This window comes from Falco cherrug, chromosome 1, assembly GCF_023634085.1.
Source record: "Falco cherrug isolate bFalChe1 chromosome 1, bFalChe1.pri, whole genome shotgun sequence".
Taxonomy (NCBI): domain Eukaryota; kingdom Metazoa; phylum Chordata; class Aves; order Falconiformes; family Falconidae; genus Falco; species Falco cherrug.
In genome coordinates, this window is record NC_073697.1 from 56,347,902 (window position 1) to 56,492,080 (window position 144,179).

Genomic DNA, 144,179 nt, shown 5'->3' on the forward strand with positions numbered 1-144,179 from the left:
GTTTTAATAAGCTTTTTTTTTTTTTTTTAAATTTAGGAGCTTTCTTTTTTTTTAAGAACATTGTGTAAGACTTCTGCATGTGACCTCAGGTTCAGCTGTACCAGCTTCACAGTCCATTAAGCTAAATGTCCCCACTATTTTTGCTGATTTTATAGATGTGGTGTAAGGGTTAGGGAACTCTGCTGAATATCTAGGCCACATGTTAAAATCTGAAGAGCACAGATACTCTATATAGAGCACGTTCATCAGTCCATGTCTTCAGACACCTGTGACAGCTGACAGACTGCTTGCTGGGCACTCACAGCACAAAGGAGCTGGGAGTTAAGTGAGGCAGGAAAACACAGCAGCAGAAGAAAAACTGCCCATTTGGCATCTCCCGCTTTAAAAGCTTGTATTGGGAACTCCTTCATTCAAAATACTATTTGAAGTCTCCCTGCTAAAGCCTTTGGGTTTTCCCAGAAATTAATGGAAACAGTTTTAAAATTATAATCTTCATGGGCCTGGAATTTTTATATACGTTATTTGTATTTTCCTATAGAGATGCATGCTCTTCTCTCAGAATACACATTTATTATCAATCCCTCCTCAGTTTGTTATTTACTGTCTGCTTACAGGTCAGGTCAACCAATTCATCTTTTTAATATCCAATCATGATTTTAGGTCATTTAATTTAGGGCAATTAAATGAGTTGCTAGAAATTTCAGCACATTCCAGGTCAATCCATTACATTTCATAATACTTCTGAAGTTTAAATTTAATACTTTCCTACTGAATTACAACTCTTAATTAATTATCTTCTATACTATGCATCAAAAGGACTCTTCTTCTATCTTAACCTGCTAATAAATGGCAGTGCTTATGCAGAGGAATGCGCCATATTCTCATTTGCATTAAGGCTCTTCCCAAGAAATGACAGTAGAAGAGGCCCAACAGGGGTGTAAGATGCTTTGTCTTCAGTTTTAAAGACCCCTTCTAGTGATATAATGGAGAGTTATTTTGACAGTGTCTAAATAAGCAAAGATTTAAGATTTTGTGAGTAGCGAGGCAGATAGCAAATGAATGACAAATGCTAGTTCTAGACTTAGAACCCATTAAATGTATATACACCATTTTCTGTATGATACACTGTATGTATATTACAATGAAGACATGTCTCAGTATCCCTAGGGACATACCCAACTCTCTCCCTGTTGATAAAACTTTAAGGTTCATGTTTTTGCTTCTCCCAGCTCCTTGTTTATAAAAGCCGGTCTTAGCAGTTACATAAATTGAAGTGGGGGACAGATAATGGGGTTATCTTTTTTGTTTCTCTGACAAACAGGTATTTCCAGAAGCATGCTGACATTTCATCATCCTCTGGAGTCTTCTGTTTTGGAAGAAGGGCTATATTTTGTGGGTGATTGCTTCCAATACACAGACTTACAGCTTCATTCCTGTCCTGTATTAGGTTAAGCACATAACCTTTTTGTCCTGAACAAAATTATTATGAGCTGTTTCAAATGCAAGGAGGGGGAAATGAACAGTGAGTAGAACTGTCCAAGGCAAGTATTTGCACAGCTTCTATTCCTTGACCTGAAAAATACAGAAAAATTATAGGAAAGTGATTACTTTTAATGAACCACAATAGTAATATGACAGAGGCACTGCTGCTGTTCCTGAATTGTTGTGATGATTCTTCCCCCAAAAATCCCACCCCCCCTTTAGTAGTCCAGTGTTATTTTTCTTCCTAAGAATATATCTAGTTGAACAGCTCCTGTATGCACATACATTGTCAGGGACCATGGGAGGCTCCCTGGGGAGCATCAGGACAGGACCTGGCAGCCAGGGCCAGACCCACTGCCCCAGCCAGCGAGCAGGGCAGCCAGAGCACCACCAGCAGCCTCAGCCCTGGGCAGTGGGCACCTCCCTGTGGACGGGGATGGACAGTGGGCAGGACATTAGCCCATGGGTGGGGGTTCATAAAGAGGCAGACTGCAAGCTTTGCTTGCAATCCAGGCATCCCAGACATTTGTTAGACTAACTCATCTGCTGCCTAAACCTCTAGTTACCTGCCCATCCATCATTATCTAACTACCCAAATGCCTACAATCTGAGTACACACCAAATGATTACACCCCAGGGCTTGTACACAGGAACAGTCTCCAGCTCATCCAGCAGAACATCTGGATAGTCACATCTCCGCCTCCTGGAATCCCTTTGCTGCTCCGAATTTCCCTGAAAGCCTAATTTTTGTTAATGATGTGAGGGACACACCTGTTGTGCTGTTGGGGATGGCTCAGTTAGTGATGATGGAACTGAGCAGTCATTCCCCATCACAGATCCATGTCCGATACGCAGCACTGCTGCAATGCAATCAGTCGAAAGGCAGCTGGTGAGGAAAGCATTGAGAGCAGATGGGTAAGGAGGGGCAAGGGAAGATCTGCACTGGGAGGCAATCATTAGTTCAGTGAAAGGGTGGGTTAATAAGAGAGAAAGTTTTCTGGGTCGGATGAGGTCGGCAGAACTCAGAAATTCCTCTTCATCTCCCTACTATTCAAGGTAGTTTCCTTCTGGAGGCGTGTTTCTACCCTCTGCAGCTTGCAAGGGGAGAAATTGCAGTTTGTTTCCCATTCCACCCTCTTCATCCACCTACCGAGCAGTTGCTCCTTATTTTCATGCCCTTGACTCCAGCCTCAAGCCCCCTCTCACAGCCTCCCCTAAACAAGAGGTGCTGCTGGCATCCCCACAGCGCATCTGCTGAAGATTCCCACCTTAGCCTGGGAAAAACCATGCTCCCTGAGCACACCGCACCTGCTTCTGCTCCCTCCAGGACCCTCTGCTTGCCTGCCCAGGTGTCATGGTGGCCCAAGGAGAGCCCAGGCCCAGCCAGTGCCAGGGGCTGTAGGTCTTCTGCTCCTGCAGCTCTGTGCCCTGCAAGTTCAGGAGAAGCTGAGATCACCTTACTGCCATCACCAGCTGGGCTCTGCTTGGCGAGGAGCCACACATCCACAGGTGCCTATCTGTCCATACGGATATTGTTTAAGACTCCTTCTCTGGGGCAGCACCTCAGCAGCTCGCTGCACCTCGGGCAAGCGTCATGTGATTGATACAAGTCGCTGTGTGATCTTCCGCTGCCCTCTCTGCACTTCTCACTAGATCCGTCTTATTTTTATTCAAGGAGAGACGAAGTTGGCTGCCAGCCCAGATTTGCAGCTGGTGTCTCTAGAAGAAAGCTTACCGAGGGGAAAAAACCCCACAAACTAATAAAAAAACCCAACCCTAATTCCGTGCTGAATTCACAGACTATGTAATTGGCATCATTCAGCCACATAAGACATCGGAGACTGAGAAGGAGGTTAAGGCTATAACTATCTTCTCCTGTGGTGGGGAGAGTAGCAGCAGTCACTCTCTCTCCTTTAGTGGTGCCCAATAAACTGAGAATCCCATGCGGGAGCAATGTTGTTAGTTATATGGCTCTGCTGTGCAGTGCAGGAATTAGAGCCTGAAAAAAGAGGAAGAAAATAGGAATTTGCTGCTGATGGCTTATAGAAGATACGCTACGACACTGCTAGAAAGTACTGCCACTCCCAGAAATAAATAGCTCTTGCTTTCCAAAAAATCAGCTTGTTTTCCCACCTGGATTGTACACAAAACAGCAGAGCACAGGGTTACCTTTGAAGAACTTTAGGTGGAATGTCCTATGTAGTCAGGGAGCAGAAAAGTGCCCTCCACCCACCTTCTGCCCGGTGGGTGGGTTACCTGGAGAATTCAGTTGTGTGGTATTAAGCTGGAGAGACCCTGCCTTGAGTCTCTGGGAAGGTCTGGGTCTCCATTCTTACAGGTAGGTGCACTTGCAAAACTGTTAAATGTTCATTTTTTCAGCTGTTTAACCAGTCTTTCTAAGGAATAGGATGCTTTTCCATCTATTACTCTTCCATTAAGTAAAATCTCATGGCCACCAGCTGCATCAGAATATTGCTCTGCACTGCTAGAACTTGAAGAGATGGGAAGCTTAAGGACTCGATTTTAAGGCGTTAATCCTGCAGTTTGGTACCCGTGGGCAAGGAGCACATTCATACCAGCAGACCAACCAACAGGGCCTTGCTTAAACATTAGGCTGTAGAACTGCCTATGAGAAACCATCCTTATCCATTCAGGAGCTTTCTTGCTTAGTGACACATGACAAAACTCAGCTATCACATACCAAGCAGAATGTTCAGTACGGGGAGAGGTTGTATGTAAGTGCTTTTTTTTCCTCTATTTTTGTATTCACATTATATGATTTCTATGTTAGTTGATCACACAGTTGTTGAGCAAAGAATAGAGCAAAGTAATTTGATAAGTTTTAAAAATATGAAAGTGTCAAAAACCAAGAGAGGTAATTAGGAAGATTTGGTGTAGAAAAGCATGGTCTAGACACAATTTCACCTATAAGGAGTTTCGTTGATTTAAAAACAAGAGTATAAAGAGATTGTGATATTAGCCCACACTGTAATAGAGTTTAAACAGAATGATTCTAAGGAATACTAATAGAAATTACAGAGGACAACCGATCTCTTTACATTTATGTTACATTCATTTCAATGCTCCCAGTGCTTGTTTTGCAATTTCCAATTGTCTTGGGCCACGAGACAAGTCTTTATGTTTAACTGTAAAGCACTAACCATGCATCTCATGTAAAATAAATAAATAAGAATGGATCATTACAGGCATTCTGGGATATTAAGTAAGTCAGCACATGCCTACTGCATCAATAATCATTCTTACTGAATCTCCTTGTGTAACTTAGGCACCAGCAGGGAAGAAGAAAAAGAAGTAAACATCTCCAGAACTGGGAGGAAGCATCAACCAGATAATCACATAAACACGTGTACAGCTTAAAACCCTGGTATCTTATCAGCTGAAAATAATCCTTTAAGAGTTACAGTAAACAAGATATGATAATTGTGGATGTGGGTCCTGCATAATATGGCAGTTTTGCTGGATCTTCTGCAGTTAAGATCATGATGGGATGTGGCACACATCCAAAAACTTAATTCTTTGGAGTAGTATATTGCACTCACGTTGTTAAGGTGTGATCTATGAAATTACAGCTGTTTTCTAAACTGGGGTGTTGATGGCATTTAGGTGAGGCTCTTGATAGCTGCTATGAAGTAAAGCAGAATCTCAGCTCCTGAGCACCAGCTAGGAACTATTCAACCATCAGGGAGCCCCAGCCCACAGGATGTCCATCAGCAGACAATCAAGGTAATCACGTGGGAAGGATGACTGTTAACTGCCTAAAGATCTCACTGCTCCCCAGTTACTTGGAAACAGGAAAAACCCACTCAAATCACTTTCAAAGCCATAGAGAAGCTTTTTGTCTTGTTCTTGATTTGATTTCCCTCTGTTCCCTCCATGACAGCTTCACTGTGTGTAGACTTATGGAAGAAGCCTTTGGAAAACTTCTGTAGATTTTCAGAAACACTGATGTACAGCTAATTTATTGGAAGCTTATATGCGTAAGAGCTCTTCTCATTTCTGTACCCCACAGAGCAGCACCATTGCTTACCTCCTGCTGAGATGCCTATCACAGACTGGCTCAGGCAATTGCTGTCTACCACAGTGTGAGAATGAGACAGACTCACAAGGAGTATTAAAACATAGCTCTTGTCAGACAAACTTGATTATTCCTTTCAGTAAGCTCTACAGAATTAGCTGATGAAGGGAACAGGACAGCATAATAATTCCTGATTTCAGTTTCAAGAAAACTTTCTTGTAAAATTAATTCAAATTGCCTTGGAGGGGAAGTGGAAAGCTGCAGTTAAAGATGACTGACAGTTCCTGTTGAAATGAGGGGAAGGGCGTAGGGATCACTTCAGAGATAACATGAGTTTTTCAAAGAGAGAAAAAAAAAAAGTTACATGCCCAAATCTCAGTAAATGCCATAGGGAATTAGGAATCTCTCACCTGTGTGCCTTTGAAAATCTCATATGTTTTATTTGCCACCTTCTCTAATTATCTAAGATAAAGTAAGTGGGATGTTCATGAAATTCAGTTAAAAAAAAAAAAAAGGAAGGCTCACGAGTAATTAGAAACATAGAGAAAGGTAAAATGACTGAACTTTTGAAGAAAGTGGTCTGGTTGGAAATAATTGGAAATCCGTGCTGTGCATTTCCAGAGGGCTGAAGTAACCAGCAGAAAGGGATATTTAAGAAAAAATATAAAAAAGTCAAGAATAGTGACATAAGTTTGCAATATAAGGATGCAGTAAAAAAGAGCATGCAATAATGTATTCTATATATGGAAGCATCCCATCACATGCAGGAAGGGAATAATCTTTTTTTTTCTACCTCTGTCCTTCCATTACTGGCCAAAACTAAAATACGTGCATTTGCGGGTATCTCCCAAAAGAGTATTGAACAGTTGGAAGACGTTCAAGGAGAGTAACAAGACATATTTGAAAAGACAGACCTACACTTGCCAGGGAAATTGCAGGTAATTATTCATGTAAATTTAGTGACTGTAGTCACAAAAATGGGAGCCAAGCCTACTTTGTCTTCAGGGACCAAGAGGGTGCTACTTAATTTTTCCACGAGGACGTTCAGGACTAGCATCATAAAACCTGTGAAAAAGCAACTGTTTTTTCCCAAAGACAAGGCTTAGTTCTGCAAGATGGTGAAACCAAGACTCCCCTTGGGGAAGGATATGCAAGGGCTTCCCCTTCCTCCCTGTCCAGAGACTGAAACATCACATGCCATGTCCTGGAGGGGCTGGGGCTTTCTAATCCTTCGGGATGCCCCCAAATCCACAGTGGCACCCAGGGCTATGTTTAACCCTATATTCTTTAAGCTCATTTCTTGATTGTATGGCAGGTGTTCAATTACCCAGCAGGCATCTCAACTGCTGATGTCAGAAGCTTACTAATGTAATTTAAATCAAGGATAGGTATAAATCAGAACAATTCAGGGCCACAGTGTCAGTGAGTGGTTTGTGCTGTGTTGAATCTAATGCTACCTTCTACAGAAAAATGATACACGTGAAACACATAATTCACCTAAATAGGAAGAGAAACAGAAAAGAGCCTTTTTAGGGTCTTTGACTGATGGTTTCCACACTTCATTCTAGGCCAAACCAGCAATCTAGCAGGGATGAGAAATATTCCATCAGGTGTTACCTGCTGCCAAAATTTACATTTAATATGTACAGTATACACTGATGAAGCAAGCAATCTTTCAGAAATGTATTATAAGAAATCTAAGCTTTGGGCACATGACGAATTGATCAATATTAAATTAATGACTTGCATGGATGTTAAGCAGATAGTAGATAAAGTGATAGTATTTCAGCATTAAATGTTGCTTTGAAATCTGTAAAGATTATTTATTGCCTGTTTGTGTTCTCCCTTCCTTTTATGTTAATTTAATTTACTTCGTGTTACTGGCACTTATCTGTTCTGGGGTGACTTCTTGCTAAAAATTACACTGCATTGTAATTGAAATACTTAACATGCTCAATACTAGAACTTCATCAAATACATGTACGAAAGATTGTATGATCTAGGATCTGAGACCTAATCCCATCACGCTATTTCTACATTCCTTTTTTCCATGTGTAAAGGAACATTAAGTAGCATTGTGAAGAAACACAGGAATTTTAAAAGGCAATGCAACACAAAGACACAGAAATTCCCACTATCTCCATTTGGCCTATTGTTTTCCACAATTCCTTCTCGTTTTTTATTATCTGAGGAGAAGAGATGGCTCAGCAAGAATAGAAGAAGTCCTTAGGGGAGGAGAAAATTCTCAAATATGTATTCTTTTATATTCATCATTTACTGCACTGACTCCATTTGTACTTTTCCCCAAAGTGTTTTACACAATCTAATCCCTGCAGCTGAAGATTGCCAGGGTGCCACACTCCAAACAGATGGGAGCGCTGTTGGTGCTGAGCTTCTTTTCCAGGCACCATTCATACTTTGTTTTCACAGCACCCCATTTCACATTGTCACAAACCCGATTTCAAAGAAGGATCAGTGTGCTAAAGCAGCAGAGATTGCCATCTTCTGTGAAGAATACCAGGATTTGGTCCCACGGGACAGCTGTTTTCTGTGCAAATAGTGATGCTCCAGCAGAATAAAACAACAATCCTAGTTCAGATACAGTGATGCAGGGTGTATCTATGTGAAGGCACGTATCCACTACAGCAGCCTGCCATAAGTAGTATATCACCATGAATGCATGAGTAGCAGCTCTTACAGCTCTTGCTGGTACCAGCCTCGTGCAGCCCAGCACCACCGTATCTGGACTAGGATGACTGATTTAGCTGCAGTGCCAACACACAGCAGGTGCGGATGGCAAACTGGATGCTGACAGCATCGGCAGTTCATTTATGAGTGAGTAATGTCTTTGTGGCCCCCTTCATTGGGTGACTGGGCAGCACTAAAGGGATTTGATGCCTGACAGTCTGACAGAGAACATGAGCTGTAGGGTGGGTGACTTCACCTTCCATTTTGTGCTTTATGGCGTCTTCTTGCTAGCAGGGCTGAAGGTTATTCAAACCAGCAACATTTCCTGGATGCCCAGCTTCCCACGACATTGCCCAGTGTGAGGACTACTGTAGTCCCTTCTAAATTTGGACACATGTCTTCAAGTAAGGAACAGATAAGCTCTTAAATAAAAGTGATTGTACAAATGCCCATAGTAACAACAGAAAAGAGAGGTAGTGTGGAGAGTATGAAACAAGTTGAAAATTACTTCTAGATAACAGATCCTGGAAAAGAAGAAATTATTTGACGGCCCGTAATATATAAGCTGAAGCAAAGTGTGAATGCTATTTTTATGGTGAGCCATACCAGTGGTGTGATCCCACAAAAAGCTAAAGATTTCTTGAGAATTTCTGAGCATCCTAAAGAGCTTGGTTTGGGACATGAGTCACTCATAGAGGGAACCCAACATTGCCCTCTTGCTACCAAGTATACTAAATTTGGTTTTCCACCTCCAGTAGGAAGTATAATTTTGCATGTCATTACTTGAACAAAGTCAGCATTAGCAAGTCAAATGATTTTGCATAAGCACTTTTTTTTTTTTAGAAGGCCACAAAGTGATGGTTTTTATACAATTTAACATTTTTTGTAAGTTGTTAGAAGTGAATCAAAATTAATTATAAAATCTTATTTCAGAATTAATTTCAATTGTTCTGAGACTTGTAAATTTTTGTTAGTGGAAGAAGAGCTCAGAAATATTCCTTAGCAATAGACTAATGACTAATCAGTACACCATGTGATTCTGATCTTTGTTCACACATCTTAGAGGTGTAAACATCATTGTATGGCAAAACTATATTGCTAGTCCCCATCTGTTTGGTTAGAACAATAAAGTATATGAAAATTGACACAAATAACATCCATTATGAGGCCTTAAAATTAACTTTTATAGTGGATGGGCAATAATAACAACGGTATTTTTGCAGCAGATTCTGATATGTTACTCTTGTGAAATATTAGTTTAACTGGGAGACTACTTGTGAAGGAAGATTTATTAGATCCAAATCCTTAAACATAATCTAGAATATAGCAATCTATACCGCTGAACATGATAAAAATTATGAATTAAACCTGGCTGAAAAACATAAAGGGATATGTATTCTATGTTGAATTCTGAATGGGACCATAATTTAAAGGATTGTGTTGATTTAGAAAAAAACTCTGAAAAAGAAAAAATTCAATTTTTTAACAAGAACTACTTTCAATACTGTAAGGTGCTTCATTTGCATGTTATATTCCCTCATTGTAGTTTATTTTCTATTTTTTTAAATCTATATTATCAAAGCATTTATCAATTATGATCTATGATAGCAACTGCTGAATAAAAACTCCTTGGTCTTTAATGACACTAAATTAAATTTGCACCCATTGCACCCAATTTTAAAAAGGGTAGAAAGGAGGGCCCTGGAAACCACTGACCTGTCAGCCTCACCTCTCCACCTGGGAAGATCATGGAAGAGACCCTCCTAGAAGCTATGCTAAAGCACAGGGAGGACAGGGAGGTGATTTGAGACAACCAGCATGGCTTCACCAAAGGCAAGTCTTGCCTGACGAACCTTGTGGCCTTCTGTGATGGAATGACTACACCAGTGGACAAGGGAAGAGCTATGGATGTTGTATACATGGACTTCTGTAAGGCCTTTGACACGGTCCCCTATAACGTCCTTTTCTCTAAACTGGAGGCATATGGATTGGATAGACGGACTATTTGGTGGATGAGGGATTGGTTGGATGGTTGCATCCAGAGGGTAGTGGTCAGTGGCTCAATGTTGAGATGGAGATCATCGGGAAGTGGTGACCCTCAGGGGTCTGTATTGGGACCAGTAATGTTTACTTATCAATGACGTAGACAGAGAGATTGAATGCACCCTCAGCAAGTTTGCAGACACCACCAAACTGAGTAGTGTGGTTGATATGCCTGAGGGATGGGATGCCATTCAGAGGGACCTGGACAAGTTCAAGAAGTGGGCCTGTGTGAACCTCATGAGGTTCAACAAGGCCAAGTGCAAGGTCCTGCACGTGGGTCAGGGCAAGCCCTGATATCAATACAGGTTAAGGTAAGTAAAAGACAAAATTATTTATTATTTACATTCCTTTTTTAATTTAAGATTGACAAAAGTCAGTATTTTGAACTTTCTTTACAGAAAAACATTGGGGGGGGGGGGGGCGGGTGTTAAGCATAAAATTTATATGAAGTGGAATTCTAAAGTACTGACCACCTCACTGAAGTCCAACAAAAGGCATAGATACACATGGTAGCTTATTCCTGTTTGTAACAAAGTGAATAGCTGGAAAGAAGAGAAAAAAAACACTGAAAAGGAAGAAAAAGTAGCTATCGTAGTAAAGTAAGAAAAATGGAAGACAAAGGGGAGAAATGAAACTCTCCACGTACTTCTAATACACAGTTCTCTTGTAACACCTGGGAATTTCCTACCAGCCCTAGCCATGTAACTGCTTACAAACTCCTCTGTTCCACCAAATTTCTCAGCTTACTTTCTCCCCAGTTACTGGCTGGAATCTGAAAACTGTAGATTAATAACCCTATAGATAGAGCTAGGGCTCTGAGTGAGTGACCTGGATGAAAAGTGTGATGGGAATTAGAGAATATGACCAAAAGTTTCACAGGAGCTGTTGTTTTCTCCTACTCTCTCTCTGACTATAACACATACCAATTTTTCACTCTGCCAGGAGGAGGACATTGTACACTGTGCAATTTCAAAACCAAAACACTTAATCTTAAGATGCCGGTGTGGTTGCTAAGTAACAACAATGTAGTTTATCTGCCACATTACTGACATGTCTTGTGGAAAGCATTAAGGTTATCAGAAATCTTACATTGCCCAAGTATTAAGGTATGTGTTGATAATATTTTGTTCTCCTCAAGAATGAATCAAAAATGCTCTGAGAAATTTTAGGTAGTATGTTACAAGAAAAAAAAAAAACACACCACACTTAAAAAGCTCATAAAACCTTCTATATATAGACAAATTATAATGGAAGGACAGGTCAAACAATCACGTAAGCATACCTCAGGCAGATACTACCTGGAGTAGTGAGAATAACTAAGAAAGCAAAACAAATCTCCAAACTTAGTGGCAAGGTTTAATGGGAAGGTTCAAGATGCTGTCTTGATCCCGGTATCATCCCAGATGGAAACTTAGCCTCAACAAACATAACAGAAAAAAGCATAAGGTGTAAGAAGTGCAATGAAGACAGATTCAAAAGGCCAGAAGAAAACTCAGGGTGAGATTTTCAAAAGCTTTTAAGAATAGCCTAACTTTAGATTAAATAAAACCAGAATTGTATCTACTGGAGGTTAGTAAGTCATGGTTAAATAGGTGGAAATTTCAACAGGTAAAGACCAGGAAAATTAAAAAAGACAGAGAAAGCAACATGTCTAAGAAGTAAGAAATTTTCAAAAGAAGGAATCGGTCTTTTGGACCCCAGAGAAAGAAGCAAGCAAGGAACATAAAGGCAGAGCTGAGAAGCCAAATGGTTTCACACTGGACTGCATCAGTTCAGACTAGACTTATGCCAGATATACTCTTTCAAGTTATAAAAATGTTGTCAAAAGATGGAATGTTGGAGCAAACTGATTAACTGAATAGGAGAGTAATTAGCTCTAGATAGGTGTTTTTTAAAAAAAGTGAATAAAGTTGCTGAGCTACTATCAACAGTATGCACCCTTTTCTTAAAATGGCCTGTCAGAGGACTGAAAAGTAATGCAGGCGTTAGGCATAACCCTGGAAATTAAAACAAAGTTATCTTTACTTTAGCTAAACCAGTTAAAATTAGCATCGTATGTAAAACATCTGACACAATTTTACAGTTCCTTCTATAGAATACATATGGGGATGAATCCTTCTAAATGTGTGTGTATATGTTCATGTATGCACACACTAATAATTTCAAGTCTATAAGAACTCAGCAGCTCTCTTGCAGACTCCAACAGTCCTTACCCATTCCAGCTATGGCTATCTGAACCACAGTTGTCATCTTGGTGGTGTTGTAATGGATTTTTCTTGTACCTGGGCTGAGAAAATAGGTTTGCCATATAGAGCTGACAATTCATAGAAAGCTTTTCATTTGTAAATGTAGCACACTCTGTTGTGATATTTTAAATCTTCTATTTCTAAGCTGATTTTTGTGAACTTGTCAAATTGGAAGCGCTTTCTGCTCTATTACTAAAACCACTCAGTTTTTTAGTTCATTCGCTGCTGCTTCTTAGCATAACTCTCTTCCTCTTGGAAAGTCTGTTTGGTAGTTCCCATTAAACAGCACTACCCTATTTTTCACCCACTCTTGAAACATGTTTTCTCTTTTGTTTTATTTTCAGCAAGGTACTTATGAAAACATTTTAAAAGTAACAATTTGCTGGATTCCATTTTTAGAAAGGAGATAACGATAGTCAAGAAAATCTACCAGATGGTTCTTTTAATAAATACATTAAAGTCTCTTTTATTTTTCTCCAATTTTAGCAACTAACATAACAGAAACTTTCAGACCACCAAACCAGTTTTCACAATCTGCCATAAATTTGCATTTCACAGAAATAATCCCGACAAGCACTAATAGATGAACATTGTTGGTGCAATAATAAAACAGTGTAAGGCATATTTACACCATCTTTACATACAGAACACTGTACACACAAAAAAATCACAGATCCAGAACAAAGTAAATTCAATCCCTTAGACATTTTACTTTTATAGGCTTGGTATTAAACAAATAATTCTCCAAGCAACAGACAACCTCTTGTTCTTGTGTGATTTATTTGTAACATTGTGCTCATGCAAAATAGGTATTTGCTTTATTGCATTAACATTGAAACAACGTTGGGAATTAGTTCTGAAACCAGTTCAATCAAGTTTTAAACCCTGTTTCTCTTCATCCATAGCAAGTCTGAGTAATTTTTATTGGTGACATAAAATGAGGCGTTAACTGATGATTGAGATTTTTATTTGGTAAGTTCCAAAACGATAATGAAGCTCAACTGACTACAGTTCGAAAACCATCTTTCTTGACCATGCACTTTTTTCTTTGCTATCATGAGGTGGTGTAGATGAGACGCCTTTTATATTTTTTAAGTTTCTATCTTTTCATATATATTTTTTTTTAAAGAAACCATGTACTATCCAACATCCACTGTTCACAGAAAGAAATAAGCAGCAGGAATAGCTCTGGTGGCAGAGTTGGCCAGAAAGAGGACATCAGTAAGTTAGTGGCAACTTAATAAACATCAAATGCCCCAGAGATACGTCACAAAAGAGTTGATTACTATAACCCATACTTCTGTAAGAGTTCAGACTGCCAGGGACGTTTGCGCTCTGGAAAGTAATCTGGAATGTGGATTTTTTTAAAATCTTGGATACATTTTCTCATTTCTTCCTCAACACTGAGCTTCTCACATACCTTCTTTTTGGAAAGATTTGTTTCTCTGGACTTGCTAATGAGAGTTTGAAAGAGTTCACTGTTCCTGCGTTTGTCTGGTGGTGGCATCCACTGTACCGGGGCCTTCTTAGACGGACGATCCAAAGTCAGAGTATTTGGCTGGTGGGCTGTGGATGGCTGAGTGTTGGTGGCGTTTTCTTGAGGGGTGCTTGCTTCTGAGTGGCTGTCACAGCTTGAGGTGGACAACTCATTACAGGAAGTCCCACTTTCACTGCCCTTGTCCAAGACTTTGTCATGCTTCCTTTCTTCGTGGTCTTGTTTGGGGGAAACGGTTCTCTGGGGAGGCCCTAATACAAGGCAGGGGAGAAAAAGTGTTAAGAAAGCACTGGTTTCCACAGAAAACCAATCAGACATCATTTAGAAAAATGTGATTCAAAGTCTCAGCTGGCACAAATTGGTGGCAATTCCTTGCAGTCGAAACAACTATACAAGACTGGTACACAGGTTGAAGCTCTGGCCCTCAAAATTCTCAATCCTAAAAATGCTTACAGCAAGAGTAACTTTACATTCTGCCTGCCTAAGAATCCAGGTAATGAAATTTGCATAATGCTCGCAGATTATCTGCACCAGAAATCCCTTCAGGCAAGTTTAAATGAGCTAGTAAACTATTACACCCGAAGAAGTTTATTATGAGAAATTAGATTTTGCAGTATTAGAAAAATACCACCATACAATTTGCAAACTCTTTGCTTAAAAATATTCCAAGGGCTTCAGATTTTTTTGGTAGCTCTTGACTCACCTTCCCAGAACAGTCTACTGATGATATGCTCTGCAGATGTCAACTCTGCAGAAGCCTTGTACAGAAAAGGTGGTATTAATCCTAGAATAACAGAGAGATCACTCACTAATGACAGAGTCTTTAAGATAATTTTTTTTTTTTTTGTTATCCTATAGTGATTTCACCGTACTTCTTACTGTCAGTGATTATCCCAGACTTGGCTCAGTGCAAGCTCAGAATTCAGTGTACACCTCTTAATGCACAAGCTGGCAGGGAAAAGGAGGTTATGAAGTTATCGGTAAAGAGGCACCCTGCAATGGCAGGGAGAGCGGTCTGATGGCCTATCATAAGGCATGGCTCAGCACTTCACATGCCTGAAAATCGGATCTACGTTGTTATTCTCTCCAGATATCACTTTTGCTTTGAAGTCTTAAGCAGAACTTGAATGTGAAAATTAAGTGGTAGCAGCTAAATCTGTACAAGCATTTTCATTCCTGAAGCCTTATTTCAAAACTCCAGCTGTGAAGTGAGATGATGCTATGCTGACATCATAAACATCATGATCTTAAATTAGGACACTATCTAAAGCTCACAGAAATATCTATAGAGTTTAAGAGGTGTTGAATCAGACCAAGGGGAAAAATTTCAAAGATGTTTAAAAATCTAAATAAAAATATAGGCCAGGGCTTCAGTGGCAGTTGTGTGTCTGCTACAAATCCCGAAAGTGTCCAAACAGTTTAGGTATCTAAATATCTTACAAAAACTAGATTATCCTTACAGTTTACCTAAACACCACCAGCATCAATTAACTGCCTTTGCCAGAATCAAAAATTCAGGGTATGACATCTCAACCTGGAGTTACTGGGACAGAGTTGCAAGGAGATTTTTGAGTCACTTACTAGTCTGTCTTTTCAGAATTAAAAATGAAAAATATAATTACAATTATAAAGAATGCAGGAGCAATATGAACACTCTAGTGTCCATTTGACAGTGCAGTTCTATGACTTATAGGAATCTAAGTAGATTGCAATATTTTATATGAGACACAGGGGAAAACAAAACTCAGCAAAACACAAAAGTAAATAAACGATAATCTAACAGCAGCAGCATTCAACAAACTGCTTTGCTTTTGTTTTAGCCAGCATCCCAGGAAGCTATGTCACATTTCTGTAGTCAGTCTAGAGAAACCCATAAATAACCAAGATCCAAAGAGGAGAGAAAACAATCCATCAGGGTTTGTACTTACATTATTCATAGTGAAAAACACAAGCGATTTTCTACTTCATTATAATCAACCCAAATATTTAGCACATGTCTGCAAGAATGTCCCTTATTTTTTTTTTTTTTTGTTCAGAATTATGTTCACCTTCTTAAACAGATTTACATGCCTTCCGTCAATTGTTGTATCTGGCATTTCATTCCATACCTCAAACCATTATATGAATATGCTAAATTGTGAGTCAGCTGGCATTAAGGAATTACTCTGGCTTTGCAGTGTGAGATTAAAAAACTGAGTAGTTAATCAGACTGTGATTTCAGTATCGTTAGTCTGATTTTCAATAACATGATTAACATCAATACCTAATCTAGTTTACAATCTTAGCTTTTTCAAATGTAACAACATAATCTATGACTAAGAAACTGAAGTTTTCTGTTAGCAATGCCCTGTAGTCTTCAACTCTGCCTTTCCTGCTCATTTTGTCCTGTAACTTCATAGATCAAAATACTATACTTAGTTGGTCTATTTATATTTACTTCTTTATTGGTACTCTCTGCTTCTGAAGGGCTCAAACCTGGAATGTACTAAGGATCTATTTCAAAAAAAAGCATGGAAATACACCTTCAAGAATATAAAAAAAATATCCATTTTCTGCTACAAGATTATTCAGAACCCTGACAATAGGCAGTATTTAAATGCTTTTTTGGATCACAGCCCTGAGGTTCAGTACCTTACAGCACTGAGCTCTGTATGCTTCACTGAATTGCCTAAATTCACAATGACTTTAATCCAAACATGGGTTTCTCCCACACATCTCCTTTTAAAAATTAACAAATCCTCCCTCACAAAGAATTCTTTATATCCTCCTGCAGTTCTTTCTCAGTAGCGTGTTATTAACAGAAGCAACAGTTCTGCTAGAGGGGAGGTTTTTCTCACAATATTTTCCATCTGCTGAAACCCAAAAGAATTTATAAATATGTAAGAAAAAATCCTGAAAAGATATTTGTTTAATGTTCAACATCAGGGATTATCAGATAAATTTAGCTACACCTCTAAGTCGGAAAACATCTCCTTATTGTCTTCTATGCTAGCCCACTCATCTGTGGCTAGGATTGTGTGATGGGATGCTGTCTCCACTGTACCTTCTCAACCGTTCCAGAATAACACCAAAGACCTTCAAATATCTCAGTCTACCTGAAACTACTAACTTTCCAGGAGTCCAGAATAGTTCTTAAAAACTCAGAGGAAGTATATTTGCTCCCCTGTGCACACAGGTTCATAGAATTGTTTAGGTTGGAAAAGACCTTTAGGATCATGGATGCTGTTAATGTAATACCGCTAAGTCCACACATAACATTAACAAGCTTTACTGACTTACAACTGATGACTCCTGTTCCTGCCCCTTCTAGGATCTCCCACCTGCTGCTGGTTCCCCAACTTAGAGAAGCTGGAAATGAGTCACTGTACCTTGGTCCTCTCCAATTCATCCTCCTCTACTCAAGCATGTCCAATTGCCCTCTCCACTGCCCAGTTCTCCGAACAGCTTCCCTGTAATGCTTCCTGTCCAGGCAGTTTCAGTAGACACTGAACTTCCTACTTCTTTTTCCTTTATTTGTCTTAATGGTTGTGCCTCTCTTAAGAAGTTAGAAAGTGAGCTCGCCCTTTACCTGGGCTTACTTGCAACCTCTACTATGGTGGCTACTTGACACCTAAGTCTAGTGGACTTGAGCAAATACCACACACACATTTCTCTGATCGAGAAGGCATATTACATTTACTTTGACTGTATTTATTCCTCATCTATGTTGCTCCCTGCACACGTTTTAGCTAACATTTCCTGGCAGAACTGACTGATAAAAGGATCACTTTCAAGCAATTACTACAAAATATTCATGGGAAATGAACTAGAAACTTATAAACTTAATTCTCTGCAGTGAAAATCTGCTTCTACCAGTTATGACAATCAAAACAGAAGTCCTCTCTGAATTCCCTGTCAAGCAATAACCGAGCAACAGAGCTCCAGTCAGGAACAGAACATGACAAATACCACAGAAAATTATCAACTGGGCAATAACTATTGGTTGAAAATTGTAACCATGTAATCCTGGAAGTCAATAAAATTTAGGTCTAAACTTCTTGTGGATGTTCATGAAGTGCAGTCTGAATAACTTTTTGAAGATTTTTTAGCTCTGTCTCTTGCAACTGAGAAAAATACCACACTGGAAACGTTAAACACATAAAAATATTCTGCTTATCAATATTTCAGGTTTTGCGTACAATTATTTTCTTAAATATTAATACAACAGGCTTAAAATAAAGGAAATCATATTAAAATCCAATTAAACTGACTGCTTCATAACCTGGCTTCAACAAGGGTAAGTCCTGCCTGACCAGCCTCATGGTCTTCTGTGACAGAGTGACTACATCAGTGGACAAGGGAAGAGCTATGCATGTCATCTACACAGACCTCTGTAAGGCCTTTGACATGGTCCCCTATAACGTCTTTTTCTCTAAACTGGAGGCATACGGATTGGATAGATGGACTGTTTGGTGGATGAGGGACTGGTTGGATGGTTGTATCCAGAGGGCAGTGGTCAACAGCTCAATGCCCAGATAGAGATCAGGGAGCAGTGGTGTCCCTCAGGAGTCCAGTAATGTTTACTATCTTCATCAATGACGTAGACAGAGGGACTGAATGCACCCTCAGCAAGTCTGCAGACACCACCAAGCTGAGTGGTGTGGTTGGTATTCCTGAGGGATGGGATGCCATTCAGACGGACCTGGACAAGTTCAAGAAGTGGGCCTGTGTGAACCTCATGAGGTTCAATGAGGCCAAGTGCAAGGTCCTGCATGTGGGTCAGGGCAAGCCCTGATATCAGTACAGGCTGAAGGACGAAGGGATTGGTGGCAGCCCTGTGGAGAGGGACTTGGGGTACTGGTGGATGAAAAACTGGACATGAGCTGGCAGTGTGCATTCACACCCCAGAAAGCCAACTGCATCCTGGGCTGCATCAAAAGAAGCATGGCCAGCAGGTCGAGAGAGGTGATTCTGCCCCTCTGCTCTGCTCTGGTGAGACCCCACCCAGAGCACTGCATCCAGCTCTGGGGCACCGAGCACAGGAAAGACATGGACCTCTTGGAGCGGGTCCAGAGGAGGGACACAAAAATGATCAGAGGGCTGAAGCACCTGTCCTATGAGGAAAGGCTGGGAGAGTTGGGGTTGTTCAGCCTGGAGAAGAGAAGGCTCCAGGGAGACCTTACTGTGGCCTTCCTGTGCTTAAAGGGGGCTTACAAGAAAGATGAGGACAAGGTTTTTAGCAGGGCCTGTTACAAGGGGTAGTGATTTTAAATTAAAAGATGGTAGATTTAGACTAGATATAAGGAAGACATTTTTTCCAATGAGGGTAATTGCAAATGACAGTTGCCCAGAGAGGTGGTAGATGCCCCATCCCTGGAAACATTCAAGGTCAGGTTGGACAGAGCTCTGAGCAGCCTGATCTAGTTGAAGATGTCCCTGCTCATTCATTGCAGGGGGTTTGGTCTAAATGACCTTTAATGGTCCCTTCCAACATAAACCATTCTGTGAGTCTATGATTCTATGATACTCCTCTCTCTTTCTGTCGGTCAAATGCTGGTGTTATTGTACGTGTAGTACAGATGCACAAATTAACCTCTTCCTGAGTCAGCTATTTTATTCCTACAGTGTCTTAATATCATTTGCTTGTTTATAAGTCAGTTTATTTTTACTGCTGAATGCAAAAGAAGTTGTGAACATTTGCACAGATTGCTGTGGTTAGCTATTTTAATAACTGACTGCATTGACATGAAGAACGGAAAATCTTACCTGTGGACTATGACAGTTATAGCTTGATATAAGACATGTAGATAAGAGTTGAAGCTGATATAAATATAGTCATTTGGGAACAAAACATAACCAACACGTGAAATGTGTTCAATATGTGGTACCTCGATCAAGAAAAATGGAATCTGTTAAAGAGATGCTATCTCGTGGTTTAACCCCGGCTGGCAACCAAGTACCACACGGCCACTTACTCACTCCCCCCCCCCGCCCCCGCCCAGAGGGATGAGGAGGAGAATCAGAAAGGAATGTAAAACTCGAGGGTTGAGATAAGGACAATTTGATAGGTAAAGCAAAACTCTGCACGCAAGCAAAGCAAAACAAGGAATTTGTTCACCACTTCCCATCGGCAGGCAGGTGTTTGGCCATCCCCAGGGAAGCAGGGCTCCAGCACGCTTAACAGTTACTTGGGAACACAAACACTATAATGCCAGATGTCCCCCCCTTCCTTCTTCTCCCCCCAGCTTATATACTCAGCATGACGTCATATGGTATGGAATATCCCTTTGGCTAGCTTGGGTCACCTGTCCTGGCTGTGTCCCCTCCCAATTTCCCGTGCCCCTCCAGCCCTCTCACGGGCAGGGCCAAGAAACTGCAAAGTCCTTGACTTGGTATGAACATCACCCAGCAACAACTAAAACCATGAGTGTGTTTTTAGCACTGTTCTCATGCCAAATCCAAACCACAGCACTGCACCAGCCCCTGAAAAGAAAATTAACTCTATCCCAGCTGAAACCAGGACATTATCTTTCACTGCTGTCCCAGAAGATGTAAATGAAAAAAGTTAAACGGTTCGAGTTTTACTAGTCCTCTTGCCAGCACTATCAAATTAATCCTATTTGTTGGTTTATATGAAAGACTAAACCAATTAAAAAAAACCAACAAACCAACACCACCAAAGTTTTTCTATTATGTAATTTTAGTGAAAACCAAGTTATTGGGGATATTTTATCTTCATCATTTTCTTTTTCTTCAAATGCACTTTTTAAAAACCAGAAGTTCTAGATATAGTCTACTGAATGAATCAATCAAATAATCCAATTAAGGGTTCCTTTGAACCATTACAGGTATGAATGGAACCAACTCTTGCATAAGCAAAAAAATTTTAGCAGATATTTTTTACATTTATTGAGAACACCACCTTAAAAACATTGCAGCAAATTTGTCAATGAAATTATGGTGTAAAAAAATACTGATGCAGTAAAAACATTCCATGTTTTTAAATGATTTCATAAAAAATGAAAACAGGAGAACAACAGGGTTTAAAACTGATGGATTATGTTGGATGTCTCAGAAACATAATAGCAAAGACAACACAAGGTTTTTTTGTTTGTATCTGTAGAAGAAACAATACTATTTCCCGTCAGATTCATAATTTTTGCATGCTTGAGAACATCAGTGGTATGTGATTTGCACATGATTTTGCATGAAATGCAATCTTTTTGCATTCTTTACACAGGGAAAAATCCTTCTTTTTATAGGCTACGCAGGACCTTCAGTCTGGTACATAGCTATGTTAAACCCCTGAATAGATTTTTCCTCTACCTACTCTCAAAATTACATTATATTCAGAGTGACTATAAGGTGAATACTATTGTGTTTTATGGTTTAATCTTAAGAATTTAAATAAAATTAACTATAATTAATATAAAATTATAGAAAAAATACTCATCAAATCTCACAGTGTGATGGACTTATCTATCTTACATATCTAGGGTTTTTTTTTATTAGCTTTCACCAACATTCAAAGTATTACACTAAACTGAATTCTTAGAGAGAAGTAATCTGTGAAATCTGATGACAGGTTATGGCCACTGTGGGAACAGTTTCATTACCAGGCTTTTGACTACTTAATATCACACTTCAATGGTAAATGATTATCTTTTATGTCTAATTTCGCTTTGATTTTATTTTTTAAAAAGATTATTTTTAAGAGCTATAAAAGGATAGCTCTAAACCCTTGACATTTGCTGTGGCATATTAATGATATTTCCAGTTTTAAAAGAAAATCCTGTTCTTAGAGCCCAGCTCAACACATGAATTCACACCCTGAGACCAGCAAGGTATTCAGATTGCTTCTTACCACTAGAGCTGTAGGTTAAAACTAGCTTTATGGCAGGCAAATTTACAAGGGACTGCCTGACCACTGCACTCTGTCCTCTTTAATTTAGCTACAGAATCAAGCTAAATGCACTGCTTGGATTTAGCAGTGAGACTCTACATGTTTGGGTTTTTTTAAAACTCTATATGGTTTGTCAAGGAAACTGTTCTACTTATTTTAGGTATTGCAATTTACATCTAACTTAGTCCTGTTGGGAGGTGGGAGGAGAGGGAAGGCCCTGCCATACTTGACTTGTATTTTAAGGTTAATATGCAGGCCTACAAAGGAACTAAGTGGCACGCAGCCCTTAGCTGTCCCTCTGCCTATGGATCAATTTTAACCATCATGAACATTCCAAGCAAACAATACTAATAACTAAGTATATAATGTAAGAAATATCCAAGTGCTCTTGACAAGCTCTGCTCTTGACAGCTTGCACTTACAGCAAAAATTGAAGAGTTCAGTGTAGACATTTCAGTGGAACAAAACTTTGTGTGGGAGTCTTTCTGCTTTGTGGCTTCAAATCAAGTAAAAAAAATACATTCAGTTTCCAATTTGGGTCTCATCTGGCACAATATTTCAAACCACTTTTTGGATTAAAGGCCTGATCCAGAGAATGCTTAGTATATAACAGTGAAGTATTTTTCAGAAAGGAGGATTGAAACTCAGCATTTCCTATTTTCTTCCTCCTTTCAGATGAGTGACAAATTGTTATGGATAGCCAAATGCTCACACTTTCATGTTTCTTGACCCAGCTGAGACTTGACTTTAGTCAATGCAAAGTAGAATAGCTTCAATAAAATAAGAATATTCTCTTCACCTCCCATTACTTCAGGGTAACATGTTCATTTGGAAGAAGTGAGTTAACTTCCCTCAGGCACAAGAAAGAATTAGTGTCAGCGATACTTTGATATATTAATGTGCTAAGTCTTGAACTCTTGGGTAAAAGGCCAACACTGTTGACATATCAACTTCAGTACTTCGAGCAGAACCTGAATTTTATGTGATTTAAGGAAGCCAAGCAAGTCGGCTTGCAGATGAGACTGCCACAGAGAGGTCTTGTGAATCTCAGCAGGGCTTCCCTGACATGAAGAATAGCACTAAGGTTACTCACATTTTATCAAAGCAGTTTTGTAAATATGCCTTATGCTCTGGCAAAGCTTCAAATTTGTATCTACAGGGCATGTAAATTGGTTTGGCTTCACTAGGCTGATTCTGAGCTGTGGGTCTGGATCCAAAACTGCATTCATTTAAAAAAAACATTTTAGACTTAAATGTTGACCCCATTCAAGTCAAAACCAACACACTCTGTGACCTCAAGTTACAAAATTTAATTAAAAAATAAAGCCTGTTCATTCCAGTGTGAATGCAAAAAAAAGATCTTAGAAGGAAAGCAATTTAACAGTGAAAGCAGAAAGGGTGAAAAAGTACTCTCTCTTCTTACAGAAAAAGGGAAGTTAGAATGATTTCTATAACTTTTCAGCACTTTACTCAGAAAGCATATTTTTATTGGTATCCATGGAAAATTCATCTTTAGATGAAACAAAGCCAAATTACTGCAGGTAATAATTTGGCCCCAAAATATTTGAGCAAGAAGATCTGAAAATGCTATGTTCTAAAGAAAACCTCACCATATACTTAATTATCTTCTTTGCTAGAATATAGAACCTATAATAATAGTCACTGCAGACAAACTAAAGAAATTATGGGAAATTGGAAAAAAAAAATGGTGATTATGAGAGATGGAGGGAAAATATGCTCCTTGATTATTCTGAAATGTTTTACTCCATTCAGAATTTAATAGGAAATGCAAATTTTCAAATATATCATGTCCTCTACTACCAAGCTCATGAGGCATCTCACATGTTTTGATTCCAACACAAAAATTCTAAGTGGGAACTGTACACTGAAATCTTGGTAATGTTTAGGAGGATTAAGATCTTTAGGAGTGTTTATTTGCTGTTCCATGGATATTTCAATAGGAAGAATATGTCTGTGATTGCAGTCTTGATGAAGCCTTTTATTTAAATCTCCTTACCTGCCACGGAAAGATAAAAAGACACTGTGTAGAGATTGCAGCTCTATTGGGCATAGCTCCCACAGGGGAAATTACCCTTTAATAGCATTAAGCTCGATGGTGTGTGAATGGTTATGTGGTACTTGAAGTGAATGAACCAATTCATCTTTCAGGTTAGGACCACATGCCTGTAAGTGATAAGTGCTTTGTCTCAAAAGAAAAAAAAAAAAAACCAAACACAGAACACAACATAAAAATATTTTTCTGTCACATTTACTACCACTTGATGTTAAACTAACTTCTAGAAATGGTACAGTAGAATGAGTTAAATAAATCAATGAGGAAAATGTCTTTGCTTATTTCCAGTTAGGCTGTATTTTAAATGTTAACATTATTCACAACATAAAAAAGGCTAATTGATATATAGAGAGGGAACTATTTCTGTTATTTGGAATGACAGAAGATACACAATTAGCAGCCACATGCCCAACTTGAATTCATTAGATACTTCGTCCTAATCTTGTTTTGAACAAATAACAAAATGACATTGCTTTCATTTGTTAGTTTTCCAGCTGGGTTTTGTGGTAGGCAAAACAGTACTTAAATAGGACAGAGCCAGTGAAGTTCTGACATAGACAATTTGTTGCATTCCAGTAAAACCAATTAAGAGTCCACACCTTTTTTTAAGAAAAATATATATTAACCTGAAAATTTTGAAGTCATTCAGAGAAGTGTCTTTTCTTAGCAGATAACCTAAAGATAACAGGAATGACCAGTTATTTTCATTTCCAGCTACAAACTGAGTCAAATATTGAAGATAATATTTTTTTTTTTATGGAGTTAGAGATGGCTACCACATTAATGCACTGCTGGAGATATAGGAAGAAAATGAAATGCTTGCACTAGATAAGATAAAGCTGAATCAACATCAAAAGACTAAAAGTCAGGAAACTACCAATACTGCCAACATCCACCCACTGTGTATGATGCATGACAGATTTTACCCATTTCAGGACTATATCATTAGGTCAATACTTCATAGCCAAAGATGTCGACCCTCCTGACCACTGTTTAGCAAACAGATTGTAAGATCTTCTGCAGAATCCCAGAAACAAAAGTTAAAATTCGATCCCAGGTAAAGGAATATTGTAAAGTTATCTGAGAAGTTCCTAGCAGGCAACACAAACTTCCAGGGTCAACCAGATGGTTCATGATTTGCATGTAAATTACTTGGAGAAACAGGACTTACTGAAGCAGTACAGAATTTTCTTCCTGAAGCAAGATCCTGGTAAATCATCACTAAATTTCAGTGATGGTCATATGCTATATTAATCTCCACTAACAGTAGAGTAATAGCAATAAAATAAAAATTATACTAGTAGCAGTAAGAACTTGAGCTTGAACTTGAGCTTGAACTTGAGATTGGAGGGGTTTTGTTATTTTACAATGAAAGCAATTTGACACAAATGTATTTTGCACGTAGAATGGTTGACTTGTTCTCTCTCTACCTGCAGAAATATTTTTCCCTCGCCCAACATCTGAAAATGTAGGAACTTAAAATAATTTTGATGTTTGAAGGAAATCTCAGAAATTAATGCATTTGTATACTTAACAAATGAGAACTACTTTTATAAAAAACATGCCTCTTCTGCAACTTCACATGCTACAGTGAGTAGCCCCAATTGCTTGTATTGCAGTAACATCTCAGCAACATCTAGTAGATGCACTAGTCATTAATTTCCAAACTATAAAGTAGGTTCATGCTCAAGACTGTATACTAGTATTAATTTGCCTTTTTTTACTGGGGTTTTTTCAGTGCCTATCAGTTAAGAGCTAAAATTTTTTGTCTGTCCATGAAAAATGCTTATTAGTTGCTTATTAGATGCAATATTTTCCCTTAAAGAAATAGTTACTTTACATTAAACTCCACCAAATTATGTTCAAATGATAAATTTAGCATCTGAAAATTAGTAAGACTTATCTAGAGTGATATTCTCAATTTACCACAACAAGAAGTCTGGAGAATGATCGAAAACAGGACATTTGATCATGTTGCTCTCATAAACTCCCTTAAGACTTCAGAGATTCTTTCCCCTAGATGGTCCTAGCAGAAAGTTTACTTTGTTGATGCTGATTGTGGGAAGAGAGTCTTCCAATTCCTACTCTAGCCACTGTAGTTAAAAGCAAAGGTAACTTCTTATTGTTTCAACACCAGGAGATTGGCCACTACTACAGAATCCCAGGGTCAAGGATGTAAAAGTCCTTAAGTTGCTCTTTTTTAATCATTTTCTTGAAATCACCTCTAACACAGTCTTAAGTTACAAGAAGGAAAAAAAAATTAAACGCCAATGACACACTTGCGAAATCTCTGTAAGGCCAACGTGACAAAAAAGAAAATCACCCCACTGTCGCACTGCAGAAACACATCCGAGATGCCTCTCCCTCTCCGGATTCATAGGACAAACCATAAATGACTGCTTAAACATGTGGGTTTAGAGGCTCAGTTCCATTTCCTATTCCATGTCCTTAACACCACATTCAGGGAAAACAGCTGTTGGGCTGGGGAAAGATACTGACTTCTATCCCTGTCTATCCCCGATATAGCTCCTGATCCTTGGGGGTCCCTCTGAGGTTGCCAGATATTATCATTCTCCTTTCTCACTCCCTTCCCCTTTCTTCTAAGGACATATTTATTTGTAAGATAATCAGGAATTTCAGTCTGTTGTCAACCACATTGCTGGCTGCTGCCTTCTGCTTTGTAAATATTAATATTGGTTGGGCATCTGCTGAAGTGTGAAATAGTCTTTTAGCCAGCAGGTCTGTGCTTGGCAAAGCCCTAATCAGAGTTCTAGGCAACACGAAGCTGAATCTCTTTCCACCTAGATAAGCAATGCTCTTCTTTGAACCACTCACATTTTGGTTTTCATAAAATTAATTTCAACTTCTCAGCTGTCAGATGTGGCTCCCTATGTGGCAACCTAAATGCTTGTGCCAGAACAAAAGGTACCAGAGAGACCAGAAAAATTATTCATGGGAAGGGACTACACCTCTCAGTGATGGCTTTCAGCAATTTGAAACATACGTGAAGCAATTTCTTGCCTTCTTGTGACACATGTGTACATTAAATATATTGACTTAATAATGTCCTCTTCAAATATAGTTTACTTTCAATGAAAATATACATGGAATGTAAAAAATGCCATCTCAAGTAAGGTCTACCAATCAGAAATATATTTCAGTGGGACTTCAGGCAATGAGAGTGATTAACACAGCAACTTCAGGAATCTTCATTCTGAGATTTTCTTTTAAGAAATGTTCACTCATAACTCATTGGTAAGAACTCTCCTCTTTGGGGACTGTCAGTGGCCTCAGTCTTAGTTACTTTGTTCTAACAGTATGAGCAACAGGAAAAAAACCTGAACAAAAAAAAAAAGGACAGAATCAACTGTAACCTTTGTGGCTTGCTTCCCCATTCAACTTCAGATACTAAACCGAATCTTTTCCTTGCTAATTTTAATTTCTGTTTGTCTACTATGATCTCATACTACTTTGCTTTGTCAATTATTTTCTCAATCGCTTCAGATAAAATGTGTAATCTTCATTTTTTCCTTCCAGCTCTTTCAATTTTACAGGTTGCTTTTCTACTGGCATGCAAAATAAATTCATGTTAATGTGAATTTACAGAATGTGTATAAAACATGGTAGTAAAAAGTTGCCAAAATGCCATGCACTGGCTTTGGCATTAGAAGAAGTCTCACATGAAAGAAATATTTCAGACACTAAAAATCTCAGGCTTACGTGACACTTATGATAGCACTTCAGGCAATAAGCAAGTGCAAAACAAGGAAATGCATGCTTGAATCAAGTTTTCATTTTACTTTTGGTTACTGAGAACTAGCAGTGAATTATATGAACTGGGTAAGAGTCCACAGTGAATTATCTTAAGGGTTCAAGCACTAAAAGGGAAGCAATTGAGACCACACTCAGATGATATTTGTATAGTTCTTCCTTGCTGGTCCCTGGGATAATAGAAATGTCTCAATCTGCAAGAATCCTGTGAAAAGACCAGAAATGTTTCCTGAAAGCTTTCCCTAAGTAACAATGATGGTCATCAATGAGATCTTACTCCTGTGTATATAACACAAAGTACATTTCAAAATAACATTTCAACTATTATATCATTAAGGTCTGGTACATGAAAAAATAAAGTAAACCAATTTGAAATTAATGGGGCATTGCATCCTAAAGTATGTAAACACATGCTGATAATAACATGCTATATTTAGATCCAAATTCCTAGATCAGCCTTATGGAACACTCAAAGCATCCACTCCAAATAAATAACTACAGAAAACCTGACAACATATGCAGAAAACCAATTTCATTTATAAGGTATGTATTTTAAATAAAATAAAAATTATTGAATCCCTAAAGGATAATGAATTCACTCTGCACACAACATCTTGTCCTCTCCAAAAATCAAAATATTCTGCAAATAATTTGCATGTAAAAATATATTTCCGTACAAACAAAATATTATGACTATACAACATAAGCCCACAAAGAGATAAAAAAACTGGCAGTTGAATTCATTAAATTAATTCTCCTTGGGAAACAGTGAAACCAGATTACAACTACAGTATAGTAAAGACAATGTGAAGTTCTGAACAGAAATCCTGAGATTTCTGAGCAGAGCAAACTTCATTTTTGACAAGACAGAACCAACAGCATTTAAGGGACAGGACTACATTGTTCACATTTAGAAATTCAAAATACACAGGGATTCCTAACAACAATATTTGAAATACTGCAAAATTTCTCCAGACAGTTCTAAGATAATACTTGAAGATAAAAGTGACGTTATGTATCTTGAACTAACTTGAAAGTTTCCTCATCACTTAATCCTATAAAAGTATTAAAAAGGAAAGTCTAAAAATGATTTACTGCTATTACTGAGGTGGTTATTAATATTCATTTTATTTCCCTTGCAGACTATATGTTCTAGTAATAGGCTACATTGTGCACAATGTAGTTGGGCTGCATCATCATTAATTGACGACCTCTGCCTGGAACAGGTTAAAATCTAAGAACAAAACAAGAAACAACAGATGGGAAGTGACAGACAGATGGGAAAGTACCGAAAAATGCAATATTGGTCAGCACGATAGGATGGTTGTCTCCAACCTCCAGCTGTCTAATCTTTTGTCAAAATTTATATGATCAGCACAAACCCAGAGAGTTTTAAGGAGGATTTTGAAGGATAATAACACAATAGCTTTTCAGATGTTGGTGGTATCTTCTCCCTCAGATAAGAAGCAGCATCAGAGGTGACATGAATGTGAGCAATAGAGAGTCACCATGGTCTGGTTGGGGCTAAGAGTTACCATTGCAGCAGCAGATGGTAGGGGCTGGGTGAGCATAGACAACCAAAGGTCTTAAGTGTGAGGACAAGCAACCCGTGTCTGACATAAAAATGAGAGATTTAATGTAGGGACTGAGAAATAAGGTCAAAGCAATAAACCGCAAAAAAGATTATTTTTATTTAACAACACAAAGCAGATGGTCTGGAAGCAGATAAAATAGTACTTTCCACAGCTAGATACTTAAAGTCTGGATGGAAGAGGTGGAAAATAAAGCCCCTTTCTTAGAAATATAATTTAATTCTTCACATTTATAAGCAAGCTCATTTAAGGCTTAAAATCCAAGCTGCTTTTCATATAAACAAAAGTGCCTGTAAGCAGTTTCCATCCAAACATAAGACACTGCTACTTCAGAGTATCTGAATTTAATTTGGATATAACGGAAAATATTTTCCAGAAGACTTTCCTCTGTCCTTGGTTAAGCAGCTACATAGGTCTATGGAACAGCCATATCCTGGCTGACTTTTCCATGCTTTCCTCAGAACTTTCTAAAACACTTCCATGCCTCACTCTAGCTTTTCCCAATGAACTCCTCCCGTCTTCTTGCAGCAGAACTCAAGGGATAAACAGCACCAGACATGTTTTGAGCAGTCTTAGGCTTGTAAAATTGGTCTTACAGAAACTACATACCCTTTGGATTCAAATTTGCTTATGTGTTCAACATGATGTGTAATTTATTAGCAGAGAGATCTTGTGTGCAATATTTGTTTATTCCTTAAATCACTTATCCCTTACAGAAATATTTTCTGTAAGGTGACTGCTAGTTGAATCCAACAGTTGCATTTACATATGACATTTACACCCCTGACCAAGTAACAAAGACTCTGGTTGCTAGCCCAGGTGAAACCAGCATTAGAAAGAACAGGAATATTTCATCCTCTTATTTCAAGTTTCAGATATTTGTCAGGAAACGCGATCAATATACATAACTGAGGTATTTAATCACTTACTACAGTTTGCAATGAATAAATTATGTCCAGCTCACTGAAATGTGTTTGTTTAAACTTATTCTTTCTTAAAATATTAACTAAATTTGCGAAGTTTTTAAATAATAAAAATGTTAAATAATAAAACATGGACTGATGTTCTACTATCCTGCAAATTGAATATCAAATGGATACAGAAGGCTATCTAAAGAAGCTGGCAGTGTTCTTTAGTGAAAATTTCATTTCTTATATTATTTTTAGATTTTTTAAAATAAAATATATCAAATCTTGAGAGATTCACAAAACATGTCTTAGCAGTACTGAAATAGATACTATTAGTCGATATCTAATGTAGCCCTAATGGAGGAAAAGAAAACAATAAAAAAAAGACCTACAGGAATAAGTGTGAGAATTTCAGAGGAGAAATACACATTTATTTACACATTTCATCACAATCCTACATTCCAGTAAAGTACCTGAAGAATGTTTCCATTAGGAGCTGAGTGGCTTTTGTAGCTTTGCATAGCAAAAAAAAAGGATGAGAACAGAAGGAAAAATACATTAAAAATCATCTTGGGAGAGTGAACAGACAGCACTACTGAAATTTTTTACATCAAATTTCATTTGCCGAACAAACCTGAGCATTTTCATTTTATCATTGTAACCTACCTTATGGTAAAAACATTACACAGAAGAGAATAACTTCATTCTGATTATCACTAACAGTTCTACCTCAGTTTGGCCAAAGGCAGAGTCAATAATTGTTTTACTAGAGTTTCATTAAAACTTATCTACTTTGTCATATTTTCTTTTCCCATCTTTGACTGGCTCAAGATACGATTAAGCAGCAGATGGAAAAATTACTTTGGAATATTGTCTCAATAAAGAAAAAAAAAGTCACTGAGTCAGAAAAGCAGCATTCAATGCATTTTCGTAAGCAATCATTTATAATGAATATAATCTTATTTTGTATCAATTGACATTTTCATTGCATTCATGTAAAAACTATTATATTTTAGTTGTACAAAACACTAAAATGCACAAAATGTGAAAATTAAGAAAAAAACACATGGCAGTTGATAAAAACCGACATCTTTCTTCTAATAGCCATAAGTCTTGGGAATATTTACTCTTTCAGAATACCAGACTCACTTGTTGCCTTACAGTAGTCGACATGAGTCTGCAATAACAGTTGTAGTTCTGTATTTGAAAGTTTCCAACAGCAACCCAAACTGAAACCTGCTTCTGATGACAGCTGAGATGGCACTTCTTTTCTGTCACCATCCAGAGCTGACAAAAAAAGACCAGACTATGTGCATAAGGACTGTCAGGGGCCAAAAATGTACCTGTAGTGACTCAGATTTCTGAGGGCAAACTGTAGTTATTAATTGGTGAAAGGGCTGTGTGTGCCTTTTCTTCTGATTTTTTGTATTCCCCAAAAAGGAACCCAGAATCAAAATACTCCTCTGTTGTTACATTCACTGGTCTCAGGCTTCTCATAGTGAAATATTTTACTTCCTACATACTTTTTTCTCATGATTCGCTTACATAGCTAGCTCAGTTTAGGCAAGCTATATCAGTGATAGTCTATCTTTTCTACTCAGCTGTACACTGAGCTTTCAAATACAACAAGGCAGTTACCCTGAACAAATTGTTTTTGTGTCTGAAAATGTAATTTTCTCCTGCTTTTCAATGTCAATATGAAAGTCAGGGCCCTTCTGTCTCGGTGCCTGACTCTCCATCTGTAAAATGTGAGTTGTCCCTTCTGTAAAACACTTCAAGACCTACTGCTGAAAATATTATATGACAACTGGATACTAATAATATACCAGAATAAACTCCACTGATTTCTTACAAAATAAATTCAAAATTTATTTTGGAGGTTACAAAATAAAGTACAGCCAGGGCAAAAGAAAGTAAAATCAAGATCATAAACTAAGTAACATCTTTATTTCAGGGGACTGTAGAAGTCTCTCTTGTACATTCTTACTGGTATTTCTGGTTTGCTAATGCATGGTGTGCCACAGTATTACTGTGGCTTGGCAAATTTAGGAAAGCAAAGGAAGTCAAAGTCTTTAGTGGAAAAAAATAATCTAAATCTAGTGATCACTGTGTTGTTCTCACTGCTTCTGATTGGCTTTGTCTGATTTTCACTCTGCAGTCAAAAGTTTATGAAGTTATCCCTTTCTGTGTGTTTTTTATTAGCCTTAAAGAGTATACAGTGTGGAAAGGAGGAAGAAAAATGTGCTGATATAGAGTCCTATATTCTTCACACATGATCCTGTAACTTATGACGCTGAAGATCTAGCTTTCGTGTTATCCTTAGTATGCACGAATGGCAGAGCTTTAGAGCTGCCTGTATTCCCGGCAAGGTCACAGACGGGAGATGAACACTGTCAGGAACACTTATTGACAGAACAAAACTTTGAGATTTCCTTTGAAAGAGACTGGCTGCATTTAAAACAAAACAAAACAACAAAAAAAAAGGAAATGCGTAGAGAGAACTCTCTTTCCTTCCATGTCCCCACAAGCGAGGTCAGGGGTTTCACAGGCTGGGAATGGTGACTGCAGTACAGTACCATTTTATTATTCCAGCTGGGTGTGTCCTTCATATTATACTAACATGAAGCAAGAGGTATAATCTTGGGGGTTATATGTTCTATTTCTTTAGAGAAAGTCTTTAAACTGGATTCTTTAAGCCAATCATGAAATGCTTTCTGACAAATGCCACCAACTGTTCCTTGTATAAAAAACAAAATAAAAGAGCATTCTTCACAGTAAATTTAATAGCTTCTTTGACTTTACTTTTCAACCTTTTGTCATTGGCATTGGTTGCTTATAATTTATCCTCCTCAGCAGAAGTTCATAATAAGAAAGTGGAAAACATAAGTATTTGCAATACCTAATCATTGTTGGAGGTATTGCATTTTTTTAAAATATATAAAGGTCTACAACAGAATTGCTTCTTCTCTTGTTCAGGGTGGGTTTTGACTTTTCTCTCCTGTTTTAAGACATAAGCTCTTCCATTTCAGCAAGTAAGATGCTTGTTTTATATTTATACAATAATGTAAAGAAAGAGGGGAAATTCAGATAAGTGGAAAAAAAATCAAAGTTACTAAATTAACTTGACTTTTGGAAATCACCTGTTTTTCCTCTCAAAATTGCTTTATCTAAAAAAAATAAATATTTCAATCCGTATGCTTAAAATGTTTTAGTTTTTGACAAAATGCATATTTTTCAGTGAAAAAATATTTTAGATTTTTCTGAATACAACCAATGCCATAAATGTCCTCCACATCTTCCACCACTCTGTGTCTGTGACACAACTGAACCAAAGGTCCCACAGATCACTTTTATGATATTTGTCTAAAGCTCTTTGATGTCTTTATATGAAAGAATAAAAGGGAGAAAGGAATAAAAAATAAGAATAATTTTAACATGGATGATAATTAGAATAAGAGTATCTGTGGATTATGCAGTATCTATGGATAATACAGATACAGTACTAAAAATACAGATCCATAAATAAATTTCTACTAATGGCAAGACATTATATAATATATCTGTATAACACAAAAAATGCCACTTTTTTCTCAGCGGGTGGAGGCAGGCAATTATTTTAGAATCATCATGTCCTTTGCTTCCTACTGCTATTGCTGCACTCAATAATGAGAATTTCAATTCTGGCACATTCGTATGGATACATTTCTGATAGCCTAGCTCAGATTCTGAATGGAGTTACACTGCTGTGAATCCAGCTTCTCTTTAGCAGCGCTGATGAAGGTGCTCTGGCCTTTCACCACGCTCACAACAGAAGTTAGGTTCAGGGAGCTCATCTCTTTTATTCTTATACATTAACCTGAATATGTGTGAGAGAGACACACTCCAATATTCAGCAATGTTACAGTTGGACCTGCAGGTTCTCAGCCTCTCTTCCTTTTAGCACCTTCTAAACCCTCTTGGTTTCCAAAACCTCAGAAATGTTTTCACGGTCATCATCAAACAGCACTGTTAAGATTATATTCTTGCAGTTCATTTTTTACAGTTTCTGTATTTATATGTTTTATAAAACACAGATGCTAGGAAAGGATTCATCATTTTTAGATGATGAATTATTTTCTGCCTTGAGGAACAACCTCAGTAGATGGTTCAGGCACACACACACGCGGAAAGCTAAATGTCTGGAAAGTGGGAAACTCTGCTAGAGACTGCAAGTGTTTCCAGAGGAAAGCAATAGCCGAGACAGATTTCTTAGGATGACATTTTGGGCTTAGCGGTCTAAGTTCCACTATATACGTCTAAATCTTTTTTTGATGTGGCTTTCGGTTTTCCCCTAAGTGGAACACAGCTTAGAGGCATTTGCTACTCTCCTGTCACGTAACCAATGAAAAATTTCAAGGTTTCCTGCCATCACGTTTTTTTTGATAAAGACTTTGCTAAGCACATTGAGCATTTCAATTTAATGAAAACACAGGGAAAAGCTTATGGCTGGGAAGTGAATGAGTGAAAGAGATTTGGAAACGACAGTATATGTAGGAGCTGATCAGAGGCAAAGCTAACAAAAGTAACATGGGATGAAATCCATCACAAAATCCTGCTTTGACTGGGACACAAGTACCCGCAAGAATTTGCCATGCTTCTTTCCTGCCCTGCCTCCCACTGTAACATCACTTGGTGGTGCCTGTCCACCCCTGCTTTGAAGCATCCATGTAGGAAAATGGGCACCTACTTCCTCAAAGAGGTCCACTGCAGTGCTGACCGTGAGGGCGGTGGGGCCAGGCTGGATGGGCATTTGACACGTGGCTGGATGCCTGAATGCTTGCCCAGCCTGGGTGTTGAGACAGGGCCACCCAAGGTACTCTCCGGGAAGAGCTGGGAGCTACACTTTTTAAGGAGAAGCATCAGTGCTGACCTTTAAGACAAGCTTCAAACCTGCTTCCCACTCAGTTATTGGTTTTACTTGAGGGTGGTTTTTTTTCAGAAATAAATGAAACACTTGCATCAAGGGACACCCCGAGAATGGGCTCAATTTACAGAGAAGCATATATTGCCTGATGTGGACGATTTCAGACATAAGAAACAGTGGTAGTCACTGAATGGCAGTCTGCAGCATTAAACTAACCCCCTCTGTGAGCAGCATGTCTTCTCAGGATTAACAATTTATGAAGTTAATGCACATCTAAGTATGCAGCTGTCCTTTTCTATTTTTAATAACCAAAAAGAGAATGTCACCAAGTAAAGGAGAAAAAAGCTGTTTCTCAGTTGGGACTGTACATAAAACAGTGGCAGAATTATTCTCTGTGCTGTAAAATGGTACTAACCAGTTTTGTCATGGAGCTTAAAAATATAATAGACCTAAAAATTTAAACTCCCTTCATATCCCCTTCATGTATTATTAAAGTGTTCTTCAATTGAACTTATTTTAACTGTGATTGTAAAATGAATATGACCTCACGTGTGTGGCTTGGTATAAACAAGCATTAGGCAAAGCTACTTGAGAAATTCCAGGATTTAATTGAATTATCCTACTGTTTTACACAAGAATTAATATAAATAATAATTTACTTTCTTTGAGAATTTAAGTATAAAGAATCCTTAAATGCTTTGCAGAATTATATACATGAAGGAAAAACTTACAGTGTTTAAATGCAGCAGTCCTCTGAGCGGGCTTTGTGTAAATACGTATTTATTTCCGCTTGCCATGGGTTTCTTGGACTTTAGTAATGGGTGTGCTATAAATACTTTGATAGGAATAGAATCTGCAGCTGCATGAAAAGATGAATTCCAAGCAATAAATATTTTGCTAAGACATCGGTACAACTTCTCACTCATTTAAGGAGTATTGTGAAGCTTGTGCAGCAATGATCTGCAAAAAGCAACAAGAGGAGGACTCATAGAGGAATGCAAAGGTGGTTACAGACTTGAGTAAATGGGAGGTGAAGATGCACTGAAAATTAAATTCTTGAGCTAGAGAAAACTGACAAGTGTTTTTTGTTAGGAATCGTCTTTGAGATGAGTCTCATTTAATATTTGTAGTAATGATCTCTGCACAGAAGCATGCTGCTAAAATGTGGCATTGACATAAAGCTGTAAAATATTATGTTAAGAGGGAAGATCAGGATATCACATCAGAGAAGTGAAGTGATGCTGAAGACTTAAATGATAGAAAAAGGATAAAATTTAATGGTACAAAATACATCTTGGACATTATTAACAAGAATTTCTTCTTTAAGCATCTGAGTGGAAATTAAAGGAGAGGAAAGGATTGGTTGTGTTAATTGATCAGAGTTCCTGTGAACAAGGTAAAAGTCATTAAAGAAAAAGTTGTGTGCAATTCCAGAACATGATGAGTGAGGCATACCCAGAAGGAAATACTGTACTGCTCTACAAGGTAAAGGTAAGACCTGACCCAGAATTCTGTGTTTTATTATGACTTCTCATGCTTGTAAAAGACAATTTCAAACTAAAGAAAGTGCTTCTAGCTTTTTTTCTTTTTGCTTTTTTTTTTGCCTTTTTTTTTTTCATTTGAAAAAGCCCAAAAGAAGAAAAAGCAATGCAAACAGAAATGACAGTGCTGGTCCAAAAATAAGTTGATTTAAACCAATTATGAATTCAGAAGCTTTTTAACAAGCAAAACAACAAGGTTTTGCAGTCTGATAAGTTTATACACAGGATTATGTGTGATTGCTGGTGGTAGTACAAATGCAGTAAACTGGGAATTGTATTCCAGCCACATCTATGATGAGACCCACAAATCAGCTAAAACTCTGAGCTGGACGTGCTTAGATAATTTCGTTATAGGTACATCTCAAAAGCTTTTAATAAATGAGAGGAGAAAAAAGAAGAACAAACCCAAATCCAGGTTTTACTTGAATTGCTTGTGCTGTGCTTGTACCAATTTTTTTCTGGGAATTGCACACCTAGTAGCTTTGCAGACCTTTTCCACCTTCAGTACACCCAGTGAGGGCACTACGCAGAAACAATCCTCCTCCCTTTGCTGAGCCTATGTAAAAGAGCACAACATATCAGCCTAAGGACAAATAAATGCAACATGCATTCTGTCACACCTCACAATGACGTTGGTCAATTATACGCAAAATAATTTTTATGAAACCTGCATTCTAATCAGAAAAAACAAACACACAAAACCCCCTACCCAACAGGTCTTCCTGCGAATTTGCTCTGCTGCTGGCAGTAGCACACGTATTACACGTGTGGTGCTGCAAACATGGTGCTATCAACCAGGCTCTCAGTACTCTGTCTGGGACCAAGACAGTGTGTCATCCCTGACAAGAAGAGGCTACAAAATATTTTGAAGCCAGATGAAAATAATAATCCAAACTCAAAATGGAAAAAAAAAAATATTCCACAGTTCAGACTTCATATGGGTAGATGACAGGATGAGACTGTGTTAGAAGAGCTGCTGGATTCAACTAACTTTTATCTATTTTAAACTATATATGCTGCTCTTGTTCCTTTGGAAACTGTCTTAACAGCTCTGTTTGTGTGTAATGGTAGTTGGTCTACCTTTTAGTGAAACCCTGGCATCATAATTGGTGAGTATGTATCCTACATGCTGTTGATTTCATAAGACTTCATCACTTCCATGGCTGTCAGTCTCAGCACTTGCAATGTTATGTTTCTTCCTCCCACACTCTAATTTCTTTAGCATGGGGCAGGCAGCAGAGCATGACGTTTATGCTGTTATCTCTGCTGCTGTTGCTACTTCAGCTAATGCATCTGTGGTACAAGCTGTTATATCATCATGAGAATAATAATACATTATGAAGCAGGCTACTTTATTATATAAGAACTATTCAGTAACACTTTTTAATGTACAGTTCATTTCCCTTCATGACTACAATATAGCTAAAGCCACCTGTAAGTCTAGAACAAAACCAAATAATTGCATTCCAATGTCAGTAGTGCTACAGGTTATTAAGTAAATTCACAAACACATATGAAAAACTTTTGTGTAATTCAGTAAGGCAACTCTTTTGGGGTTATGTTAATGACTTGTACATTTTCCTAGTTTATCTGCATTACGTATCAGTCACTCCATTCAGAAAAAATAGTATCCTGTGTCCTGTTCTGGGGCAAAATGCAACATACTTTGCTCTTTTGAAGGTCTCAGCAGCAAATGAATACAATACAATATTCACTGGGACTGGATATGAAGGTTTCTTCCATATTAATCCTGAAAACCCTAAATTTATCCACCAGTGCCATGATTATAGGGGGGAAACTTAGACTTACCAAACCCTCTGGGTGCCAAAGCAATTTATCTTTTCTTTGTAGTATATTTGTAGGGCATACAGCAGCATACAGCAACACAAGTGGTCACCAACAGGATCAGAATTCAAGGGACATACAAAAGTAGCAAAACCAGACAATCGCTGGTAGATCTTGCTGAAGGGGGACAGGAGGACAGGAGATCTAAAGCTTAAACTCTCTTTTGTTCTCTCTGCACCTCTGGAAGAGGTTATTGCCCCCTGAAACAATAAAGAAAGTAATATGCTGGCACCTCAGCTGCCTCAGATCACAGCCCAATAACCAAATCAATTAATAAAAAAACAATTTCAGTGTTGCACTAATAAATACAATTCTTGTTTGGTTCCATCATGGTACATCAGAGATGTTACCTGTATCACTGAGATACCTTGTATTTCTAATGTAAACACAGTATAGCCTGTTAATTTATTTTCCCTGTTTTTCACAGGCTGTTTTGCCCAGTAATCCTGTAGTCCATAGATAATAGTCTTTGTGATCAAGTCTCCTGATATGTAGCAAATACTTTACCCATAATAGCATTTATTTAATATAATGGCTTCATATTAATAAATAATTTCATCATTAACACTTACTGAAAATTAAGAGAAAAGTAGATAATTATAGCACCTCATTAATTTGCATCACAGTGTGTGCAAAAGTCCCACACAAATGCAAGATATTGTATATTATGGAAATATATTGTGAAGATTATCTATTATGACTTGTATCGGGATGCTAGATATTGGATAGTGTCTATGTATTATAGCTCAATTTTACTGATATTGGTGCTGTTATAACTGTTGCAGAAATTCCTTTGGCCTTATTTTTCTTTTTCAAATGTTTATGTAGTCCAGCCTCACTTTTACTACTTTGCAGACATTTCAGTGTTGATTTGCTTCACTCTATAACCTAAATTAATGAACTACAATGAAAACTTTAGATTGTAGCATACAGCTGAATTGCGCAAAGAAAACTTCTACAGATAAATACATACTAGTAAATATAAGAAAACTCAGCTACTGGTCAAGGACTGGCCAGAGTGTGTAACTGCTAGCAGCTGTCTTTCAACAGTTATATCCAATGCCAACAAGCTCTTTCCCGAGGTTTGGACATGGCTTAGGAAAGAGCATGGGTTAGGGTCTCCTCCCACTAGGTCGGTTACACATGGCCACAATGTTTTTGTGTGAAGAGACTTTCAGTGTGTAAATGGGGACTTTTGGTCTCAGGCACAGTTTTGGTTGGGTTTTTTTAGGTGCTGTGATAAACACAGTCCAGATATCCAAAAGTGACTTAGCACTCACTTTTGCATAGCTTTCTTACATTCCTTTGCTGGGGAGCCTAAGAAATACTTCATGAGGGATCAGAAACATACAATCCAAAAGGTGTTGTACAAGCACATCTGCCTATATCTGCTTTGCTACTGTTTTTCTCTAATGACCAGCTTCAGAGAAAGATAGTTAACAGGCATTAAGTAAGCCAACAGCAGCTCTGACTCTCACAGCCATTGCTTTGGGTTAAGCTTTCCACAACAGCCCCCATGCCTTTAATGCTGCTGTGTGCCACATAGTCACTCTTTAGTCTTCTTTAGTGAAGTCTAAACTTACCTACCGGTACAAGACACTCAGGATGAGAAGTGAGGGGACAGTCTGTTCTGCAGCGCTATCTCCAAATGAAACAAGTGTGCATTACAGTTTAGCAACATATTGCAGCTGAAATCATTAAAAGTTTCTTGTTGCAAAATGGTTTGGAAAAAAGAAAGCAATTCTAGCTTGAAAGCAGATTTGCATAATCTGCATACAGAAGCTTAATTTATCAAACTGTGGGATGTATTTTCGAAAGAGAGAGCATACAGGTGGAGAAAAAGAGGATATTTCAGATGATTATGCCTTCCAGTAACATATATCTTCACGCCCTGTATACTTATCTTCTGACACGTAAAGCTTCTATTTTCCAAATAAAAAAACCTCAACACCTTAATTGAAAACAAATACGTTGACAAACAGAGGAAGAAGCATATCCTAATCCTATAAGGTAAAGTGATATAAAGTCAGCTAACAGCGTAATAAGATAAGAAATACAGCCTAATTGGTGATAAAATGCCAATATTCCAATAGATGTCTACCAGCAGTCCATTAGATTTAATTAGGCTCTCTCAGCAAGCAATAAATCATGTAAAAGACAAATTGAAAGAAAATCAGCTGACTGCTGTGAAACACTCATGGGCTGGTTTACCAAAGCTAATCTTTGGGTAAATGAAGAACCAGCACAGACATGTTAAACAGGATTTGGAAAAAAAAAAAAAAAAAAGACCAATGTCTAATATTAGTACAGGATTAAGCGATTACACATGAAAATCTAAAGGCACTGTTGATCTGCTCAGGTTTTAATTATGATCTCATTTATTGATATCATAAAAAAGTATTAAGGAAGATTTGAATAAAGGGAAGCACTAGACTGAAAATCTGGGCTGCTTACGCACAGCCCCATTCTGGAAACTGATAATAATTAGTGTGCAGCACGCAGACACTGAAGCTGAAGCTTCACCCCATGTTCAGCAGGGCTCCATGTATCTGCCTCTGTACACACTACCAACTGGATTAAAACCAATAGTTCACAGGGCATGAATGGAGAATGAAATGCAAATTAATTGGCAGCCACATTTGCAGAATAAGGGCAGAACAGTAGCAAGTGCAACACGCATTGGCTGAACGCACAAAACCAAGTAGACAGTGTGGATATGACTATGATAAAATAAAAGCAGTATTTCTTGTATTACTGTAACACTGAAGAGTGAAAAGCCAATAGTATTGGCTTTTATACAAAAAGATTTTATATTTACATGGCTTTTGTCAGCTCTTCATTAAAAAGATGTCTGAAAAGGAGCACATGACATTTTAAAAAGCTTTAAAAGCAAATGAAACACAGAGCACATGGAAACAAAAGAAGGGGCGATTTTGAGTTACTGTTTGGAGGAGGCCAAGGCATGATAGTAACGAGAGGATACAAGAAAACACACTTTCTGATTAAATCTGAAAATAACAACTGATTTTTTTTTTAAAACTCATCACAATAATCATGATTTCTACTGTTATTTCAAATGGGTCTAATGAAACTAGGGTAGGAGAGAACTGACACAGACTGTCATTTCCCAGAAGCTAGACCTGCTCTAGTCATGTGCAAAGCGTAATAAAAAGTCTTCATTTATTCAAAAGTGATGCTATGACAGTTTGCATTAGGCACTAAAACAGGCATTTAGTCTGCACGTTACAAATAGAAAGGGACTGGTGAGAGGGGAAGGTTGAAAAAAAGTTTCTGTGTTTTTTGTCTTTCAGGAAAAATTTTACATTCTTTTAAACTTCTGGCCCTAATCTGCCCTCTGTGAAATTACTGAGAAGAGAGGAAGTGAGAGGCCAAGTTCTACAGGTGTTTGTGGATTTAACTACTACCCTCTGTTTGTCTTTTTTTTTTAACTGTACATTAATATTCTATGAAATTAGCTCAGTGGTAAAAATGCTAACTGGAACAGTGATTAGCAGTGAATAATGGAGAATAGCAGCACCAAATAAGCTTTTAATTTGTAGTCTTGTAAACTCCCAATTTGTCTTTCTGTGTGTGTGAGATTGCCTTCATGTCATATCAAAAATAGTTAAAACTGAATGTTAACCCATCTGTATCAACTTTTTAATAGTCATGCTTGAGGTCTGGATAAAATCAATTAAGGAAGAGAAATTCTGTACTCTGTTTTTAAACTAATTAACTGATCTTCATTTGTTTCCTACAAACACGTCTCTCTCTGTTGGACACCAGTGTGGTTTCCTCTGTGAAACTTTGACCTCTCCAAAGAAGCCATATTTATCAAGGAAAAAAGTTCAAAATAGGGGTGGACTGGCTATCCTGTACATCGAGCAGGGGTCTGGACTGTTAACTCCATGCTTTACAAAGCATGTGCTCTGTCTGCTCAGAAGAACAGATTCCTGTGGATGCTGGTTTTCCAGGTGTGCTTCATTCCTCACAGTGAAGTGCTGTACCTCAAACCCAGAACACCAAAACACATGCATCACTAAGTCTGCAACACTAAGATCAAAAGTAGTGCTTAATGTAACGTGCTCCAGCCAGGAGTGGGGATTTATTTTCTTAGCTTATGTACAAAATTCTTTCACCGTTATAACAACCACTGGATCTGCACTATGCTTCAGTTTGAGACTTTCCGTGTTACTGACAGCTAATACATTACACTGTGAATTACCTATGGCATATTTTCAGTGCTACACCTGAGCAGCAGGACAGTGCTAACATGCATCAAGTGTATCACTTCTGGCATCAGACAAGCTTCATCAGCACTTGCCTGGAGATGTGCTCCATTGCAATGTGTAGACCTGTCCTATAGGAGGGAAAGTGTCCAAGCTCCACTATGCCTTAAGCAGTTCATTCTTCATTTCATTTTTATTAATTTGGAGATGTCCTTTACATTTGCAGTTTATAGAAATGGAAGTGTGTTCACGCAACCTCTGCATCGTTACTATGTTTTATATGCACTACTATTATGTTACTATCAGTAACCAGCGAGTCCACACAGAGGGGGATAATTTGCTCGATTATTACTTTGGTATTTTGCAGTTTTTCGAAGACTGGAGCTTGCCACCTGGCACCTTCTGATAAATAAGGTCTGATAAACATCTATTTTTCAATAAGTTTCCTGGTAAAGTTGGTGTTTTTTCTTGTTGGATAAATATATGGGAAAGGTTTAAATCTACAAGTTTATCTGTTGGATTTTTTTTATTATTACCTTTAAGAATATAATTTAGGTGTTAGAGCATGTTCTTCTGACAGCATTAAAGCACATACCTATTCAAACTATTCAGTGAAACAACTCTGGGAAAATTCTTTAGTTAGGATCTGCAACCTACACATGCAGCCACTTCCTTAGACTCACTTAGAACACATATAAAGATAGGATAATTTTAGTATTAACTTGAGGATTTAATTAGTTTGATTAACTAATTCCATTTCAGTAGAGAATAATTTGCTGAGCTGACCTTGCTATGATAGAGTGCTTTATATTTGCTCTGTTTAAAATTATGTATAGTAGCCTAGGTTTGGTGATGTGCTTTCATAAGTGTTTTACTAAATTCTACTAATACTGTCACATTTTGCAAAATAAATAATTAGGTTTACAACTTTTGAGGGATAAAAGGACATTAAACTCTCACCTAAATCAGTGTGTTTCTTGCAAAAACCTTACACTGAACTTTTCTTGACAAAGTCACAGAACAAGAATTAAGTATAATTTGATGCTTGCAAATCATCCTGTACATTAATTAAATAAATTAATAATTACAAATTATTTGCCTAGTGGGAATTGAGTATTTAAGGGAGAATTTGGCATTTAAATTCTGTTTCAAGCTGTTTTCATATAAGAAAAAAATGAAAACAAACACCACCATTAGATCTGATCAATATATGACAGAGTAACCCAGCTGAGGAAGCACTTTGGTGATGGTTACTGAAAATTGCTCATACCTTTATGTTGATGCATATATTGCATCTTTTAATAACCACATAAATTACCCCAAAAGAAAGTTTATTTGATATTTTCTGTAACTGAGTCTTATTCAGACAATGAACAGCATATACCACCCAAATCACCTCCAGTGGTACCTCTGAGGCATTTGCTGGTAATAGAAGAAAAGCTATTTAGGCTACAAAAAACAAAGACTGAATGTAAAGTGTGCCTGTATGATCCAGAGCTGTTTAGCTAACCCTTAGAAGTTACCTTCGTAATCCTCAGCAAGACTGAAGTGAATTTACAAGATGCTGACGCTGGAAGGAATCTCTGGGGATCATCTAGTCCAAACTTCCACTCAAAGCAAGGTCAACTACAGCAGGTTGCGCAGGGCCATGTCTAGTCAGGTTTTGAATATCTCCCAGGATGGAGACTCTGCAACTTCTCTGGGCAACCTGTAGCACTGTTCAGCCATTCCCACGGTAATAAGTTTTTTGTTTTTTGGGTTTTTTTCCCATATGTTTAAATAGAATTCCTTGAATTCCAAATTGCGCTCATCATACCTATCTTGTCAGTGGGCACCACTTGGAAGGGTATGGCTCCATCTTTACTCTCTCCCACCAGGTATTTATACACATTGGTAAGATCCCCCCAAGCCTTTTCTTTTCCAGGCTAAACAGTTCCAGCTCCTCCTTCTTCTTCCTACGTGACAGATGCTCAAAGACTTTAAAAATCTTTGTAGTTGGACTTTCTCCAGTATGGCCATGTCTTTCTTGTACTGGGGAGCCACCACAGGAGTCAGTACTCCAGACGTGTCTCACCAGAGCTGAGCAGTTGAGCAGTGTTCAGTATGTATCCTAGGCATTTATGCATGAAAGAAGTTTGCTACTCGGGGGTATTCTTGAATCTCTTGATATTAGAGGTGATAATAGGTGGTTCATGGGAGACTCTGAAACTGTGCTTAACATACGAAGATATAATCTTTAATATATTTTATTATTAAATCCTGCTGATTCATTAGTTTTATGCAGCTTCATTTAATTATTTTCAAACTAAATGGCTGAAAAATGTATGATATTGCTTTTACTTGTGTTACCAGAATTCTGTATCACACTGGCAGCAAACTATTCTCTGAACTAAGCAGTAAAGGCGCAAGGTCTTACTCAGAATGGAAATAATTTAAAAATATTTCTTATAATTGATAAATAACTTCCAATTTCATTTTCTCTGTCAAGAATTTTGCACAGCATTGTTACAGAGAGAACCATGTGGAAAACCAGAAGGGACTCAAGGAAGAGCTGTCAAAGCCACCCAGGTACAGCTTGGAATATGCAATCCCAGCTAATGCTTCCCTCCTGGATCAGAATGTGATTTACTGAAATTAAAAAAAAAAAAAAAAAAAAAAAAAAAAAAGGAGCTATGCTGTGAAAGGAGGGGCACAGTCCTCCTGCATCTAGCCTGATCTTTTGAATTAGGCAGTGATGATTACTGCCTCAGTTTTTCTCTGCTGCTTTTATGTAAGCTACACCAACAACAGCACTGGGTTGGATGCCTATTACACTTAGAGACCATCCTCTGGAGTAGCTCTAAACATCCCGTTCTCCACAGCCTGCTCACTTTCTGTTCAGAGGCTGCCCCAGAAGAAGACGAGCAAGCACATGTGCCAACAAGCCAATGCATTCAGGCAAGGTTTACAGGCTTGGAGGCGTTTCTACTGGCTTGTAGTGAAAACCAGTAGCATACATTGGTTTCCAGTCAGCACTGGGGCCACCCTTAGCAGACAGCATGCACGCAGATACTGAGCTTTTGTATCCCAGTGCGGAAGCTGCACCCAAAGCCGCTGTTAATGTAAAAGGTGTGATATGGGAGAGAAGCAAGAGCTTTCTTGACAACTGTCTCATGGAGATTCATGACAGAGGCGGCCACCAAAGCAGCTGCTTCTTACCATTTGTCAGGCTGCTGGCAATTCATCAAAATTTACAAACCATGTATATTAGCTTTAGAGAGAACAGGGAGGAGCCGGTAATTCTAGTCTCCATTTCAAGTACAGGACATAGGAAAAGGGAGGAGATACAGGAGTGTCCTAATAGGTTATTACATTATTTATCTCAAGAAACTTTACTACTTAATGTGTTGTCACAGTTACTGCATTTCCTTCAAAGCCTTCTATTCTCCTGTTACTGTATTCCCTATCACCTATGTTTTCCTTAACCTCTCTTTCAGATAAAGAAGTAAAATGCTTTGATATTTCTGAAACTAATAGCTGTAAGGAATGAAAACATCTGCCAAATTGCTGTTTCTGTCAAAATATTAAAACCATTTTTAACAGCCATACCTGATAAATACAAAGATGAGGAACAGTGTGTGCATGTGGGCAGCCTTCACACCTAGCACTACTTCTTTCAAAATATATGCATTTCTCTAACCCTACCTGTTTTCATCAGAAATGTGAGCTTCAGAATAGAGTTCAAAGTGTCCCTGGTTTAAGTATCCCTTTTGGTATCTATGGTACCCACATGTCACTGTATCACTGCTTATAGGGCTTCACTACTGTACTATAAAGAGAAATGTTTTATTTACTAACAGGAACATGGGTAATGAACATCTGTTTAGAAAATGGAAAATAAGTGAGTCTGAATTCAGTGCATGTTGGAAATATTTTGAATGTTACACATAACAGTTCATTTCTATTATTCATCAGCTGTTCATCCAAATAATATGAATGAGATGCTCTAATAAAACCAAATTTAACACCTATAAATATTCAGAAGGAAAGTGCTTTTCCTTTGGGGCACATATTCATTCATTTGTTCTACCTAACTAGTATCAGCATCCGGACAAACTCCATGATGAGAAACTGGTTTTATCCATGTGTGGTGTAAAGTTTTTAATTTGTGCCTGAATACTGTTTTTTGTAGATATGAGGCATCAATTTCCCAGTAGTGGTCCTTCTGTAAGAAGCTGAAGAATTCTGAAGGTTAGTACTTTATGAAGTTCTGAAGGTTTTAAAGCTTAAAGAAATTTTTAATAAAAAATTGCAGGGCACAGGAAGCCTGGAGGAGTTTTTCTAGGCTGGATGACATGAAGTAGGCTGCAGACCATGACTTTGGAGTTATATGTACAAGGTACAGAGTAATATTTTGAGATCTTTGAGGTTTTCTTTTTATGCCTTCAATTTTTTACATATTTTGAGTCAGACAACCATATATAAATAAAAAAAAAAGGTTGATAGCTATACCATTTGATGATAAATCATTATAGTTTGGGGATATTCTCATTTAATCTGTTCATCAAATACAGACTTCATAATAGCCTCAATTTCTCATGCCTTTTAAATAAATGAGAAAACATAAAGAATTAATACGTATTAAAGAACACACACACAAACTCAATATACAGATATAGGTATATATTTTTCCTAGTATATTTTCCTAGATGTAATAGACTGAATTCTATAGAGGAAGTTACAAGTAAAAAGGGCAAAAATGTTAATGAGAAGATAGTTTTATAGAATCACAGCATCTTTTAGGCTGGAAAAGATCTTTAAGTTCATCAAGTCTAACTGTACCTGTAGCACTACCAAGTCCACCACTAAAGCATGTCCCTAAAGTGCCACATCCACACATCTTTTAAACACCTCAAAGGACAGTGCCTCAACCGCTTCCCTGGGCATCCTGTTCCAGTGCTTGACAACCCTTCTGGTGAAGACAATTTTCCTAATATCCAATTTAAACCTCCTTTGGCACAACTTGAAGCCATTTCCTCCTGCCTTATTGCTTGATATTTGGGAGAAGAGACTGACACCCACCTCACTACAACCCCCTTTCAGATAGTTGTAGGGAGTGATAAGGTCTCTCCTGAGCCTCCTTTTCTCCAGGCTAAATACCCTCAGTTCCTCAGCCACTCCTTGTAGGACTTGCTATCTAGACCCTTCATTGGCTTCATTGCCCTTCCTTGGACATGCAAAATATCTAGATTTCTAATACTGAGAAAGCCCCTTCCTGGAGGAGTATGGTTATTTACTAAACACCTTCCAGTTTACAGAACTTATCCCAGCAAGTACAGGCTGAAGGAGTCACAGCACTAGGGTACCAACATGCTGACTCTTAGGACCTCAATCCAAATTTTTTCAACAACTACTGCAGAATAAACACCACAAAATGAGCACTGTTTTGGTGAAACGGGTGTTTATTTCCTCCTTATTAATTATCCATATACAGCTTAACTGGCTCATTATTAACTCAATTGTGTGGAAAAATGTGAGTTAGAATTTCTCTGACGTGGATAAACTCCTTTGACTGTTCAAACATCTACATGCTAGATCAACAAAATTGTACAGGCTCTGCTCTGCCTAAACATCCTAATCTTTGCAAAGTGAAAATGTAATACACAAAGAATGCTTATGGATATTTACAGAAAATTAATTATATTTGTTTATTAAGCCAGATGTCACCATTCCCAATTGTGATGAGTAGGGCTATACTGCACAGGTAGTCCTTAGATCTCTGCAGCAGTCTGCTTGCTTGAAATACTGATGAACTGAAGAAATAAGCTATCTCCATCCTGACAGTGATGACCAATATAAACTGATACTCCAACAAGATGTTTAATATTTCATTTAAATTTCAAACAATACTTAATAATACTAATAAGTAAATCTCCTCTCAGGGGTTCGTAAATTGATAATAGAAATTCATAGAAAGAATCCTTGTTAATTTAGTAAATTTTACAGTGAATACTAAGTATGAAAATATCTAGTTTCTAGCAATAATAACTTGGTATTCTTCTCATGATTTTTAGTTACTGTGGTTATATTCTAGATGCTGAAAATAGCGAAATAATACAATATAATTGGACTGAAAGGCAAAAATGCTAAGTTCTTTATTATGACACCTAACTCAGTAGCCTGAAAAAGCACCAGCATATCCTAAAGACATATCTTGGAAATAATTATTTCACTTTTATGTAAAACAGAGCAATTAAAAATCCTGCTCAAGTGATCTCGTTTATTCACACTTATCTACATCATGCCTGCCACTACATTGTGCCAATAATCAGCAGCAGCAATCATGTTTTTCTATTTCCATTTAGATGCCTGCATGATGAGACTGTTTGAAATAGACCCATTTTCTTGCCTGACAACCATGTCATCCAAACAGAGGTGAAGCTTTCCCACCCTCTCATGAAAAAAACCAATATATGTCTTTGAAAGCACATGGGCACAAAAGGCTTTACTGATGAAGACTCCAAGAATTCCAGTCACCTGCTAGACCAGAGCAGTGATGGGGAACTGAAGCACAATAATGTTATGCTTTTCACAGTCATCAGAAATGCTCAATCCTAGATACCTCATTTCTTCCCACTATGCCACCAGTCGCCACAGTTCACTTACCTGCATCAGGTAAGGTAAGGTATCACAAGACAAGAACACAAATGTAAAAAAAAACCAGCTGAAATGGATTATTTCAGTACTGAATCTCTTCCTGAACAGTGGTTACAAGTGAGACCAAAAGGTACTTTGCCTTCTTCAAAATCAGGTTATAAATGCAGTCCTTGAGAGAGAGTTTGAATTCTCTGCATGTAGCTTCAAACTCTCAATTCCCTGTTTTGTGAACTCCAGTCATGGAAAGTTCTTTCCAGAACAGGAGAAAACACGCTTCCTTAACTACATTTATAACTATACATCCATCACATCAAATAAATAAATAACTTTTTACCTGATGTAACCTAATAGCAAATGTGTGACCCAGATTGGGTTCTCAGGCTAATCCAAGAAACACTGCATAATATAAAACTGATGGTAAACATTGCAAGGGTATGGAAAAGCTGCCGTTAGAGATCAATATATAAATCAATGGTGACTGCACTGTAGCGTAGAAGCAAATAATTTAGCTTCAGTTAACTTTAAGATACTGAGATCATATTCTGTTAGGCATCTAATTGTATTAGCAGAGCTCAGTGAGCCTCACACCAAAGAATTAATTCTGTTCCTTGAGCGATGATATGAACCTCACAGCTACAAACCCTGTATCTCGGTCAGGGCAAAAGAACAGCAAAGACCGCAAAGAAAAAGCCTTTTCCTGGAAGAGGGCACTAAAGGTGTTAAGTTTACTAGAGCAATGAAGAGGAATATAAATCTTGCAGCATCGTCTCAACATCTTCAGTTCGAAAGGTGGGAAAAAATATGAATTCACCCTGAAATTCCTTGTATTCACCTTTCTGGTGCATAAGAGACAACTATTGACTTAATAGTGCTGATAAATGAATGAGTAGTTTGGTATTGGTCTATGAAATGGATCTTTCTGAAGTAAATTCGAACTTGTGTTGCAGTCAGAAGCAAAACAGCTGTCAGAGAGATTTAGCTCTCAAGAAGCAGTGTTTGATATGAGGGTATGTTAAGTTTTATGTTCTTACCAAACACAGTAATTCAAAAGAGATTTACACTTTAGGAATGAAAACTGATAGACCAAGAACGTTTAAATTATCATAAGTAAATAAAAACTATAAAAGAGGAGTAATTCACTTTCATTAATGCTTCAGGCTGTCCTTCTCTTGAGAACTGATTCAGGAAGAATAGTTATTTGCCCACTCCATCCCAGTACTATTAAATTGGCTCTTGCTATTCAAGCAATAAGGAAGCATCCTCTCAGATCAGGTGGTATCATCAGCCATCTTATGAAAGAAATGTATTTGATTAGTTTTAGCTTAGATTGGCAGGTCTCAAAGAGATGATAGACTGATTTTTTTCTTTTCTATATAATATGCTAAATAAAAGACTTACAAAGTATATTTTATAACCCAAAATGATCATGTGCTTGGTAGAAAACTAAAAAATGGTGTTGCCAGGGTTTCTCTCTCAACTTCTTTTTCCTGTTCCCCACTGTATTTCAGCCCCAAACCCAGGACAGTCATCCAGCAACAGGTTGCTGACATGTTTCTTTCCTAAAACAGAGGCTTCGCAAACACTTACTGCTCACTTCCACTTTAAGAAAACTGTCAATACATATTCAAATAGTAAAAGAAATTCTGAACTCCAAGCCAATGTTAACATAACCAAGCAATTATGTCATTTTACCAGCACAAGAAATGTATCTTAACTTACACCTTTCTATAACCCATTTCATTATTATTTCATTTCTTTAAAAAAACTATAGAAACAGATTAAGTGGCAAACTTCAGGGAAGGGGTTCCATTTTTTTATTTTTACAGTTAAACCCCCACAGTTATAGGTACTATAATACCAAAGCTTAATAGTAACCCTTTGGATCTGTCACCAAATAAAATTTTGGTAGTTCTCTGGCCACTTCATTGTAGGGAGGAAGATTAACATAGTATGATTTTGTTAAAAGTGGTGAGTCTGTGCAGTCTGTCTGAAAATAGTCTGTACTTCAAGTGGAATAAGAAATATTTCACATCTGCTGCTGTAGCATGAGATGCAAAAACATTTTAAAGGAAGAATATATATCCCACAAGGAAAAGAATTTGCTGGAGAGAAGGAGTAAAAACTCAGACAAAAAACCGAGTCCAAACCAACAATATGAAACAGGCATCAAAGTGGAACTTGGACAGGATTATATTTGTAACTCTTAAATGGATGATTCTGGATTTTATTGCCTGTAAAGGAGGCAAAAACCTATCAGTATCTTATTATTGGAGTGTTGGCTAAACTCAAATGACATACAGCAAGCAGGCCTCCAGCAAAGTCAAAGCACTATAAATCCCTAGAAATAGAAATATAGTATTAGATACTGATTTTCAGCACCATATGACTTTGCCAGTTTTCTCATGTGAACTCTCCATGTAAAAGTTCGAGAACCCCTAATGGTAGACGAGCAGATTTCCTACTGATACACACAGGTGCACACACACTGCACTTGTCACGTGTTTTGAACCAAAACAAGATGGAAAACTGTGGCATAGAGGAACACATGTCCAAGATCATGAGCTTTGCTGAGAGAGCTTGTATTTCTGTTAAATCAGAGTCAGCACATGTTGCAACGCCAAATGCTGAGCAATGTTTGGATAGGAGCTTGCCCAGAACTTGAGCAGGTTTCATCTGCGTTAGCCTGAAATCTACCATCTCTGGTCTAAGAGGGAAAATTACCCTGGTACAGAGACCATTTGCAACAAGGATGCAAAGACCAGGGGCTCTTTAATGCACCTCCCAGGGGCCTCCAGCTTACTCATCTCAAAGTACCCCAGAGTCACCACCACCTCCCTTGAAATGACTTCTGAAAATCAGCAACTCTACCGGTGCAATTCTCAGTACCAAAACACATACCGGTAAAGGTTCTTCTGTCAGAGCAGTTATGCAAGAAGATTAAGAAAAAGTCCAGCTGAACATCAGCAAAAGCTACAAAAGGAGCCCAAGAGGCTAACCCTAAAGTCTTCATATGTTCTATTTCACTAAAGTGTTTAATATGTTTCGCTTTATTTTATAAGAAGATTTATGAGCACTCTTGAAGAAACAATATCATTTTCAGATAAATTCTATCTTTATCTACTGGAACCAGAAGACAAATCAATTTTAGAATCCTAATTACAAGAGGAGAGATAGAAGTCTAGACACTCAATCAAAACCAAAAAAGCAATAGGGGCAGATGGCCTGAAATAAGAATTCTTTCATGCAGTGCAAAATCTCTTAATCCTTAAAACAGAAAAAAACCCAGACAGTTTCTAAAAGTATTTGGCCTAAAGAGTTATATTTTTAATGTGATAACTACTTCTGATGTTTTTCTTTTCACAGTGTTCAGTGTAGGCTGTAATGCATTTTCAAGTATTTCCATGTTAAAGTGGGAGAATATTTTATTTAAAGCATTCCACAGGATGAGGATTAACAATACTTCATTGTATTAAGAAAAGCCCACCTCTGATAGACTTTCTTAGAATTGCATTTCCTTTTTGATAAGATTTCCTATATAATTTCTTTTCAACCTCTTCCATTTGGTGATGACATATTAAAATAGTAAAATATTTCATGAAGACACGGCAAGACGCATCTTTAAAAGTTCATCATTTTCCCTGGGAAATCTGTACATTAGTTGATGGGGGCAAAAAATAAAATAGGGCAGCAGTTTTCTGTGTCCAGATGTAAGCATGACAGAGGTAACTGAACCTTAACATAATGGAATACAACTGCATAATAATTTTTAAAAAACACTATTGGCTGCTTGAAAACCACGGCCTAAAGACTTTCAAGCTTTTCAGTCCCTACCATTTGGCTTCAGATTTCCATTAACTTCCAAGAAAGTTTTAGGTGAATTCAAGTTCTTATCGGGGCCTGAAGTTAATGATAGTAAAATGCTCATAGATAAACTCCAATTTTCAAGTCCTGTTATACTACCTGAATAGAGAGAGTAGTAAATAACAACTGCTTCCTCAGCTAGGAAAGCTCTATAAAGTCCGTACAATCTCTTAAAACAAATGGCCATGGTGTGCTAAGTACAACTCAAATAGGTAGATGACGATCTCAAGACGATCAGAACAATTAAGTGCCTAAAAAATGAATTTAACCTATGACCTTAGTTAAAAGCCTTTGCATGACTAAATCTAGCAAGTTTAGAAAAGACTGATTCAACTCCTACCAGCATTGATCGGTAGGATTAGGTAGAAATGAATGCCTGGCGAAGACGTTTAGTTTGTTTGATGTTATTTCCATAAACGTGTATATATGAGATAAAACAGTTCCTTCTAATTGCTACAATTACCTCAGCTCTTTAGCAAATAGGAGGCTTCATTACTGGGCTCAGAAGTTGACTTCTTTGACCTTATTTTGTAGGGAACAATCCAGATGGTCTAACCTTGCTGTTGGCAGCATTAGAGATGAAGCTGATCTTAATTCCAGTTAAAGCCTTGCTTGCTCTTTGATCACACTAAACAAGGCTGAATTTATTTTACCTGAAGGTGTAAAACTCAAAAGAGTAAGCACTACAAAGAAGCAATAGAAGCATTCATAATTCAAATGACATCATGTTTTATACAAAGGACTGTCATGGAATATGACAAAGCTATAAAGTAAATTTAATAGAATTTAAGGAATCTAATACAGTTGGTAGAGGTAAATGAGAAGGATTCGAATCCTAGGTAAAAGAAAGGGCAATGGACAAGAAAGTAGTTAGAGACAGGTGTAAAATCATTTTAGTGATTGTGGCTAGCACATTTCTAGTATTTTACAAATAAAAAATAATTGCCAATTAGAAGAAAATCGTTATTAACAGTGTAATAAAAAAGAGAACGGAAAGACATGAATTCAAAGAACCAAAAGACATAGAAAACAAAATGGGGCAGCCTGCAAACAGTATTTCAGTTATAAGTTGAGGTACTTCTAGTGGTTGAAGTTCTCTCGCTGATGAAAACATGTAGGGGGTCTTACACTGCTCATGTGGTCTTGTATAAGTGTCAGAAAATAGATGCTGTATGAAGATACCATGCAAGTAAAGATGGAGTACCTTAAATCCTGATTTTCTCACTAACTTCTTGTGCAATACTATGGAACATTGTCTTGTGTTTTATTTGATTTGTTAATGGTAAATAAATAAGAGCTGTTTTTCTTCTCTCCAATGCATACACATGCACACAGCAGTCTTATAAAACATTGTTACACCAGAAGAAAGATCAAACGCTGAGAAATTGTTTATATCAATATCAAGCTTTATGCTCTAATTACCAGCAAGCTCACAAGAGATGAAACTAAAGTAGGGAAAATGAGAAGAGCCACTGAAATGAATGAAGCTGTGAGACATCCCAGGGATGGTTTCTGTCTGTACCCATGTCCCCGAGCTGTTCTCATTTGCCTGGCAGTATCTCATTAAGATGAATGGGCTACTTCACCAGTCTTTGGAGAGTTTCTAAAAGGGCACAGAGACATGAAAGAGAGAAATGATAGCATTTACCTTCTTCACCATTTAATGGATACATACTGGCATGGGGATTGGGTGCTTTACATTTTAAAAAATAACAGAAAGAACCACTTAAGTTCTTTGAGATTTTTCAGTTTTCTTGCCCAAACTTTCACAAGCCACTATGAAGAGCTTTTTTGTTTTGTTCTGTTTCTTCTAATTAACTAGTTTAATGTTTCAAATTTCAGGTGCTAACAACAGAATTATACAAAGTTTTTATTAATATTGGTAACTCTCAAATATAGCTTCACAACAGGTAAGTGCTAACCTAAATAACTTCAGTATGTACAGATTTCTCTGAAAGCCCATTAAAGCAGCCTGTTTCCCTTTTAGTACAGATGTACCCAATGTACCTTCTCCAGCTGATCTGAAAGTTGTTAGCTTGTCTTCAGAGTTCACACTGACTGAAATGCAAGCAATCCTTAAAGCAGCAGGATAAACCTGCTATTAGCCTAGCTTAACGGAAATTTCAGCCTGCTTATTGAAAAACAAATGGTGGTAGGTGAAGTTTTGATACAGCTTTAATTAGGCCAATGTAATTTCCAAGGGAGCTGTAAGGTCTTAGAAAATTTCAAGCCAATCTCCTCTTCAAAATAAGCACAGATGGTACGCTCCATCCACTACATAGTGGGATCTAACCATGCTCCTTCCCCTCTGAACCAAACTGTCTTTGGATGAAGGTACAGATTTCCTTGCTGCCTGGGACAACTGAATTTTTCCTGATGGAAAAAAAGGACAGTCCACAAAACCAGTCACTACTGCATCTTCTCCTCATTCTGTACAGATTCCTCTTCTGTCTTCCTACAAGGAATTATAAAAGTAAGACATGATGCTATGTCTTCACTGCTAGTTCGAGGAAAGAAAGGATTTTAGCAATAACTGCCTTCTCCTCCAACACCTGTAAAGGAGAGGAGATTGATTGATCCCACAGCTATTTGATGGCTAGGTATACACAGGATAGAACAAAATTCCTCCTGGTAGAGACAGATAAGGTAGTAAGACGATGTAACCTTGCAGGAACATATTACAGTTTGGGAGGTTCAGGTCGCATGTTAAGAGAAACGTTTGCACCAGGAGGACAGAGTAACACTGGCACACATTGCTCAGGGAAGCTGTGAAACCCCTTGCTTTGCCGCTTTCAAGACTCAGACAAAGCTAGGCTGACCTTACAGGAGCTTGATGACAGTCCTGCTTCAGGCAGCAAGTTGAGCTAGATGACCTCGGGACGGCCCTTCCAACCAACACTTCTAACATTCTACGAGTATTACACACTTAGACAGGCCAGGCTGGATGCCTTAAGGCAACAAGTGGAACCGTATTTGTGGAACCATCAGATGGTACAGAAGCATTTGAATCCGCTCCTTACCTGTGCCACCTTTAGGATTATGGATTTATTTCTAACTAGGTCTTTAAGTATGTCCAGATGTTCATCAAACAGTTAAAATGGACTCAAGTTAGTTAGCAAGATAAAGCTTTAGCTTTAAGGAATCTGTAGCTCCCTTAGTGAGTCTGAGAACATGAGATCTGTAATCCTTTCTCATGTTTTTAAAATCATTGTCAATGCAGAGTGTGTCACAATGCAAAGAGGTAACAGACAAGTTTTCTTCCTGAATGGGAATTTCTCATACCCATATTTTAACAATAACTAGCTATAATATGGCAGACGAAGCCTCAGCTGATGATATAACATTCACATCTTATGGAACATTTAAGATTTATCAGTATTTAACATTTGTATAAAGACAATTATTTATACAGCTATATAAATAATAGGTTCATTGAATAGCCTAGCTGAAATTTATATATACTACTGAACATATACGATTTCCAGTCTCTTGCTCTGGAGGACCAAGCATTTAGCACCACAAGATTTTGTGGCACACATTGTAAACATAAGAATAAGGAAAATACAGAAGACGTAAATTCTATATTTTATAATTATTTTAGCAAGTGTTCAAAGGATTCAGACTTTTCGTGAGACATTTTTGGTTGAGCAGTAATTTTTAAATATCCTGATATATGTCTAAAGTGTTGTGAAGTTACAAGCTTCATAGAATTCCATTCCAAAAAGAACAAAAAGATCATTTCTCTTATGCTAATATTTTTCTTTGTCAATTTATATTTTACCTTGGAAATCTATTGGAAATCTATAATTATATTATTTTTTAAAATAAGTGACGTTTAAAAAAATTTTGAAGTTGATTCTTTCTAGTAAAGAAATGTTAAACTGATTTTTAGTGACTGTTTATGCAAGTAATTTTCCAATTAAATCTACTTGAAATATCACTTGCTTTGCACACATTTGTAGGGTGTTATGAAAAAAATGTTATCCCCAAATGACAACAGTTTTATAAATGAAGATTCACCCCAAGTGGACATAAATTCCAACATTTTTTTTTTAGAAATATTTTAAAATAGTTTTTACCTAGAACCTTTTCAAGAAGTGGGATTTTTTCCTCACTCCTCCCTGATAAAATATTTGTAATACCCAAGTATCAGTTTTCTATTAACAATACATATTACATGAAGATTGCTCAATAGATGTGGTCACTTTTTAATCACTGCTTCTAAGTTGTTGGTTTTTTTCTGTTTAAAAACTGAAATGAGAAAATAAAAATATGCACTTTAAGCCAGTTGGGTTTAAATCGACTTTGAATGATTAAGTGTTAGAATAGAGAAATTAGCATGCTTGTAAGCAACTCAGTAAGCATTCAGTCTTCATGAAACAGCCATATATCTATGGGCATTAATTCTGTAATTCTGTAATTAACATAAAGGACAATAACAATGTAAAGTAGCTGAAGAACACTATTCTAAAGGAGTGATTTTAATAACTCATAGATAAAGGAAGCAAAATTGGGATTATCTCTTCTTCCCATCTTAAAAATTCTAGTGGAAAGAACAGCTCATGTGGAGCCATTTAACTTTTCTTTTCCTATGTTGATGTCAGCTTTGCAGTTATACTTGGCATAACAGCTTTGATTAAACATTTTATATAATTGTAAGCTTCCTGAGGGGACTCAGAATGAAACTATCAGGTGCTTGGGTTACATTCCAGATGGCAAGAGATTTTCTCAGCTTCACACTTCTCTTCCCACTGATAATACTAAACCACAGTGGAATCTATTTGCAAGTAATTGCGGGAACCATCAGGTTGAATTTAAAAGAATTAAAAAAATCAGCAACTCTGCTTTTAAAATAAAGTAGATGATTTGTACTTGTTTTTTAAACAATCCCCAGGCTTTCCCCTGAGAAATTTTTAAACCCATGTCTGCAAGTATTACACATTAAAAGCACTGCTGTTGCATTAAGGTTACAAGGGAACTGAAGTGGCTTTCTACAGTTAATCCTTCCCCACTCCTGATTTAACATGTAGCCAAATAGATACTAGAGTCAACAACATCTAGAAGCAGACATGTATGTCAAGGTAATGTGGAGAAGGCAGCCCATAATAAGATTCATTTGGGCTGCCATCACACCTGGCCACTATCTAGACAAACTTTCTTTACTGCAGAAAGTTATTCTGCAAGAGAAAGGAAGCTAGGAGGGCTCTAATCTCACCTGCAAAAATAGCAATGCCAAGGCACATCCTAAGTATGTTTGGGAACAAACCTGGCGACACTGCTGCTCTATATTCCAGACAGCTTTAGCTGTGGAGGGCTTGGAGGACAATCACAATAATCATTCTCAGAAATCTCTAATAAGCCTGTTCCACTGTTTGCCATTTCCCTGGTTCTAGCGGGTTGTTGATTGGTCATACTTGTTTCTGAGTTGCAAGTACAACATTTTAATGTGCGCTTACACATGCATAACGATAGATCTGAACTGGCTTCTGGAGTTTTCCTATTCTCTGAAAATGGGCATCTACAATGGGACCTCAGCACAGTGGAGGTATTTCCACCCAAAGCTTCATCCCAAAAATTCTCTTTGGCGACTGAAGATTCCTAAACTCACTGTTCTGAGTTCAGATCCACTGCTTCTCATGCACAACACTAAACCAGGCTGAGCTAAGTACCTGTTCAGCATGAATTGGACATTCTTTTCTTTTAGCACCCTAAAAGACTTCATCTGCTGGATATCAGGCTCAACACAAAGCAACAGACTGCTTTTCCCCTCCCTGTGTTCAGTAACACATGGTTACGACAGCTTGAGGGTGCCTGAGGAAAAACAAGTGGCCATGGAGGACTGAGTACTGGTTTTGCATGTCATCGAGAGCTCGATGATAATAATAATGAGACTGTCCTGCATAAGCTATTTGAAAGAGTAATTATAGATACCCAGTCAGAGGAGAGGAGTTTGAAAAGGTATTTTTTTCCTGACCCAGACCCAAAGTTTTGTTCTGCGTGCTGAACAAAATTGTAATGCAGAATCAGAACTGATCTAATGCTAACAGCTATAGGGAGGTTACTGGTTAAAAGCAAACGCTCATCAGAGCTACTGCTATCTGCAGATTCACTCGGAGTTATTGCAACAGGTAATAGTAGAAGTGGTGACTGCAGTGAAATTACTGTCTGATAACCAGGACTGATAACAACAAACACAAAAGGAATTCATTCACCCCAGTTCCCTTTGCTCACTCTGTATTATCCACTTTTTTACTGATAACAAGGGAAGGTGGAAGAGCAAAATACTTATAGAAAATTTAGACTGACTTGATTTTCATGTCAAAGCTACAGGGGGAATGGCAAACCCTTGAATGGACTTCACTGTTATACCAGTAGACTGTAGTTTTTAACCAAACATTCATCAAAATGCTGTCTGACAGAATTCATTATCTTCTGTAAAACAATCAAGAAATTTAATCGTGGGTAGTAATTTGAAAAATTAACATTAGTAATCTAATGTCAGACTGTCTTGCCAATGTAAGATAAGACCAAGCAACCCTTGGATCTCAGGTTAATTCAGGACACAGTTATTTCAAACCCCACTTAACTTTGCATAAGCAGAATGGAGAACCATTGCACTGCAGCATCTTAGTAACAGTATGAACACAAAGAAATGCATTCTGTGGAAAGACCTCTGCTTTCTTATCAATATAGTTTGCAGATAGTACCTTTGACAGGAGAAGAAAAATGTTAAAGTAGTATTTTACAACATGGGATTCTCTGAATAAAAGAATAGATGTTAAACACAGAGTAAAGGTCAGATCTTGGAAGATCAGGGTAATGAACTACAACTCTTTAAAGCTTCTGAAATCTCAAAAAGAAATTTAGAAAAAAAGGTCAATAAAGGATTTAGTCAATTTGCTGATGAGTAACACCTTAATGAAAAATAAATCTTATGTTCTATCAGATGATTAAAATGTCACACCTGAGCTGTATTACAGATCTAGCAACATAAATGAGAATAAAAAGGACATTCTTTCATCTCAAATATATACAGTATTATGCGACAAGTATTAGAAGTTTTAAACAGTAATATAGAAGTGTAAAGAGTTCTTCATAAAAATAATGCTTAGAAAATAATATTGTAATAACAAAAAATCACATGAAGTTAAGTTAAAAAATTAATATATACCCAAAAGGATATAACTTCAATTAAATTTAAAGTTTGAAGTCTGTTTTGAAATTACCAATTAAGGCATTTAAAGGTATTTGTGTGCAGTACTGATATTTTTTGTGTACTTAAGAGCTACATCTTAGTTCTAAGACTTTGATCCATCAATTTTTTAAATACAAACCCACCAGTTTTGCATTTGAATAAAGTCTTCAGGACATATGCATCAATTAAAACCCACTGTTCTCATTGTTTTATAGATTAAAAAAAAGAAAAAGAAAAAACTTTCAAGTAATAACATAATCCTATGGTACAGGAAGCAATGCAACAGAGAAAGCTACAAAAATTAGTGGTTTATGCCACTTTGGAGACTTGAATATGTAGAAGATTCAGAATCCATTCAAGGAGCAACTACCTGAACTTAAATAACAAAGGATTACCTCCTCTTAGGTAATTACCTTAGGATTACCTAAAGAAAGCTTTGTTCAAGAGAAGAGTAAAAATGGGCAGAGCTCCTTTAGCCTGGAAGGAAATCTTCAGGAATGTTATCAGGCAGGATAGTGGACTTTTGCAAGAGATGATTTTGCTTGCAATTCAGCTGATTTCGATTTATGAATTTCCTTTGCTCTTATCTCTTGTTACTTACATTCTCAAAAGGGTCTCTGAAATTAGATAAAACTGCCAATAAATGCCTTATGCCTTGTGTGCATAAGGATCTGCTGTGAAACTATGTAACATCCAAACGTTTGGAAAGTTAGATTTCAATGTAATAATTACTGAGACTTCATTGGATGTCCATGGACTTTTAAATTGTCAATGATATATTAGAAAAAGTATCTGTAATTACTCTGTTTATGCAAAAGATCATTCTCTATTCCTATTAGAAGTATATAAATCAGAGACAATAAACAAACCATTTTAAAATACACTAATTTTTCATGTAGAACGGTTTTGGAACCTATGTATGATATATTTATTTATACCCAAGTTTTGTCCCTGTCAAGACTTGTTGCAAACACCTAGGAGAGATCATATTCTTAGTTCACCTCAGTGCAATCTTTATATTTTTTATGAATTTGTGTTTTATCAGTCCTTCTGAAATGCTATAATGGAACATAGTAAAAGTTTGCCTATTCCTAAATGGATAAACCAATAGGTATTTGGGAGGTCTGGGAATGCCAAGCTGTTACAAAGACATGATAAAATAAAGACATGATATTTGCAGATGTAGCGATGCTACCACACTGATGTCTACTTAAGATGCTACCCTGCTGACAGTACTTATTTGAATAATAAATATCTGAAACTTGATTAATTTTAAAAAACTTAGGCACCCATTAGGTGTCTTCTACATTTTCAATTTGGTATAGTCTTGTCTGTTCAGTTTTACGACCTTTTCTCTGCCTCTGAAGCAGAAAAGATGACTATTACCTGCAGTGAGATAAGTCCCGTAAAGAAGTTGTTAATCACGTGAATAATTTCATAGATAAGAAAGATTCCTCTTTTTCTTAAGAACTGTGATCAACCTGAGTCCAAGGCTGCCTGCCTGACTTGCTAGTCATTACAAGTAATCAGAAAAATTGTGGGGAAAGATGTACTGATAAAGAAACCATCTTGATGCTTGTAGTTCTTTCTTTTCTTTTAATGCAGACTTGTACTGTCCATTGCTTTTAGGTGTTTCAGGAGACACACATGAACATCTCAAATAAAAATCTGGCAGCTTCTTAGTAATTTACATGACATTTCAAAGAGCAGTTATGGGTCAGATGGTGCAAGCTCTCTGTGAAGCTGCACAGAGCGGCAGAAATTAATAAATCCTCCATATCTTCTCTTGTGCACCCATCTGGGAAGAACAGCAGCTCCAATACTAACACAGCTGTTCTTTCTGCATTTTTGCCCTAAGAGAAGTTTCTGGGCTGCTTGGACAGTCCTTGGGAAGGCAAAAGGAAGTGAATTTTCTCATCTTTTTTAGCAGATGTTGCTTAAGGTGCACATTACCTGCATGCTTAGCCTTTGAGAGGTCATTGAAAGGACATGGATTTTTCTGAAAGTTTCAAAAGAAGAAAAGGAAGCAAACTGGCACCCTGTGTTTGCTAAAATATGGTTTCTTGTAACAGCCAAGTGTAAATATACCTGATCTTCACCCTTTTGGATGTTGTGTATAAAGGAATCTGGGAGGAAAGGAAATCTCCAGTTACACTGAAAAAGAGAAAGGAAATTGTGAAGATAAAGAAAGAAGTAATATTTTGTTCCATGACTAAGTGAAAAAAAGGACAGCTCATCACTTCTATATAAGTTCCAGATATTAGTATAGACTTTACCCTCAAAGTAAACGAGACAGCTCAGATTGACAACAAAAACTTCCCATGGTAACCAGTAAATACAGGTTCAGCATTTTTAGGACAAAGGTTCTGGGACTGCCTACACACAAGATCCATCAAAAACTTACTGAATCTGGCAGTAGGGCCGCTTTTTTGCTCAAATAGGACTACAATGAAAATCCACAAATACTCAAAACTTTCTAAGAAAAGCAACAATGTATGTTCATTTTTTTCTGAATGGACCCCTGCATGTATGTCACCTTCTTATGTCAAAAATAATTCTGTAATACAGACTTCTACAGTGAAGAGAAAGACTTCAAAGACAATGAGAAAATATAGTAAAGTATGCAATACAGCAAGCAAAGGGAGAGCAAGTCACTTCTGGATGCTATTTTAGGGCAATGTTTTTATTAATTAAGCTCACAATCACAGAGCATCTGTCAGCTATAGCAAAACATTAAGGAAGAATGAATGAAAGTTGTACTGTAGAGGAAAAAATTATTCATAATGAGCTGAGTACAAAATTATCTCCTGTAGAACCTCCGAAGAAGACTAGATTATATCATATGAGGAACAAACTAAATGTGTTCATATATCCTGTCTTGGAAATGAACACAGCCACATCTGGCTGAGTCAAGGGGAAAAAAGCTATCTTGTGCTTTTATTCTTATGGGCAGTGTGGACTGACACTTTTGAGTGGCTGAAACCACAGAGCTAAATATTCATTAGAGAATATATCCTTACCGATGTAGGTAAGCCCTTTCTGAGACAATAAAATGTTTGTAGGTGCACATTTTCCAAGCATGTTCATTTTTCATGACTCATTTTAGCTGAATATATTTTTGCTGGGAAAAAATCATGAAGACCCTACCTCAGCTGCATTTTTCCTTATTTTTGGCACAGTTCCTGGAATTATTTGTCAATAATGAAACCACGAAGCAGAAAATAGAGAATGAGACTATGTAACTGTTTTTCAAGAGGTACCTACCAAAATGCACACACCCTGAAACTAAGGTTTAAGGTGTGTATTTTCCCCTGTACATACCTTGTATAGTGAATAACAGATGAAACTAATACGATTTTGATATGAATTTTAAGCAAATAATAATCTAAAAAATGTTCTTAAGTCCCATGAGTTTTCATACACGACTGGAAAGTTTCTGTGTAATCACAGATAATGAATAATTTGACATAGAAATCACAACAGTATAGCTGTAACTTTTATTCATGGAGGTGTTTTAAACTTGTATCTCTAACCATATAACTATTCCCTGTGAATCCCAGAGCTCCCTGTGTAGCACCTTTCAATAATTTCTCATTTATTAAGACCTACAGAAAAGGTTAATGCTGCCCTTTCATATTCTGTGCAGTTCTTTTGCCAGAATAGCCAAAAAGCAATTTTCTTCAGCTGAGTCTTGAGCCATATTGTTTTGGTATGTGTGTATTCATCGTGCAGTGCCACAAAGATTTCCAATTTCAGTTATATTGCAGGTTGGTGCTGTACCACCAAAAATATATAGCACCATTGTGACTAAAGAAGAAAATAAACTGAAAAGCTCCAATATATTCTTAAAAAAACAGTTGCAGTAAAGCAGCTCTCAATCTGAGTAACTGCTATGTGGCTGTTGCTGCTCCTTCTATAACTGCAGAATTACTTCTGCAGATTAAGCCTGCGGTAATACGGTGGTGAACAGGGGCTGCCTAACTCTGTCATCTTTTCCTTTCCATCTGTTAAGAACAGCTATTTTATTTTAGTATTTGTACTACCATCATCGTCTAATACACATGCGTATTGGAGATCAAAACATGGGGAGAAATGTTTCCTTAACAATATAAAATCAGTTATGAAAATTGAAGTTGTTTGTAGACTCATAGAATGATTATGTTGGAAAGGACCTTTAAGATCATCCAACCACTGCCAAGTCACCAAACCACATCCCTAAGTGTCACATCTACACATCTTTTAAATACCTCCAGGGATGGTGACTCAACCACATCCCTGGGCAGCCTTTCCAGTGTTTGACGACTCTTTCAGTGATGAAATTTTCCCTAATATCCAATCTAAACCTCCCCGGCACAACTTGAGGCCATTTCCTCTTGTACGATTGCTTCTTACTTAGAAGAAGAGAAAAAAACACCCATGGCACTACAACCCCCCTTCAGGTAGTTGTAGGGAGTGATAAGGTCTCCCCTCAGCCTCCTTTTCTCCAGGCTAAAGAACCCCAGTTCCCTCAGCCGCTCCTCATAAGACTTGTGCTCCAGACCCTTTCCCAGCTTCGTTGCCCATCTCTGGACACGCTCCAGCACCTCTACATCCCTCTTGTAGAGAGGGGCCCAAAACTGATCACAGTATTTGAGCTGCGGCCTCACCAGTGCCGAGCACGGGGGACAGACACTTCCCTTGTCCTGCTGGCCACATTGTTTTGGATACAAGCCAGGATGCTCTTGGCCTTCTTGGCCCTCTGGGCACACTGACTGCTCAAACTCAGCTGGCTGTCGACCAGCACCCCCAGGTCCTTTCCCTCCAGGCAGCTTTCCAGCCGCTCTTCACCAAGCCCATAGCGTTGTGTGAGGTTGTTGTGACCCAAATGCAAGACCCGGCACGGAGCCTTGTTGAACCTCATACACTGGCCTTGGCCCATCAGCCCAGCCTCTCCTGATCCCTCTGCAGAACCTCCTGCCCTCCAGCAGATCAACACTCCAACCCAGCTTGCTGTCATCTGCAAATGTACTAAGGGTGCACTCGATCCCCTCGTCCAGATTGTTGACAATGATATTAAACAGAGCTGGCCCCAGTACTGAGCCCTGGGGAACACCACTTGTGACGGGCCACCAGTTGCATGTAACTCCATCCACCACTGCTCTCTGGGCTTGGCCATCCAGCCAGCTTTTTACCCAGCAAGGAGTACACCCGTGCAGGCCGTGAGCAGCCAGTTTCTCCAGGATGCTGTGAGAAACAGTGTCAAAGGCTTTACTACAGTCTAGGTAGACAACATCCACAGTCTTTCCCTTGTCCACTAGGCAGGTCACCTTATCATAGAAGGAGACATAGCAGGACCTGCCTTTCATAAACCCATATTAACTGTCCTGATCACCTGGTTGCCCTGCACATGCTGTATGATGGCACTCAGGATGATCTGCTCCATAACCTTCCCTGGCACTGAGGTCAGGCTGACAGGGCTGTAGATTCCTGCATCCTCCTTCGGGCCCTTCTTGTAGATGGGCATCACATTTGCTAACCCCCAGTCAACTGGGACCTCCCTGGTTAGCCAGGACTGCTGGTAAATGATGTAGTGTAGCAGGTCACTGACCATTTCCCTTTGGATTATGGGGGCTTCATTCTGCTCCCTGTCCTTTTCTTCCAGCTCAGGGGGCTGGGTACCTAGAGAACGGCTGGTCTTACTGTTAAAGACTGAGGCAATTTTTATATTTTTTTTTTTTTTTTTTTTTTTGTCTTGGATTCATATACTTGGAAAGCATTTCCCTTAATCTTACCTGAGGAATTTAAAATGTGAAGCTAATGTGCAATTCTGATACTAACATACTTTATCTAATGCCATTTAAATTAAATATTGTGTGTGGGGTTTATCCCTATAAGTCAGGTGTATTTTTTTATTTTCCAGGATTAAGCCACACTAGTTTTACATTCCAATTAAAAGCAATCATCGCAGCACAGTTTCCAGTTGAGTACATCCCCCTCTGCCCAGGTGTTCACATGTCCCTCGGCATATGTCTCCTTTCCTATATTAGCCCAACATTTCTACAGTCTATGGTATAAGTTCAAGCAGGACTTAAAAATTACTGACTTAAAAATTACTCATGCAAGCAACTTGTAACTATGTAACAACCAAGTTTTCTCTCCAGATTTTTTTTGCCCTTATGGATGAAACATCTTGCAGTCCTAGCTTGATTCATTTTGCTGAATAACATAATATATATGATTAAAATTTTAATAACATTTTGATACAAAAGAGCATTTGCATAATTACAACGAAAGACATGAAGCTAATATTAAATATAAAATTTTGTCACTCATTCTATACATTGAATCCAGCTAAGCTTTCACAGAGCATCTGCAAAGGTTTTCTTGAACTCTCCCAGTGTTTGCTTTGGTGTGAACTTGGTTCATCCCTTTAAATTTTGGTAGCTGTCAGCCCCTTTAAATTATTCACAGTTAATGAGTTATATGAAAGCCCTCAGCACTGCTGAGGTCAGAAGCACAGACACGGTGTTAGACTGGTATTCTGTCACCTATGAGGGCATGATGTCTGTATGGCCACTAAAACAGCCTTAAAATGATAATATGCCACTACAGCACTGAATAGTAATGGCTCTGAACATCACAGTTCAGACCATACTGTTCTGGGTATCCTGTAAACAGAGAATTGGATATAGTTCCTGCTAAAGTCAACAGTTCAATACACTAATAAACTAACAGATTTTTAAATGCAATGTTTTAAAAGAACCTTATAACCTGTTTCTGACCTTGGTTATACTGGTAGCAATCTACTGTAACATCCCTGTAATTCATTAATCAGTAGTTTTCTTCTTGAAAAACAACCCAATAGTCTTCTGGATTCCGCAATGCTAACCAGCCACGTAGACATCCACAACAGAAAAAAAAAGTGCTCATTTCCAAATATGACTGCTCAGGTAACAAATGCTTTATCTATCATGTGATCTACTGGAGATAATGATTAACCACAGCCATGAGCTGCAGACTTAGTTATCCCAATTCATGTACAAACTTTGCATTGTAACACAAGACTATGAAGATACTATGATAATTATCTACTCCCCGTGTGCTTTCTTCACTGAACAGTGTCTCAGACATCTCTGTTTCCTGGAATTTGAGCACTCCTATATGACTTTTCCCACCTTTCCCTTTCTTCTATTCCCAAGCATGATGATTTTCTACAATAGCTGGGTTCCTCTGAAATGGTGAAATCATATGGTAAAGGAAAAGTATTCTGAATACAAGACACTACATATTTCACTGAAACCAGAAAAAGATAAATGAACTCTACATGAAGAAACATCAAATTATTGTGGGCCATATTCATAAGAAACTGCAACATTAACTCTTTTCCTTGGTTCATCCTCATTGTCTCCACACACATGCAGAAACTCCTGCTGAAATACATATACATGAGAGTACACACACACGGGATTGTTTTCAGTTTCTTGTAGAAAAGTACGCATATTTGCAATACAATCTGAAAAAATAATAAATAAAGTACACATGACTTTATAGCTAATTGTTTTTTATAACACTTGAGATTTCATTCTTAGCTATACCAGTCAGCTTTACGTCTGATGGGGAACCTCTGTTAAGGAGAATCCTTAGCTTGCCACATAGGATATTTGACTATCTGAAATGGCCGCAAACATCACTTTTTCAGTTAGGGTTGTTACAAGTTCTTTGCAGTATTTCTGTAGATCATGAAATTACAAGTCTGCATTAAAAAATATTGTAGGAATGAACATACAATTTCCTATACATGAATAATTCCATTGAAACAGATTTTTGTTCAATTTCTAAGATGGAGAGCAAAGTTAAGCAACAACTAGTAGGTATCTTCCAAAGATAGAAAATTTACATGTTAACAAGAAACTGGAAAAAACATATGTAATAGTACCAATCAGTAATGCCTATCAAATCGTTTCACACTGACAGCAACCTTACTGCAGATTTCCTCAACACAAGACATTTTGTTGATACTTACAAATGACAAATTTCATATCTCATTTAATCTTATTACATATACTGCTATTATTAACATCACTTTATGATAATAAAGCCATTTCCTTTTTGTATAATTTTTCTAAAGTGAGTGATGCTTCTTTATGATACATTAAATAGATACATGCACTGTATTTTTGTTGTCCATTAAGCTAATATTTTATTCTGAAACAAATCCCAAAGGCCTGCTATCAGTGGGTAGCAGATGGAACTTACGAACACATGAGCAGGGCTGCCTTTACTCTTTTTAGTGGCTGGAAAACTTCCCAAAGTAATATATGTCTTGTTCATGCATTCATCACTCATTTCTGATGTACTCTGACTAGTTCTCAAGTTAGAAACAAACCTACACAGAAAAGGAACTGCATGTATATTCCCTTTTCAGGGAAGATTTATTCTTCCGAGAGGTTCAACGGAAGCCTTGGGACCATTCATTTAGCACTGCTGAACACTGCCCGTCTGTGTGAACTTCTTTGACTTTGTGGAAAGTCAGTGACTATGGAGATACCCAGGACTTTGATGCTAAAACTGACCTTTGATAATTAGTTAGAAGAAGAAAAAAACCCCACAAGCTATTACATGCATGAATAACCTTATCTTAATTGCCAGCAAATGAAACCAGCCTTTTTTTTTTTTTTTTTAAATGCCTCAGACTTCCACAAACTCACCATAAAAAGTTATGTTTGTGGTACTTGCAGGCAACTGAAGCTCAGGAGAACCAATTATGCTGAGCAGAGCCAAATGGACACATTTTGACACAGGCAAGGACAGACTGTGAAAAAGCAAATGCTTTGATCTGAGCCCCAGTCCGAGTAAGAGGGCACACACAACGAAGCCTCATTACAAAGCACTGGATCTGGCACTAAACAGTTGGCAAGAAAAGGAGACTGGGTTCCACCCACCTTGGTAAAAATGCGAGGATTGGCGTTGGGCCAGTTCAAGATTTTGGTTTATTGTCACATCTCTCTCTAGGATGAAATGAGCCAGTATTGTGACGTTAATGGACTATTCAAATAAATGTTATTAAATTTCAAAATGCCCTCCTTTGACTTCAGAATCTGCTATTTTTACTGCAAATTTCACTCATCACAGGAGTCTGTGATGACTTGGTTTCCTCTGCGCTTTTTTGATAGGATTGTGTGTTATGGCCTTGATTTTAAGTAGGGTTTCTGGAATGCCATTTTTACAGTTTTAGATTGACTGTTAAAAAGCTCTTCTTTACACCATTCTTCTCTATATATGTACCCAGTTCTGTTTTCATTTGCATGCAGATCCTCCCGAAACCCCTGAGTTTCAGAAGTCATATGAATATGGTTGCTTTTCAAGTAAGTTTCAGTTCAGTAAGAATTACAAAATTTCACAGCAGGGTTTGCTGCGTCAGCTTGGGGCAGGTTGCTTGAAGTTTCCAATACTGTCCTCCTGGACAAATACTAAACCACAATTAGTGTTACCCACCCCCTCAGTGATGAAAGTCAGAAGCATAAAGAGAAGGAAGATAAAGGAGGACCAGATGCTTGCAGCTAAATTTTGCCTCTTGTTACGTTCCAGAAGACACATCGAAGCAACTCAGCACAATTTCAGTGGATGGCAGGTAGCTGATATCACTCACAGCTCACCACATTGCCAAAAAAAGGGAGAATGAAACCCACAGAATGGTTAATTACCTGAGACTTTTTTTTGAAACAGCAAAAACACAGTTCTGAATTTTTATGACATTTTTTACAATTTAATGCAGAGTTTGTCAGTTCTACAGAATGAGACACATGGCTGAACACGTACCTCCGTATTAGTTCTAGTAGTCTGAACATGTCTTTCTTCCTAAAGGTGTATCTACTCCCTAATAACTATGTTCTTCCACAGCGGTTTGACCATTTCGGATTATGAAAACATTAAGAAATATTTCAGTTCTCAATACATTGTCCATACAAGATGGAGCTATTCTAGTATATTTTAACAGATTTACTCAATAGATGAACTTTTAGGTTCCACCTCATTTATGAAACATAAGGGGATGTAAGTCCAGAAACATACACTGTACTGGAGTCAGGTATTTAATGGTTAGTCTGGGTAGACAAAGAATTTTTAAACAAATAATACCAATTCCAAGCATCCAAATTCAAAAGATAAAACTACAATCACAACATTGACTTTAAAGTCTTGACAGGAAGAAGAAGGCAATGGGATTTGTCATCTCATTTTTATCCTACTGAGGTGCACTTGTCAAACTTTTCTTTCTAACTTACAAAAGCCGGTAATTATTTTAAAATAAAATAAATAATAATAATGAACAAAGCCTAAATTCTGGGTAATCAGATGAATCCAGGAGCTTGGGCTTGAGTTTTGGAGGAAGAAAACCAAGATGGGATGGGGGGTGGGTGGGTGGTGAGGATTCTTGGTAAATCACGGGACTTGTCATAGAATTTGGGGTGGGTAAACTGTTAGATTATTTGATTTTTTCATAAAAAGATATGTATTCTTGAATGTTATACTAATAAAGTACCAACTGTATGTGGCTCTTAAAGACATTGTCTTATAAATAGATATTAAAACACTTCATGAAAGTAATCAGAATCTGTACAACTACTTTACAGATGGAAAAACTGGGACACAAAGACTGAAACTGCCTGACAAAAGGAGCATCCAGTAACACCCTCATATTGACCTTATATCTCAGAAATCCTACAGAAGTATTGCTTACCCAATAGTATCCCAAAAGAGGCATGTCTATGCTTACAGATTTTAGTTATAGACAATAAACTGTTCAAGTTAACAACATGCAGCTTGTTATTTGCAGTATCTTGCAAATCGCTCGTACATTTTTTCTTAAAATCTTTTCAATGCTTTGCATATATACCTGATAAGAACCATTTTCTGCAAGCTTCAGATCTGATCTAAATATAAATATAAAATTCATATTGTCTTTCTGAATATGTAGTTTTCAAGCCTTAAATTAGAGTGAAAATACACCAAACAAATTCTAATTGCTTTGACTCTGTGTCTTTGACACCCAAAGAATTAAGGGCAGCGTATAGAAAGGGAAGGGAAACGTAGTAAGGATAATTTCAAGGTGATGATTAAATTCATTATTTGTCATCAAGACAGAGTAAAACTTTAAATCATTGGAAGAAACACCCGTACCACAGTTGTTGCTAGTTTAGCAATGCAATGCACCAAGATCTCCCTTTCAATAACATTTAATTGTCTTTGCCCTCAGCAAGGGAAAAATCAAGTGGTGGCATATCATTAAACTGAGTTATTAATTAAAACACTTTGTCAGTATTTAGTGTAAATATTTGGCAACCAGCCCCTGAATTTTACGATTTAATCCTGCAAAGACTTATATGCAAACTTAAATTTACTCAAATGCTTAAAGTTTACAGTGTGCATAAATCTTTGGGACCATGTCTGAGTCATCCATTTAATCCTTGTGACATAAAAGAATGCATCACTATAAAAAGTAATGTATCAACATCATTACTTTTGGAATAAGAACTTTGTCTTGGAAGCTCACCCTGACCACATGGGCTGATAAGGCAACATTTCCGAAAGTGCACAAGAACACTTTAACACTTCACACAGAAGAAGCTGGACATGAGAATAATCAGAATTTTCAGAATTACTGCTAAAGTTTATAAATCTCAGTGATATTGACTAATTATTTACAGGTTACAACACTTGCCTAGCTATGACCTGTCACATATGATAAGCCATTAAGTTCTGAAAGCCAAAAAAAACCATCTGAATGAAAGCATGTCCCTAAAAAATAAAGCATAAAAATCAGCTTATACTTGTAAAGGCTCAACTGTACTTTAAAAAGACAGTATTCACAGACAGCTTCAGCTTCCGTTCATTATGGAGAATGTTTCTAATTTCCTACTGCTGACTCACAGCAATTAAGCTCGGAAACACAGTCGAGACAGAAAGGCTCTGGCAGACAATTCACCGTTGGCAGATAATTTTATTCACAATGGTGAATTTGGCTCTAGGGGCAAGAAATGAGGTGTCATGAAGTCCTACAAAAGGAAAGCTCTCATGGGCTTTAATTTGAAAATTACAGAAAATTGAAAGAGGTGCATGGAATAATTAGGCTGACAATACTATGCTTTTAGTTATAGCAGGCAAAGCCATAACAAAAACAAGCAGCTGAAAGCAGAAGCAAGGTGTATAAAGCATTAGGTTTCTTCCCACCCTAAATGCTCCTCTAATGACAGAAAAATCTCTGTCATCTACATCAAAGAAAAGGTTTAGGTAAAAAACTTGCATTGTTCTGCCAATATTAAAGCAGCATATGCAAACAAAGAAACAAACAAACAAAGTGTAAAGTGGCAGTGGTGCAAAGCACAACAGAATCTGAGTCAGAAATTGAGCTTTTGCATATGATCTTATGCAATAAATACTCAAGAGACACCAGGTTTTCAATAGTTAGGCAAATACACACCCACAGAAGCTCAGATAATACTTTGTTATAGTAATTACAGACATATTTACAAACCTGTAACCTTTAGACACATGAGGTTTTATTTCTTATTCATTTAAACCAACTGTGAAACCAAGTGGGCTTAGTACTGAATCAGAGGACAGAGAAGTTTCTGACGGTTGATTATAGCCCCCAATACCTATGGTAGGAGCTCAGACCTAGCTGTGGTACATCACAGAAATGCAAGGTCCCAAAGGAACTGCCTGTAACCAGCGAGCTGGGACTAGACATTGGTACCATCTCCATCAAATTCTCATAAGCATGACCATAACAAGAATTACTAGAAGAAAAAGCTACTCCAGTTTTTTCAGCTGTCTACCCTGAAGTAACTTGTTAACATCTTTACCTGTATCTGCAAAGAAAATAATTGCACTTTAATATTTTATATTGCTGCAACCTTTTTTCACGGCCAGTTTATCTCAGAAGCACTCTTTTCAGAGGGAGTTTGCTAAAAAAAAAATGTCACCCAGTACTAAATCCCAGATTTCAGATATAGGTTCTCTCAAACTTACTGCAACTGTAATTAGATGTTACTTGGGGTTTATACTGCTCTGCATTTAATACCTTGTCAGCTGCATCCAGTTGCCAAGGTATGCATTTTTCCTGGGGAAATGCTTTCTAAATTGCGGGGGAGAAAACTATACAGAATTTGCTTCATACAGATAATTCTTTACAAGTCACTTTGTCATTACGTGTCTTCTATTTCCAAGATGTGTTTTTCAAAATAGGTTTCATTTTTAAGTGCACTTCAACAAAGGAACAAGTACCATTGCATGTTACTGATATTTGAAATCACTAGTAATACAGGGTATTCTGTGTTGTAGGACCATACATGTTCAAGAACAATAGGTTTAGTTTATATTAGGAACAGTCCTTGCAAGACATGTTGTTGTAATCATCATTAAGGTATGAAGTGCAAACTATTGGTCTGGGCAAGTCTTCCAGTGCAGATGGACTGCCCCTGAAGTCAGAGATTTTCAACTAGCTGCAGCAAGAAACAATTATTTCCCACTTTGCCCATGAGCATTTAGAACAAATAAATGAAATAAATCCCTGATTGGTAGTGAAGTGAAGAAATACTTGGTGCTAGTGGAAACACTGCACAGAAACAAACACTATGTGCCTAATTTTCTAAGTAAAAGTAGGTACCTGAAAAAAGATACATACCGTTTAAATAAACATATATAATAAGGCTAGAGAGCTTACAAATATCTTTACAATCAAATACAGATAGGGGTGTAAATGTTTTCTTATGCAGACTACGTTAATATCCTTCACCATCTTAATGCCATTTAAAACTTTCAAGCACGTATCATTATTTAGAACGAGGAGACTATTTACCATTCTCAAGGTCAGATGCTTATCTACAACCAACTAGACTTTAATCAGTGCCAGTGTTCTGTGAGAATAAACGTCTCAGACTGTGAATTCTCTTTCATACTATGAAGACAACATAAGGGTGGGAAATTCTCTCTCTCCTGAATTCTACGAAAACACTTTTACTGGTCTCTATCCTTTGATTATAATTTTTTCTCTTCCTCTACTTTTCATATTATCATTTATCCCACAACAAACTTGTTCTAAGTTTATAAACATCTATACTTAATACTCTTTTTCACTGTCACAAACATAATAGCATTTTCTTATTTTTAGAGTAAAAAATATTATATTCTGTTTTTAATGAACATTCTCCAATAAAAGAATTTCAGTATCATTGGTCATGGACATCAGTACTCCAGATAGGAAATCACAGAGACATCTGAAGCCTGAGATGCTAACGTCTGCAAAAAAAAAAAAAAAAAAAAAAAGATTATTTATTCTCATTTCTACTAGAAGAGTGGTGTACAGAGTTACAGCTAATGGACAAAAATATCCTATCAGTCCAAACATGTCAAGTGCTTGCAAATTCAGTAACTGTTGACAAAGAAGTATACTCACGAAAAATTATGAACTTAATTTAAAACTAACCCAGTTCTTGATAGCTAAAAATTTGATACTGGGAAACTGTTTTATGTGAATATTCATGAAGAAGAGAAAAAAATATTTAAATCCTGCAACTAAATTATTAATTATTTTCTCAGCTCTTTTCAGGACACCAAGTGATGTGCTTTGGTGTCGTAACTTTTTTTCTGCTTTAAACATAAAACATTATCATATTTTAAAATTTAATTAACAAGTCATAAAGGTATTACAAAGGATCTGTGAATAATAGTTACTTCAAAAGTATTTTAGGTAGGTAAAGTTTAATGTTGGCTTGAATATAAGTAGCAACAAAATTGTCTACCTTTTGTTGGCAAGACTTTAAATTCTAGGGAAAACAGATAGTTTGTAAAATTATTTCCCAAAGTATATCCAGACATTTATTTCCAGGCTTCATGCTTTGGTGGGCCAGCATGTACATTTCAAAATTAAAGCAAAGTATTTTTCTGTCTTTATATATCAGCAAGAGTAAGTATCACTACAGGATCACCAGTATCCATACACTTTTCTGGGCATTTGCTAATTGACATTGATCTCATCTGTTCTTCATACCTCTCTCTGAAACTTCTACCATTCATATGCACCTCTGACTAAATACCCTCTTCGTGCACAAAAATGGGGCTACTGCCTGCTGTTCTGGACAGACGTACTGGCCTACACAGACACTTGGTTTGATGCAGCACAGACACTATGCTCCTTTGAAGCACAAGCTTTAAGGCAAGGTGTATTTCATTTTCCTACATGATGCCAAAAGCAGATTTTTTCATTTTAATACATCCAAACTCTATGTCTTCTAAATGGCTAAACAGTTCATTTTGTATTACAACATTATGATTAGTTTCATTTCACCTCTTAAAAATAGTTAAGACCTATTAAAAAAATTAGTTTTATTCAGACAAAGTTTTACACTTGAGAGCATGAACTTATACCCAGTTGAAATCAAGTTAACGCTAAAGAAGGTAATCTCATTATCTTAAAATAGGTGTGCAACTTCAATCCTTCGAGGTTCCTCTGGAGGTATCTCTCCATTGACTATACAAAACTAAACACAGATGCTTTAAACCTTATCTAGATTAGATACTTAAAGGTAGCCTGAATTTTGCAGTGTGAAGATTAACATGAGCCTTTGAACATTACTTCAGATACAGTTTAGCAAAAATTGCAGAATGGACAAGCTCATATACAACAAAAAGGCTTTAAAATCGCAATTAAAAAAGGATAGCCAACTTTCAATGGCTTGAATTTACTAGTGAAGACGACCTTATTTGGACTGTGACCTAAATGCAAGAATACAGTAGCACCAAAGCCATCAATTCCCACTTGCAAGCATTCATTAAAATCATATTGGTGTACCTAAAAAACAAAATATTGGGATGTGGTTGAAAAATTGCTTCTAGATAAATATTTAGATATTAATAATATAACTGCTGTTTAAATTTTGTATATTGCATTATCCATTATTATTTCTTAATTATGTGTTACCACCAGCAAGTAATTAATTTTCATCATACTTTTCTACATGAAAGACTTGAAGAACCTAAAGGCATTCTGTGAAAGCTTTGAACTTTCAATTTCCTTTGTACTTTCCATTTCTCTTCCTATTCTGCTGGTTCACAGTTACATATTGAAAGATATAGCAAAAAGGTCACAAGCGAAAAAGACAGCTCTAGTAGCACTAAAAACAATACAGTATTGGAATAAACAGAATGAAAAGTAAATCTTTGTATACATAGTTCATGAAGGCAACAGAGACAGTTGTTGAAACAAGTTAGTGATTTGCTCTTTAGTGACACTGTTGTCACTAAAGCTTACATCTTATCTCCGAACCTACTAAACTAAATGTCCTTGGCATTCCCGTTTTCTAAACCACGAGTTAAATTAATTCTCGAGTGGACTTAAATTATTAAGCCCTGATATTTTGCAAATTCCCTTAAGAATCTCATACTTTTCATACAAGAGGCTTTCCTTTTACTCATTACAGACTTCCTGGAAACAGAAACCATTAGCTATTCCCAGCTAAGACTGTAATTTTTTATATAAACAAGTAAAATCACTCAAGTAGCTTAAATTTTAGTCTTCTAAAAGGAGAAAACTACTGAATTCATTTCAGAGCATTTCCAAATAGCTATGACTACATGATACCAAGTGGAATAATCAGCTTTCTGTAGGAACAATTTAACAAAGCATGTGTAATATTGTCCAGAAATATTGTTATTTAGGAACAGTTTTCAAATTTCAAATTTAGTGTAGTTTTCAAATGCCAATGGCAAGATCTGACATCTACATACTTTACTATGGATCACTGTTGGTGATATACTTATGGCGACATAGTGTACTATCTTAGCTATATTTTGTATATTGTTTAATTTAATAGTTACTTGTAATGTAGAGCATGTGACTAGCTATAGTAATGATCTACTAGTGTTGTTAGCTAAGTATTTTTAAAAAAGTGTCGGTAATATTAACAGCACTACTATAAATATTTTTCATGAATTTATACAAAAAACAGTCAAGTTTTAAAGAAATACAAAAGGAAATCAGTAAGCAGCAAATACATCTATTTCCAACAGGGCTTTTTTTCTGTGCCAGTCAGGAAATGACATAAGGACAAAACCAGACGGGCTGCTAGCTGGCAACCAGGCAAGTGAACAATAAAGGGGACAACGTTATAACAACCAAAGTCAGCATTTGCCATGTCAGGCTGTTGATGGGTTTCTGAACAGATGAAAGGATTAGAGAAAGAAAGGTGAAGAGAAGTATTGGTACTGATAAATGCAAAGAAAGAGGCAATAGCCACAGTGGTAATGGATTTACTGATTTTCTCTCTGAAAAAGATGGCAGACTCCTACACAGGCGGGGAAGTTAAAGCAGGAGGCAGAAAATGTTATGTATGCATAAAATGCCACGTAAATTATTTGAGGTAGGAATATCCAGATGAGATGCCACTGCTGTATATGCAGACTATTGTTTCTGACCTATGAAGAAACAACGTCACGCACAGTTCCTCCCTGTGAAAGCGCAGCTGGTGTGGTTTTGTTCATATTGCTAACCACAAAAAGTCACACTTGTTTGCTGCTGGCTTTTTATGCCTGGTGTGTCTCACTCTACAAACACAACTCCAAGGCTCTGACAGGAAGGGTGTAACTGGAAGAATGAGCAGAACCAGCAAGAGTGTGGCACTGCTCCTCAGAGAAGGAAGCAGTAGTCCCGAGGACAAGAAGCAAGCACTGGCAGTCTAAAGGGCTGCCGCAGTCACTGAAATAGCCTGGGAATCAGATCAACACAGCTGGGATACATTAAGCAACTCAATATAAGTGCTTCTGCATCATGGGATTTGGTTTCAGAATTCTCTGAATTCACAAATAATTTTGAAACAAGAGAGATTATTCCTAAATCAAAACATGCTGTTCTTTCAAACGCCTGTGTTTGTCATTACAGGCGCTTATTGCACCTGCTGTGCTGAAGAACAAGGCATAAGATGATCTCATAGCCAGTTACATTTCTACCGACATCATCTGTCATTGACTAGATGTTTCAGTTCCACAAACCGGGCAAACTGAGGTGGGTACTGCTGCCCCCACCGCTGAGCTCTAATGAATCACTGAACGCTACACCATTGGTCATTCCTTCAACTACATGTTGCAAGGTCTGTGCTTCATCTGCACAGTATTTCATCACCATCCTCATGATGCACCACTGCAACATGCTTCCAGATGGTGCTATTCTACCTGCAGCAAGTCTGGACAGTCACTTCCCTCCTTGGCCAACCAAATTTTAGAAATACTTGTCACATATCCATCACCAGAACGTGTTCTCCCTGAACATTAAGAGGAAAAACTGAAAAATTATTCAGAAAGGAAAACTCATATCTCTGTGCTTGAAGAAGATTGTTGAGCAATCTTAGCCATATTGCAGAACATAAAAAAAAAAAAAATATCTGAAACTGAAATCATATCAGAAGGAAGTGAGAAATGAGTGTATCACTACACAGATTATTCTTTGACATGTAAGACGCCATCCAAGAAACTGTTGTCTTGAAACTGAATTGATGCCCCTGTGTTTTTCAAAAATGAACTCCAAACAGTGGCAGACTCTCACTTGAAGTGAGTCAAGATCACAACCACCTACTGTAGTAGTGTTTGCTCTTGTCAGGTGTGACTAATGAGTTATTTTGGTCCTTTCATACCCAGTGACACACCTGCATTTATAATGAATTTGAGGACTTCGCCAAAAAACTCACTTAAGCTATCACCATCAAACAATCAGCCTGAATAAATGATGCAGAGAGTTGAGACTGCCTTATAAAGAACTCCTGAGGGAGACTGGCCAACAAGGTTTGTCAGATCCCTCACCTGTGGCAGGTCATGTCCAAAGCTGGGCAAGGATGGCCTCTGAACACCAGTGCTACAAAACGGACTCCACCTACATCTCTGTTGAATGCCTGGGGATCTATTCCAGCACTGAGCAGCCCTAATTCACAGCCTGACTCTCCTTATTCTTGTTACTCAAGAGACACATTGCTGCTGTGCTTGGGGTACATGGGGAGTTGCAGTTTCCCAAGAAACTTGCCTAGCTAGAAACTTGTCTAGAGTAGACATAGTGCAGATACGTACTGCATGTCCATGTTGTAGAGATGGGCATTCCACAGGAGAAGCAGCAGTACTTATAACAAGGGAGACTACAATTTTGGTGGCTAGGATGAAAGCCTACACAGCAGGTAGGGGGATAATAAAAATACAGATGGAAGAGGTAAAACCGGATTTAAAGATTGTCCTAGAAACCTCCCAGACAGGCAGCAGAGGCAGGAAATAGGAAGTTACACATACCTAGTACGTATAGTTTTGCATGCTGTGAGCAATTGTACAACTGCTGACGGCCTCAGTGGTGGTGTAGAGTTGGCTATGTGTGGAATTACCCTGTGCAGATATTTGAGCTTCATTGCATGTGGGTTAATCACCAAGTTGCTCTAGTAAAGCAGCCCTGTGTATCCACTGCGGAGCCACTCCTGTCACCAGTGGCCAAGGTCCTGGCTAAGAGAGACTAGAGCTGGGAAGGTTTTATTCACCCTACTGCAGGAAACCTGTCAGCATGTGCACTGCAGGTTTCAAAGAATCTGGGAGCACACAGCAAAAACTTTAGGAAACCTGTGGTTCTTCCACATGATCTGGTTTAGAGGAACCAAAGGCTGTCCAGATGGTTTACATCATTCTTCTGTGCTTATAGTGTTGAGCATGGGAATACCTGGGGCATGAGAGGAGAAAACACCATCTCTTCCAATTCTCACCCATTTTTTCTTTCAGTAAGGGGCCTCTAACAAATGTGCACTGATGAGAGAGACACACATTTCAGTCCCATATAGTTTCAGAGCCAGGAAGGATGAGTAGACCTTAATGTGTGCCTCTCTACCAGCTGTTGACAAGCAGAGAATCATTGCAGGAGTAAGTAGAAACAACAGATTTAATAGCAAATCAAGACACCTGTAGCAGGCTTGAGGAGTTGCAGGAAAAGGTGAAGACACAAGTATTGAAAGTGATGAAAGTGAGTGCAAGAAAGAAGGAATATAATGAATTGTTTGGAAGGCTTTTTATTGATGGAGACTTTTGAAAATATTTATAACTCTATGAATTTTATTTGGGCTGCTTCTAAAGACAGAGCAAAAAAGTGAGGATCATGGTCCAGGGTCCTTCAGAACTCTTACTCCACCCCTGCCTTCTCCCTCTTTCTCTTCTTCCTGTCAGCTTGGCCATGCTTTGTGCACTTCTGGTAATACCTTTGTGGTGTGGAGCTCACCAGTCCACTGGGTCAGCATCCATAAGGTGAAGCTGATCAGTAAGAAGACAGTTGAACCATCACCACATAACCACTGAGACAGTGCTGCACCTCTGCTTTCTGTGTGTTTTGTGCAAACTTTACAGGCTTGTAGCTGCTTACACATCTTAGTGAGCCCAAAGGATGCGGTATTACTCGAGATGGATGCCTAGGTCTCTCAAGTACATCTTGTGTACAGTGGAATTTGCCCATCTGGTCTGAAGTAGCTGCATAATGATCAAATGTAGCCACTGCATGAGGTGTTTAATTGCATCTTAGTTTCCCATCTTTCTGTCTTTGGACTGAAGCAACTGAAACTCTCTTAAAATCAATAGAGAGGAAGCCTGACAACATACAGTCAACAAGAAGTTGCAAATACACATGCTGGATGGGAACTGTTGAGGACAGTGATAGCAGATTGACCTTAATGGGAGGGAAGGGCACAGGAAGGCAGAAAACGTAGTAAAGCAATTGTTTTTACCAACAGTGCATGGGAAGGCTGCAGTTGAAAGAGTAGTCACTAATGTTGACAGGCTGCAAGTAGGGATAGAAGAGAGAAAGGCAGATTAAACAAATGGGCATAAATAAAATACAGCTATTTATGGTTGGGAAGGACAATGATTCAACGACTGAAAGCTACTCAGCAAGAGACAATCTTTGCGAACACACACCTCAAATGAACTTATTATTTGTAGAAAAGCTGCTTGAAACAAGTGTGATAATAGGTCACAACTGCAACAGCACCAAGTAGCATGGGAACAATGACCAAAGCCTGTCCTGCTGTGAGACAAAGGGTCACAAGTCTAAAATCTGAGCAAATGTATGAGTGTGGATTACCAGTGAAGTGCTCCCATAATGGAAATAAGTGTATATATCTCCTCCCTCCATTCTTCTTTTATATACAATAATTTGCTAAAGATTATGATGAAAGTGGCTAGGAAATTGAAGACAAATAGCTCATTTTAAGGGCAGACACTTTACTGACTTTACTGGTGGTTGTATGCTGGTAGTAAGGAATCCTGAAAACTAAAGATTTAAATATGAAACACCCTCTTATCTTTATTGCCACATGTTCCAAAAACAAATGCTACCTATGGTCTTACTAGCAACATCAAAGCTTTCAAACCGTTTGTGGAAGTCTTACATTTTCCATTTGGCTTAAAGACACAGAGGAAGGTTCTTCAAAGCCTTTGGGAATATATCACAAGCACAGTTACATATATTAATAAGAAAACGTCCTGGTCTCGTAACAAAAAGACCAGCTTGCACATTATAGCCAAGTCCAGAGAGACTTATGCAGATGGGTTGAATTACAGGTGGACTAACAGGCAAAAATACTGATACCAGCTTATTTGCATTTCAACGGGAGCCTGATATTACGTATTATATAAAAAAGCTGGAAACATTTCAAAGAAAAAATTGCTTGGTATTTTAAAAGTAACTTTCATTTTAGCATACTATGTGGAACTAAAGGCCAGAGAAAAATATTACTACTCAAAATGCTGGGGTTTTTTTCCCTTAGATAATCCCTGGTAGAAATGGTGAAAATGTAGATTTTAACCTTTCAGGTATCTACTTCACATGATTTCACTGAGTGTGATATTACACTGTCTTATTTCTTTGTGAAGCAGTCGATAATGTTGATGAAACAAATGACATCTTATGATTACAGAGGTAATGTCATTGATTGACCAAGAATTCAATTATAGACATTTCACAGAAAGAATATGAAAGATTTCAAAGCTTTAACCTGGTAGTTAAAGTAATCCTGGGCAGAATGTTTTAACATGCTGTTATATCCGCCATGGAAGTAACCAAAAAGCATAAAGCTTTTTACATGAAGTGGAAGTTTGATTAGCTCTTACATTCTGGAATAGAATTCAAATATAAATGGTTATGGTAAGAATTTAAAATGTTGTCTTTAAAAAAAAGTAGTTAAAAACCTACATATTAGTAGTACAATTTACAATTTTATTTAATAGCAACAGGAGTGCGTCTCATAAGTGGATTTCCATTATATTCTTCCCAAATGACTGTGTCTAATAGTCTATAAATAGAAAGCCAACTCACAAGACACAGATTGGACTTTGTGGCTGAGAATCAATGGGTCTGACAGTGTCAATGATGCCTTCTGTTAGAATAAAATATAGTTCATAGCAAAAAGTTACCATATGTGAATATACGTTTATAATTGCCACTCAAAAATGCATGGCATGTTATGGCAAAGCATTGAAAACAACTGATGAGAATTTTAAAATTCTGAATGTAGATGTGAAAATATCATAAAGTGGGACTTAATTAATACTTTTTGTGAAAAGGTTCTGAAATAAAACCATGTGAAATCTAAATCTCATGCTACTTCCTATTTATTGCAGAGTGCATCTACTCCACACAAAGTTCTGAAGTAGATGGTCTTATCAATTTTGTGCAGAAGAATTACACTGCAGGAATGGTTTAAATTCACTGTGCACCAAGAGCCCAAGGCAAGCAAGATGTCTAAGTCAGTAGTAGGAATGTCTTTTTGCCCCTAGAAGAGATAATGAATCCTATTACTAAAACGCAGCAGTAAGCCTAATTTTCAAGTCACATATAAGTTATAACTTTAAAATTAGCATTTTTAATTTTATTCCTACTTTTAATATAGTTTCCTAGAAAACTGGTACATAAAAAATGTAAAGAGGAAACAGCAGGCAACAATCAACTCTTGATTATACACTTTCAGACTCTGAAGCGGTTGGATAACCTGGGTAACCCAAACCCACACATAATACAAGATGCATGTAAGATTTGGACATAAGAACACACAGCAAGGGTGCAGTGGAAAAAGGGTAGCACTGCTGATGAGCGTGGAGCAGGGAGATCCCCCAGATGGCACCCGGCAAGCAGTCAACCACATATTGTGCACTCAGCCCGGCCATGCCTGCACTCCTCCCGAAATGAAACCGGCTCGTGCAGAGCCAGCTCCGGTGTCTCCACATCAGTGGCAGACTTAACCCTGAGACTGAATCTTTAGTCCTCGGATAATCAAGAACTGACTGTATCTGGATGAACTGAGTCCATTTATTAAACAGGTCACCTGTAACTGTGGCTACAACCAGCACAGGAAACTTTTCCCTTGCCATATGCTGTTTGTTGAATGGGGTTCAAATGTCCAGATCTTCAGTGCGTTAACTGCTTATTCAGTTTAAAGACCAAGGTAACATTTTTCATAATGAACTTTCACCCCGTGTTATGCATGTTGCCTTAGCCTGCTATCTTGCTACTTCCTGTTAACAATTTTTTACATAAGCTCAGCATGGAGAACTAGTTTGCATTGAACTGACAAATTATTTGCTTTCTACACTCCTTTTCTTCTATTTCAAACACTTAAATTTATTCATGCAATTCCTCACATTAGTTTTAATTCTGCAAAGCACTACAATTTCCAGCTACTCACATGCTTAGTGTAGCACTTGAAAATGCCTTGCAGATTTGTATTTTCTTCTCTGATTTCATTACACTATTTTTAAAGGAAATGCTAATCCCACATGTCCTAGAAAGATGTGAGCACTAGATCATATATTTAAGGCGCACAAAAACCTTCAAGTGTGAGGGATTACAGAAGTTTAAAATCTTATTACTAATAACCACCAAGACAAGTTAAGACCAATTGTCGCAGCACTCTCCAAACTATCAAGCTGCAACAAGGTCTTTTACCATCTCATACCAGCACACTCTTCATACAGTCCCTCTGCTGCCTTTTCCTCATCCCTCCTCACCCAAGGCCTGTGTTCTCTCTTCTCTCTGCTTCTTCCTCCCTTCACTTCCTCCTCAGCTGCTCTCAACCACTTAACAGAACCAGCCACAGCTGCACCTTATCTACATCGGCCAACCCGACACCCCTGAAGCCAGACCACAGCTGTATATTATCAATGCTAATTAACCCAGCTTCATTATTCTACAACTAATTGCTGTTACACCTCCTTATAATATTATACTACCATTGTCTCCAGTGGAGAACAAACTATGCTGGCAACCTATCTGTTTAGCTTCAGTTAAAGGATCTAGAAATATTTTTACTACAAACTGTGGGAACATCAAACAAACAATATGACTGAAGAGTATTGCTGAATTTACTGTCTAGCTCACTAAATATTGTTTTAATGTAATTTTTATATACTTCTGCAAAATGTAAAATTATGACGGACTGCAACCTAGAACACTCTTTTCACTCTAACACATGCTAAATTTGTAACTTCTTAAAATTACTCATATTTAATAAATCATATAATTAGTACCATTCATTAACACACACACAAAAATTACTTTGCTATTAAAACATTCAAATGTTTAAGAATTTTGTGCCACTAATTTTCTTTAATCACTCCATTAAAGTTCAGTATCAATAAAATTCAAAACCGAGGCAACAAGCTATTATGTAAAAATTTTAAATTTTTAAATGAGGATAATTTAGGGCCAAATGTACAATGTAAAAGCATTTTGACCCTGAAGTCTGGCTACCGTAGTTAGTAGCACAGTTAAAAACATAATTAGACCGATACTTTTGTACAAAGAAATATGCTGCTGTTATCTCAGTGGGAGATAACCCTGGCCTTTAACTTGAAATAACTCAGCAAGTTACCTTCCTGATAAACAATGCAATATTAATATCACAGCTGGGAGCAGTTCTCTGAACACTCACAGCAGGTATCAAATTTGTTGCTCAATTTTTGTTGGAAATGTAGCATTCCTTTCTAATGGGTATCTTTAGCTTCAAGTAAGAGGAACAAGTAGAGTTCAAGATACAATTAAAGTAATTTTATATTAAGCTAAAGGACAAGGCAATCCACAGAGCAGCAAATATTAAATCATGGCAAGCATAAATGTTACAAATTATTCAAGCTATGTGTAATAATATGATGCAAGATTCTTAGTTACCAGTAATACACAAATACACATATAAAAATTGGAAAAAGCACAAAGAATTGGGGAAATGCTTATGTATGAGTTCAGTTTATGCTGAGATTCTAAGTCGAACTGCATGATATATTATGGTCCCATAGATAACCCAGTATTTAAAAAAAAAAAAAAAAAAAAAGTCCTCTATAGAAAAGTCTTGGGTACTTTTTAGATTTTTAAAATACAAGAAACACTGTTTTGAGTAGGAAAGGGTGAAAGTGTGACACAGCTGTTTCTTCCACTTTTGAACATCACTGACCCTAACATAACCACTCTACACCTTTTAATACACAACAAGATGAGAGGTTTTCTTTGTGACAAAGCACATTATTTGGTAACGGACTGAAAATCAAATGTAATGCAGATGCATAGTAGGCCGCTGCTCAATTTCTAGATTTTTTCAATTGTATAACCAAGGAGTTCTCTTGGAAAAGCAATAAACTGTAGTTACCATAAGATTTCCATATCTAACATTATTTTTAAATAGCAAGTTGTGATAAATGCCACTAAGTGTTTGCTGTTCTTGTATTCTCAGCCTAATTTTACCTACAGCTCATTTTGGCATTCATCATGGCTCCTCTTCCCCTTCTGTTAACACCTGAGATAGAAGAACAGGGGGTTTACTGTACTGAAAGACTCAAAAATGGAAAACAATGTTTCCTGAGGAAAAAAAAAATGCACTGAAAATTTGAAAAATGCTGATTTGGTCTCTGATGTTTATGATGATCACATTGTAAGGAATTTTGTATTAGAGTATTTAATTCTTTTTAAAAGCATCTTTTACATAGTTTCTAAAGTAGCTTTGGCAATTTCAAAGAGCAAGGAGATTTTATAGCCACAGAGTGCTCAGCAGTTTATGCACCAGAATAGTCAAAAATAAACTTCTGAAATCCCCCAGTCAGCTGCTCTTATCTACAGTTGCTTTTAATTCTGCGTAAAATAAAGTGAGATTAATCAGAATGTCAGCTGTCCCACCTGTCAGTATTATCTGCTGGTGGAATAAACATACCACAAAGAGTAGAGCCTGTGTATGGTAACATATTGATGTTCTGCTGCACAACAGAAAAACTCCAGTCAGTGATTTTGTGTTGCCTTTTATAGAGTCCTTCCTCCCAAAATTCCTTTTGTAATCTTGTCAGGTGTTGAGATCAGCTATATATATAACAGATGTCCAAAAGTTATTGTTAAAGGCCTCTATTCCTCAATACACTGTCTATAGAGAAAAAAAAAAAAAAAAAAAGGTTTACATGGTATATATTGTAAAAATAATGCCAAGAAACCAATGAAGACTGACTGTTGAAGCATCTGCACAATACGACAAACAAGGCTGGATCTAAATCAATGTGAAGAAGCATCTGGACTACCTCACTCAAGTAACCACTAGAACCACATGTCAAAGAAATAGTTTATAGAAAGGAAATAATAAAAAAAATAAAGCCGCTTTGCATTCACTCTGGCCATACTTATCCTGGATCTCTAGACTGTGAGCACTGCAGCATGGCTGCGACGTGGTTGCAAAAATACACAACAGCTTATAAACAAAAACCAAACAGAAAAAGGAGAAATTAATAAACCTTCCAGACAGCAGAGGATTCATACAAGTCAATAAGCTAAGATCAGAATATGAAAGAAGAATCGAGGTAGTGTGAAATATAATGGGGTGAGTTGTAATACTACCAAGTGAACTGATTGCTAGGCTAATGACAAGAAATTTCTCAGTTGGAGAAAACGAAGAGAAAGATACGGTTATCTTAATTGGGTAAACTAATGTCTGCATGATATGGTTTTGTGAAAATAATGAGTTATCCTGAAATGTGTAAATGCCACAGCAATGATACAATCTCATTGAATATACAAGTATACCTTTCTTCAGAAAATGTACAGTTAAACAGGATCAGATGTAGAAAATTAAGCTACTAGAAAGATCAGAGGAATGGCAATACTATCAAATAACAGTACATGACAAAACCCTATCTTGTTCACCTTAGCAAACCAACACACAGAAAAAAATTGATTGTTCTTTATAATGGAACAAGAAGACCTTTTAAACTGAAGCAGTATCAGCACATAACAAAAAGAATAAATTGACTCTGACTAAAGCGAAGGCTGGACATTTTAAAGTGGTTTCTAACCAATAAAAGTAGTGATAGTGAGCAAAATGTTAGGTTTTACATTTATACAGATGTATTAACAGGATGATGCACATTTACTTATTAAGACAAAGTACTGGATCATTAGCATCTGGAATGTCACTCCCGTGCTTATGTCCTACTTTCCTACAAGCCAACCAGTACAACTGAAAGTTGCACAGAGAGCACAATAAAACAGAAAGCTAAAGATGTCTCAAAGGGTTACTTGAGGAAATCTGTTATTTTATCTTTACCCTTGGTCTTAAGATAAAGAATGTACTCCTAAATGAAGACTGAGAGAGGAAATAATCCACCTCACCCAGTTTTTTGTGATATTTGATTATCAATTGTATTTTGTTCTTTAATGAAATGTTTGGATAATATTTGAGTTACCTTACCCTTCCTACAAAAGAAGATTCACAAAATCTTACAAAAATTAAGGTTCACTACTAACCTGCAGGAAGGAAACTGATCCTGTGATAAGAGAAATAAAGGCACTGTCACGGCACTCCTACGCAGCCACACTAGAAAGAACTGAGAATCTCTAATTTTTGCAGACCACATCATAATGAGTGTGATCAATTCCATTTTAGTTCACAGAAATAAAATTATTGTATCACATCAATTTACATATGCTTTAAAATATGTAAAAAATGCATCAGACTGAGACTGATTCCTCGTCAGACCTTAGCTGGATCCAATCCTTCATACTCCTCAGCAGAACTATTTAAGCAATTACAAATGTGCAGGTTTGCAGCCCGCTGCTGTGTTTCCAGGAATTACACCATCCCCACAGGTATTACTTTTCAGAGACTTCACTCCCAGAGAACAGAACATCAATGAGATGTATCCTTATGTCACCAAACAGGCAACACATATTGGCAATTTTGAAACATAAAGACATGCAACACCAATAGTTAAGGAACAGAAATAGGATTTCATACCTTATATATTATGCTTATGTTTTCTTAAGGGGTCTGTAACAAAACAAAGCTAAAGGTTGCGACTTTCTTCACCAGGCTTTTCCATTCAATAAACATAGTAGATGAATAAAACTTTTATGACAATAAGAAGTTAAATTGTCTATACAGTCTGCCACCAAATACTACTGCCTTCATCTGCACATCACACTGTTTGCTGTCTATATTGCCATGACAAGTCAGAACCCAGTAAAATATGAAGCAAAACTCAGGATGCCAAACTGATCTATTCATACCAGACAACATGTAATAAAATCAAACTTTTGCAAATATTCTATACATGTTACTGTGGAAACCTAATAAGCAGTTTGTTGGGGGTTTTGGTTTTTTATGCACTCCATTTTCACTTGCAAGAAAATCTTATTTTAAACTCATAGAATCATAGAATCATTTAGGCCTTTAAGATCATCGAGTCCAACCATTAACCTAACACTGCCAAGTCCACCACTAGGAAAATACAAAATCTTTTGTAAGCTGGAAGGAAGAGAGGTAACATTTTTTATTTCCTTTTCCAAAACCCATCACACTCGGAAACAAGTTCCACCCTCCAGCCATGGAATGAATTACGAACTCGGAGTAAAAATTAGGCAAACTCAGAGTACAAATTCAGCAACCTCTGCCTAAAGATTTTTGGCAAATACTTCAAATAAAAATTAACATTACCCCCAACCCAAATGATTTTAAAAATGTAAACAAAAAAGAGGAAAAATATATGAAACATGGTTTGCAAATGGAGAGAAAAGTGTGATGTGCTTTGGGAAGAACAGGCAGAAATTGGGATTTTGCCTCTTCATAGTGTCAAACAAAAATGTGTAGCTGTTTTGAGGGATTTTCAATTGGTCTCCCTGATATAGTAAATAAATAGCGATTAGTACTAAAAGGTGTGGATTGAAGAAACTAGTGGAACTGAGAGTTTTAGGGTGGATGTTCCACTTTGTGACATTGAGTTCAACTGGTACTTTAAATGTCAAATAGGAAACCGAGTACACTAAACTCTGAAATGATAAAATATTAGGCTAGTCCATCAAGTCCAACAGGAATGCAGGTGTGAAAACATTTTGTTCTGGGGTTTGTACCACCAGTTGACCAAATGAATCATCCTTATTCACTTAAAAAATGGAAAAGTTTTCTCTCACATCATCTTGTTCCTCTTTTCAGCCTCCTATGTCTGATCTGATTTTTTGACTCAAAAAAGCACCTCCGTTTATTGCTGAGGACAGCAGCTCACTTTGCCCATGCCAGCCCCAGGATAAACAGCGTCACCTCAAGCTACCAACTGTATCCGAACGTCAAAAATGGAGAAGCAGTGGCGAAGTGCGAGCTGTGCAGCCAACGACAACACTCAGCATCTCAAACTTAAGACTGTCAGTAATGAGCTTCTGAAGTACGGAAAAGAATAATTTTAGTAGTGGTAACTGGGTTCCTCAGGTCCAGCAATTTTGGATATTTAAATTAAAATGCCAGTTCTGATTTTGCCTCCTGTCTGTATACAGTGCTGTGATCATTCCAGATAAATATCCTCTGTCTTTTGTTGTTGACTTCTTAAGAAATGGCATGATTGAATATGATGTTCCCTTCCCCCTCAAACAATTCCTCTTGAATTTTAGTGCTTCCTAATTCCCTTGCCGTCTTTGTAGAGAACAGTATTTTCTAAAACATTCACTTTAATATTACATTTAGCAAAGTTAAAATGACAGTGAGGCAATGCTAAAATTACACACCTAAAACTGGAATATCCAATCTATAGATTACAGGATGGGGAATAAAAATAGCTGGCGGACAATAATTTTTAGGATAGCATTTTTTGTGCTTTTTAAAAATATAAAAAAATGTCAAGTTAGGTAAAACTGGCCATTTTCCCTTTAATTTCTTAGAGGCTTCTTAAAGAGAAGAAAAATAATTTCATAAGCATGTAGTAATATTAGCACAGAAAATATTGCATTTCAGTTTTATAAGTTATTGCCTCTTAACAGCAGGAAGGACATAAATCTACTTCACTACCTTTGCTGCTATTATTAGATAGTATATATACACAAATCATGGTGAAGCTTTAGCAGAAAGTTTAAAAACTGGAATGAACAACAAAATGGGCAAAAATACAGACTCTAAAATCTTCTTAGTTGTTATTTAGTCTTTTGCATGTTTTTGTGTGTTTCTGTGTTAAGGAAAAAAAATGCATAAAGCTTTACTACTTGTGAGCTATAAGGTCAGCCACGGTTTACCAGGTATACCAGCATTTGAACCGTATATCCTGTCAATGCTCAGGTCTTCACATAGAAAGGTGACATAACTGCTTTACATGTGAAGGAAATAGGAAGTTGCTAAATAATAAAAGGACACCTAAATGTTGATTTCTAAACGACAGGAGTCGCCACAGAAAGCACGGGAAATCAGAGGGCCAAACAGTCACCTTGCTGGACCTGCTGCGACCATCTGCCATTCACCAGAGAGATGGGTTGGTACAAACTCAGACATCTTGAGGGGTCTTTTTTAGAAAAGAGGCTGCATCCATTTGAAATTGTCCTCATGTACACAGCAAGGGATCTGCATGTACCGCCAGCTAAGCATACTGGCTCTGTGATTAATCCAGGGCAGTTAAAATGATAGCGTGAAAAATGCTAATTTGGCTATTGTTATAGATCCCCCAGCAGAACATATTCACAGAAGCTCTGCAGATTGTAGCAGAAGTTTCTCACTTCTCTGCTTGCATCTGAAACTTCTCTCCAGCAGCCAGCTTGACTTTTCAGCTGGACTGAGGATTTTAATCTATGGCAGCAACCAAAAGTAGTTAATGGAAGTGATGGATTTGAGTATGTTGCAGAATTGTACTTGTGAATGCAGTAGAATAAGGAAGAGTTAAACAGTGAAATTACGTATTTCAGCCCCAATTTTAAAACACATGAATTGAAAGAAAAAGGAAAAAAAAGAAACCATGGCATTTTATAAAGAAAATACCAACCTCTTAACTCTATTATGCCACCCAACAAACTCGCATTGATTTGGTAGAGCATGTGACCCTAGGAAGTAATAATTAAGGAACGGAAACAAGGGAACAGGAACCAGATGTTTTCCATATGTCTAGCAGGATGGAGATCAGAAAACAAAGACAATGAAGAAGCAACAAAAGCTGCTGTCCTTTAAAGGTTTTAACTTTGCTCAAAATTAAATAAAATGCAATAGAGTGAACTACATATTAAAAAAAAACAAACCACGAGTACACAGTCTTCAATTGCTGATAGAAGAATGTGTTCCATTTGGAAGCAATTGTATAAGGAAGATTTTTAAGTCAAATAAAACCTTCAAGGTAATTAAAGAACAGGATAAGAAAGAGCAAGGGCAAAACACTGGTGGACATTAATAGTAACAGAAAAAAACTCAAAATGCACACAAAAATCAAAACTGAGAAAAGAAAGGTAAAAGAAAAATGGTATTACAGTGGAAAGGATAATTGATTCATTTTAAGCCTCTAAATAGGAAGATGATCAACATGGGCCGGCAATGTGCATTTGCAGCCCAGAGAGCCAGCTGCATCCAGGGCTGCATCAAAAGAATTGTGGCCGTAAGGTTGAGGGAGGCAACTCTCCCCCTCTGCTCTGCTCTGGTCAGACCCCACCTCAGGTGGGGCAGTTTTCAGCTCTGGGCCCCCCAACATAAGAAAGACATGGACCTGTTGGAGCAGGTCCAGAGGAAGGAGACAGAAACAGTCAGAGGGCTGGAGCACCTCTCCTCTGAAGACAGGCTGAGAGAGTTGGGGTTGTTCAGCCTGGAGAAGAGAAGACCCTAGGGGACCTTATCGCTGCCTTCCAGTGCCTAAAGGGTACTTACAAGAAAGCCGGAGAGGGACTTTTTACAAGGGTCTGTAGTGATAGGACAAGGGGGGATGGCTTTAAACTGAAAGAAGGTAGATTTAGATTAGATATTAGGAAGAAATTCTTTACTGTGAGGGTGGTGAGACACTGGAACAGGTTGCCCGGAGCAGCTGTGGATGCCCCATCCCTGGCAGTGTTCAAGGCCAGGCTGGATGGGGCTTTGGGCAGCCTGGCCTAGTGGAAAGTGTCCCTGCCCATGGCAGGGGGGTTGGAACTAGATGATGATCTTTAAGACCCCTTCCAACTCAACCCATTCTATGCTTCTATGATGGTAAAAGGGAAACAAAAAGCCAAACAAAAACCAGCTGTATAGGTCCAAGTAAGGAAGAAAAAGGCAAAAACTGTGAGGATAACAGGAGTGCTTAACAAGTATTTTGCAAGAGTATTGTGGGGAAATTACTTTGGGAGGTAATTAGAGAAAACTGGGACCTAATAGAAGCATAGTATTACAGAAAGATTTTTAGGATAAAATACAGCTATCGCTTTCAGGATGGTTGGCATGCACAGAACATACGTTACCACAGCTCCCTAAGCAACACCCCCTGCCAGCTCAGCACATGCTGATAGGAGTGACGGAGGGAGAAGCAGAGTAGAGACACAGCAGCCAGGCTCTGTTGTGCTCCCTGTAGGAAGCTGTATAGCAGCTGTTGCATGAAGAATATATAAGATGTCCACTGCTGAGCCAACCATTGTGGCAAAATTACTTTCCTCAGATGAAATAAACTCATTGTAATACTAATGCACACCTCCATCCCAAAGTTACCCACCCCCAAGGCACTACCATACCTCACTGGGCACATGATACCAATCAGTAACAAAACCATGTATGACTAGAGTCACGCAAGCTCCAACTAAATGCAAAGGAAATGGACAGCTCCAGGGCTGCAACTCCCAAACTGCCACATTTCCGATTTAGGGTCACAAGGTTAGGTCAAGATGACCCACTCTCTAAAGTTTTCAATATTGATGAACAAAGGGAGGGGACTCAGTCTTTGGAAGGAGAGAAGCTAAGAAAGAAGCATTCAAGCAAGGAAGTTCTGACCACAAGAGATAAGGTGTTGCAAACCCCCATACATTGAAAGTAGGACAAAGGTAATTGTAGAGGGAGATTGCGACCTCCAACTCAAATAGCCCCTCTGAAAGAGGGCAAAACCCCACTTGGAGAGCATGCGTAGTTAGTGAAAAACTTCAATAGTGCTATCTGAGGACATGTACTAATTTACATTAGAAGAAAGGAACTTGTAACCATTCCTGTGTATGACAATGAATATGCAATGTACTATGAAGTATAAAAAGTGGACAGCTGATGGGATAAGTTAGGGAAGATTCCATCGTCACTTCTGGGATCAGTCGACGAGCTGAACCTGTCTTCTTCCCCATAGGGAAGCCTATTGGGTAGAACTTTATTCTATGACTAACCCCTGCCAGCTGTTACTAAGTGTATTATTTTAAAGCTTGCTTTGCAATCTTATTTTTTAAAAAATCTTGTAAGTATTCATAAGTATCTTATAATTAAGTATCTTATAATATATATATGTAGATAGATAGATATAATATAGATATATAAGTATCTTATAATTAAGATATATCTTGCAATCTTATTATTTTTTAAAAAATATCACCAGCAATCTTTGAACCTTATTCTGTCACTACCTTGTATTTTGTGTAATAAAAAATCTTCACCTGAAGTTAATTTTGTATAAATCTCCAGAGATCTGAGTTGTTACAAGGGATTTGACTCAGTGATGCTGTCAGCAGGGGTCCCCAAACAGGTTGGTCGAATCACCCTCCAATACAGTGGGCTGTCAAAACGCAGGTAGTGGACAGGCTGGTCGGACACGAGGGTCTCGTCTTTCTTGGGAACCTGACAGGCTGGTCAAATATAAAGTGTTGGAGGAAACCCTCCTTCTTAACATGACAAGTATCTATGACAAGAAAAGCCATTCAAAACTGAATTTATGATTGGATGCTTTTCCCAAGTACAGTGAGTCAGAAGGCTATCTTCCAGGTGATGGCTGGAGTAATTCAAGTGCAATCCGCAGAACTTGACTAGTAAGTGAACAGTATAAAAGCTGCAATGAGGAATGCTAACATCAATTTAGCAACAGTAGCAACTTTGTTGTTCTTGTTGTGGAGATGTCATTTCAGAATCAGGAGAAGGCAAACAAAATATGGGGGAGGGGAAGCAGTAGTACAAACCGCTAAGCAACACTGTCTAACGAGAACACACCTTCAATGTTTTCTTTATGAATGCCAGATTGTCAAAACTGGACAGTCCTGACATTTCGTTTGGTTTTGTTTTTCAAAAACACAGCCACAGTAAACCCAAGAAAATAGTCTGGAAGAGCACATTGCCTTTTTGAAGAAATTAATTTGGAATTATGGGTGTTAGCAAGGGTAGTCCTTATGCGTACAAAGCTGATTCTTGAAGGCAAACCTACCGCTTACAATTAAATCATGGATATGCGTAAAGACAAGTCATTTGTGTGGTTTGAAGCATCCTGTCATTCGTTTTTGAGATCTAATCAGAAATGCCATGCAAGATAAAAATCTCCTATTAGAGCAAGTTGCTCTTAGCTTGCACGATGAAAAAGAGGGTTCCTCTTGCTTCCCAAAGTGCTGGGCACGGCTGTTAAAAAAAGTGAAAACAGCTACAGCACTACTGATGAGATAATCTAATTTTAATGAGACTCCCCAATTATTTTTAAAATATAGATGTCATGTTCCTTTGGTACTTACATTAAAAGTTTACAAATTATCTTTCCTCTTCTTAACTGGAATCTGATCTGCATACTACACAGACTGGTTAGAGGAGTCCCTGAAAATGGTGTTATGTTAACGATAAACTCTAGCACTGGGGTACCCAATGGGCCCCTGTATCTCCAAATACATCATCTAGTCTGTGAAACTGTGTGATCAGGAACACTAAAACTCTGGAAGGAATTCACTTACTCTTCATATGACTTCCTTTTCTCAGACTTCTCAAAGACCTGTACAAAGGGAATATCCCAGTTTTTCATCTAACCACAGGATGAAAGAGAACCAAACCAAGACAAAACATAAAAAACAACCCTTCCAAACCCAAAAACAAACCTCCCCAAGTTCAAATTTCTGCATAATATTGTCCATATAAATATTCATTTTTTCTCAAGACACCTCATATCTTTTTCCTCAAACAACTCTGTCTCAAGCTTTCTTCACACTGATGTGAAGAAACCTAATTGGAAAACAAGTTTCTGTTTTATGAAAACCTTCAAGGCAAGATATTTATATTCAAATTCAGAAAAAAAAAAATCATTGTTGCAAAGTGAATAGGTATTTCCCTTGATAACCTAATCTGATGATTAGAAAATTCATCTGGGAGGTGGGAGGTCTATATTCAATCATTTGTTCTCTCTGATTTAAAGAACTGGCAACTTCTACCTCCCACATAACTGCCCAAGGCATGAGGCTCACTCTCCAGCACCAAATTCCTGACAAAACCCAACTTGGCACCATTTGTTGCTTCCCCTAACTAATAAGGAATTGTCTAAGTGGTACTATCAAATATAATTCACATTGCATTTTTATAGCAAGCCATCTGCATCTTCTTCTCTGGCAGAATTATGTCATAAATTATAGGCAGGACTATCACTTTCTGTGACATGCAAAAAATGACAGCAAATGACAGCGGCATATTTTGCAAAAGGGTTCTGTTTCTCTGAATGTTGTGGTAGAAGATAGGTAAACATTCCTTTGTCCGTCCTTCCTTCCAGCAGTATTAATAAAATTTCAGCTATTACAGCAGAACTAGTAAAAAACAGTGAAAGAAAATTTGTTTTCTTGTATTTCAATTTGGTTTTATCCAGCTCATTCAGTAGGGATGCAGCAAAAAATAAAATAAAACTGAATAAATAAGGCAGAAGCTGCATGCAGTGAGGTCCCAGGAGACACAAAGTTTAGTTAAAATTTCTTTAAGAAAATGTATTCATGGCAGTATTCTTCCCAGCCTCAGGCAAGAGCTTTCCTGATTTTTAAATCTTTAGCTTCAGTAAGCAAGATAAAGGTATTGCATCAAGTTTATCTCCTGTTAAGTATAAATTGGACTGAAACTTGAAACAATGATCTTATTTTTGAACAAACTCAACAATGAAGAAACTCTTCTGGAATTTTACATAAAGAAAATTTTTCTTTGCACAGTTCTTAACTACCTGACATCTTTTATTCAGGCTTGTTTATACCTTCTTCCTTTCAGCTGTTTCTCATACAATCATTCATTCCTATGTCAGGCCTATTTTTTTTCCCCTACTGTTACTTGTCTTTTAAGGTATTTAATTTCTCTTGATAATGTTATGTGACCATTTCTTTTATTTTAACTGCAGAGTCTATTCGTATTTGCTGTTTTTCAAACTCCTGTTTCCTCCTCTCACAAGATTAGGTGGAGGTTTCCTTTCAAGCTTGTGAATACCAGACTGAAAATATGAACACTAGAGACTCAAAAAGCAAATTAAAAAAGGGGGGAGGGTGTGTGTTTGCTTTAATAACCCTGTGTTTTTAAGGACCTCATCCATATATTTCAAACATTGTATCTTAATTTCAAGTTGAGTTTCAACTCCATGCTTCCAGCTTTTACCTTTCACCTTTTACTGCTACATATATACATCCAGAGCCCATTTGTTTCTAACCATGATCTCCCCAGTCCTCACCATCAGAGCTTCACAGACTTTTTGCATAGTTAAAACCTTCAAAGTAGTAAATTTCCAGTCTTTCACCTAACACTAAGTCCAGAAGTGCATCCCAGCTCACAGGTGCATATATGCACCCTGGCTGTCTTGTAGCTCTAGCACAGCAATATCTAGGTGCACCCCAGCACCTCTCAGATCTCCATCCCCACATCTCCAGAACCCAGTTTTCTTGGAAAGAGAAGGAAGCCTGTGTTTTCTCTCACTGACTTCTCAGTATAGACAACATATGGCTCAAAACTGTGAGGCAATCTGCTCAGAGTCTGGATGCACTCTCAGCTCTAACTTAATACAGCGTTTCATGTGAAGTTTCTATAAACACAATTCTTTGGAGACAGCACAGAGAGAGAGAGCCCCAGCTCATCCCACCTATAGCCAATGTAAGCCTGGTTCGATCAACTGGAATAGATTTTCATTTGTACAAAGGAAGAGGGGAAATAATTGGCATCTTCCTTTGCCCATCCATATGTGGCTAATCATAATCCAGTCTGCTATCTGCAATTCTTTGAGCTATGTATGTAAAAACAAACATGAAACAGAAGGATTTCTTCCCCCTTGGACAAATTAAATCAATTCCCCATTCATGCACTAGTGCTAAGGCACTGCCATCTAGTGTGGAAAATCAATATAACAAAGAAAGAGGAGGGGGGGGAGAAAGAAAAAAAAAAAAAGATAAAGAGTGTTGCAACATGGCAGATGAAATTCTATCAGCTTCCATCAAACATTTTGAACACCTACACATCATATACATAACATTTATCATTCTGCTTTAAGAAAACATACATCAACCCTCCCTTTTACAGGAAACTCCCTGACTTGATAGACTTCTATGGCTTCCATAGGATTGTATTGTATCGTGTCAGACAGGCTCAGCAGTAACCTTAGTCCTAGCAGCCTCATTTGGAGCAACTCGGTGAAAATAAAATTAAATTCTACAGTATTTAATGACAGAAATCTCTTCGTAGAAAAGATCTTTTTCTTAATTACCACATATTTTATTGCAAATTTATAATATCAAGATTTTATTCTCTAATCCACATTATGTGGAAAGCACTGCAGCCTAACAGTCTGCAGGACCAGAAAATCAGGAACTTCGGAGTTTTGCCTCTGCATCTGTACTAGTTGAAGATTTTCTCTTGTCTTCCAAGAACACTCCTGTCCATACAGCCCCAAGTTTCCACTGTTTTGTGTCCTATGCATTTACCTACAATGGCTCAATGGACATGCAAAGGATCTGACCTGTTTTGCTTCAACCAACTTTGTACAGATGAAGTACACGTGACATGAGCCAGTGGAGCATAGATATGTTATTTTACAAAACTTGCAGAGCTGTCATAAAGATCAGTGATTATGAACACCTTTATACTATTTATTATTTCTACAACTTGTTGTAATCTCTGTATTACCACTGTGTTAATCAAGGGGTTTAAGTACTCAAATAACACTCCAGTCTACTTTCCAGAACTGTAGCAAGACAGCGTTATATACTATTTGGCTGGTGCAGATACTCCATATCATCTTCACCACGACAAAACCCTGTTTAGAATACAAGCTGTATCAATGACTTTGAAAGTCCCTATAGCAAGATTCTAAACCTGATAAACAGATGGTCATTTTTGTCTCCAATAATGCTGGAGAAACACTGTTAATCTGGAGAACAAGAGAGTAAAGAGAAAAAAGCCTTATGTGGCAGTGGGACTACTTTCCTATCCAATAAGGATTGGTACATCACATTCTTAAAAGAAATAATGTGGAGGGAAAATCCTATTTAAAAAGTACAACTCAGAAAGAACAATACACAAAAAGCAAAGTTACTTTAGTGTAATCTTCTATATTTGATAACATAATTCTTATGTATTTGATGTAGGATTTAGCACTACATAGAATGATTACTAAATCAATATTTTGGTAACTGTATAGACACTGGATCTTTACATATGCATATTAAATCACTGAACTGAATGCAAAGACTTCAAGAAGCTTTAACCAAGATGGAACAAACAGTTCTTAGTTTGTGCAAAATAATTCAGGAATTCTTTTATATTGCAAGACATACCACAAACCAAACAATTTCAACATTCTAAACATTATAATAATTGCCACAGATCACCGAGGTATTTGTTTAACTTCCTAAAAATGTACAAAATAATGACAATTGTGATATGCCAATACCATGATCCACTGCTTCTAGGTCACCACACCAGCTTAGGAAGACAACGGATGTGCTGAAACCCTGTGGCTGCTGTTCCCCAGGATCCCTTCCTCCCCTCTTTAGCAAATCCATCTCCACCACTTTCCCAGAAGCAAAATACAGTCAAGACACGGTGTTTTGAATACAATGTCACATAAGTTTTGTATCGTGTTTAATGTGGACGTAAGTTAACACCATCAAGACATCCAAATCTTCTCTAAGTGGATGTAGGTGAACTCATAACAGGGCTATCAGTACCAATCTGCCCAATCTCTCCATCACCATGAATGCCAGTGGAACTACACTGTACCTTAATAAAGCATGTCCTGCCCAGGAGAATAACTTCAGAGAAGAAAACATTACCAGGAGTAACTGACATAATTTCATTGACATCAAAAGTGTTTAAAAACCCACAACTGACATAAGACCTGTCTCAAGATCTTTTTATTGTCTTCTTTATATATGTATATTTATCTATTAGGTGTCAATCAGTGCAACTAATACCCTGTTTTAGTTTGTTGTCATAAGAGAATTTTTAACAGCAGTCTCCAGACACATCACTTTTGCAATCCTTTCAGTAACATGAGAAAAGCAAGAGGAGCATCCAGCATTTTTAATATAATCATAGTTACTAGTGCCCCATGTTCCACTCTTACATTAAAATGTCAAGAAGGAAAAAAACCCAAATTGTTTAAATATCCTAACAATTATCTACCTTGCCATTATGCTATTCATTCATTCCGCAATGTATTACTAAAAAGTAACTCAGCATTGTTTGTGATTGCTTTATGGTTATTATTTTTCAAGTTTTCCAGGCTAAAAGAAAAATCCTGTTCAGCATTTTTGCAGTTGCTACGTAAATTGATTCAAGCTATGCTAGGGGAAAAACACAGAGGCTGAAAAAATCAAGCAAAAAAATATGTCACATTAAAGGAACTCAATACTGATGAAAAATAACAAAATGAAGAAAAACCTGAAGAAATCCAAGGTGGTCTGTAACCTTTGTGACAGATACTACCAGAATCTGTCTAAAGACAATAAAAATGTTTAAAGGTTTAAACAGTGCTGATTAGCTAAAATTCTTGCGATTTCTTTCTTCAGGCAACATGTGATCAACAGCCACAGTGCTATCCAACATTCATTTTGAATATTTTTTCAGATACTTTCTTAACTGTGGCCTATTTAACATTCTATGGCTTTAAATTTGGGCCAGAAAGTCCTGTAAGAAACTTTCTCCTGAAGCATTTGTTTCAATTCTGACTACAAGTAGGACACACTAAAGTAAGTAAAAAGATAACATAAGATTGAGGTATTGAACCTTGTGATTTTCAAAATAATCAGAATTTATAGCTCTCTAGCATCTACTTCATTTACCTGCAGGAGTTTACTCTTCCTTTCCTGAGTAGTGATTTCAAATAGCCAATGCCAACTTAAATCACACCAGAGATGAGAATCACCAAATAATTTAGGTGGTCTCTAGTCCAACCTCCTGCTCAAAAGCATGGTCAGTTATGAGGTCAGACCAGGTTATTGGGGCTTGATGCAGATAAATTCTGAAAACCTCCAAGGATGTACAACATGCACAGCATTGCTGTGCAGCCTGTTCCAATGCCTGACTGTCTTAATGGGGAGAATGTTTTTCCTTTTATCAAGGAACTTATAAATCTAATAAGAAGCTTGAAAGCTGAGAGTGTTATATGGCTATCACATGTAACATTTAATAGTCTTAATTTACTGATCCACAGTCTAACACCACATACCTTCTTGACCAGAAATTATGACAACCCACTCTTGAACCAGCAGTAATTACATAGTAACTTGCTATATTCTTGCTACAGGACTGCTCAATACAGTAAATAGCTTTTATCACTATTGTTTTCACTGTTATAAATAGAATTAATTAAGCAAATTAATGACTGAGAGCTAACCACTACTAGAAATCAAGGTGAACTTTGGTAAAACATTGATTTCTCTATTGCTAAACCTCTAATATAACCACAGGATAAAAAAGAAGAGAAACAAGTGCATTTTATTGCCAGTCATGGAGGTGATAAGAACTAAATTTTCCAAACCCTGAGCCTAAATTTAAATTTGTCTATCCCTACTGCTTGCCAGGTAGTCAAAGTGCAGATGGAAATTTTCATTGAACTTGGTTGGATTTTCTGAAAACACATTCAAGATTGCAAGCATTGATTTGGAGGTCAATTTTAGACTCGTATTATTCTCAAATGTGATTCATTATACGGTTCATTAAAAAGGATAACCATTTTTGCTAGTAGCCTCACCATTGATGATCGAGGATAACCCTGATTGCAAAAACAAGTATTAAAATATATAAAAACCATGTATCTTCTCAAACTTCAGAATATTTTAACTGTTTTCTGAAAGTGCTGCTAAGCAACCCTCCCAAGTTCCTTCATACCTTTTACGCATCATAAGTGTGACAATATAGAAAGGCTTGCATACAGTCACATCATTAATATTTATTATAAATAAAATATTTTAAAAGGCAATTTTTTTTTCCAATTTTTTTCCACAGGTTACTAATTGCTTATAACAGGTGCTTTTTTCCCCTCTGTATTTTACAGCCAAAGGTAAAGAACATTTAGATTAACTGTATTAAATTGAAGATTACTACTAAATTTACAGTACTTCAGCAGCATGGTTGCAGAAACACAAATAGTGTGCCATGCCACTGAATGAATATTAGTTAGATGCAACTCTTCCCTTACTAGTGTCTTTGACAAAGAACCCCTTGCTGTTTCTGCCTAAAAATAACTTGAGAGTTATTTCTCATGTATTTTATGTTATAAAAAGTTCATGGAATTGTGAAGAACCCTACTCCGCATCATTGCTGCGGTGTTTTGAGGCCCTGGAGCAGAGCCAAGATCCTGGCACCAGGCCAGAGCTCCTTGGAGGACACAGCTCTTGGCTTATTTGTTGGTATTCACAGAAAGCAGACACGGCCACCACAGTGCTAGGCCCCAAGGGGACACCACACCAGGTGATACTGGCCAAGAGAGACCCCCTGGGGCTCCCCCAACCCTGCCCAGGACCCCATTTTAGCCACCACCACCCTGGGGCCAACAGCTCCCACGGCCACGGCAGGGCCAGCCTCCAGCTCACCACAGCCCTGCCTTGCCCCGTCAAGCCAGGGCCACCCAAAGGCACCAGGAGGCTGGCACCTGTGGTTGGTGGGGGTGAACGATCTCCAGCCTTGCTCCTAAGTCCGTGTTGTACGGCTCAAATCGGAAAAGCAAAACCTCCTTCTGAAGACACAGACTCACACAGGCTGTGTAGCTTTTATTCATCGCATCCGCAGCAGTGGGATTTAGGAAGAAAGCACTGCCAGAAGTCAGTCACTGGGGATCTGATTAGACAGACAGCATTTAACCTAATCTCCTCTACCGTGAGCGCATTCTTCTTCCTGTAATTAAATGTGATCACAGATGCAATTATTTAGGGGCATAATTCCACTAATTTAGACACCAAACTACTTCAGCTGCAGGTGGAAAAAGTGAACGCTGAAAGGAGAGGAATAAAAATGTGAGTATTGTTACGACTGGAGGCTGGACCACTAGGCAGTTAGAACTCATAGGAAGATACAAACTTAGGAGGTTAAGAGGTACAGCTTCAAAAATTTCAATAGTCCTCAAAGTATCACATACTGAATAAACGAGACATTTCTGAAAAGTCTGTGCCTCCTATCCTAAAGAATTAGAGGATTATTCTGAAGACAAAGGATATTGCTGTCTGTTACCTCAGATGGTTTTTGGGGAGCAAAACCACACAGACTTTGTCTACCTCTGTCTATAACATTGAGAAACGTTATATTCATTTATTACATCCCCAGAGACAAACCAACAGCGTGAAGATCAGAAACCGACAGCGTGAAGATCAGTGACCTATGACAACACTATAACAGGTAAATAAGCACAGCTTTATGGGGGACTGCTAACAGAAAATTAAAAATTTCAGTGGTCCTAGTTATATTCCTTATATAATTTTGGTTTACTGTTTTTAACATGATAAGGCTTATCTACCCATACAGATGCTGACAGTCCCTCTTCCGAAGAAGGTGTACTTTGAATGGGTAAGTGGAATGGAAGTAAGAGATGACAGATACAACCTTTCTTGAACACCAATCCCATTCTATCTTGCATCATAAACAGCTTAATTATTTTGTTGGGTTTTTTTTTTCCCTGAAGTCCACATAGTTTCAGCCATATTGATCACACTTTTATAAGGCTGTATACTGGTATTTTTAGAAGAACCAAATGAGTGATATTTATATTCCCAAACACCCAAAAGAGACAAAAATAGGTGGAAAGGCAAGAGTAGGCTTGCCTTCGCTTTGTTTCAAACCAGCTCAAAAGCCACAGTAGGCATTAACAGCAGAAACAGTAACAGCTGTCCGAAGAGAACAATACCGAGAAGTGATGGCTGTAAATGGGTGACTGTGAGAAGAAATGGAAAGAAAATGTGTTTATTAAGAAAAACTAGCAAAAAGTGTTGTTTAGTTTTAGTCTTTCTCCACTGTATTATCTACACATTACACTGATTAATTTGTTGGCACTATATTTTACTGACTTATTTTCTCTGCCTTCTAACCCTTTTGTAGTTGATTTTCATATTATTTTGTATTCATGAGTTTCAATGAGAATGAAAGAACCCTGGATTAAAAACCAGAAGTGTGAGAGAATACTTCTATATACACAAAATAGACATTTGTCATTACTTTTATAGTTCTACAGGTATGGCAGTTTTAATGGGGATTTGAGTAACAGATGAGATAAAAAGCCTGGTTTAATTAAACTGTTAGTAAGAGGTTATGAAAGTAACTATTTTGCATACAATTTATTTATATAATCATGTATATATGCAATTCTGGGCCTTTTTCCCTATTATTAAACAAATATAAAGAGCTTCACAGATACCTGAGATGTATAAAATACTCACTGATAAAAAGCCTTTGGAATGATAGTACACTTAATAACCTCTGTGGAATGCACTGACATAGTTATAATCCTTACAAGAACCTCTAACCATCTATGTTCAATAAAATATAAAACAATTTCACTATTAACTTATGTTGCAGGAGGCTGTTTACAACAAAATGTGACAGGAGTCCCTGAGCACTAACTCATCTCTCTTTGGGAATATTTGTTGTTACTACTAAAGGGTAAAATCCAGTAAGGATGAAAGAGAAAAGATAAAAATGCAACTGAAGGTTATTGTTGTTTGCTTATATAAAAAATAAGATATACTGACTGATTTTGTCCCTGAATCATATCTTTCTGCTAACGCAAAGAGAACAACTCTGTATGTATTAAGTACAATAAAACTGAACGTAGGCCAAGTGAAGACCTGAAATATTTAATTTCATTAATAAAAGTTAATGATGGTGTTGATTTCTCCCTGCAGTTTCTCAGCCCACTCCTTCTCCCCACAAAGAGATATGCAGTATATCTACTTCAATGCATTAGTTATTGTCGCTCTGTGCACTTGCACTTGTGATTGAGTTATTCACAGTATTTATTTTAAAGTGTTGTAGTACTCCCTTCATAAGGAAGTACAATTATTCTTTTACTCTCTAAGCCACTCTAGTTTTCTTTATTCACTAAGTGCATGTCACTGGAAGAGAAAACAGGTCAGGCACAGGGTATGCGACTCGAGCAGTACAAAGCAAACCTGACGTGCACACAGCCCAGAGGCGGTGGCAGTCCCCCTGAGGCAGCCACCCCTGCCTCTGCACCTCCTTTGCTCAGAGACCCTGCCATAGGGTTCAGGCGTATCGGGGACAATGAGAAAGGGTGCAACTAAATTTTGACCCAGCTACTCTCAGCTACAAAATGCTGATGGGAATCATTGCACCAGCTGTAACCAAGAGCAATCCTAATAGTGCTTATGGCTAGGCAGACCCCACAGGGCAAAGAATGGGTAAACACACTGTTCCCTATCTTTTAATCCTGTTTTGAGCAACTTTGGGAAAGACAGTATCAAAACAGAAGTCATTCCATAAAGTAGAAATAATATATGCATAATCATTTATAAAGCATTGTAATCACCTTGCTGCTAGAAACGTGAACCTCTCATTAACACCACCGTGATTTTTGCATGTGTGGTCAAGTCCTGAAAATATTTAGTTGTGATAATACAAGTGGAGTGATACCTTGCAGCAAGATGTACTCTTTCATTTAAATATGTCTTCTGAAGCTAAGCTGTCAAAATATAACAAATGACAAGTTTTGTTACCACAATTTGATAAAACGCAACCAAAATGGAACAGTATTAGTTTCTGCAAGTGCCATGAAAATTACAAAACATCACTGCTTACCTCCTGTACTAGAAACAAGTTATGAAACCAAATAATCACTCATGTAATTTGAATTTCACTTTTATGTGAAAGATTAGCCCAAGACTATTTGCTGCTTTAGTCCCAGTGAAGGTCTGCCTTGCAGCTGTGAATGGGACTTGAGTGTGAGTTTCACACACTGTTAGTCCCTATTTATATGATTAATCCTATTTAGGTCTAAGAAAAAAAAGAGAAGAAATAAATTCTGAATTTACATGAGGCAAAAGCTAAATGTACAATGGCCATTACTAATTTAAAAATAAAAATCATAAAAATCATTTAAAGAAAAGAACTTAAACTCTACTGAGAATTTCATTTTAGTCATACCACCTTTTTCTCCTAACATTTAGACAATATATGAATTTCAAGTAGAGTATAAATTACCTCTTCTCAAAAAGAACATTCAGTTTTATCAAGCTGGAGTGAACGACCTCCCCAGGAAGTCCATCATGAAGCATTTGATTTGCTAAAGCAAAATGAAATTTGCCTGGTAATTTTTTTAGGGTTTTTTCCACCGGACTTCCAGTGGCTCAGTTTATAAAAGAGCCATGCTTTGAGCACCATTAATACTCCACCTGCTTTACGAAATAAAGATCTTGAAAGCAGAAATGAAATAAAATCATCCTTGGATATAAAAATAGCATATGCTTGCCAGGTTAAGATGTTAGCTAGTATTATGACTCCAGCTTTTTCCAACAGTTAAACCAAGTGAAGTAACCACCAACCAAATAATCAGTCTGTGGTGTGGAAAAGCCCTGCAGACATGACCTTGGTCGCCTCAGCTCTGTAACAGACTTCTTCCCTGACACTGGCAGTAAAGTAATCCAAAACTGGAGACAGAAAATCAGAGGGGAAATCCAGAGCATGGCTGTGCTATTTGTTTCTCCAGCAGCGACACCCAGGATACACCTAGCTGCTGAGACAATGTAGGGCAATGCAAAGCTGGCTGCCAGCTACACCAGGCACCACACCAGCCTCGAGCAGCCAAGGATCCCAAGGTATATGGATGCACACCACCTCACACACTTTCCTCGTTTGCCCATCTAGGTATCTGTCTCACCAAAGCTCTCACCCTTAAACCGGTAACACACCAAAACATAACGAATTACTTCTGGTCACTTTGTTCAGGCCATGATGATGTTCAGCAAGACCAACAAGAGGGCCTTTCTTTCTGCCACGTTTCTCCTCCTGCCCAAAACTGCCTAGGCAGTTTTTCATTTCTGGAGAGCTACATTTAAATGTGGAACTGTGGCAGAAAGAGAATAATGTGAGAATTGATGAACTCCCTCTTGGTGCAATGCTTAGAGAATTTTTGTTTGCCACACAAATTCTCATCACAGTATAATAAATGTGGTATTTGCTGCAAAGAAGAAAACCAGGAGTGAAAGACCAGCCATATCATGCTGAGAAAGCAAATATATTGCAAAATATATTTTATTAGCAGTAATGTTTTAATTTTAAATCATGTGCCTGGAACAATATTATACAGAAAAGTTTGGTATGCATAAATTCTGCACTTGAACAGTAGATAACTAGAAGTTCATGTTGACAATAAAGAAAAAATAAAATATGATTTGCTCATCGTACTGTGGAAAAGCAAACATTTCCCTGCAACTACTGTCATAAATCCTTGAAAATGTATGAAGTTATCTGACACCAAGAAGCAGTTTTGTTGCAAAATATTACAAATCCAGCAAAGTCAGCTTCCCCAACACTGTTACTTTGTTCCCAAGTAACCCACAAGCAGTACAAGTCTGGGATAATAACAAAACCTGTGTGTTTCCATTTCCCAACATCAGAAATAACAGCTGCTTGTATCAAGGTGCTTATTGGTTATCTAGTATCGATCTTGGTATATAATATCCAAGATAGTTGCTTTTCTAAGTTAACCTCCAATTTTACTTTTAAAGCACTGCACAACAATTCCCATCCTTAGCTCCAAATACTGAAGTTGCTCTACAGTACCTAAAAATATTATTTTATGGTACAAAGACAATAAACTGGATATAATTATTAATATCTGATCACAAATCATTGTATTGAGTCTTGTATGTTTCTATTGAAGTGTAAGAAAGATCAGAAGGCTCCTCACACAGTTTTTCACTGTAGCAGTGCCTTTACACTGGCTGTGGCGGAACGCAGATTGCTTTCATTATTTTGTTATTTAAAAGCCATATTTGTTCAAACTTCTTTTTAATCTCACATTTCAAAATCATTCTCAAATAGACTCTGTTGGTTGAAATGATGACTAAAATCAGAATACCAGTTTCAGTAGTCTTAGATTATCTCACGTTGCATCAAGTGGTGGCACAAGAAAGATATTCTCATATTAGTGATTTATGACTGCACACTTTGATTCACCCCTTTACATCCAGGGACATTTATTTTGGAAGAATGACAAGATAAACAGTAGCCTATTATTTATTTATTTTAAAACCGTTGAGCTGGAATTCATATAAAATTGAGCTGGAATCCTAAGGCAGAATATCTTGAAGTTTTATGTCAGTTTTCCCAAGTCACAGGACTGTCCACCGAATCTCTCCGAGAGATTTGGGTGGGGGCTTTGCTCAATAGTCCTACCAGAATCAACATTCCTAGATTTTGATAGTGTCAGAAATCTGAAGCTTTTCTATATTGTGCTTGTGATACTGGTTTAATCCTTCATATCTGCCTGTACCACCAAAAATTTGTACTCTAATCTTTGAGGCTCTAGTTCAGGCTCAAAGTAAATTGTCCAACTTTACCTTAACATGCCATAGAGAAGCAATACCCTTGTTTTACTTTTGGTCTCCTTTCTCTCTTCAGCCTAGCACGTTTCAGCATAGCACAGACACACTCCACATAACATTTACCAGATAAGCAGTAATGGATGGAGAGCAGCTTGGAGTGGTCACAGAAACCACCTACAGGATGGGTCTCATACCACTTTGCCCTCAGAAGAGCAGTTTAGATTTACCTGCTGACCTGCCATCCCCTCCTTGCCCCACTGGGATGTTGAACTGGATTTGCCTTTCAAAGAGCACCTAACATCTCAAGGTATTGTACATACATGTTTGTTCCCCATGCTTCAAGTGTTACCTTCTGTTTTCTTCTCCTTTTTATTGCAAAGACACAAACCATGTCAGTTTAGTTTTGTTGTTGTTGTGAGTTGTTTGGGTTTTTTTGCAGGGTGGGTGGTGTGGTTGTTTTGAGTTTAGGGGGGTTGGGTTTTGTTTTGTTTTTTCAAAATATCATATTGTTTCCTAAAAGTTCATTGCTTCCAACTGCTTATTCCCCACTGATTACAAAATTATTATCACTCGCTTATGACAATTTCCACAGCAACCAATATAATCTCAGAGAGCTGTGACTTCAAGTGGAAAATAAGCACCATAAATTCATGCAAGCGTCACCTGTTCCAAACAAAAACAAGATACAAGGAAACAGAAATTGTCACATGTGAAACAGAAGTGTCAAAACAAAATACATGTCGAAGTTTTTTTGTGAAATATTACTGCATTCTTCTTACAATAAAGATGTCAGTTCAGCACAGAAAGCTTCCAGCTGAGCACGATGCTCTCAACACCCGTAAGATTGCGTAGCAGATGTTAAATGTAAAATCCATTAAGACCAATTAGATTCTACAGAAGAAAAAAAAAATAGTAATAGCAAGCACAGGCAATCCTGCATTACATAGCAGTACTGAGAGATACAGTGAACCACAAAAAAAAAAACCAACAACAACCAAAAGACAAAAGTTTAAAAATGTAAATCACACCCTTTCCTCACAAAAAGGCCAGCTATCAGAAGACATGTTACTTTGCCTGCAGCCACATGAAGCAAGTTATCCTGGCTTCTGGTCTCCTGTCTCCAGATAGAAGCAACTTTTGTGAAGGCCATCACCTATTGCACACCAATAGGTTATTAATTATTAATCAGCAGTCCTCTATGGCAGCTGGACAGTAAGCAGCAAAAGAGTTTATGCCTCTTTCCCAACCTGCATACGCTTTTCATGTTAACTGACCCAAGTCATCCTCACGTGTACTAAGGCGAGAGCACCAATAGCATGGAGCCAAGCTATCAAGGGTGAGAGTAGAGAAGGAAAAGTTTGTGGTACTCTCTGGTAGAGTCTTTTCACTACTACATAAAAATTTACTCCTTTTATTGACCATTAACAGACAGGATTTGTAACAGACACACGGAACAGATCTATGAGCATGTTTCAGAATTGAGCTACCAATGCAATGTGCAAGTTAAATTCTGGCCATGTAGAAATTGTGTAGACAAATTAAACTGTCATTGCATACATGATAGTTTGCACACCACAGGGGGAAAAGAACCTAATGTTTTTCATAAGAATTATGCATACAAAGGAGGAAAGTCTGTCTCTGTATTTGTCAGGACATGTTGCCAAAAGCTGAAGCATTATTTCCTGGTAAGCAGTTTCAAATTACTTTTGTTTCTTCAATCAGAATTAGTCTGCAACAACTAATCCATCCCTAGGTATTAAGCAATCCATAAATTAATTCAATAGATATGTAGCATCCAAGGTGAATTTCATTTGCTGCAATGTTTAAGAATTTAAAGTAATTTCAATTTTTTAAAAAAAGCAATAGACGGTCATTTAAACCCAAAATACCTACTGAAGTTTGAGAGACGCTAGAAACAGACTTGACATCTGTTCTACAAACCATAGATTAAACCCTTGGCCATCAAACATTCCTTAGTAGCTCCCAGTGAGAAACTCATTTAGCTACTCATGACCTAAGGAAATGAGTAGAATGTATGTATCTTCATATATTTTTCCAACCACTTTGCTGTCTACCACTGCTAGAAAACAGCACTGTCCACAAGTCCTCAGGAGAAAATGGTGAAAGAAGTTTGTGTGGCTGCTATAGAATTACAGACCAACACCTAATACCATTGCTGGTTGCAGATGCTCATACTGTGAGTAACAAATGCAAATGCTGCTAGGGCTTTTTCCAGTGGAACATAAAACTAGGTTTCTTCTCTGCTAGCACTGAATTAAGTCTCAGGCACTAGCCAAAACCAGAAGTTCCAAGAAGTTTTTTGTCTTGATATTTTTGTCTTGTGTCTCTAAGGCACACTCCAGGGTTGGACACTCTCCATGAGAGCTGCTGAAATCAGCAACATCTCAACCAAAACTGCCTCCTTTCTGGGGTTCATGGGGACATGTGGCAAGAAATAAATTGACTGCTCTTCTCTTTGTGTATTAAGTTCTGTTTGTGAGTGAGGAAGGAGTACAGTCCTGGCTAATGCTACTGGAGAGCCTACAGCCAGTAACCATGACCACTCTTCTCACCCCTGGTACAGAGCACTAAAGCTTCCAAGGTTTGTTCTCCCTTCAATGGATTCTTGTGCAGCAGTCCAGCAAAGCAATGACAAGCACCCAATCCACCCAGAGCATTTAATAATAGTAAAGTATTGTTTCATCAACAGTCTCCATCAAGTGGACATTTAGTCATTTTAAACAAAACAAACAACGCCCCCCCCCAAAAAATACTAAAGCATTATTTCATGCATTGTGTTTTGCTTGTTTCTCTTCCCATTTTGGTGATTCTTTAAGTTTTGTCTCTGTGTTATATTTCAGAAAAATCTACATACAAAAATGTATAAAATTGCTAAACAAGGTTGCTAAATGCATAACAAGCAACCAAAATTAAAATATGCTACTCATCTTTTCAGCCTACTTTCTACAATTTTTTACACTCAGAAGTTAAAAAAAAAAACACCAAAAAAACCAAAACCAAAAAACACCACACATTAAACAAAACCATAAATTTTCAGTTAACTATATCAGTTTAAGTAATTAACCAACTGTTTTACTTTTTGTATCATCATAAGCTGGAAGACTAAAAATCAAAACAAAAATCATGATGTATAACATTCAATTCATCCCTGGCATTATTCCATATAAATCAGTGGTATTACACGAGGGATTAATTTGGAACACTGATCTGAATTAGAGCACTGCTGTACACAGCAACCTCATCATAATGCACGCATAAAAAATAACCCAAAACATTATAAGCATCACAAATGCACACCAGTAATTATGCACCTACAAATCTATTTCTGAGCAAACAGAACAGACTATTTCATAGTCTTGATAATAACAATAAGGAATTTCTGCTATTTAGAAAACCAGTACACCTATTTTTCTCAGAAAGGAGATTCAATAATCATGTTATATACTTGACAAAAGTCCACCAGAAGAATGTAAAGCTCCTCCACAGCTCAGTTTTTATGTATCCTAGTGAAAAATGATCATTGGTAAATTATGCAATGGATCTTCAAAAACTGTTTTACTGTAGTTTTGAAGATTGATTTGAAGTACCCAAGCCTGCTCAGCAAAGGGTGGTCACCACCTATATAATATACAGCAACGCAAACTATTGAATTAATTTCTCCTCTGAGTAGGAAACCACTCACACTTCCCTCGTCTATTCCATACTGTGCCTAGGTCCAGTTTTGCACACAAAACAGGTTGCTCCTGTTCAGCTGCCCTGCTGGCGAAGTTAGTTAGAGGCTGCATCTCCCATCACCGCAGAGGCAGGCAGATGCTCGACCAAAGGCTCCCTCCTGCGCTCAGGGAGCTGAGACCACACAGAGGCAGGAGCAGAAAGGAGCGAATGGAAAACACCGCTCTTCCACAGGCTCACCCGGCTCTCAAACGCGTCTGTAACGTTTAAGGCTGCCTCTGCCTTTCAAAGACAAATCTCTGCCAGGGGCTGGTGTTCTCCATCCAGCTACGGTTTCATTACCCGAAACCGCTGCCCTGCCAGTGCCCTACATAGCACTACACACTCTGCCAGACTGGAACTCATTCGTCATCGCTCGATTTTCCCATTTGCAAGTGACCTGAAACCTTTAAGGCTACCCACAGCCAGCAAGCGAAGTTGCTTAGGAGCTGTGCCCTGGCTACGGAGTGGTTAATTTCCTTGTTATTTTCCCCCTTCGAGCCAGACTCTTTCTTGCGCCTCGGGAAGTTGGCCGTGCCCTCGCTGCCCCTTCCCTCACGGAGACCGTGCCCAAGCGCAGTGCTCTCGCTTGGGAAGGAAACGCAGGGATGAAATACTAAACCCCTTCCTTGCTCCGGGCTCCGCCGTTGCAACCTCTGGGAGCGCCGCAACCGCCGCGGCGGAGCCAGCGCCGCGCCCGCGCCTCCCGCCCGGCCAGCGGGGCTGGGACCCCCCCGCCGCCGCAGCCCCCGATCCGGCACCAGCGGCGCGGCCCCCCGCGAGACCGCGGCACGGGGCAGGCGGTGCGGGGGCGCTGGCTGTCCCCGCGGCACACTCGGCACCGAAAGGTGGGAGCAGCCCCGATTGCTCCAAGGAGCGGGGGGAGCTGCTCCCTCGCCGCGCTCCGGACCGGGCATAAGGCAGCCCTGTCCCGCCCCCCCAATGCGCGAAGTAGAATGTGAACTCTGGCGGTGACAGCAGCGCCAAATGACGGGGGAAAGGGGGCAGCCCCAATTTCTCTCCAGCTACATGTTGCTTTGGGACAGCAAGGGCTGGAGTGCGGGGGTGAAGGTGTACTTGTAACATGCGCCCCCCGGGGATGGGGGGCGGGGGGCAGGGGCGCGGGCAGCACTTACTGAAGAAGATGTACTCGGTGTAGCTGCTCCAGATCTTGTCGTCCCTGTACTGGTTGATAAAGGCGGCCGTGCCGGTGGAGTTGCAAGCCACCATGTGGAAGCCCGCCTCGGACAGCCGGTCGAAGGCTTGCTCCAGGTAGGTGAATTTGAGGTAGAAGCGGGAGGTGTACTTCTCGGGGGGGCGGTCGGGGTCGCGGCTCTCGTTGAGGGTCTCCCCGAAGACCTCCTTGGCCAGGGCGATCCTGCCGCACACCATGATGCGGGCGACGCGGCGGAACTTGGCGTCCGCCTGGTTGTCCCGCACGGTGGTGTAGGAGCCGCGGTAACCCACGGTGAGGAAGCCCGAGCGCTTGTCCAGCGCCGCCCGCTGCAGCCGGTCGCTGCTGCCCTGTGAGTTGCTGTCCTCCAGGTCGCTCTGGCAGCCCTCGTCGTTGAGCGAGCTCTGCTTGGTGACCTTGGGCGAAAGCAGCTTCACCAGGTCGCCCAGCTGGAAGTACTCGGCCTCCCGCAGGAGCCGCTCCTTCTCGGGGAAGTGCTCGGGCAGCGCCAGCTGCTTGTCCCGCAGGTAATCCAGCACGTACCTGAAGAGGAAGCCGTCGCGGTCGATGAAGAAGCGCGCTCGGCTGTCCCTGGGCAGCTGGCGGGCCGCCGCCGGGCCGCCCCGGCAGGGGGAGAACATGGTGGCCAGCGTGCTGTCCGGGACGCTGAGCAGCGTGGAGTGCCTCGTCACGTACACCTGGCCCCCCACGTTCAGCTCCACCACCTCGGGGAACGGCGAGCCCGACGGCCCCGACACCATGTCGCTGATGGGCAGGATGCTGCCGCCCGCCTCCTTCAAAGCCATGGCTGCGAGCGGGCGGCCGCGAAGGAGGGTCTCCCTCCTAAAAAAGCCGGCCTCCCTCCCTGCCTCCCTCCCTCCCCTCCACCCACCCCACCCCTACCCTCCTTCTCCTCCTCCTCCTCCTCCTCCTCCTTCTCCTTCTCCTTCCCCCGGCGCGCCCGGAAGCGCCTGGACGGAGCCGCTGCTCCCGCCGCACTCCGGCACGGCGGCGGGCGGCACGGCACCGGGGCGCGGCTCCGGCCCTCACCTGCCCCGCCGCGCCCCCTCGCCGGGACGGGGCGGGCTGGGCTGGGCTGTGGCCGGGGGGCTCTGGGCTGGGATGGCCCGGAGCGACCCGACCCGACCCGCGCCGAGCGCTGCCCCCGCTCCGCCTGGCCCGGCCGCTCGCTCCGCCCGGCGGGGGCGCGGGGGCCGCAGCCGCGCTGGCCTGAGGCCGGGGGGCCGCCACCGCCGGCTGCCACTTGGCACAGCGCTGCCGGGCCGACAGGGAAGAGCCAAGCCCCTACCTCGGCTCCTCCCCTCGCCTCGGCTGGGTGGCTTTCTTGGTTCGTTTTGGATTCACACACCCCCCACCCCACCCGCCTTTAAAAACCTCCCAGCCTCCCCCAAATCCCTCAGCCTCGCTGATACTGTCGCTCCGATCGGCGCTTGCAGGTGTAAGGTAACGGTCGTGCTTCCAAAAGTGGCATCCAGCAGGATGCACCTGGCAGCATTTTTCACCGTCATCCCTGTACCAGCTTGCCTTTACCGTGAGGGAAGGGGGGGGGGGGGCTTAATCGAGGGCACAAAAGAAACCAGTTGCACTGTGCTGGTGGTACAAACCTAACAGGTCCTGGTGGGGCAGGAATGCTGTATTGGGTGTCCTGCTGCTTCGCTGGGGCATGGCACACAGGATCTTGATTCTCGGAGAAGTTTGGCGTGCTCTCTAGGCTGACAATAGAATTGGGGTGATTCAGAGCAGAAAAGAAAGTCAGCTGCCATTAGGATCCAGATGCCAGGCACAGATTTTGCTTTGGAATGTGTTAGCATCTGGATCCTTGGCCGTGAAGCAACAAAATTTGTACTCTATTTAAGCAGTAGATTTTTTTAATTTTTACTTATTTGTTTTTAGCAGGGAGCACAGCTCACCTGCATCCAGATTTCTGATGCATGTACTTTCAGGCTGTGCTGCTGGAATGTATTAGAGCACAGACTTGTGCCCATGTGTTGGATGAGAAAAGTACGATTGCTCTTGCCAGTAAAAATTGAGGCCTAAACCTGACTGCATTTCTCCGAATACCAGTGCCAGATCCAAGTGTGACTGTTGTGCTGGGTGGTTCATGCATGAGAACACTTTAGCTCTGTTTTTTATAATCCTTTATAAGTTAAGGTTTCAACCCTTAATTCTGCTACATAGGGGCAGAAGCCCAACTTGTTCTTCACTTAAACAAGGGTCACTTCAGGACTGGGGGGAAAAGTGGTCAGTTTGCAGGCAGATACAGCTGCAGTCTGTTACCTCCTCACTAGTGTGTGGTGATCAGGACGACCAGTCATCCAAAGCTTAGTCACCTTCTTTAAAACACTCGCGTAGACTTCTCACTTTTAAAGCAGTTACACAGACGTCTCTACAGCACTTCATCCCACCTACCTTAGGCACCTCTTTCAAGGTGGGATGAATCAGTCTACAGTGCTCCTTTCCTCCCTCAATTTGCTATAGACAAACCCTAAATCTATGTTTAGAGAGAACTCCTAGCTTTTACGTGGCTAATGCTAGGGAAGGCACGTCCACCATCCACCTGTTGGGTAGGGAGTGTTGGAAAGACTGAGCAAAGACTTCTAGAAAGCTAGATAGTTTGTGGTTCAAACAAGAATTATGTGGGAGCGAAAGGGCTTGTAACAGAGAACAAATGTGCAGGAAAGATTTCTGCAGTGCCCCTTCTTGACCACTTACTGAAACCAATTAATAGTTTTGAAAATGGCTATGACTGTAAGAAACTAAGTTAAATTCTCTTTCCTTGGTTATTTTGTTTGAAATACTCTTAAAGGTCAGAAAAATCATCAAAACTGCTGGGGAACAAGAAAGCAGGGCATCGTCGTTTATTGACCATTTTGTCGTATTTCTTTAGGTTCAAATCCTTGAGACACAAGAGGAGACAGTTTTTATTGTCTTGTTCTTGCCTGTAGGGGATATTGGCACTCCTGAGGATGCAGCTGAAGTGTTTCTACTGATTTTTAAGAGGACAGATTTCATGTCCACCCTCTTCTGTGTAATATGGCATAACAGTTCGCCCATGTCTAAGACAGTGCGTGCCAGAGGACTGCACGGCTGTGACACTGCAGCATCGCACTGATGAGTAGCACTGAGCTACTGCCATACCTAGTGCAGTGCTATTAGCAAGGGGACATTTGCATTTCTTTCTCATTTTCAGAAGCCCATGGCTGCAGCATAACTGTATCTTAAACCTTCCCTATAGTGACTTGTGTTTGTAATGATATGTAATCTAAGGATACATAGCTAGACAAATGTTAGAGTGAGATCATTTACCACATAGGTTTGCCTAAGTTTGGCAGGTTGCATGGAAGGCATGCATAAAATAATTGTTAACTTATCACTCAGGGAAATAAGAAATTTCTTCTCAGGATTTTCAGGGAAAGAAGGGAGAATCAGTGCTTCATTCTTTCTAGGTTAAACAGCCATTGCCTGAAGAACTTGAAATGTGGGAAATATGCCAAATACTTGCAGGCATTTCTGTATTAAGCTCCTGTTTCCTGCCTATTACTTGGTCAGCTCATGGTTTCCTCTGTGAATAAGTATATGCTAGGCCCAACCTTTGTTTCAGTTGGCAAAAAAAGCTCATATAAACTCCAAAGGTAATTTTTCGTAAGAATGGGCAAAGAGAACATATTTGTGTTCTGTGAGGTAAGAAGCATCTTCTCACATGCCTACATGATGTGTAGTGCCAACAGCCTCCCGCAGCGCCATTTGAGTAAAGTCTAAGGCCAGGACAATGAAAATAAATAAATCTGCAAGTACATAAGTAAATATCCCTAAGCTTCTGCTAGGTGAGGGTTTCTGATATTTCAAGCAGAGAGAAAAAATGCAGATGTAAATCTGTCATGATCTGTTTCCTTATCTGTGGGAGTGTTTTGAGACAGGGCTGAAGACATCATGTTAAGAGATGCCAAATTTATTTTGGCAATTCCATTAGGTAGGGATACTGGTGTAAGCAGCAGGCAACACCACCACCCCCTTGGAAAGCAGCCTGGAGGGGCACAGGCAGGACATGTTCCTCAGCAAAAAAACTTCTTTGCACTGTAGTCCGTGCCCTGGAATCAGCCAGTGTGCTGTTTCAACTAGGCTACCTGATACATTCAGACTTACCTGAGAGAATCATGCTGAGAGAGGGGGAAACAACAGAGAAGAGGGTCAGGAAGATCATCCAGACCATACCAGGGTATCCTTATGAAAAAATCATGTAAATAAAAGTATACATTTACTGCTGCTCAGAATGTCCAGTTCTAAATGGAAATTAGAATATCAGGGATTAATACATTTACTTGGCTTATTGCTTAGTCAGGTTTTGAATTGATATACTTGGCAAAAGGTAACCTTTTTTACATTTTAAAAACGTTTCAGTAATCTCTTAGAAATTGTACTTGGTAAAAACTGTTAAATGTAGTGTTTAGGGTTTCTGAGGAGAGAGGTGCCAGTTAGAGTTTCCTTCACAAGAGAATTGTTTTAAAAACACACTTCAGCATTATTAAAAAAAAATAAATTCACTAATACAATCCAAGGTGATTCCTACCGTTTTTTTAATGTCATTGAATAACATAAAATGAAGGATACATAATCACTTTTCAAATTAAAGTGTAAAATACATCCTATATTTCTACTGGAAATTAACAACAAAGTAAAGGATAATTCATAGGAGAAGAACAAACACTGAAACTGGACACTTCATTTGAGGTTCTTAGAGAGAGAATGACAAAAATTTTGTCATCCCAGCAAGTGGGTAAATTAGGTGAACTTTTTTTAGTAAGAAGATTCTTCTGGCAGACTCACAGTGAAGTCAAAGGGAATTGTCCCTTTGTCCTGAATTGCAAGATCAGGCAAGAAGAGTAGTTCATCATGCTGAAAAAGTTCCAGATGATTACTATGAGTGAGTATGCAATAATTACAGAAATCACCTAATAAGCATTTAAGATGATTATGTTGTCTTTCAAAAATTAATCAGCCTCGGAGAATGACATTAAAATTGTAGACAAGAGTGTGACAAACTGCCAGCAGAATCATATTTCTAACACTGCTGTACTCTTGCTCAGTAAGCTTTAGAAGTTTTGGCCACTTTCATCATCCTCTCCCCTTTTTGGTAGTAATTTCTGTCATTTTGCTAGTTATTAATATTTTCCTGTTAAGAATTCTTAGATCTTACTTGTTCCTTTACATCTTATTCTGTTGTCAACAAAGCATCACTCCGAAGAAATGGCTTTTCTAAAGACTGAGCTTGTCAATATTCGATCCAACAGTCATCACTTCAATATGTATGTTATGTTTGTTCCTTGTTAGCTCTTCTCCATACTACATTTTCCTTCTAGTCCCAAGATTCATCTTTTTTGAATCTTAAAGGTATTTATATATAACATTGCATTATTCCAATATGATTGGATCTCTGTTCTACAGGAATTTAGAAATGTTTTTATGTAATTCTCAAAGTTAAATGGAAGCATTTGTATGTGTAAAATCAGTGCTGTGGGAATTTGTGCATTCAGGACCTGAACAACATTGCATGCATTTAGGTTAGTATTATAGATTAATTAGGTACACTGCTTGGACTGAAATCAGAAGAAATAAGTCTGCATGCTGGATTCTGAGTCTATGGGAACTTTCTTCTGTACAGTCCATAGTAATTCATTGCTCTAATTCAAGTTGAAACATAGGAAGTTGTTATTAAGATTTCAAAGATGGTGCATTCTCAGGAAAGAAAGGTTTGGTGAGAAATTTTGACAGTCAGGTTAATCAAGAAAGAATTTAGCAAGCTTTGCTTCCCAAGGACTGGAAGCTTCAGTCACCAATAGCTAGTGTATCCATTTTCTGACAGTATTTACGTAGGTTACCGCTGTGAAGTCGGCTCTGTCATACTGTGGCTGAAGTGGTTTGTTTAAATTATTCATAGCAACAGCTGCATTAGCTTTACCTGATGAGTTCTTTGGGTCCAGAGTAATTTACAAAAGTTAAAATACAGCCTGTTCTTTCATACTGTAGCTGTTTGGAGTGTTCCCTACACTATGCTACAATACCAAAGCAAAAACAAAAGAAAGAACAATCCCAGAAATTATAAGCCAGTCTAGCTTCATTTAAAATATTTCAATTATACTATTTTATCCAAACATACATGAGAATAATTCGATATTTTATGTTATTGGATTTGTTCCATTAAAAAAAATGCACAATTTCTTTTCCATCAAGATTACACTCAGAATTAGCATTCCCAAATAACTTAGGCTCATAGTTCCATTTCAGAGCAGAAATGTGTCTTCTATGTGAAGTTACACTAACCTAAATTTAACTAAATTCTAACTTCAATGTATCAAACTCTACATTTAGCATATTCTGCATATGAACACCCCCATAGCAAGAATCTATTATCTTGCTGTTAATTAGGCCTAATGGCCTGAAAAGTTATGCGTGTATCCTGAGTATGACAATGACTTTTTTCTTACTTTTCTCAGTGTGGGCTGTACTTAGCATTTGAATGTACTATTTTTTTTCCTTCTTCATTCATTTATCTTTTTCAAAAACATTTTTTAAATGCTGATCAATGTGAAGTGATCTCCATAGAAGTACTGCGTATTGATGTTCTGCTCAGCTGCTCATTTCTTTCTTATTCTCAAGCAGCAATTTCCCAAAGCCTGCTAAAATTAACAGCTCAACCGAACACATGTATATATCTGGTACCATATTGTTTCATTATAGTGAAGTTAGGTTATATTTCATTAACACCCGGCTCCTGAATATTAAAGCCTATAATATGGTCACTTGGTATAGCAACAGATTTTACGTAATCATGCGCCTTTTTGCTGTCATTGGAACAGGGAATCTCATATTCTCTTGCCACCACTTCTTTGTGAGCCTAAGTTAAATCAAATCCAGGAACCTCAGGTGCTGATAGGGCATGGGTGTAGTGGTACAGACTTGTCCTGGAGCAGCTACAATCTGACTGTAATTGTTCTGTCAATGAAGATTTTGATTTTCTTGTATTTTGGTAGACTCTACATAATCACAGCTCCCTTTGGCTTCAGCTTGTGTTTTTGGTATTCAGGAGTTCTGGTAAGTAGGCACTTAATGTCTGAGTGGGTATATATCTACAGCCTAGCACACAGAAATTAATGCAGCAGTGTTTATTTCAGGAACTCCCTACAGTAGTACAAATTATGGCTCCACTAAACTCAGTATAGATTTTTCGGGTTTGCTGTAGGTTATCTAATATTGGAATGGATGATTGTAACCATCTTTTCCTTCCTCATTAAGGGAGAAAATATCAAAGAAAATAAAATACACAATACTTTTTCAGTATAAGATTGTACTTGAGTTTTTAAATACACAAAACCAAGAAATCTCCTGTTTCTGGTAATATCCTAACTTGCCATATTGTATGTCAACATTCCTGTTGGCTAAGTGAAATACTTAAGGCCAGATTTATAATAGAATATACAAGAACCTATCCTGATTCACTGGAGTTAATATGAGTGAAGTGCCTAAACAGGAGGTAAGTGCTTCAACACCATTTGGCACGGGACATATAAACACTTCTGCAATCTTTGAAGAGCCCCATTGGCTATGATGAGAGTACCAATCAATGTAAAAGTATTCACATGCAATGCAGGATCAGAGGGTACACTAAGTCTTTGCTTCTGTGTCAGTATATAAAGATGTTTCTTAAAGTATGGAAAAATATTTATACAGAGCATAAAATAATTAATAATGCTTTAGAGCTTACTGTCTACTCATTTAATTCTGCAAGAGATGAAATAGCACAGTAAAATATGAATGTTTGTAACTTCCATATATTTTTTCTTCTTTCTTTGTGTACTTGATATTTTCTTCCTGATGTTCCACTGAAGAACCAAATCAGAATATAAAGACAGAATTTCTTTGTCATGCAGGGGACTGCATTCACAAAAGCAAGCTGAAGACAGTATTATAATGATTAATGAATGATAGCTTTAAAAGAAAATTTATTAAAGTGACAAGACTCCAAAGAATAGCACAGAAATTAACACATGTGAATGCAAAAGTCGATAGTAGGTGCTAATAACAATGTACATTTGATTTTGCAGCCAACGAAATTGTTGGCACTATCAAACTAGTATTAACAAAAGCCATAAAAGAAAAAGAATAAGGTAAAATTTTTAGTGGTGGCTGCCCAAAAGAATTTAGAGATGACTGCCTCCCATGTCTGAGAAGACAATAAATAATAATAATAAAAAAAAAAGTCAGGATTTTCACAGCTGTTAGGGAAAATAGGCAAAACCAGACACATGAACACATAACACCATAAAAGGCATATTTCAGTTGAGATGCTTTACCACATTATTTTCTCTTAGTCATGTTGATAGTTTATAGCTGTTCTATGTTGCCATTGACAGACTTTTTTTTTTTTTTTTTTTTTTTGGTAAGGAACAATCATATTAACAGGCATATATAAAAATATATATATTCTTTATACTAATGTATGGGATGTAAAATGCTGTTAATGACCTGTACATAACTAGTTCACTGTTACAAGGGTTTTATATCAAAATAGGCAATTGTATTATATATATATATATTTAAGATATTAAAGGTCACGCAACTGCCCTGTCTACTGTGAATTACTCCTTCAATTCCTGCTGACACTTTCTGATATAATATATTGAATGAGGTAGGAAAGACTTCTAGAAATTATTTGAATGCATCAGTAACCCAGGGATTTTTTGATATTCTACTTTTAGAAGAACACCTTATCATCAATAAGGCAGTATCTTATAGACAGCTAAACTGATTCAAGCAAACCCAGATCTTTTCCTGAATGTGCCCTCTCTAACAAATATGTACATAGGAAAGATGAAAACAAAAAGATGGAGTAAATGCTAACAGGAAAACATTATTTTTTTTTTTTTTGTGGTGGAAAAGTGCTGTATAGGAGATTAATGGGGAATTTACAGAAAATAATATACAGTAACATAAGATCAATAATAAAAGGCTGTTAAAGTGCCTATGCAAAAATAGAAATCTAACGAAGTAGGTAGGAGAATGAGAGAGCTAGTCATATGCAGAGAAGTAGGATATTACAGGCATAACTTAAATCTAGCTCGAAGATTACATTAACTGGGCTATTAACAATAAAAGATACAGATTAGATGAAGCCAGCAGAAATGTGAAATGGGAAGTCTGTGAAACGGGAAGCCTGCATCTTCTTCATGAGCAACAGCCTTTAGGAATGAGACTACTCCATCCCCTTTTACTTAGGGGCAGAGAACCTGGAGAAAGGTAAAAGAATGTCGTAATATCAGCTTAAATCAGCCAGCAAATTCAATGTGGAGAGGAGATGTTTGTGTTTTCCTTCCATCTGGTCCACTCCCCACTATGAGAGAAGGCGGGGGGGGGGAGGGGGGCAAAGGCTTCCCTTCTGCATCTTTTCCCACAGCAGCTCTTTGCACAGGCATCGATTTGCTTGCTCCTTGAGCAGAGAACAGTGGCAACCTGGTCATTCCTCAGGCTGCAGTGTCATTTGGGGTTGGATTTGAATTGGTGTCAGAAAATAAACTAGTTACGGGAATATTCTATATTTTGCCTTCTCCAGAAACAACAGCTTGAGTGTGAAATGACTGAGTAAATGAGAAGGCATATGGAAAGGTCAAGAGAGCTGTAAGAGTAATGGGAGATTTTCTTAATCTAGTCATAGGTTTGCAAGACTCAAGTGGAAGAAATGAAGCTGGAAGTATGTATGTGGAGATAAAACGCAGCCGCTATTTTCTACGTAATAAGTTTCAAAACACTTTTAGCACAAATACGACTGGGAATGACAAAACACACAAATATGGAGATGTAAGTATAGAGTATATCAAGCATAAACCTGAGATTGAAAGAAAAAATAGAGGTGAAACAAAGATGTGCCCTATTAAACATCAAACCAACACATTTCAGGAACTAATAATTAAAATCCAACGGGTTGAGGTACTAGGGAATACAAAGAGATTTCCATACAATTATTGAGTATACTAAAGGTACTCACTGCTTCCAGTAGGTAATAAATGTAATATAAATACCTATACATAAAGTATACATAAAGTGTTTACACAGAATTAAGAACATGGCCAACTAATTTTGGATTTCACTAATAAACCTTGTCCTAACATTGGTTTCAGTTTTATGAAGTATATTTCATATTATAAATTATGAAATGCTACAGATGTCGCTCATTTTTCCATCTGCTGGAAATTGGGAGTTGAAGGATCATATTCCTAAACCCCACAAAACATTCAGATCTTCAAACTGACTTTTTTAAAAAAAACTTATTTATTTATTTGTTGTGTATGTTGCAAATGCATCTTAAACTTGTGGTTGGCAGTCTGTATTCTGTCAGCTCTTAGGGTCACCAAAAGGTGACTAAGGTAAGCAGAATTAATGCTATGAGGTTGAAGTTTACTATGTAATAGGTCATACTGCTTTGCAGGGGATGCTAATCAAAAAAAGTTGAAACCATCACCTTAGCTGAATATAAGATCTATCTTCCTCACAACAGGTGGAAGAGGCTTTTATCATCTCAGAGCTTTTTGTAATGTAAAATTATTAAGTAAGGTCCTCATTTCTATTGTGGGACGTTTGCACCACTTGGGTAACAAAGGGTACTGTAGCAACAACTGTGGCAACTCTATGCAGAAGAATCTATTGGACAGTTCTTCACTTCTCCCATGTATTTTTGCTATACAGACATCTGTATGATGTCTGCTCAGATATAAAAGCTAAATGAAAGGAAGAGAAAAAGGAGGCATTTGTTATTTATGATGTCTGTCTTCTGAAGCAACCGCTATGCGTACTGAAGCCTAGCTTCCCGGGAAGTAGCTGAACATAGTCTGCTGATGGGAAGTTTTGTTTTCCTTTGCTTCTGCACATGCAACTTTTGCTGTTGGTTCATTAAACTGCCTTTATCTTGACCCACGTGGGTTTTTTCCATCTTATTTTCTCCCCCATTCTGCTGAGGAGGGAGTGCTAAAGCGGCTTGGTGGGCACCTGGTGTCTAGCCAAGGTCAACCCATCACAATACGGTATGCAGTTCTTCAAGGGTACCATTAATTCAGAGTAGTTCAGAGGGTTTTTAAAATTTTGCAGTTGCCTACATTAACCTAAAACTAACTTTATTTCTTATGTGTTTTAGTGTTGTGCAAAAATTACTGCAAACACCTTTGGTAACTGAACTGAAGAAGGAAGCAGAAAAAAACTTCAGTATAATTTCGTGGATTATTTTTTCAGACTGTGATCTACATGAATACTTACATGCTTTTTCTTGGTTTAATTCCTTTCTGCCAAGCTGATGACAGGTTTTTCTTGCACACACAACAGCAACTTCACCTTTCCAAAGTGAAATATATCTTATTTCTAAGATGCATGATAGAAAAATAGAATTGTGCTAAGGCACAATATGATAAAGGAGCATATCCTAATTATTTAGCCCAGAGGGACTGCATTGCATGTATATCAGAGAATAATTTGTCCTACGGTATCGTGTTTCTATCTGGGAGAAAAAGCACACCTTTTTCAGTAATATTAAACAAGGAATGAGTGTGGCCAAACTTTGTACGTGTGGAAGAAATATGTTCTCAACCAGTTTATTCATCCTTTAGGCATTATGCTGTAGTATATAATCAACTTTCTACTACATAGCTAATCATACAGGCTGTTTCAGATGGAGTAGAGAGGGTGACTGCCATCCATGCATTTTTACTAAATTGAAAGAAAATTTGTTGATAGTGTCAAATTCATAATCATAATATCTGTCGTTGAGAGCCGCCTACCTAGGAGCACATAACACAACATCTTAATGGTCTCATGACCAAAGAATTAACACCTTTAAACTCTTGTATCTGGAAGGGGGTAGAGACAAAACACCTTTGGTCTTCTTGAAAGCTTCCCAGTATAGTTTTCTTATGCTTAGTGTTACTTGTATTAGTTCAGTAGTGATAATAGGCTCAGGACATAGATCAGGATGCACACTGGCAAGAGAAGCCTACTGTTGAGGAGAGGTAATAAATTATGTGGTGGACCAGATGTATTCCTGATAGAGCAGTGCATCAAATACATTTTCATACTGATGGGTAATAATACTTCCTAAATAGTTGATTGACTACCTAGTCATTGGGAGGCATATTCCTAGAGAAGAAAGTGATTGCTTTCAATAGCATGGAACTCTGTGTTCCACTGATCTCTAAGAATGACCATGTGGAGACAAAGAAGGAGAATGCAGCAGAATAGGACTGCAGAACAGAGATTTTTCCCTTAGAGACTTAAAAAGCAAAGAATTTGAGTGAAAACCTAGCCCCCCTGATATTAGCTACAAAACTCTTACTTACCCTGATAGGATTTTTCCTGAGAAATCTAGAGTGTATCTCAACTAGAAGTTTGGGTTGGTTTTATTTTTTTTAAAAAAAAATCTAAGTAGACAAATTCATAGTTATTATAATGCAGAACAATAAAGACTTTAACTCTGGTATGAAATAACTGCTTTCTCATCCTCAGCCTTTTCTAGACCAATGCTGGCTTGAGGGGATTTGTTACACTTGGATGAAATATGTGAGACAAAAAGCTCAATGAATCATGCAAAAAAGCAGTGAAAGTGCTAGGAGGTGCAGAGGGAAAGATTGCCTGTTAGAGAATTAAATAGATGGGAGAGTGGAAAGGAGTATTTTTTGAAAACCTAATAATATAACCTGAAACAAAAACCTCCAACTCTACAAAAATATACTCTAGAGACATTAGGAAAAACTAATTTAAATGCCATTTTTCCATGTCTTGCTTTTGTAGAGGTGTATGTCTGATCTTTAGTTATTAATGATGATATCCTCCCATGTTAAGAACCAGTACTGGGCCTATGTACTCCTTAAATCTCACTTAAACCTTCCAAATTGGGTCTGAGACAATAAAATGTTGTGCACTGTAGTGCATAATGCCATAGAGCGCATTTTCCATTTTTTATAATGAGATTGAAATACAAGTCATTTTTTCTTCAAATGAGCAATAAAATCACTCTCGCCACAGGTCAACAAGGCTCCATTGTTTTGTTATCACCTGCATGCTTTAGGCAAATATTTCATTTCATATTCAGTTGCTATATTGCATAGGCTCGTTATACAGAGAGTTGTCAGAGTTAGGTTACATTTATATTCAAATGACAAGACATGATTCATTTTTTAAAAGATCCTTTGATAGCACTAAATAGCCTGATTAGAAATATATCATTATGGTACATTATGTCAACCAAATCTTTATGAGGCAGCATTCAGACCGCCTTTAATGTTTATCTTCAGTGACGTCCAGAAACTGAGACAGAAGCCAAGCATGGTCATGCCGAGAATGGAAATTTGAGGAGTCTTTTTAATTTATAATAAACATACCCAGCTGGGAACACAGCTGCTAACTAAGGAGCCAAAGCTCTAGCTTCCTGCTACCTGGGAGGGTCTAATTACAAAACCCACCTAGATCAGCTCTTCAAAACTACAAATGCAGGGTCAGGATTAATTTAGGCATGGTCCAGAATGCTATCAACATAACACATCTAAAACAACATTGTATCACTAAGCGGTGGGGATATTTTATACAGTAATACAAATCCAAACAGCTATTAAATGAAGCTAAGGTAATGTACTTCCAGGGGTGTTTAACTTAAAAATCCTAACTGACCCAGTTTGCCTGATCTCCTCTTACAAAGACATTTGGGAGACAAAAAAAAAAAAAAAAAAAGAAAAAAAGAGAAAAGGACACCAAGCCAATCCACAGTCTCTTCTTAAAAGCAGAAGTTTAACACGTAAACAGAATAATAGCCCTTTTCAGTCCGATTTATTTATCAGATCTCATTAAATGAAGATCTAGAAAATCAGATAGAAAAGTACTACATATGGGTACATCTTCCTTATTCTTGTTATAAAAAGAAATGTTATGATAAACTAGGAAACAAAGTTGTCTTCACTATATTTAGATATTCTTGTAATTGCAGCGCAATTTCCCACATTTTGAGAGCTTTTAATATAGTACAGAAAAAAGATTTTACAAAAAATAAAAACTGAATTTAATTAGTATTTAGTGAGATGCCAACAAACAGGGATCAGTTGTTCCAATAGAAGGAACCCTACCCCTACTCCAGAAATCTGCAAAAAGCTTCCTTTGCTTTGTATGCATCAACAACTGCATTTCTTTATTCATTTAGCAGAAATGGCCAGACTCTGTGAGCCCCTTTTGCTCCATAGAATCATGAACATTATATCAATCAGGTATATTTTATCATAGATTTGGCCATGGGGATTAGTATCCAGCAATTAAATCTGTATTTTGGATGGAATTTGTCTTCCAGCTTTTCTGATTAAATCACTCCATTTTATCTTTCCTCTTTCTGTCCATTTTTTTTTTCCCCTAGTGTAGGATACTTTATAAACACTTTAAAAATTAAAAGTTTAGTTATTGTACATATGTTGTACAGTACAAAAGAGAACAGGCAAGCCAATTAAAGACCAAATATGGCTGTTAAAGGTAACAATATGTACTGAATATGTTTTTTCCAATGAGTAGATCCTGCATGCATGCTTAATATATCAGTAAAGTAAATAACTAGTTAGCAAGTGATGGATGAATGGTGAAAGATGGTAACCAAGAGAAGGATGCATGACAGATGGGCAATAAGATTCGTTCTAAATTTTCTCTGGTTCCTGCCTTACCTATTCCCCCATTCTACACTTTTCTCTCATGTCACTCTCCTCTTACTACCTGCCCCTCTCCTTAAAGTTTCAGGGACCTCCCACTTTTCTATGGAAATGTCAGGAGACCTTCTATAGGAGCAACAGGGGAAAATGCTATTTTCCTTTCTTCTTTACTTCAAGAATTGGAGGAAATTTTTGTAATAAGGGCAAATCCTTCCTCTGTGTCCCCACCTCCTTTTGAACTTGAAAAGCAGGAGGAACCAAGAAAGGAAAGACAGTTGTCCCAGAAGAAAATAAGAAATTTCTCCCTTTTTAGAACAGACTGCTGTTTCACGACATTCACGCAGGAAGTCCAAGTCAAAAACCTCCACAGAAACCTTCTAATGCTCTTACTCTGGGATTACTTTGTATGGCATTTCACCAAACAGTGAGGCATGCAAAGTTTCCTTGAGGGGGTGAGGAGATTTCTTTATCCCTTAAAGCATTTTGATGACTCCTGAGTTCTTTGGCTCCAACAGTCTGAAGATTCAACAGTATGTGACAGAAGTCCTGTAGGACATCAAAAAGTGGCATGGTCCACACTGTCAAACCTCCACATGACATGCTGTAATGTGCTTTTTGAGCACTCTGTTCTTGTGCAGCCGCAGAAAGACATCATGTTCAGACAAACTAAGGCAATGTTTGCATGCCAGAGCTCTGTTTAAATGAGATTTGGATACCCCCTATAACTACAAATCACATCAAAAGGGTAGGTTGATCCACATTGATTTTTGGTATGTTGATTTATAGTCACCATGGTTTTGAAAAATGTACAGCACTAAGATAATATGTCTAAAGTGCTTATGGTCTTTTCCTTTGTGTTCCATCACAAGGTCATGACAACAGCAGTTCAGGCATCTATCTTTCAGACAATTTAAAACCTTCACCATAACTATCACTCTTATCCTCTCCAATCACTTGCATTTTCATTTTCATTCAAAATCAGAGTTGACATCCAGATATTTTTCATATTCATGCATCTATCATGAAAGGATACAATTCTTTCTTGCAGTCTGCTCCCCAGCGTGGTTTTTTTCCTTTATTACAGTTACAAAGAAAATAATTTTCTCAAGCACTGTGTTAACTGCAGTTTTGCCCGGTCTTCCCATTCTCACAGACAGCCCCAACATGTTCTGGCACGCGTTCCCACAGCTGCCTCCACCACTCACCATGGGGGCTCTTTGACGGCTGGTCTGAACATGGCTCTGATGAATGTCTGGGGAAGCACCTGCAGACTTAAGCGGCTCTGATGAACACCCTGGAAGTGAAAGGGAAACAGTTAGATGGAAGAGAACATTATTTGCCCTTCTGCCTAGTTTCCTACCATGAAACTACATTACAAGAGGGTTTAGGACTCAGGAAGAGATTCTGACTTATGAAAATGCAAGGCACAGACTGTATATGCATTTGCAAGTGTGTTGTGTAGGATCAGAGGATAAAAGCAACTTTAATCTTTTTTATTAATTAATCAGCTGCAAATCTGCTTCTTATAAGTGCATATGATTTCTATTATCTTCTTTCTAGGCATCAGATTCCTATTGATATTAATAAGAATTATGTGAGCTTAGCTATGGTGATATTAATTTAGTTATAGAAAAACATTTTTCTGTTCTAAGTAATCTAACTGTAATTTTCTAGGACATATATGTACCCTTTTTTCATCAGTAGATGTGCCTGTGGTTTGCACTAATGCTTGCTAAAAACAATATGGTATTTATTTCAACATACTATATAGACAACCCTTATTTCCTTATTATTCTTATCACTTGCAACAGCTTGATTCTGATATGTGATACATATGTACTTCATTGGAAGGATTCCATACTGAAAATTTCCTCCCATAGAAAACAGAAATACAGATGCAAAGTGTTGTTTTCAGTGACTCATCTATTTCTACCAATTTTTAAAACTGTATCAAATTGTTATTGCCAGGAGTTATAACTCCCTAGCCACACCTTACATATGTGTTGCCCTAAAGTTATGCTTATTTAGGACCTTGATTTCTGCTGTAGATGGATGGGGGTCATAACTCTGTTAATTGTTCAACAGGCTCAGATAAATTTCTACCAGTTGTTACCAGTATAGTAATGGTATAGGCAGAAAGAAGTCAGGATCCCACCAAACCCTAGCCTTCCAAGTATTTCTTGCTTATTTAACATGGGAAATAACATTCCCATTAAATCTGTTTTGTACTTACAGCCAGATGATATCTTCCTGGTGCGACTGGTACACGGAGGAGAGTATAGCTCTTACATTCCCTCCTTTACACAGGCATATATGTGACAATCTTCCATCTTGTTTTTAATCAAGGGAAAACTCAGGCAAAAAAAATATGCAAGACTAAAATCTACTTTAATCTACTGCAGAGATTAAATGGTGAAGATATCGTTAATGGTACTTTGTTAGTTTTGAGGAAGGTTGTTACAGCAGCCAAAAGACACACACCTATATATCATAGAGCAGCACAACATCTAGCAAAAAACGCTTGATGCTGCCAGCTTCCTGGTAAAAATCCCTCTTAAATCACAATAAAAGACTCAATCCCTAGCATAATACTTTCTGAAAAGAAAAATATGGCCTGCCAGTATCCTGCCTTAGCTGGGAGGTAGGGAAGATTTCATTCACTGTTTATCAGTGTTTATGTCCATGCCCTTTCTGTACAGATGGAAATGTAGTGAAGCAGAAGCTATTTGGGGAATATAAGCAGGCTGGCAAAGACTTACAGCAAGATATGAGAATAAAAGGCTCAGTCCTATGTGTTAGAAATGGCAATGCAAACTAGCTCCAAATCTGGGATGAATCCTTCTCTTTTTCAAGTGCTGTTAGGTTTATTTTTGCACAGTTTCTAGTCTTGATTTTCTATTAATAATAGTTTTTCATCAAATGGTTGTTTTATGTTTCAGTTACGGAGAGATGGATAGCTGAACAAGGAGGAAGAAAAATAAGATGTTACATTAACTGTGTCTGAAGGTCTGTTGAACTTACATAAGACTGTTTAACCTGCCAGTGTCAGTGGTGGCTTCTAGCATGTATTTATCTGGCTTTTGTATTTATAAGTGAGCTTGATGTCTCCCGAGGGACTGATGCAGTGTGACCTTGGATGAGAGAGGATATTTTGTTTTCTACTAAATATGGCATCTCTCTGCAGTCTTTCACAAGTGTATATTTCAAAATATTGGAAAAAAGAATTGAAATTATTAAATGCACATACCCAAACATGCATAGGTAGTTTTCCTTGAAGGCTAGGTAAGTCATGGATCCACAAAACAAAGGCAAGAAGAAACCCCTCAGACCCCTCTGCACAGCTCTACGGTGTTGGAAGTCAGTGCTTGGCACGTGCAGCTAAGCCTGACAACAGGCAGGCAAGGAAGGCGAGCAAATACATGGATGTGCTACAGTACCCAAGCTATTAACTTCTCTGGGTTCTGCCTTATCTTTGACTTTGCCCTTCCTCCACCTTACATGTGCTGCCCGAAGGCTCACCCATGTGCATTGCACTATGATGCTGCCCCACATCTTACGCTGCTCTTTTCCAGAGGGAAGCCTGCTTCAGAGTGGCTGCCTCTGGCCCTGGCACAGAGACTCTTCTCATCTGCTTAGCAAAAGTAAAGGGTTGAGCTGAAGCAGTTAAAGTAGGCATCTTGTTATTTAATTTAAAACAAGATGAAATGCAAAATAAACGCTGACAGTGACATGTGTGTTTTAGGACAGAGTATCTCTGGAGTCCCTTAAGCCCTTCACAATTAAAACATCATGACAGATTTTAATATTTTGGAATCTGTCCCTTTCCCTTACTACTTCCACAAAAACCTTGAAGTTCGATATAAAGAAAAGTTTTTAGGTCATCTAGTCTGTCCCATGCCAGGCTTGGATTATGTTCACTGGTATTATGCCAGTTTTCTAGCCACCTCCAGAGCAGCAGCTTATTTTTTCTCTTTGTCAAGGATAGTGTTTTACTGGCAAGAGTAGTACGAAAAAATATACTGCAGTATTTTCTATGGAGGCCAGCCAAAAAAAAAACACCCATGGAGTAAGGGAAAGAGACTGAGAAGACAGACAAAGAAGGAAACAATGAAATAGTAAAGAAGGAAAGAAATATGGCAACAGCACAGGAGAATAAATGAGACATTAAGAAGCAAACAGAAAATTAGCAGAGAAAACAGCAAAAATCTGAAAAGAAAAAATTCTTAAAATAGAATTTATTGGTGAAAAAAGTAGGCATTTTTTTTTAATCCTAAAATAGAGTTATGTTGGCATACAGTTGCTAGAAAGGAAATAAGATAAGAAAAATTTGTCATCCTTTTATATTTTTTTTTTTATTCCTTGGTATTTTCCTGTCCTGTACCAATTAAATTTTGTGCCACTTTTTTTTTTTCCTGAGTAATTTCTTTTCTCCTTTTTAGCCAGGTATCTTGAGCAGTATTTATCTAGATTATTGGGGCATCCCCTTGCTACTGCTTTCTTGCTGTGGTGCAGCAACCTTCATTATGCATCAGTGCAGTAATTTATTCGTAACACAATATCCACAGTCTTTGGCTATCTAGTATGAACATCAGTTTTAACACATATCTTTTAAGTGGTTTGGTTTTTTTCCTGTTCAAAGAGATGGAAAATAATAAAAGGGACTCAAAGAGTGTATGAGAGCAAAAACAATAACAATCTATTTCAAATGAAATGAGAATTACTAGTAACTTGCTTACCTTCGGATATTTGAAACAATATCCAAATTTTCATTATTAATCTGGGCATACAAGTGCAGGACATTCAAGTATGGGCAATAATTCTGAATCAAACCTCTTCCGTAAAAGTATTAATTGCTATTATAGCATATAGCTATAATCCAAGTTTGTCAATATATACAAAGTCATTATCAGGAACAGTAAAAAAATAGACTCTTGCCAAGATAATCAAGATTAATTTTCCAAACTTTATTTCTGTTAACGATCCTTAAGTTTCTCTGCTTTGCTGAAATGTATTTTTTGTAATCCCACATGCAAGGGTGACATCGTAGCCATGAACATTTTGGACGTTCATAAACACCTTGCTTTCTGTCTCAGAAAATTTTGCAAAAAACTATGTAATTAGAAATTCAATTCTGATGCACATGTGTACATCTGTACCACTCTGACACCACAAAACTACAAAATACTTCACAGTATATGTAGAAAATTACTATTTGTATTGTAAGGGTTTAAAAGTAGAGTCCAAAGATTCATTGATGTCCCAGAGCCATGTAGTGACTGGGAATTTGTCAGGTGAAAATTCGCAGGACATCAATTCTAGTTGCTTGTTATTACAGGCAAAGTCATCAAACGAAGTCTTTTAGATTCCCCTCACAGATAAAACCTCCATTTTTTTTTTTTCATGGCAACAATACCTTGGCATCTTATCTTTATCTGTTGGCATGCAATGAGTTAATAGACAAGCAAGTATTTCTACTACTCTGTCATTTCCAACAGAAGACCCACTGTTTGCAGAAGAAATTCTTGCTTTAAGCCCTTAAGTTCATGCCCTAACTTTTAATATAGTTAAACTTCAGCTTTTCTTTAGCCTACGGTAACGTTTTGAATATGATAGTCCAGTCCTTCTCTAAACTGAAAGTATTTCACATCTGATGTACACACATTTTGCAGCAAGAATTGTGGAACCACTATCAAAGTTGCAATACAACCAGTATGACTTTTCTAATACAGATGAGTTTTATAGGTAGGGAATCGTTTTGCTGCTTGCCTGGCTGAGACTGCAGGATTTGTCTTCTCTTCAAAAACAGTGGCAACTGAATCCAACAACAGAAAACTCTGTCTCACACATCAGTGTCAGTACTTCTTTTCATTTCATCTTTCAAAAACTTTTCCTGGTATTTTTTATCACAATTGGTAAAAATTCAAGACATGTCTGCCAAATAACTTTCTCACAATATGTGGCCAGCCAAAAGAGCTGGTTTTCATACACAAGCCACCTAGCTGAGAGAACCAAACCTGCCATGGTAGCGGACCCTGCTGTCTGAAGTGTTGGTGGGGAAGGGGCATGAATGAATAGGAATTCTCGAGAAGCTTTCCAAGAAACACATTGGCTTACAGGTGAAAAAATACAGCAGGCCCTTCAAATATATATATATAAATAAAATTAAATTAAAATAATATTATAAGCTCTCAAAACTTATCAACCTGCTTTAAATATCTGAAAATGTAAATCCTGCTAAATCCCACATGTGCCTGCCACCAGACGCAGCGACTGTAATGCAGTACAGCATTGATTTTTTTTATTTTTATTTTTTTCTTGTGTGATTTTGCTTCTAGTATCATTTTTCTCCTAACATTTCTCTAGGTTAGCATCTCTGAGGTAGTTTCATTAGTGGTAACAACAGTGGGAGTGCTGTTTCAAGCACAAAATAGTAACCACTTAAATAACACGCTGCTTACAGCAGCTTAGCACAAACCAAGGTAAGATAATATAGTGGTTAAACTTCCCATAGCCATTACAACTTGCCTACATTTATGCTCCATTCTACATGCTGAATAGAGTCCTCAGGACAAAGCCGAAATGTTCAGGTTGTTGCTTAGATACTACTTTCACAGGCTTCATATGAAAATTCTACGTATACAGGCAAATAAATAGATAAGAGTTAATAGGCTGAACCCACAATGGACAAACAAAAATCACTTCCTTTGCACTATATTTGGGAATGGAAAAAACAAATGTGGAATACTGGGATGCTGGGATGCCTCCTCCATGCACAGATGTTTGGGGCCAATCTATCCTAATGAAAACAGGTTACATGAATTTGCATTACTTTGGGTCACTTGGTTTATCTATGTGTATCCTTGCTGTATAGGGTATATACCTGGATATCATGTTTGTTTGCTTATACAGGAGTCTGTTATAATCTGTGATCTCGCAACAAGAGATCAAAACCAAGGTCAGATGCTGAAGTTAGAAAATCACCTTAGTCACATACACTATGGGCTTTATTTTCTAACCCAGAGGAGTTAAATTTGCAATGGTTCACATATTCTACTCAGAATGCCCAAATTATATCTAGTGAAAACTGCTTTACTAAAAATAGATGCTGTTCTGCATAAGTATTAGATTGGTTCCTGCTATGCCATTTCCTCAGCAGAAAAAAAAAGGAGAGAGAGAGAGAGAGAGAGAGAAGAAAAAGCAATTTTGGTATGTGTTCTGCTTTGCTAATATCCAGAAAATAATTTATAAATTTTTTTAGCACCAATAATTCATGACTTGGAGCAACACACGGAACAAACCGGGAGTTATGTAAAAGCTGACAGTTACAACATCACAATACCAGAGCATTACCTATTATGTAGTTATTATTATGTGGTGACACAAACTACTCCTGTGATACGCACCACAAATTATATAGGATTTTTGAGTAACTTAATTTTTGTCTATTGAGCAAAATGCAATGACTACAGAAATTTCTCCTTTTTACCTTTTGTTATATTTTTGTTAATCCCCTGCAAGATAAGCACATGCCTTCATCGGCTTTGCATTAAAAAACAACTGTGAAAACAACAGAAGAGCAGAATTCAATATCCTGATTATTCTGGACGAATGATTAGATAGCAAAATAATTCTGAATTAAAAAACAGTTACGTTTCGTAAACAATTTTTCTCTCCTTGAAGTAGATTTTATTTGTTTACTTGGTCCTGCCTTAAGCACTATTTTTATCAGCTTGTCATTTATTTCATATAATTACTGCAAAGATTAAAAAATCAGTCAAGATATTGAAAATGGCAAATCAATCTAATTATCCACATTAAATGTTCTTTCCATCAATTTCCACTACAGAAGAGTATAAACTAGCTGCTATGTATCACTTCTGTTGCAACTTCAGGCAGGATGAATAATTATATATATATGCCATTTTTTATATTTCTGAACCTGGCTCTTTTACCTCGTAGTGAAAGGGGACAAAGTAACTACTGACAAACGTAACTGTCTTTTAAATACTTCTATAAAGAGTTATTGTTACAATAATGACATTCTTTACATTATATATTGTCTGCAGAATTATCCTACAGTAGATTATAATTTTCCAGACATGGGTCTTGGTGAGAAAAGCTGAGTTTTAATGATTGATTTCAATGTTTGCTTTTATTAAATGAGCCATGTTCAAATATTGTCAGTATAAATAGGCTTATAAAAAAAGAACTTCATTTTCTCATCAAGAATCATGTCTCAGCAGAGGAGATCAGTATTGTTGGGTTCTGGTTTTCTCTAAAATAATATTATTAAATATTATATTTTTATTAATTATCATGCTTGATTTTTTCTCAATTATTCCCTAAAATAATGAAGTGTTGATAAGGTTTTAGTCTACAGAAACAGGTGACTATTTAACATGGATTTTCCACTAAAATCCAAACAAACAAATTGTTTAAATTGAGAGCAGATACCCAAAGCATTTAATCAAATCTTTTGACAATTTATAACCAAACCAATCAAAATCATGTTAGAAATTTTCCGCTATGAACCAGATAACATTCCTGAGTTTCTTCTCCCTGCATAGGACAATATCCTCCTTCCCTTTGAGGGAACGTTACGTTGTCACAGCTGACAAAGAGATGGGAGATGTTTATACAGAAAACTAGTTCAGCAATCCACAGCTATTTGATGTTTATAGGTATTTCAGAATAGAGAGGAAGCATTCATATACTTAAATTGCTTGCTGGAAGGGAGCACAGGAATGGGAGAGAAACATCTCTTCAGCCTTCAGGTCAGATGACCCTGATGTGCCATTGAGATCCCTGATGGCTCAGGTCAGGTACCCAGCAGGGCACTTGGCAGATCCCTCCTGGCCAGCCCCTGCAGAAATCAAGGTGTGCAGATGCAGGGGATGTACGCTCAGGTCGCATCCTGGCACGGAGTCAGGAAGCCTGAAGGTCATCTCTCACAGCCCGAGAGCTGGGCAGGGTTCCCATATCCCACGATGCAGATATGGCCTGAGTTACCCACTTGATTCTTCCTTCTTCTGGGCATACTTCTCATTGCTAACCAAGGGCTGGATTTTGTTACAATATAAAAGTATGTATCTTTTGATAAAAAGTGATAAGAAGTAAAATCATCCCCATGGAAATTAATCTGATATTACAAGCTGTCTCCAGAAGGGCTTTACCACGGGTAGAGCTTGCTTGAAATACCTGAGTAGAACTTTCGGTCAATCAGTTTGTAAAAAATAACAATTTTAGAGTAAAAGGTTTTACAGTAAAAAGCTGACATGACATGTTTGATATAATTCCTTTTGACAAATAATAGAAACTCTTTGAACATGAATTGATTTCCATTGTCACATACAATCTGTTCAGAAGCTCTCTGTCCTTGAAGACAAGAGTCTTAAGAATTCACCATCTGGGTTGAATTAGCTGAATTCAGATGGAATAATTCAAGCCATTTACATTAGTCATCTGCTGCAGAAAAATATGTGTATATGTATGAGATATATATATATATATACGCTACCAGTGATCCATGTAATTTAGGTGGAGTCCTCATCATGGAGCTAGGCATCGGAACTGACTTCTGATGGGCATTCCAGCATTCAGGGAAGAGGTTTTGGGGTGACAGAGCCCCAAAGCTTCAATGAATGAAAGCGTACAGTCGATTATGAGGAGCCAAAGCCAGCAGCAGTAGTTTTCCAAACAGAGAGAGTTCAATGAGGGCAGAGACAGCTGCTAATCTTTTTCTATTGTTATTAAATTTCCTTTTTAATAAAAACAAAGGAACTGATTATTTGCAGCCAAATACAGGTCTCAGTTAATTTTTTAACTCCCCAGACTAACCTAAGAGCTTTTTTGTCAATCTGGACAGATCTGGAAGAGATTTAGAAGCAAAGTCAACGGACCGTTGAATATCATCTTCTGCTAAATATGAATTAGTAAACTGGCCCGATATGGAAAATCAGCTTAAAGTAACTTTAACTTCATTTGAACATATCACAGCAGCTTGGGATTATATAACCTTCTTGTCTCCATCAGAAACTTCTTTACGGTGCGTGCACCAACATCTTATATCCAAAAGGTAGTATGAAGGCAGCAATATTCCTGGCATGCTAACCAACAGTGAGAGATAACAACTCTGCTCATGTAATAGGGATTAATCTTCCACTGCAGTAAGGAATGTACCTAAAATATACTAGATTCACAACACAGACAAGCCTAGTACTTGTTAGGGTATACGCACAGGTGGCCAGCCTTGGCAGGCAGCCACACTAACAAATAACATAAGAAATTGTAAGATACTACAGGGAGCAAAAAGGGGGTAATGTATATGTAGACATCTAATTCTGACATGGCTACATATAACAAGAAGTAGCAGAAATGGGAAATATGGTTGATAACTAAAGGGGGTCACTAACTGAAAAGAATTGCTGGTGGAGGTAGAAATTACCAGTGCAGCCAAATCACAAATACTGTAAAGTACCAAAATTAGGGACAACAGGAAAGAGTAAATAGGGACAGACTGTTTATTTTGGAATGGGTGAGAGTGGTAGATGGAAGAACTTGAGAAGCAAAAAAGGGATAAAAAGGGAATATAAGCAGAAGTGTACCATTTAACTAACTGTTTAGGGCTACCTGTTGGGCAGCCTTCTGTTGATCCCACTTGGAGAAGGCAAATAAATCCATTATTGCTCTGATCATATACGTATCTGACTTTTTCCTGTGGTAAGTGGGGGTACTTGAGGTGTTTTCCTTAAAATTGGTGAGGGAATACATGGAGGGGGTGGACTACTCCAAATAGCTCTGGTATTTAACATTTAGCAGAATCCATATTCAGAGTTAGGCATCTAAGCTCACAATAAATAGGCTCACAACGGCCAGCAAGCTAAACAAGCCATTCCTACATGCTCAAAAACATTCAGTCCCTTATGCTAAGCCAAACTCAGTATGGTTGTTATCTGCCAAAATCTTTTGCCACTTACCCGTGCTCAGAGTATCGTCATGGAAGTAGTAATGCCACGCCTTTACTCCACCCTGTAATGGTTATATTTGGAGGGGGACACTTGGGGCCGTTCTTTTCCTTAACTGAATCAGACCTACCTCTCCTGCAGCATAATAAGAAATTATATCACATGGTAGACTCTTGATGTCTTCCAATGTATTCTGTGCAAAATACTTATATACTTACTGGATCAGAATTCATGTGTACTGGTCTTCTGTTTATGACTAGAGTTGCTAGATAGCCTCACCAGGGTTATATGGAAATTTGAACTCTACAAGTTTTGAATGTGCAGGCTTCATTTTCAAAACTCAAGCACACGTCTGGGTTTTTGTATGTGTTAAAGTCCCACTTGTAATGTGAAAGACCCCAGATGCCTTGTCTTGAGTACAAGTAACGTCTGGGTTGAGTTCATAATTTTTTAGAATCTTCAGGAATTTTATATCTTGCTGATTACAGCTGAACTTCTTACAGCTGTTTTCTGAAACAGAAGACAATACACAATGCAGAATTCGTTGAACGATACAGAAGTTTAGCATATGCTTTCATACAGTTTTACATTACCTTCAGTATAAAATGGCCCCAGTGAGTGATATGTGCTTTAGAAGCACGGAGGTTTTCCACAACTTTGTGGTTTTAAGTGGTCTCTGATTGTCCTGCTGTGAAATTACAGAAACAGCATACTGTATATAGCCAGTTCCATGTTAAGTTTTCCCCTTTCCACTTGTAAGGGGAGCCAAATAACACTTCATTTATTGTCTGCTATAATTAAGCAGTTGTAGAATCACTATAATGTTCCCAGTGGCTTCCATGTTGCTATCTACAAGCTGATAAAACTGAAGTCTTCTCATAATGCCTCTTAGGACAGAGGATCACTCTTTGTGTTGATCTGAACATTTTCTGTGTCTGCCATAGTTCTTGCTTTTTATTCAGCCAACAATCTTTTCTGTCATATGACTGCTTCCCACAAAAAAAGCAGACAATCCAATTTTAAGTGTTCACTAAAATGTGGTAAGGTTAGACGCAACAAGTTAGAACTCTTCGGATATTTCTGTACAGCGTACAGGCCCTGATGTTAAACCCTTATGCTTCATCTCAGATGTTTAGTCATGTTATTGGCAGTTTTGCCAATAACAAAATGTTCTCAACAAAACATTGAGAATTATCTTGACATTAGAAGACAGAAGATGTATTTGCAGGCCTACAGCACATGTCCCATGAAGAGAAGTGGAGGCAACATAGTCTGACAAAAAGAATGTCAAGGAACAACCTAACAGTAGTCTACAGCTTTCTGAAGGACAGATAGAAAAATGCGAAGCCAAACTCTCAGCTGTGACAGGTGGCACAAGAGGCAATAGGCACAAATTGGGAGGTTGGGAGGTTCACGTTGGACATCAGGAGAAACTTTCCCAGGAGCATGGTGCAGCACTAGAACAGGTTGTCCATGGATGATGTGGACCTCCTTGGAAGTTTGCAAGACCTGGCTAGACAAACCCATGGCTGACGTAACTCGGTGCTGGGGATAGTAATGCTTTAAGGGAGAGGCTGGACAATGTGCTCCTCTGATGTCCCTTCCACACAACATTTGTATGACTCTGTGATGTGATTCTGTCATCTTCCTTTCTTAAGTCAGTGGAAATGCATGTGGAAAACCAATTTCTTTTTTCTAAAAATGGACTATTATGCTCATTGTTAAAATAGTTTAACAGAACTGCATTTTTTTTCTACAATAAACAAAAATAAACACATGAAGAGCAACAAGGGCTCTGGTTGTACAGTAAAGTTTCAATCCATTCTTCCATTTTGCATGTGAAAACCATGGTGGTGATGGCAGAGACTGTAAACTACTCACATGGTGCCTTAGGTCCTAAAGGGGATACGGGTTGAAACCTTAAGAGTCTTGGATGTTTATAAAGGGTGTTTTATTCTCTACCCAAAATCCTTTTTCCTCTTACCCTCCCATTATTCAAGAAGCATGACTGGCTTATTATCCAATGATCAAAACTCCTTTCTTAACTAAAACTGAAATATTTATGCCCTGTATTAAAGCGACAACTCTCATAAAGGAGCATTCAATGAAATCCTTTCATCCACATCCACACCTAATACAATCCACTGCAGCAGACAGACAGAATACTGCAACGGAAATGTGTTCTCAGTTTCCCTCCTTCCCTGCACCCACTTCCTCCAACCATATAATGTAATATTTTGTTGTTAGCATAGAGGAGCTACCTGCGACTATGCAGCCAGGGGTAGCCCAGCACGTAATGCCCAGTCTCTGAGCCCACACTGCTGGAAACAGTGTGTTTTTGCTGCCCTATGTGCTGTACAGAGAAGGTGTGCATATGGTGCATTATTTTTAAGATTCATGTGAAGAAAAAAATAAAACCTAAAGGAAGAAATCAAGGCTGGCATTCACCAAAACAGCAAAAATCATCAGGTTAAATAATTAATTTTTACTTGTATGTACTTTGTGCATTAAACATTACTTGGGGAAGTGATTTTACAGGCATGATTCATGGGATCAGTAAGCAGAGTTTACTCACTATGCTTGTAAATCTTTGCATTGCATTGACAGTTCACAAAAATAGCTTTAATAGTAAATAAGGGCATACTTCATGATTCCCTTAAGGATATGTATGGACTTGCTCTAGGGTAAACATCTCCAAGAGACCTTTCAGAGCTTTAGCAAGCAAAAGGTTTTGGATCCAAGCAGTGTTCTTCAGTGGATAAAAATAGAACTGCTGCACTAAATATGCATCTCATGAAGAGAAAGTTGGGTACTGAATAAAGAATGCTGCCCAAGCCTCAAACTCTATTGGACTTTCCCCTATAAATTTCTGATGAATTTGTAATGCTGCACTAAAGAAATAGATTAGAAACTGACTGATCCCCATCACAACAGTGACCTCAATTTTAGCATCGAGTAGATGCTAAGAATCACAAACCAATCAAACTGTCTCCCTCTTTTCATTAGAGACAAGCATTTTCTTCTACTTCTGATTTGTATTTATTTCTTACCAAGGACCTCTTTAGATTCCAACACCAAATAAGACCATTTTCCCTAAGGTATATTGTGATTTTTCTGCTTGTGAAGAGAAAAAGGTGTAGAGGAGGCTATGGCATCACTTAATTTATTTACAAGTACCTGCTTCTACTGATTAATGTTTGTCTGAACCAGAAGGAATCTGCTTTCAAGTTTTTTCATTAAAAACGTGAAAGCAATTTTGTTAACACAAACTACTCTTTGTTAGGCATGTCAAAGCTATTTTACATTCCACAGAAAGTTGAAACCTGTCTTTTTTTCTGCTTTTAAACCTAAACCTTGCTGTTGCCCAGCAATGTGATGTTGGCCAGACATCTCAGGTCTAAATATTCCTATGATCCACCCACTGATATTTGCTAATGACCCTACTCCAAGTTTACTGCAATGTAACTCAGAGTAAAATCCAATCTTTTTTTTGCACTAGTTTCCCATCCTGAGCACTGGAATGGTGTTTAGTATTATTGGACTTGGAGGAAAGAGTAATTCCCCTTACTGCAGGAACCTGTGGATGGAACTGTACATTCTGCATCACCGTGGAGTTCAGCCTACGTGAGCAGCGCTCCCTATTAATGATGAGCTGGACTCAGACAGTGTAGGTGGTATGGCTTCACCAGAGTTATCAGAATATATTGATTTACTTATAATGAGGATGCAGCTGTAGGAATGTGTGGTGAGTGAGGCATTGCTGTCATAGCAGCATTTCTGTTGTATATCGAACAATAAAATGTAAATGCACACTGAACAATACCAAATGATCTGGTATCTGGGGGCCCAGCCTAGCCATAAACTTCTGGCTTTGTTTCCACTCCTGTCCATCCGAGAGCAGGGATGGTACTGCCTAAATAGCTTCCCAGTGCCACCTACCAGAGGAGGGGAGGAGAAGAGATGGGAGGTGGCTGGCACGCTTCTTGCTTCTCGGTTTGCTGCTGGCACATCACTCCCCGGCATAATGCAGGACCCTGCCAAGAACTTCTTTCTGGGGAAGGTTGGGTAGGGAGAAGGGCATCAGTGGGCCTAGGGAGGACAGTGGATGAAAGCAGTGTAGTGACAGGATGGGGAGATAAAGGACTGCAGAAGAAGAGACGGAATGGCAAAAAATTATCAAATGTCCTTTGCACCCACGGGCATCTAATTTTTTTGGTTGTAGCATACTCACCTCCCCATTAGCTCATCTGAATGGACCAACGCCTAGCTCTGACCAGCCATGCTACAAAACTTTAATGTAGATGGTTGAGGAAATTCAATGTTGTGAGAAAGAGCTGTGAGGAAGCCTGTAGCAGAGTCATCAGGAAAAACACAGAAAAGTATAAAATCCTAAAGGGAAAAACACCAGGAGTTGGAGTACAGCAACTGGAGCCTGAGAAGTACCGGCCAGCAGAGACTCTTCGGGTGTCTTCTTGGCGTAGTGTAGCAGCTCACTGAACCCCCTAGGCATCTCTTCCATCCGTTACGACAATGAATGATTGCTTTATACGATGAAACCAGATATATCTTGATTACAGCATCTCTTTGCACATGCCTAATGGTGCCTGAACAAAATGATCCGGTATGGCAGGGTTACAAGACTATCATGAGTCATCACAAGTATAAAAATCCTAAGGCTTGGTCCCAGGCTATCCACCAACCAGACTAATTAGCAAGTGAAAGATAAAGGGACAAACTTACCTTCCTCTCGTGCAGTTTTCCAAAGTTCACTGACTCCTTGTGCAAAAGTTTTAATAATTTTGGGGTATGTGCTGATATCTGTTTGTGTTTGGTGTAGAGTTCATGAATAGTTGAAATAGTATCCACCACCCCTCAGGAATTAATCTGTTCTTATTTTTCATAGCAAACAATAAAAGCTCTACCCTAACGCTACTGAATCTAGTGAAAGGATTTC

General features: G+C 38.1%; 1 protein-coding gene across 1 annotated transcript; it reads right to left on the reverse strand.

Moving 5' to 3' along the window:
* Positions 1–12,920: 12,920 nt before the first annotated feature.
* Positions 12,921–114,385, reverse strand: KCTD8 (potassium channel tetramerization domain containing 8). Its single transcript, XM_005447519.4, has 2 exons — positions 113,492–114,385; positions 12,921–14,241 (listed from the first exon to the last, which is right to left on the reverse strand). Exons 1-2 carry the CDS (start codon positions 114,333–114,335, stop codon positions 13,781–13,783), a joined length of 1,305 nt encoding a protein of 434 aa, XP_005447576.2. The 5' UTR covers positions 114,336–114,385; the 3' UTR covers positions 12,921–13,780.
* Positions 114,386–144,179: the final 29,794 nt, after the last annotated feature.

Excerpts from the sequence above, each read along its gene's own strand:
- KCTD8 (XM_005447519.4), bottom strand. The coding sequence starts at position 114,335 with ATGGCTTTGAAGGAGGCGGGCGGCAGCATCCTGCCCATCAGCGACATG. Across the intron at positions 14,242-113,491 it reads CACCGAGTACATCTTCTTCA|GGCCTCCCCAGAGAACCGTT; the intron begins GTAAGTGCTGCC and ends GCCTTGTATTAG.